The 118,210-nt window shown below is 34.4% G+C and overlaps 3 protein-coding genes and 1 long non-coding RNA gene across 4 annotated transcripts; all 4 read left to right on the top strand.

Annotated features, from left to right (window-relative positions):
* Positions 1 to 14,321: 14,321 nt before the first annotated feature.
* Eaat1 (Excitatory amino acid transporter 1) lies at positions 14,322 to 89,253 on the top strand. The gene is made up of 8 exons (XM_077443267.1): positions 14,322 to 14,537; positions 40,949 to 41,421; positions 79,791 to 79,888; positions 81,411 to 81,597; positions 81,729 to 81,962; positions 82,037 to 82,228; positions 84,109 to 84,243; positions 84,321 to 89,253. Exons 2-8 carry the CDS (start codon positions 40,967 to 40,969, stop codon positions 84,481 to 84,483), a joined length of 1,464 nt encoding a protein of 487 aa, XP_077299393.1. The 5' UTR covers positions 14,322 to 14,537; positions 40,949 to 40,966; the 3' UTR covers positions 84,484 to 89,253.
* Positions 52,194 to 56,248, top strand: LOC143920386 (uncharacterized). The gene is made up of 3 exons (XR_013261335.1): positions 52,194 to 53,489; positions 55,139 to 55,284; positions 55,644 to 56,248. It is a non-coding gene; the product is annotated as an uncharacterized LOC143920386 (long non-coding RNA).
* A 1,244-nt stretch (positions 89,254 to 90,497) lies between the features above and the next one.
* Positions 90,498 to 98,150, top strand: LOC143919844 (uncharacterized). The gene is made up of 11 exons (XM_077442391.1): positions 90,498 to 90,655; positions 90,732 to 91,057; positions 91,916 to 92,125; positions 92,197 to 92,466; positions 92,553 to 92,706; positions 92,786 to 92,925; positions 93,941 to 94,923; positions 95,009 to 95,177; positions 96,489 to 96,687; positions 96,781 to 97,125; positions 97,860 to 98,150. Exons 1-11 carry the CDS (start codon positions 90,626 to 90,628, stop codon positions 98,100 to 98,102), a joined length of 3,069 nt encoding a protein of 1,022 aa, XP_077298517.1. The 5' UTR covers positions 90,498 to 90,625; the 3' UTR covers positions 98,103 to 98,150.
* Positions 98,151 to 101,638: 3,488 nt separating this feature from the next.
* Positions 101,639 to 103,436, top strand: LOC143919738 (protein AATF-like). The gene is made up of 2 exons (XM_077442228.1): positions 101,639 to 102,437; positions 102,513 to 103,436. Exons 1-2 carry the CDS (start codon positions 101,710 to 101,712, stop codon positions 103,357 to 103,359), a joined length of 1,575 nt encoding a protein of 524 aa, XP_077298354.1. The 5' UTR covers positions 101,639 to 101,709; the 3' UTR covers positions 103,360 to 103,436.
* The last annotated feature ends 14,774 nt before the right edge of the window (positions 103,437 to 118,210 follow it).

Below are 118,210 nucleotides of genomic sequence, written 5' to 3'. Positions count from 1 at the left end.
GATGTACCGTGTGTACCTCATTATAAAGGACAAGTTGCCCAGCGCAGCTTCCCCTATCCGTTAATGTGTCTATTGTCTAGGCACTTAACCCTTTAAATGGTGGCCAACGCCTATCGGCGTTTTGCCAACGAGTCCATGGGCGTGAAAAACGCCAATAGGCGTTGTATTTTGAGCATGTACAAAGTAAACAACAATACAACCCGCTAAGCATTTCCAGGTAGCATTGAAAAAAAAAATGCTTTGAACATGGGTCGTGTAATCCGTGTTTTCATTTGTCAACGTTTATAAAGACTCGTTTACACCGGAATTTCTGAAATTATAACCATAGAATTACCCGATGGAAATCCCTAACTGCTGACCACAATCTAAAAAGTATTTTAGATTGTGAGCATTACATTTTAACAACAATGAGGAAGATGGAACTGGTTTTGGAAAAATACATTCATTAATAGACTTATTTTGTTTATTTTATATTGTTGCAAGATATATTAGAGAGTCTAAACACACACGTACAAAACTCGAAATCCTCGGCGGTAGTTATCTAGGATAGTGATATAGTGATATTTGTTTGGATTAGCTATAATTTTTACTAACCTCTTAGCTCGCTAACGATTTGTTATACCTGCTTTATATTAGATTTATAAATAATTTTAGTTGGAAATGTTGGCGAAATTTTCAGCATGGCTGGCTTTCAAAAGAAAAGACGTCTGCCCTGGCAAGTCTATTGTTTACGCACGCACTCGCCCAGGTCAGTGAGAACTCCAGCGTATCCCTTGTTCAGGCACTTACTGAGTCCCGTTAGCCTAATTCAGGGTCTCTTGTTCACCCACGAATGGACTTAGTCAGTGGATACTCTCTCTCATGTTCCCACGTTACAATTCCTTGACTTTTTTCCATGCATATAAAGAAATGGCAGTATTCTTTTTGTTTTTCTTTTTAAATTATATTTTCCCAAGATGCCATTACAGGCTGTCCCTGAGCGACACCTATAGTATTAAACTTGTACAAACATATATAAAATGAAATAATATTCAAATAGTGGTGACATAGTGGGTAGGATGGTTTTGATAATTCGATAAAAAACCTTTTCAACAATGAAATCAGATAAAATGGTAAACTCTGATAGGAAACGATCAACTTGGAGTCACAAATATCCAAGTCTGACCAGCAGTACTACAGAAATACTTCCAGTGGTTGAACCCGAGAACCTCTCAGTGGTTAGCATTAATGCAACCACCGAGATATACTGCTGGCTACCTTAACTTAACTGTTCGGCTCGTAAAAGTAGAAGAATTTGTACTATTCTGCCACATTTCTGATTCTGATTTGACATGGATGTACAATATATGGTTCGGTGATTACTGGTCACAAAGTCACTAAAATCTCTATAACGGAACATCTGGCAGCCGAAAAGTCCATCATACTAACGAGAACTTGAGTGCCAAATATTGTATATTCACGATTTTCATGGCAAAAATTGTCTTTGTGACCACTGCAATGTGACGAATAGTCCAATTACCACAATATATATGTATGTTGAATTTAATTCGAAACATATTAGTTGTCAATCTGCAAGAACCATAAAAGTGAAAATAAGACGAGATGAGGGAAAATCGATAAATTCATTTATAGAAGGTTCTTTAATCAACCTTTTTTTCTTTTTTCGATTTTTTCACATGACTGTTTTCACAGGAAAACATACTTCATGTGAAGTTTAACTTTCATTTATTTCCCAGCGAAAGCACCCAACTCTGGGCTAAAATTTAATATATAATTTCGAAAGAGACTTTGTATGTAAATATGTATAAATGTATGTAAGTATCTTTGGTTGGGAACTTCGTAAAAAAAAACAAAGTTTATATGACGACAATTCAATTGGTTGAATATTATATTGTTTCGATTCAAATAAATTTAACAAAAAAACAAATGAATATTTACTATTAAATTCGCCTTGTTTACGCTGTTTATATTAAAAAAACTGAGCGAAGCCGGGTAAAACTACTAGTTCATAATAAACTCGCTTCAGAATATAAATGCTATATTATCGTTTCATTATGTTGGCCACATGACTCGACTTCAGAAGTTGTCTGAAATTTATTGAGTAAACAATTATTAAAGTGGAAATTACGTTATATTAAAAATTATAATCTAGTTAATATCTAAATAATCTAATGATAAACTTCATACGAGAATATATGTAAGTATATATTTCGTCGGAATTAATTACCCATCAAATACACATTGCAAAAGGGGAAATGGATACCGTACTGGCAGTTTTAAAATGGTCGCTTAAATTTGACAGTGACCCAAGAGTCCATTAATTGGTCCTGGGTGAAAATTGAGCGATTTTAAATTTATGAATAGCGACAAAATGAACACGATGATTATCCTGCTAAGCGCTAACAATTAAAACGAGCGGAATTCGTCGCATCGAGTTACCTCGAGTGTTACTGGATTGTGGTCAAGGCCAATGTATTGTAGATGGACCAGCTAGCTATAAACATAAGCATTGATCACATTAAGTATTCCCATATTTAAATCAAGGTCGAACGATTCGTTAAAAATAACAAAGATCCCTTGTTCCGCGTTATTTACTCGCCACCAGGTGTTCATGGCCGCTTTTTTTGATTATTTAGATACTTTAGAATCTTTGAGGACCGGCACTGTAGAGATTTCGTTTCGTTGGAAAGGAACAAAACGACAAAGGCACCGCCCTGCAAAATATTTAAAGGCGCCCCCCCCCCCATATATTCATATTATTTTCTTACAGCATAATATATTTCCAAAATAATAATTCATGTATTTTTAAAGTAGAAGCGTGAGGAACAAGATGATTGAAATGACGAATTTATAGTATAAAAATTACAAATGAAGAGCTTCGCCAAATTATGAACACTGTCGATCTTCTTTATTTTTACAATGTTTATTTTCTTTAGAGGTCTGACCGCACTATGCGTCAAACGAACGATCCGACACTTGACAACAGTGTGCGACAATATAAGGTAAACCGCACTTGAACAATCATTCGTTCGGTACCTCGGAGCAAGATCGACGAAACGGACGCTATTATAGTATCTTTGATATGCGAGGAAGAAGAACAATCGATAAAAACCAAAAGATTATGGCTACATGCTATTTCAAAGTCACGATATGAAGAAGGAGAATAATTGTCGCAAGGCAACCCCCACTCAACGACACTTGCGTCACGTTGCGAACGACACTTTGTGTCAAAGTTGGTCGGAAAGTCAACTTTGACGTACGGTGTCGTTCTACGTCATGCGACTGTCGCGCAGTGCGTTATGTCTCATACAATTTCATACAAACAATATTTGGTCGCGTACTGTTGTGAAGTATCGGATCGTTCGGTTGACGCATAGTGCGGTCAGACCTTTAAGCACAAACAGAAATCAAGCATATTATTAGACAATGATTTGTCAAAATCATTGACAAATTGGTCGGCTAGAGATTTGGCTTCAGGATATACATAAATACATATGTAATATGTATGTAAATCGTCATCTGATAATTCAACGACATTTTTACTTTGCAGGAAACAATATCATCAAATGACGTGAAACGAATCTTCAATTTCACTAAGGTTATTTATATGTACATAGTGCCGCATTAAAAATTGATTTAATGGGTCCTGGAATCGTGTATCATGATCAAGTTGATCCAATTACTTTAAGACAAGAGATTAATGATTCTATGTCAATTCTGTTTTCAACCCTCATTTAGTTGCAATATTTGTTGAAATTGTTGAGAATTCTTCAAATTTATTTCTAAAATTACTGATCTCGTCAAATGCATTTCTAATTATAGATTGAGCACTGATAACATCGGCGTTTTTAGATATAAGAAGCTTAGAAACGAGGTTGAGAGGCCGAAGAATCTTATCAAGAAGCACGAGTAGGACAATAAATTCGAAACTTTCCATTTTCTTTTTAAGTCTCTTTGCTTCTGATTGTTCATCCTTTCTTTTACTTTTTAAAATTATTTCTGTAAGACACTTTAAAACATCCGTACATATGTAGGTATATGTATCTCAAAGTGCATTTATCGAATCTAATCTGGACGACTAACAAGTCGGGCACAATCTCTTTAAAGTAACTGATGGTGAATTTTCCTTAAAAACTTCCCACCTGATAATACTGACAATTTGAAATTTGTAGTGCTATGTATGTGTTCACGCCTCATGCAATTTTGTTTTATTGTTTTAACACGAAAAAATATATTACCTACATATAAACAATATAAAACACCAATAGAAAACAAAAAAATTAAATAATTTTTCAATAGATGGTGGTAAACGCTCAGAGACTTAGCGCCGTCTATAAGCCTAGAGGAAACATTGGTAGCAAACAGTATATATAGAAGTTTTTTTCTTTTGTTATTATATTCATACGTTTTGTTGGCATTGTTTTAGCTGTGACGTACATACATATGTATGTCTAATCGAAACGACTATTATAGTACGACGAGCGTTATCTTACACAGTCTGACAGTCCCACAGACACACAGAATGACAGAATAGCGATATTATATTCATACATATATTTAGCCAGCAGTGTGGCTTAATGGTAGCGTGCATGTTTAGCACCAAGTGATCAGTGGGTTCGATCCGCCATACTGCTGGTCAGATTTGGGGATATTTGTGACTCCAAATCGATCGTTTCTTATCAGAGTTTGCCCATTTTAGCTGATCATTGTTGAAACAGTTCCTCAAAATTGGCAAAAATTATCTTTCCTGTTGTCACAAATCTTCTTCATTTATTGTATGTACAATTTGTAAAAATTGCGTACAAAAATCTAAATCCATAGATGCCTCAATGGATTAATTATTTAAAATAATTAATTAATTAATTGTTATTTCGTGTTCTTTAACTTCTGGAAATACAGTGTTTTATGTAATAATAAAATTGCTGCACTGTTTGTAATTAATTGTCCAGCGAGGCGCATTGGGGTCTTCCTGTCAAGCCTTCTTGGTATATGTATATCTATGTAAAATAAAAAAATAAAAATATGATTCTTTTCACTTCTAACTAGGTGAATTAGTACAACGGGCCTTGCTTTTATAAAAAAGTTTTCCCCTTTCCCTTTTCCCCTTAAATTATCGTTTGAGATGACATATTTAAGCCATTTAAATAACACACACATTTTATCATTTCTCCCATTTTTCACACACATGTGTGGATTAAATCGTGTGTGATGACATTAGGTCAATTTATAATTAGGGATATGTGCACAATCTCCTAATTGGGTCGTCGACAGGGGTAACGATCTGGTGTCGTTTCTCTTGTCGATTTCGGCGTTTCGCAATCGCGGCTATGCTCGTAATTAGCTAGCTCTTAATTGCGATCTTTAAAAGTCCAAAAGTACACGCATTAAACGAACTCATCAAGCCGTTTCGTATCAATGAAGACGCATGTGTTTTGTAAACATACCCACGACCCTTTGACATGGTTATGTTGTCGCGTAAGCACGTCGGAATGTTTGCAAATGGAGTGATTAAATATTATACATGCGGAACATTCTCGTTTGTTTTTTATCAACAGTGTATCACAAACTGTGATGCACGAGTCTAGGTATATTTTAACCTTTGGGAAATGTTTGTAATTGTCTTCTACACTATTGTACGACTGGCCGAGTTTGGGTCACCATTCTGTGAGTTACGACCTATTCGACCATGTTGGTGGCGACTACTTTACTTCCTTCCCGCTCATCACATTAAAATATAGTGTTCACAACAATACCAGTCATTTCATTGCTTTCACCCCCCATCTACATCTATTATATAAATTCGAAAGAGACTTGGTATGAAGGGGCTTGCATTGAAAGAAAGGAGTAGTGAGCAATTTCCATTTGCATTATTTTTAAATAATTTAAAAATATTTAAACGTCTTTCATGAAATGAACCTATAAATGATCCATTTTTTTATTATATAAAATTTAATTTAATTTTTTTAATCATAACAAAAGAGAAATTTGGTGCTGCCACCAGATATTTCCAAATATAACATGCAGATAACTCAACGATAACATGCAGATATGTTAAAAAACGAATAAATAAAAAATGCATACATAACAAATGCCTTTCCTTAGAATGTGACTCTGCAATGAGTAAAGAGCGTACGCGTGATGATTAACAGTGGTCGAGAAATTGACATTTAATATTAGCCTTGAATATTTTCTATAAGCTGCGAGGGCTAAAATTGTCTCCATGACTAAATAAAAAAAAATTGCATGTGCCAAGGAAATATTTAGGTTGATAGTGGAAGAATAGTATGTTGTTTTCTTATATTTCCGCTAGCTTTTAAATGTTATTTAATTTTTAGAATGTGTAACCAATACGTAACCAACACCCCAAAAGGACTGCACTGGTCAAAATCCGATGTTTAGTAATAAGGAAAATCTACCTTAATATATTTTTTTATTATAAAGTGCACCTGGTTACTACTGTGCTAACACAGTAATAGTATCATGATTAGGGCTTAATTTTTTTTACATTTTTGCATATTAATCTGTGAAAGTTTATACGATATTTCCAAAAAACAATCTTATATATAATTTAGAAAGAGACTTTGTAAGGTTTAATGCAGGGGTTCCCAACCTCTTTGTACCCTAGAGCGCATTCTAAAATATCGGTAGGGCGGCGGGCACCACCTATTTTTCTAAGAATATTTATAATTGGAAAAGGGTAATAAATAATAAACAAAAATAATTTCAAAATAATAAAATTATTGTTCAAATTACATATGTACACACAAAGAAACAAAAACCACACATACAAAGAAAACATTTTATAAAAAAATATAATATCAATCTGTCAGTATGATCTTTGGCATTGCATATCATTGGCCATTGCCTCATAATTAGGAGAGTATGACGATAGTCCTGTTAGCAAACAATCATAAAGATGCTCATCGGGGAGTCGAGATCTACATATATCTTGATTTTATTAAATTAATGTTTGAAAAGAATGATTCGCATAAATATGTCGATCCGAAAAATGATTTAATTTTATATGCCGCTTTTTTAAAAAATGGGAACTTTTCTCCGTCCACTGAATTCCAGAAGTTCTCTGATATTAAGGATTTTAGCAAAATATCATTCTTAAGGTCCAAAATTTCAAACTCTAGTTCTTCTGCCTTCCCTTGAAAAAGATCTGCAATACATGCGGCTATTTCCATTACGTTCATTTGGCAAGTAAAATGATTGATACCGAAAGAGACTCTCTCTTCAAAGTCTTTTTGAAGCACTTAAAGGTGCTTAATAAATAATGACACGTTTAATTAATTGTTAGCTAGCATTTTCTTCATATGTGGGAAATGCACGAGATACTTGATTGGCAGATGTGATATCAACAAAACCAATTTTGCTTTAAATGCGTTTACAAAGCGTATCATTTCACCCATATTTTTGTCTTTTCCCTGCAACTTCAAATTTAAAGAATTCAATTTTTCCATGGTGTCTGTGAGAAAACCCAAATCCACCAGCCAGCAAGAGTCAGTTAGTTCATCCTAATTTTCATTCTTATCGTTTAAAATTGTTTTTATTTCTTCAATTAAGCTCACAAATCGGCAATCGCAATCAAAATGGCAACTTTGCGGCTCCTGGTACAAGAACGAAAGCTAAGGAACCACTCATTAAGGCTTCCAATCCCGGGATCCCGGTGATTTCTGGTACCGTGAATCCCGGTGCTGAAACTAGTCTGAATACCGGGATTGCGGTGCTGGCAGAAATTTCTTTAAAATATTATTTTTACAAAAATAATATGGAAAAAACGTGTAACAACATTATATGTACAACGAACAATAACAGTCTACATTTGTTTGCACTGAAGCGTTTCACCCCAGCTCGCCGTTTCCTCGAAATATTACGCACGGCCTGAATTGTATTGCAGATTTTGTCCTCAACTGCAATGATATTCGAAGAATATTGAAATTTTTTTATTTTTATGAGACCTGTGTTATATAGGATCGAATATGATTTTCTCAGTCGTACAGGGAATTTTCAAGTGTTTAGATCTCGTTACGCGGTGTGTGTGATGTACTAAGACGCTGTTGTTTCTGTTAATCGTACGAAGATTATCTATTTTGAAGTAAGTAGATTTTATTTTAATATTTATATGTCCAGTTCTTCGATATATACATAGTACTATAAACTATATTAAAATTAATTATTGAATAAAATTCGTTGGTGTGATATATTTTTACATAAAGTCAGTTAAAATGAGTTTTTGTATTCGATGGATTGTTTCATTTTAGCTAACTTCGAACTTATTTTAAAATAAAAAATAAAAATTAAATTCAGATCTGTATAATAAAAATAAATAAACGAATACTGTGTATTATATATTTTTTTCATATAGTACAGAGTATTCTATATTATTTATATTTTAATAAGATTTTAAATGTATGTGTAATTGAACTTTTTTTTTAAATGTATGTGCAATTGAACTTTTTTTTTCCTTATACACCGGAATCCCGGGATCGAAATTTCCCAGCACCGCAATCCCGGTGCTGACGAAACCTTCCGGGATTGGAAGCACTACCACTCATACATACGATAACGCAAACATTCGAACGAATATAATAAAACCTAGGTACTCAAACAATTTTAAAACTGTCACAATTAGTGTTTGTGAAAAAAACTCTCACAATTAGTGGCACGGGGTTGGGAATCCCTGGTTTAATGTATGTATATAAGGTTTGAGTGGTAGAATCCGTGACGTTATCAAAAAAATCTAATTTTCTATGACGACGACATCGATATCGATTTTGATTCAAATTCCTTTTTCAGTTTCCGTATCCGGATTCCTTTTTCCAGTTCCTGATCCGGATTCTGATTTCATTTCCGATTCCGATTTCAGTTCCGATTCGCGGTTCTGATTTCAATTCCTTTTTCAGTTTTGGTTCCGGATTATTTTTTCATTTCCGGTTCGGGATTCCTTTTTCAGTTCCGGTTCCAGATTCCTTTTTCAATTCCAGTTCCTGATTCCTTTTTAAGTTCCAAATTCGGATTCCTGTGTCAGTTCAGGTAAATTAAAAAATAAATTAATGTTTAATATTAGATTAGCCAATTTTAAGCGGTTTATATTACAAATACTCCAAATAGTATTCAATATAATTGAGAGAATAATTTCTATTGCTTTGGCTATACAGTTTGTAGAGTATTTTTCAGGGACGTCATTTCAGCTTTATGCACATTTTTGCAATTAATATGGATATATTTGATATTATGGACATATGTACATGCATATGTACATATGTTTAATTCGAAAAAGATTTTAAATCTCTGCCTTTCATTGTAATGTAATGTGTATACTGGCGGTTGTCGATGTTTGTTTTCTTGAATCTAGTTAACTGTAATACACTTAGGTCACTTAAGTAGGGTTTAGTGTTGTTTATTTGGGTTTCTTAAGTGCAGGAATAATATGATACGCTGCTCGATCAAACCTGTCTTGGACTACGAGTATGTTGCTTTGTTCTTATCGTTCACAAAACCATAGTTTAGTACATATACATAAATATGTATGTATGTATGTATATACAAACGTTGTCATTATGATAAGGGGGTGTTCCCTTCTTATTATCATTGAACTTTACATAAATATGAGACTTTTTTTATCCATCTCCCATTTTTTTCCTGTTATTAGAATAAGTTTTTCTTTATGTTTTTACTTTATTTTAGAACTGTTTTGATTTTTTTACTATTTTTGACATAAATGTTCTTATATTAGTTTTAAGATGAGATTCGACTGATTAACGAGAATTCAAATCTTTCGTTTTGCCAAATACTCCCATACAAAGTGCGCCACACTCACAATGGCCATTTGTATGGTGGAAGCGGTATCTTTCAGAAAAACGTAATTTTTCATGTACCGTTATTATGTATTTTGAAAATGAAAGTTGTTGGGTTTTTTCTTATCTATGGTATCTATGTATCTTTATTTTGACACTTGCCTTTCTGTGTTTAAAAAACTCACTAGCTACTGTGTGTTTTAAGTTAAAATAGGGTTCCACGACAAAAGTGCCACCAGCATATGGTCCAACGACTTAACATCCACGACAAAAGATCCAGCCGACCATTTATCTACACGCATTCAAATTGATTTTTTCTTAGAAAGAGTGGTCAAGATTTTTTTTGTCTGATGTAGCGTGAGACTTACGAGAACCGAGCATGGAGCATTTGTCCAATGTGTTGTAACATTGTAAATTATTTCTTATTTAACTATTTAACATTACTACAATATAATTCAATGCAAGGTCTTTAATAATATCACTGTAATTTTTTCTGTCCATAACATGACGTTGACAATTACTTTTATCGTCTACAAAATATAAATTCCCATTAATATAAAAGATAAATATACGTATTCCATAAATAAATGAATAATATCAACAACTGATTTCATTGTTGAAACGGTTCCTCGATTAAAAAAATTGGTTAAAAACCTTCCTACCTACTATGTCACTACTATTTGAGTATGATTAATGAACAGTAAAATGTATGTACAAGTTAAATGTCTCGTTAATGTATATAATAAAAAATAAAATAAAAACAATGTGTATCGAGAACGTATACATATGTGTGTCGTTATTAAATTTTGGTTTTCATCATATAAATAATATCGCTATACTGTGAGTCTGTCTGATATAACGCTCGCCGTACTATAATAGTCGTTTCGATTCGACATACATAATATGTACATATGTATGTACGTCACCGCTAAGCCGCTGCCAAAACGTATATACGAATACAATAACAAAAGAAAAAAACTTCTATATATACTGATCGCTCCTAATGTTTCCGCTTGGCAGAGAATTTACCGCCATCTATTGAAAATTTATTTAATTCATTATTTTTTCTATTAGTGTTTTATATTGTTTACATGCATGTAGGTAGGTAGCTAGATTTTATCTTTTTTTCGTATTAAACAATTACATATAAAAATTAAATTAAATATATTTAAAAAGGTATTTGAAAAAAAATTGACTCGTCGGTCATGTGGGGAGCGAACACAATCTTAATACTTAATACGAAGAAAGCAAATTCCTATTAAGTAGATTGATAAGTAAAGTAGGAAACTACCGTTTCATACATTTAAATAATAAAGGCTCCTAAAACATTCAATCGATTACGATGGAATGTTCAGGATTTCAAAATTAAAAAAAAATTAACATTATATTTTATATGTACATATACATATAAAGATAATTTGGTCATCAAAATATTCTTCAGGTTCTATATTTATTTATTCACTTCTGCATATGCTGGCGAAGGTATGGGAAGAGTATTGGCAGTCATGTACCTCCGTGAGTGCAAATATTAAAGGTTACATTGTATTTACCTATTTACTATTTGACATGTAACGAAAATTTAAGGCGGTGCTAGACATTTCCACTTAATTGGTAAAATAAAATTGTTAGGGTTGTTAGGGTATAATAAACAAAAAATTGAATTATTTCAAATGTGTTCGCTGCCTGCGTTTTTCCGACAAATGGGAACGGGAACGGGAACGATAACGGGAATGAGAACAGGAACGGGAATGGGAATGAGAACGGGAATTGCAGGCGTTATTGTGGCATTGCAACGCATGCCGGGTTCAGTTAGTACAAATAATATAACCAAAGGTGGCACGACAAATCATCGCAACTACAATTCAGCGCATGGACTATTCAGCGCAACGACAATTCAGCGCAAAATCAATTTATTCAATAAGTTTTAAAGTGTCGCATCGCTGTCGTTCAAGTGCGGTTTACCTAATATTGTCGCACACTGTTGTGAAGTGTCGGATCTTTCGGTTGTCGTATAGTGCGGTCAGACCTTAAAGGGTCCGCCCTGTCGAGAATTCCAACTTTTACCAATAAAAAAATACTGCATTGTTTGTAATTAATTGTCCAGGAAGGCGCATTGGGATCTTCCTGTCTAGTCTTCCTGGTATATGTATATATGCAGTGGCGGCTCATGGATAAGATATCTGGGGGTGCTGCGGTTGATCAAAAATAAAAAAAATGTTTATTTGGATTATATTTTACTATTAACATCAAAATTATCAAAATGAATTATTATATGTATTTTATTTCATTAAAAAATTGATTCTTCTGTCTTTTTTCCTTGAAAAAAGGTCTATCACCTTTTCGTTAAATTTTTCACTGTTCATATTCATTTTTTTCCATTGACAGCATAGACAAAGCCGCCAATCTTTCCTGAACCATTGTGTTTCTTATATATGTACATATGTCTTTATTTTATTTATTAATGAAAAACACCGTTCTGGCTCAGAGGTAGTTGAAGATTTCCACACGAACTTTGCATAAACTGATTGCAAAAATAATTTTTAAAAATATTAATAAATCATTAATATTATGCATTTATTTCCTTGAGTAAAACACTTCTAATTCAGTTTGAAGTTTTTCTTTATCTAGCATTGGATATGATTCAACGGTTCAAAAAAAAACTGTAATTAACTTAATATTTAGTTGTCCCTCCCCTATTTGTTATAACAGCCCGAATTGATCTCTATGCATGACTGTATTGTTTTTTTGATTTTTGAATTATTTTTCCATGTAACTATTATTTTTTCTTTTAAATTATCTAACGTAGTATTAGGGCTGTTATAAAAAATACTTTTTAATACCCCCAAAAACTTTCAATCGGATTTAAATCCGGTGAATTACATGGCCATAACAAAATTCGAATATTTTTTGTGGTCAGGTAGTTGTTAATTGTTTTGGCCGTGTGAAATCTTGCATAAAAATGTAATTATGTGCATCCATCCCCTTTTATTCAAAATAAGGCAAAAATACGTTCAACAATTTTTTTTTTGTATTGATCCTGCCCCAATGTACGGGGGCAGCCACTTATGGGTCCAGCCCCTTTTCCGCTAATAACGGACCACACCATACAGATGCGTTATATTTTGTTGTTTGAATGGTGCATTCGTCGCTCAGCTTCTCGGAAGGTCGTCTTCTGATATATTGGACAACATCTGTCATTGTCCTTAGAATTGTTTCGTCAGAGAAACAAACCTAAAATTAATGAAAAATTAGAACATAGGAGGTTATCAAGTATTTTTTAGTTTAATATTTATATTTAAACAATACCAACAGTCCATTGCTGATGTTCCTGAGCTTTTTATTCATCGTTGGTGTCAATTTTGGCTTTTGTATGGGAGTTCGGCTCTTGACGTTAACTTCACGAAATCTACGTTGCATCGTCCTTGTGGAAATATCGATACCCTCTTGGTTCAGAATAGCTTGAATGCCTTTATTAGGCACCTTACGGTTCTCCAAAGCTATGGTGATGATGTTTCGATCCGTTCGCGGTGTGGTTTTTCGTTTTCTCCCACATTTGTCGTATAATGTAGCAGTTGGAGAAACTCCCGATTGCACCAATGATCCAATGATTTTTTTGCAATTTGTCTGTAACTACAATATATGTATTTTCACTAATAACCGTTGCAATGGCCACTTTCACATCTTCTGAAATGGTTTTTTTGGAGCCATTTAAAAAAAAAAGTTTTTGATTAAAAAATCAAAAAAGATATTAAAGCGAACGTAAAAACAAAATAATATTAATTTACAACTTATATTTAAAATATTTAAAAATAATTAAATCTTAAATCTATTTTTAAGTCAATAATTGTTAATTTACGCAGCGTGTTAACAGGGCGAAAACTGACCGTGAACTGATTCTTTGTTTCTTTCATCCCCAGTTTCAAAATTTTTTTTCACCACGACATGTGGGTTGCTATTCAATCTATCTACCATTGTTAAAATAAATACGTGTTTCCCACAGTTTGTCAAATTTGTCACAAGTTTCGCAAATTACGCTAGTGGTAAGAACATCCTGTCATGGGTCTGTACATACACTCAATATATATATATCGAAGAAAGGAACGGTAACAAAATTAAGGTTTCGGGTGTACAGCCCTCTTAATACACGCTTAAATAATATTGATATTTTCATATACATACATTTATGTACATATATAATAGTATTAAATTTTTCTCAATTTCCTTGGGGGTGCTGCAGTACCGCAGTGCGTATGGACGAGCCGCCACTGTATATATGTAAAATGAAATATCCGAATTTTTTTTATATATGTACATACATATGTTGGTAGCAGTGCGTGCGAAATTTTCCTAGATTTTCCCGTACGCGGGAGAAACGGCGGGAACGAGGCGAGGAGGAGGGGGTGGGACTCGACCGGGATAGACGAGAGGGAGAGAAGGAGGGAATGAGTGAGCAGGAGGAGGGAGTGAGTCAGGAGGAGGAGGGGGAGTGGTGAGGCGTCTTCTGTGTGGCCGACAATCAGTATTCAGTACTCAGTAGTCGGCGAGTCGCGTTTCGTTGCGTTCGCGCGTCCAGTGCTCGTGCTCGTGTTTCCTTTTCCCGCCGCGTGCCAACTCTCCTCTCAAACGACCCAACCGATCCTCCAGGACGACCAGAACTTCCTGGAAGAAACACCAACAAAGCCGAGAGACGCGTCGGTCGTCGTCGGAGGTTGCTTTCGTTTTTGGCGGCAACAGGTAAGACGCCGCATATGCCACAACATAAACAAACGAACATCGATTTTTTTTTTAAACATTACACATTTGAATTTTCGGCCGTTTCACGACGCTGGGTTGCCACCGATCAAAACTTACACGGCTGATTTTTTTTTTCGTTCTGCCAACTTTCAGGTTACAGACGCTTATTTGTGCAATTTTTATCGGTGGAAGAGATAGATCATTTTAATTCACGATTCATATCGGTCAGGACATTTTAGCTGATCAATATGAATCGCCAATTGTAACCATCGGTAGAGAACCACTCGTTTTAGTTAATTTATTAAATATATGAATAATATTAATTTGTTGCAATTTAATAACGTCTTTTATTATTATTATTAATAGCGATAGACAAAATTTTTTTTAGATAATAAATATATAATAAGTAAGCTAATTAATAGAAAAATTATAAACATATCAGTTTTGTAGTGAACCGGAACACCATTTAAGATAAAAAGATTATTTTAAATCTATGTAACTGTACGCTGAACAACAACTACATATATTATTTAATATATTATACAGTTTTAACACTTCAAATTCAGCCTTTTGCATTTGAAATTCAACCTTTTTTGTAAATGAAATTCCGTCGTTTGTAAATGAAATTCAACCTTTCGCAAATCAAATTCAAGTTTAAGTTTTAATGCGATTTGTAATGAAGTAAGAAGAGGCTAGTAAAAACTTTAAAAAGGTTGAATTTGATTTGTAAAGGATTGAATTTCGTTTGCAAAAGGTTGAATTTGATTTGCAAAAGGTTGAATTTCATTTGCAAAAAAATGTTGAATTATGTACATTTGCAAAAGGTTGAATAAAAGAGTAAAAACTGTAACATATATAAGTATTTCCAATACTATTTTTATTTTTAACAAGCATTTATGTACTCCTCGATTAAATAGATTTGAAAATAAAAATATTAATAGTACTTAAAAATAAATAAGGGGGGCCATTATTACATAAATACTATTTAACAATAAATATTTGACATTTATTGTTAAATAGTATTTATGTAATAATGCCCCCCCTTATTTATTTTTAAGTACTATTAATATTATTATTTTCAAATCTATTTAATCGAGGAGTACATAAATGCTTGTTAAACTTGACAAGGACTCATTTAAGTTATCAGACACCCCTTTTCATTTCTAGATCGACCTCGTTATTTTCTTTTCTTTATGCGTCTTTCTTGTTGATGTTCCCTTTCTTTTGTGTTCCGAAGGAACACGAAACTAGGGTAAATCGCATGTATACCACAAAAATTACCTTGAAAGGAAAATCCTGAATTATTCCAGCATCTACAAACTTAAAAATCGATACAAATTCAAAAATGGACATACAATATATGAGCACCAAGCCATCGATATGCATTTCAATACCCTTATCCTAATACATTTGAATATAAAAAAAATTAGTTCAATACCTATAATATCATGTCATAATAATTCATATTTTTTTATTAAAGCTCATTTACATTTGAGTGCAATGGACGTACTTGAATTCAATTGGCGTACTTCCGAAATTGGTTAAGGTACACGCTTGAAATCGAAGTTTCAAAACTATAGCTGTAGTTGCATATTTTACTTCATCGTCATCATCTGCAGCCACTCTTCATCCACTGCTGGATGAAAGTCTCTCCAACACGCTTCCATTTAACTTACATATACATATGTATCTCCCTTGTGGCCTTCCTTGCACCCTTTCGTATTCTCTTGGGTACCACTTATTTCACATATTACTTACTCGCACGAAACCCTACCTATTTTTCAGCATCCGCTTCATAGTTTTGAAACATACACTACTAAACTACTTACTTCTGCTTCCCTTTTTACTATCGTTTCGCACACAATGTGAAGCGAAGCGATTGTTTTGCATTGCATTATAGCATGTTCGCGGATTTTGCATTATGGCACGTTCTCGTATTTTGCATTTTGTTTGTCGTCCTTTTACGTTGTCTCATACTCAACAATACACGTTCCTTATACTAAACAAATATATATATCATGTTTGATTTGCATATACAATGTATGCTAAAGTTAAACACGTCTAAAGGCGAAATTCAATATGAATATAAATAGATGTTCACTTAACTTGTCACTATATGTTTCTGTCGGTACATACATACCTACTCCTTTTTTTTCCTTTTCACTTTTATCGACTCAACTTATTAAAAGTACACGGAAGAGTTTTAAACTTTTTCATTGTTATCCGATTTTTTATGGCCTCTTAATTGCTTTCATCAATTTATTTATTATGCCATTTTTTATCTAATATTTTTAAATTAATATAAGAATCCCCACCGGGTAGTACAAAACTTGGTACACATACTTACGTAGTTCTATCAATATATTAAAAAAAAACAATAAGCACTATGTAGCATCTCTTAACTTATCATAACGCCAATGAGAAAGTTAAATAGTTTTACTTTAATTGAGATTTAGGGCGAAATCAGACAGCGGTGAATGTGGTACGTGGTTTTTTTTAGATAGTTTTAAAAATATAGAAAAAATGTGGCGTTCATGGGACGCGTGCATGGGATAGTCTTTTAAAAACGACACATTCGACCTATGTCGTTGAAATTGTATGGTAGTATTTATCTACACCAAAACGATCCTTTGAACCATTTTCGGCAAAATTATATCCTTGCTTGACAGTGATCGATAAAGAATATGGGATACACCGTTATCGATCACTCCTCAAGCAAGGATACGATTTTACCAAAAATGGTCCAAAGGGTTCTTTTTGTATAGATCATTGTCAAGCAAGGATAAATACTACCATACAATTTCAACGACATAGGTCGAAAGTGTCGTTTTGAAAGGACGTGTTCCACCGTGTGCCATGCACGCGTGCCATGAACGTCTCATATTTCTATATGTTAAAAACTATTTGTAAAAAACCACGTGCCACATTCACCGCTGTGTGATTTCACCCTTCAATATCATCGAAATACCCACACCCTAGATGACACGTGTTTCAATCGAGTCATCTGTTAGTCATTAGCGATAAGACTAACCCATATTATTGAGAACAATTAACACGTTTGTTTAACACTTTGCCCAACCTAAATGACGACGCACAATAAACCCTATTATAAAACACATCAATGAACCCACATTCTTCATATTAAACACCCAAAATTGTATTACATATTTGAAATAATATAATATATATGTATATAATTATATAAAAGCACATTAATTATTTCGTAGTCAGCACTTGTAACGAGTAGACCAATAAAAAAAATAATTTCTATATCTCGACCGGATCGTTCACATAATTCCAGCAACACCGGGCCAGGGTATGAACCAATGACCACTCAGTTGAAAATATTAAACGCTAGCCACTGAGCTATGCTTTTGGTATATATATACATACATATGTAACTATATATATATATATGTAGATTTTAACAAAATACTAAAAAGTGCGTGATTTTTTGCTCCAAAGATAATTTTGAAATTCACTCCATACTTAGCCTTTTGCACTCGAAGATTGTTTACATAGGTGCTAATACCGTAAAATTGAAACATTTTTCACTTTTTTTTTCATGTTTTTTTCATGTTAGTAAAAATAAAATAAAAAAAATACTTTTAATTTTATTGACGAAAACAAATACAAATGGTTTATACATATAGAGTAGCCATTAAAATTAGTTTTTGATTTTTTTTTAAATAATTAATTAATGTACATAGAAAATATTTCCAAGGAACATCCATAACTTGAAAAGTCGTGTGTCTGGTTGAAATAATGACAATTCCTTGATAATAGAGCGTTCGAAACACAAACTAAATAGCCTAACACAGTGTATTGATTCAAATTTCAAATTTTATGACTTGTAAAATGTTGCAAATTGCACTCAAGTGACAACACGTTTTATACTTATACGAATTATTAACTTATTAATATGCATTCAATTGTCAAGCGGCGGCATTCGAGAGTGCAAAGATTTAATAAAAAAAAAAAAATTACAGATCTGTAAATATATGTATGTACTAGGACTTGCAATATAGTTTACTAGTAAATTTGCAAGTCATCTGAAAGTATTGGTTAAATCATATCCGTTTTTGCATTTTTTATTGCACAAACAATGTCAATATGTCAAATAAAGTTTCATATACACGAAACATTAACCAAAAAAACACATGGTTTCAACTAAAGAAGATGTTGTCGTCTTTCTATTTGTTCTAAATATATGTTGATACTTTTGGCGTAAATAAATATGATATTCTGAATTTACAGTGGCATCATTCAGGATTAGTTTATTTTGTTAGAATGTGACAGTTTTCTTGTCGACAGATTACTTTGCAAGAAAGTGCTAATTTTTATGCAAACGATTTCAAAGTCGAGAACAGTACAGATCCTTGCACGTTCAGGATTGGAACAAGGACTTCATTGTGTGATTTATGTTTTGGATATTTTTGTAAAAAGCAGCTAACCGATGATGCGTATTGAAAACGTAGTCAGTTTTGCTTTTATATAATTTTTCGCATCCCGACTGTTTTTACGAGCTTTTTTGCTATCGTAGTTCAGATTGCATTGTGTGTGTGTGTTTTTTTTCAGAACCGGTGAAAACCGGTTGCTCCAAAATATCTTTGCTCTTTAAATATTCGTGACACCATTTTTTAATCGCAAATTTTTACCATGCAATAATTCATCACGAGGTTTATATTAAATTTAATCATACTAAATATGCAAATGGTTGACCTATGGTATAATTCAAGTGATGATGTTATACGCATCAATTTCGTTTCGCTCCACTTTGCACCCGATCTTATTCTGTATGTGTAAATATAATACATATATAAACGACATTGTATAAAGTTTTATTTTATTTGATAGAACATGAACACTCATTTTACATTTAAACAGATACAATACAATCAATCAATATACATAAGCATTTTTATACAAAGTGAATTCAAACAAACATCCACAGTGACACCTATGGAGGAATTTTTGCAGCATTTTATAATCAATTTGGCGAACATCAAGACGCTGAATAACTTGAGATAACTTGAGATGCTGAATAGCAAGAGAGATGCCAACTTTCAAGACCAAGAAAATCTGAAAAATTGGCAAACTCTGATAGGAAACGATTGAGTTGGAGTCACAAACCACGGTCTGGCCAGCAGTGGGACTCTAACCCGTGACCACTATGATCGAAAGCATAATATGCTAACCACTAGTTACATAATGTTTTGTCAATGATCATATTTTGGAAAATGTAAAAATCGAAAGTATACATTCTCCTTCCACTACTCACTACACTTGTTAAATATTATTATATGAGCCGTTATATTTGAAAGTGGAAGTCAAATCTAAAGCAGAACAAACGTATTACAGGCCACCAGTATTTTTAAATATTTTTAAACGCAACACATTACATTTAATGTATTAATATTAGCCTTACTATTAGTTTTTACGTTTACATCAGTCACCATAGAATTGGAAATTACTCACTATTATACAAATATGTCTATAAACTAGAATTTGAGTTGAACTGCAGCCATGAAAGGAGCACAACAAAGCAGTAACCATTTTTTTTATATATCGTGTTAGACCTGTTTCTATGATGTACATTCATAGATACGTATTTCAGACCAAGACTACTTTTTGTCCATTTCATGTTCATTTTGATCGGGGGTAAATTCTTCTTGTATCTCGACATTTTTCCGGATTTGTACTTGAAATCATTTTATTTAAAAAAGAACGATTTAGATATGTAAAAAAACAATGAAAAGGAAACCGATGTATTTTTAACTAAAGCGCAGACGCACTGAATAGTAGGGCAAGCCATGCCTTGTTAGTCTCCAACTGTGATGGGCGTAACCTCATGTCATTGTTAATTCGTATTATCTTATTATTTTGACAAGTTTCTCCTACATTTTTTCAAATATGGGAATGTTGACAACTACTTAAAAAAAAAAAAACACGTCTGAGCCCTAAAGGTGTCCTAAACTTAGCTTGAAGGCAAGTATCTAACAATTTGTATGTTGTAGTGGTTTCTTAGACCAAAAACTTGTATATTGGCTTTTTTTCACAATCTTATTATATATAAAACCGAAACGGCGTCTGTAATTCGTTTCTGATTGGCTGCCCTCAAAGTCGTTTCCGATTGGCTGGATTAGTCAAAGACGTTTGTGATTGGTCGGTCGATAATATAATATAATGTTTTTAATTAAAAAACAAATAAAGACGGTATTTCACTACAAGACTGCATTTCCATTTCAAGTTACTTTTGTTATATCCATGATAAAATGGAAAAGATCGTCAAAAGTGGAACCGAGCAAAGCCGGGTAGCACCACTAGTGTAATATTATCAGTCATGTGATCCTAGTTGTGTTTGTCGTTGTCTTTCAAAGACTCAAAATAATATTAAATAATGTAAATAATATGATAACAATAGTTTTTTTTATTAGTAATGATTTTTTTTATGTAGAGATGAATGTGAGTTTTTTGCTTGAATGATTTTTAAGAAACTAAGTTGGAAGATTTGTCTCTCGGTATGTCTCTCGTAGGGTCTTTCACACACACATTTCTACGTTAATGGTCACCTTAATAAACAAGCCTTTCATAAAATGATGGGGCATTAAAAAATCATTGTTGGACGAGATGCGTCTCATTGGATCAAACTTTGTTGGAAGATTTTGTTGTCTCTCGATTTATCTCTAGTTGGGTCTCTCGTAGACATATTTTTAGGTTGATGGTTACCTTAATAAACAAACCTTTACACATCTCATTGGCATAAAATTTGTCGGAAGATTTCTCTCTCGTAGGGTTTCTCGCATACGTTAATGGTTGCCGTAACAAAGAAACATTATCATAGGATGATATGTTTCTCATCGGTGCAATTTTTTTCGAAACAATTAATGAGATCAGTCCACACGAAATGGGATCAGTTAAAATAACCGCGATCGGTTACGAGCTGCTTCGGGTTTAAACGAGAGCATACATTCAATTACGCGCTATGAATTATTATATCAGTCGTTTCTGATCCGACATCAGGGGGAATTCAACGAACGGCGGAACTGATATTCTGTCGCTTTCAGGTTTTTCAGAGTTTCAGCTGAAGGTCGTCGAGTTTAGTCGAGTGTGAAACTTTGGAAATAAATCGACACCGACAGGCTTGTCGATGCGAGTTTTTCACACTTTTGATTTTGTTATTATGTCGCTGCGAGACTTTCGTCTGATGTAATACAATAAGGAGATAGATTTAGTATATGTATAAAGTTTCGTGTTTGTATTTTCCAAAGTTTCCTGTCCCCAGGTGGTGTATATTATGGAGTTTTGAGTGCTATTATTGTGGCGTATTATTTGACTGGGTGTATTTTAGAGCACTCATATTATAATATATACAAATGCAAGTTCATACATACATATTAGAATATTCTAATTTTGCTGAAATTCATTTTGATTTATAAATAATTATTTTTTTTTATCTTTTAATAAAAGACTTGTAAAAAGGAGATAAAGAGACGTATGAAATTAGGATGTAGTGCATTTTGACGGTTTTTTGAATGCTGTTTTTAAATCAAAAATGCCACTCTGCCTGAAGAACAAGATATTCCATCAATGCGTTTTGCCAGTGATGACGTATGGATGTGAAACTTTGACACTGAACGCCAAGATCCTACATAAAATCCAATGCACTCAAAGAAGTATGGAACATTGTATGCTTGGCATAACGAGGAAAGACAGGAAGCGAAACACATGGGTGAGAAGCATGACAAGGGTAGTGGACATAGAAGATAGAGCAAAGAGATTGAAATGGCAATGGGCGGGCCACGTGGCTACAAGAATGGACGAAAGGTGGACAAAAGAAGTGCTTGAATGGTACCCGAGAGAATGCAAAAGGGTAAAAGGAAGACCGCAGGGAAGATGGGTGGATGAAATTAGGAAAATGTGTGGGGTTGAGATGGATGAGAGTTGCGCAAAAGAGAGACGAGTGGAAGCGTGTTCATCCAGCAGTGGATGGTGAATGGCTGTAAATAATGATGATGATGATGATATATATTTATTATATAATCACCGTAATCTGCCTGTGTGTGTGCGTGTGTAAGTAACGCTCTCCGTAGTAAAGTAGTCGTTTTGATTCGACATACATCACAGCTAAAACACTGCCAACATAATGTACGAATAAAAAAAACCGATCACAATGTATACATATATATGTATGTATATACTGTTTACGATAGTGAAAATAGTGCCACGAGCATCTACTGAAAATTTAGTTGATTAGTTAATTTTTCTATTGCTGTAGTTTTTAATTATAACACACCTTGTATATAATACGCTTAATTGTCCGTATAGACGTTACGTCTGTCTGTATATACGTAGAATGGCTATTTTATCACACTGATATAATATAGATATAATACACCCTGAATATAATAGGCTTAATTGTTCGCACAAACGTTATACCGATAGTGCGCATGCGCAGTCTGTCAACTGAGTGCAGTCGCTCACTTTTTGTTATGAATTGCTTTCATTGTTACTTTTTATCAATTGCTTTCACTTGATAGTGCTTGGGGCAGGGATGAAAAAAATGGCAACAAAAAACGCTATGGCTGTATTTTTTTGCTATCTTGCACTCTCTCATTGTTGGAACGTGTATTTACGCCCTTATCCGTCCTATAGTCAGTATCAAAGATCGGCGTTTGATGGATGCTTTCGCCCAAAAAATGGTACACTATTGTCAATTTCTTAGAAAAACCATGCTTTTTTGTTCTCTTGCTTTGGACACTAATGGAGCGGTCTATTTTTAATTGAAAAACATCCATACACCGTCTAAGACCAATTATTACATACATATATTATAGTAGTGTTTAGCGTATTGTCCATTGGCATTAATTTGAGTTTTTGGTGGATCAACTCGAATGGGGGGCTTTAGGTGCAATTTGATTTTGCCCCCCCCCTCAAAAATAAATAATGCAAACTTTTAAGACATTTAAAAATGTTTAAGTTACAATTCAATATAATTTTCGGTGTCTTTTGCCCCCCCCCCCCTTACAAGTTAGTGGCCCTAAATGAGCTCCTACTGCGCCGCTGAGTATATAACAAGGAAAATTAGTCGATTTATCAATAGCTATAAATGTTATATTTGTAAAAATAATAGTATTTTGAAAAGGCTTCGAGATTATCTCAGTGTGTGAAAATGTAATCAAAATACACCAAAATTTATCTCCAATTACTTTGTATTATATACGAATTAATTATATACGATTATATACGAATTTATTAGATATGATTATTAACTTAAACAACACTGGATATTTTCGCTTGTACTGAATATTATATTTTTACAACTGAATTGGATACGTATAAATGGATTAATTTTGTGTCGAAAATAATGATGAATTATAAGTTACTTTAATGAATCTTACTGTGAACAATAATTTTACTAAACATCTAATACATATATAATTTCGAAAGAGGCTTAACTTTTTTGTAACTATGTAAGGTTTGGGTGGGAGCATCGAAAACGAATCAAAGTTTCTATAACGACGATATCGATATCGTTGAATATTACTTTTTTTCGATTCAAATAAATTTATTGTATTAAAAAAACAAATAAATGTTTACTGTTAGATTGTTTTGCCATGTTTATATTACAAATACCGAGCGAAGCCGGGTAAAACCACTAGTTAATAATATAATTTAATTTAATGTGAAGCATCGTATAATTGAATGTATGTACGTATCATTTAGGACAGTCATTTCTTATCGGAATTGATTTTATATGTTTTCATGCACGCCACTGGCAAGGATTCGACCGAGTTCGGTCATATCCTGATGGCCTGTGAACAGTGGCGGTGTCGCCTGCAGATTTGTTCTGCAGGAAGTGTCCCATTACTGTTAACAATTTGTTTGCGTATATCTCTCAGTAGGTACAAACACACGTATGTACGTACGTACGTACGTGCACGTTCGGACATTTTCAGTTTGTGCGAGGAAAACTCGGAAAAATCGTGTTTTTCCTCAATTTTAACGTCCTTGCAGAATATATGTGTGGTCTACATCCTTTTTGCAAATCTGTTTACGCGTGCTAGTTTATTTTCGTATCGAATAGGAAAAATTTATTCACTCTAGAATGAGTAATATATACATATGTACGTAGTTATGTTCAAGATGATTATTGTTTTGTGGTAAATGTTGCGGTTTTGTGTGACCAGATTTTAATTGAGTACATATTTTTGCATTAATCATTTTTTATTATTGTACATATACACGAAGTTTGTGTGATAAATTAACAAAAATTTATGATATATATATTTGAATAATTTCGACGGATATAAATCATTTTTCTTTTTCGAAGTTATAATATAACGTTCTAATGAATATGCATGAAACTGCGCGTTTGTTCTTCTTAAGAAATATCTTGAAAATTTTGCATAAAATCTTCAAAAAGTGCGTTTATAAGCAATTCCGCTTTTAATTAAGGCAAATTTTTACAGATTGTTTAATTTGATTTTTAATAAATCATTTTCACTATACATTTTAGGTCTATTTTTAATAATAGCTTCTTATTCAGTGAATATCATCTATTTTTTACACATTATTTTCTAGTTGGTATTATCTTATTTAAATAAAAAGGAAAGAGGCCAAAAATTTATTGAGATTTTTTGTAAATATTTATAATACACTAGTGGTGCTACGCGGCTTCGCTCGGTAAATGGAAATGAAATGAAAACCATGAAATAAATCTTCATTGGTTTGTTATTAGATTTATATATATTTGTATCGAAAAAAAAAATTTAACGACCGACCAATCCAGCCAATCAGAAACGACTTTGTTTACAGCCAATCAGAAACGACTTTGACTACAGCCAATCAGAAACGACTTTGACTACAACCAATCAGAAACGAATTACATACACCGTTTCAGTTTTATATATGTTATTAATTAATTATATATTCGATTTTTAAAATATACTATATGATTGCATAAAGTCGTACCGCAAAACGCTTACCGCGTTTTAACTAAAGACTCTAATTTCAAGTCTAAGATCTAACGCAAATTGTGTTTAGGTAGTTTGTGTTTATACTTGAATGGTTAAGAATTTTGAATCGTATGAGATTGTTTAATAAAACTTATCATTAAACCCACATTATTCATTTTTTGGTGTTGTCGTTGCCTAACAAGACTCACGAAGTTGCTTATTTATACAAAAAGGCTCATATGGTTTAGTTTCAATGGGAAAAATATACATTAAAATAAACTTTAACCCTTTGTGCGCTGACGTCTTTTCTGTTGAAAGCCCGCCACGCTGAAAATTTCGCCAACATTTCCAACTAAAATTATTTAGAAAACCAATAGAAAACGGGTATAAAAATTGCAGCTATACCAAACAAACCCTAGATAACTACCGTTTTGGATTTCGAGTTTTGTAAAGGTGTGTTTAGACTCTAATATATCTTGCAAAAATATAAAATAAACAAAAGAAGTCTATTAATGAATGTATTTTCCCAAAACTAATTCGATCTTCTTCATTGTTTTTAAAATGTAATGCTCACAATCTAAATGCCAAGCCACAATCTAAACTACTCAGCAGTTAGGCAAAACCTCGATCGGAGTTGGTCAGCATTCTAAGGGTTATAGTCAAAATTCGATTGAATATTAAATACTAGTGTTTTTATTTTTATTTGTAATATAAACAGCTTAAATATGGCAAAATTAAAAGTAAATATTTATTTGTTATTTTAATTAAATTTATTTGAATTTAAAAAAAAATATTCAACCATATATTGTTATCGTCGTCATAGAAACTTTGATTTGTTTTCGATGCTCTCAACCAAATATATTTACATACTTACTCTCTTTCGAAATTATATATTATTAGCGGTCTCCCTCACGGGCCCGAAAGTGAAACGCCCGAAAACGCAAATATTGGAAGGCAAAGATCGAAAATCGAAAGATCTTATGTCGAAAGATAAAAAAAGGGTGCATGGTAAACGGTACATACTCACGTACATACTCACTTAATTTGCGCGAGCAGGATACAACAGGAACAAGAGCAACAGGCTTTTCCTCCCGTATTCTGCGCGCGCACATTAAACAAGGCTGTATGATAAAAAAAAAGAGATAATTTCACAGCATGCCACTCATATATATTATACATATATACATAGTACCGTTTACCATGCACCATTTTTTTTTGATCTTTCGACTTAAGATCTTTGTCTTTCGATATTTGCGTTTTCGGGCGTTTCACTTTCGGGCCCGTGAGGTAGATCCATTATTAGTTGTTTTACCCGGCCTCGCTCAGTATTTGTAATATAAACAGCTTAAACATGTCGAATCTAATAGTTAATATTAATTTGTTTTTTATTACTAGTTACTAGCCTCTTCTTACTTTACTTTCGATTGGTTCTTATCCAATTGTTTTCAAACTTTGCCATTTTGCTCGGTTTGGTCATCAATATTCGTGAAAATTAAGTCCGCTATTACGATGGTGAAAAATAATCGTAATAGACACGTTTGAAAATACTCCATCATCTTTCTAGGAGACGTACATATGTATATTGTCCAAATTGGCGCATTTATCCACACTGTTCCAACCGTCTTTTCCCTTTTCGCCACTCTTTCGCTATGTCAGATTTTAATTGTTTAAACGTCTATAACTTTTTCTTTTTTCACTCTATATATTTTATAAAATTTGTTTTATAGGTTCTCATTATTTTATTAAATTTATTTGAATCGGAAAAAAAATATATCGAATCGTTGTCGCTATAGAAACTTTGATTTGTTTTCGATGTTACCAACCAACATTACATACTTACATACTATATATTAGATACATGTAAAATTTTGGAAAAAATAGCTCAAATTTTTTAAATTAACATTTTTGTTATATGTATGTATGTACGTATGGACACTTGGCAGTCAACTCCTCGTATACATACGCAGCTTATTGAAGTTGTTAATTGACTCGTATATATTCAGCGATGATGACGTTGATGCAACATCACATAAAATTATCGGGTTTGGTGCATCCGCTCTAAAATCGCCAGATAAACGAACGACAGATTAACAGAACGGCAGATTTAAACGTAATTCTCGTTTTCTCGAATGATAGATTGCACATCAGATGACGAGTAACCTTTCGATGTGCACAGATGCAATTATTAAAATGGTAATTATTAAAATTGAGTTGGATCTTTCTGGCGAGTTTCGGAACTTATCGAATCTTGCCTTATTAAACTCGCCTGAAAGATCCAACTCAATTTTTTATAATTACCATTTTAATAATTGCATCCGTGCACATCGAAAGGTTACACGTCATCTGATGTGCAATCTATCATTCGAGATGACGAGAATTGCATTTAAAGCAGCCGTCCGTTAATCTGTTGTTCAATTTGTCTGGCGATTTTAGAGCGGATGCACCGCATCCAAAATTATCATAAATATTAGCGTAATGGCAATGCACAGGCCGCGCCCAAAAGTCACGGTCGGTGCATCCCGATGCGAAAATGAAAATGGCGTAGTGATGATGTGCGTGCATCATTATAGTCCAGGGGCGGCTAATGAGAGCACACACATATGTGAACGGCATCACAGCCGTATCGAGCACCATCACTTCCTATCGCCGGTTCCTGTCAGCCGGCCGGGGGGGACCCCATGGACCCCCCACAGGCTCCTCCGGTCATCCTACGTCACAATCGGTGCCACTGTACCGTGTTCCAGGGATGGGAAGTCGATCGACAGTCTTGGAGTGGGTCCCTCTCCAACTTTCCAAGTCTCTTGATTGATGTGTGTGCAATACAGTACCGGTCATGTGGGGGACTGATTCATCTCGTTTTGGTCTCAAAGTGATGAATTATTACTTCGAGCAATGAACTATACATACATATATTATTCGCGAATAGTCAGCCACCCAACTGTGATCTCTGATGATCCCCATTGCATTGTATGAATCCGAGACATTTGTGGTGTTATAATCGGATGCGAACGTGTTATACATATCTTGTTTTTTTTTTTGATTTTTAAATGCTTTTTATTATTACGAAAGTTTTAATGAATTTTATTGCCTTTGGGACTATCTCAATGGAATGAGAGTCGAATGATTGCAATTTGACAGTTGAAAAGTTCAACACGGTTGAGTGCGTGTATGAAATTTCATTTAGAATGATAATTTGTGTTCCGTAGCAACTTGATTTACTCATCGTTTGCCGTTTAATAATAATATTCAGACCTTTCAGCGATGAGCAAACAACATATGTATGTATGTATGTATGTTTTATGTCCTGCTAAGAGATTTGTATATATATTTTTTTGATTTTTAAATGCTTTTTTATTATTACTAAATTATGTTCACAATACATCTTATATATATTTTAATAGCTACTGATCTACTGATCATTTTCTATTTTACAATTTAATTTAATTTGGTTAGTAATCACAGTATTATATTATTCTAATGTTAATCTAAAGCATAATAGGAAAAAGAGCTCAAAAACCTATTTACAATCCTTATAAATGTTCATAATACATCTAATACATAATATTAATTAAAGACTCTCTAAAGTCGATGATCTAAAGTAGATTGTGTTTAGGTAATCTGTGTGTTATACCTGAAGGGTATAGACATTTTGTTGTAATCACCGAGACTTTTCACAAGTGTGTTAGTATGGTTATTAGTGATTCTGTCATAGAATCTACTGGTTAGTTTGTTAGTAATGTCTGTAACAAACGGAATATTATATATGGCATGCATTTTTTTCAGATTAGTATATATGGGTGTATTATAAATTATTTTTAGGGATTTATTTTGTATTACTTGGAGCTTGGAAAGGTTAGTATTCGAGGCGTTATTCCATTCAGGTGAAGCATATGTTAATAATGGTAATATGAGCGCGCGATATAATTTTATTTTATTTAGCGTTGATAAAGAACTATGGCGATTAAATATTGGATATATTGAGGATATACCCCGCATCGCTTTGCATTTCGCTGCCTCAATGTGAGGTGCCCATCTCATTCTTTTATCGAACGTTACTCCTAAATATTTTATTACTGACTGCCATTTCAGACTTTCTCCAGAGGGGATTTTGAGATCTGAACTTCTACATATCTTGTGATATCGTGTCAAGGTGAACATAATCGTAAATATTATTCAACACATGTATTATGTACTTGTGTGACTTAAATTTATTACGGAAATAGAATATGTGCAAAAAAAATAATCAACGATTTCACGTGTTTGAAAATTTTGCTCGGTTTTGAAAGTTTGATTTTTAAATGCTTTTTATTATTACTAAATTATGTATGTTCACAATGCGTCTTATATCTATTTTATAGCTATTGATCTACTGATCATTTTCTATTTTACAATTTTATTTTATTTTTGTTAGTAATCATAGTGTTATATTATTCAAATGTTAATGTACAGCGTAATAGGAAAAAGAGCTCGAAAAACTTATTTACAATTCTTATAAATGCTCATAATACATATTATTGTACATAATATTAACTAAAGACTCTCTAAATCAGATTGTGTTTAGGTAATCTGTGTTGAATACCTGAAGTGTTTAGATATTTTGTTGTAATCATCGAGACTCTTCACAAGTGTGTTAGTATGGTTAATTGTGATTCTGTCATAGAATCTACTGGCTAGTTTGTTATTAACCCTCCCTCACTGAAGTGGGGAGTGTATTAACACGTATATTCATACAGGGTTTTAAACACATGTACATATTATGTATTTGTGTGTCTTAAATTTATTACGGAAATAGAATATGTGCAAAAAAAAATAATAAGCGATAATAGCCAGCTTTCATCATGTTGATCTGACAGACGATTCTAATGAAATTTTAATGATTAAATTCTTCTAGCGCCAAAATATCTCGGACAGGAGAGATTTTCTTACTTCAACCCTTTAAATGCTGATCAACGCCGATCAGCGTTTTGCCAACAATTCTACGGAACTGAAAAACGCCGATGGGAGTTGATTTTTGAGTATGTAAAAAATAAACAAGAATACTATCCGCCAAGTCTTTCCAGGTAGCATTGAAAAAAGTGCGTCGAATATGGGTCGTGTAATCCGTGTCAATATTTATAAAGAATGGTTTACACCACAATTTCTGAATTTATAACCATAGCAGAATTTCTTGATGGAAATCCCTAACTGCTGAGTATTTTAGATTGTGGATTGGTATTTAGACTGTGAGCATTACATTTTAACAACAATTAAGAAGATGGGACTAGTTTTGGAAAAATACATTCATTAATAGACTTCTTTTGTTTATTTTATATTGTTGCAAGACATATTAGAGAGGCTAAACACACCTTTACAAAAGTCGAAATCCAAAGCGTTAGTTTGGATTAGCTGCAATTTGTATACCTGCTTTCTATTGGATTTCTGAATAATTTTTGTTGGAAATGTTTGCAAAATTTTCAGCGTGGAGGGCTTTCAACAGAAAGGTTTAATGAAACTTAATCTCCGTATTTTGGTAAAATATCAAAGTGATCGGAACAGTGGAAGTGGTTCAAAATCAGCTCACAAATTTTATGTTGTGAACGCACACTAGTGACACTAATAAAACAGCTTGTAAAAAGACTATTTTTAAATATTCTTGTATGATGGAATACTAAGTTTTGCTCATTGACTTTGCTGCATAATTTACCGCATGTCTTATTGCTTAGAATCCTCGAATTCTCTAGAGGTCAACACTCTTGAGATGTGGTGTTTACTTTCCTCAAGTGTCGTTAATTTGGGAAACGTACCACAGTCTTGGTACTCTGAATACGACACGACACTGACAATTAGTCAAGTCGACCGGTCTGATTTCCGCGCTCCACCAAGGACATTGTGTTAAATCTTTCGGGTTATGTGCAGCATTTGTCTTGGGAAAGTGTGCTCGTCGAAAATAGCAGCGTGTTCGTTACGTCTATTTTCGCTCGCTCGTCCGCAAAAGTCGTGTCATACGATGCCGCATCGAACGTGTGCTTTTTTCTACAAAGAAAAATGTGTTTTAATGACAAACGATATGCCATATAGCTTGAACGAGCTATTTCAATTAAGTAAAATAGTTTGAAGCAACAAGTGCGAAGCAACAAGTTTGCGAATTCCTAAAGGCAAACTCACACACGAATATTATACACACACCGTGCAAGTTGCCAAAAATATGCTCACTATATGTACCAGCAGCGTGGACTAGAATGTAGTTAGCATATTATGCTTTCGAGCAGAGTGTTCACGGCTCGATTCCCAGTAGTAGCTGTCGGCCAGACGTTAGTTTGTGACTCAAGGTCGATCGTTTTCTATTTTCTGAAACGGTTCGTGTAAAATTGGCATCTCCTTTCCTATATTTTGGATTCAAGTTATTCAGCGTCTTGAGGTTCACTAATTTGATTATGCTGCAAAAAAATTTCCATATATGTCACTGAGGATGTTTGATTCGCATTGTATAAAATGCTTATCTATGTATATTGGTGCTTGTAAATTGGCAACCTTACCCATTCCAGCAATCTCGGATTTCGCTGAATTGTATAAAATGCTGCAAATTTACATATTTGGCTATATATGTCTCTATGGATGTTAATTGATATCAATTTAATTTGTATAATATTATCTATGTATTAAATGTACATTGTTTCTGGCCAGGGAGGCGCATTGGGGCTACCTGTTAGGCCTTGCTGGTATAAATAAAATAAATAAATAAAAAATATTAATATAAAATCAGCCTTGTTGTTTAAGGTTCGATTCTCTCTAGTAGCTGTTGGCCAGGGCTTGGTTTGTGACTCAAGGTCGATCGTTTCCTATCAGAGTTTGCCAATTTTTCTGGTTTTCGTTGAAACGGTTCTTGTTAATTGGCAACTTTACACATTTTCTCGCAAATCGCGAGTTTTCAGAACTTTTGAATTTCGCTGAATTGTATAAAATGCTGAAAATGGTCACACGACAATTGGTGCAAATCCAAAAGGTTCAACGACAAAATGTATCCGAAAATTAGTGCACTGACAAAATGTACCCGCGACAAAATGTTCACGCGACAAAATGTCCACGGAAATAAAGTTCAAGCGACAAAATGTTCAAAATTCCTAAATTTTCCTATTTTAATGGAAAAAGTAACTTTTTATTGTATTATATTTATCGATGTATGTGATACTTTTTTGAGAACACCTGTCATTTATAGTAATTTAATAACGCCCGCGATGTGTACGATAAAAAGTAAATTATTCATTAGAAATAAAGAAAATTTGGCCGCGTGAACATTTTGTCGCGGGTACATTTTGTCGTGTGAACATTTTGTCGCGGGTACATTTTGTCAGTGCACTATTTTTCGGGTACATTTTGTCGTTGAACCTTTTGGACTTGCACCAATTGTCGCGTCCCCGAAACGAACGGCACAGCACGCACGTCTTCGTGGCTTCCAGTCTAGGAAGGGCGTTCCCACTTAATTGTTAATTCTTACGATCTTATTATTTCAACAAGTTTCTCTTACATTTCTTCAAAAATGGGATTCACCGTTATCAATCACTGTCGAGCCTACATATAACAATACAAGAATAAAATGTCATCGAAAACACTCTCGGGGGTGAGTTTTGCCCTAACATACATAGATCGGGCTTGCTAGTGTTTTTTTTTACATGTGCACAGCTACATATCTGAACAAAATATGCGCTGCACCCATTACCCTGTATGTCTGTGCCCTTATAGTAAGCAACTGAGGGTTCAAACCCCGTCTGCAATTAAAAAAGTTATTCGATTTCATCAATACCAAATATATGCTTCATTAAAATACAAATATACTATGTATATAAAAGAATGCGTTCCTAAGGCATGGCCAGGCGTGCTTGGTTTTTTTTACATGTTGGAAAGTATCTAAAAAAAAATATAATATCTGCCTCTCAGTTTGTTTTCGCCCTTACTCTACTGTTTCTTTTTCGATCCTTTCTTTTGATATCATTTTGATTTGTTTTGATCGTTTCTACATATGTACATGGTACATGCGTACGTTTTTCGAATCGTTAATACGTATTGACATTTTTTGTATTGTATTTTTCTCTCAAAGGACTCGTACGACGTTTCTCAATCGTCGATTATGTAAACATTCAATTTCTAGGAAGCCTTTAAATTCGTCCTTGCGTATAATGTTGCGCACTAGGGCTGCCGCAAACCTATTTGAAATTTATTTAAGAAATTATTTTGCATATTATTGCAGTCTGTGTAAAATCAAATATGATTTTTTTTAAATGAGAAATTACTAGCAGGGTTGACGAGAACGGGAAACAAAATTCAGGGGTGTTTGCTTATTGAAGGGCCATTCTTTTGTAGAAACTCATAAGGATATTTAAAAAAAATGATCATTTAAGAAAGGTTTTTTTTTTAAATCTAAAAATCACTTGCCGCACTGTAATGGATAGCAAGTGACCAGGACTTGCATTTTATTTTATTTCTCCAAGAATACTGAATGCAGGGTCTTCATATTATATATATTTAGTTGAATAATATTAAATACAATTTGTGTAAAATATATATATCCGTGTATAATATATGTAAGTACGGTATGTGATAAATTTTCGAGATTAAAAACTAGTATAATGTATATATGAAAAATGTGAGGTTTTTTCTTTAGGTTACGCACGATTGCGCTGACGTTTGATGTGTTAGTTCCAGTGTGATAGCGGTGGGGGTTAACGGGTCAGGGTTCAAAGGGGAATCATTTTTATTATACGGAGGGTGAATATTGCGAAAATATTAGCTTAATGGTGCGAAAACTGCGGTCATTCATGACCCGCCTTTTATTCGGCGACAATAAAAGCTTTTCAATTAATATTCCACCGCCTCCCCTTTTTCCACCCTCTCTGATGAAAATGCCGGAAAAAATTCGCAACCCGCAAATTTGAATGTAAATCATATCAAAAAATTTTTTTCATTAATTTTCACAACAATTAAACGTCATTTATTTATTATTATTGCGCGAGTTTGAATTTGGTATTTGGGAAAAGCCATATAAAATTTGTAATTCGGATTGTGATCGCATAAGTTATATACAATAGGTATAAAAAATTTCACACGCGAGTTTTTTTCAGGAAGCCTTTCAGTTTATTATTAATCTGAAATTTTATATCTAAAAATTTAAGATAAGTATCAAGTAGTATATAAAATTTCGCACCAACACAGAACTTTGCGAAACCACGAAACCACGCTGCGACAAAACCGCGCAAACCCAAAAACGCATATATAAACAAGAAAATAAAAATAAAAACAATATACATATTAAAAACAGGTCTAATGTATAAGAAAAATCCGATATAACACAGCAATGGTAAAATAATTAATTTTGAAAGTGTTCTTTTGAATTTATTCATACTTTATTGAAACTTGAATTACGAGAAAACATATTAAATATTATTTTATGTCCTAAATTAAAAATAATATCAAAGGATCAGCACAAATTCAAAAGTACCCATTCAGAATAAATTATTTTATTTTGTAAATAATTTATTTTATGAACCTTGACATTATTTTTTTAAATTTAGGACATATTTATATTTAACTATTCGCTCGGTATTTGTAATATAAACCGCTTAAACATGAATAATCTAATACTAAACATTTAATTAAATTTATTTGAATAGTTTTATTTTATATAAATTTATTTGAATACTCATTCGTTTTTTTATTAAATTGACTCTCATGAAAAAACAAACATATATACTCTTTCGAAATGATATGTATACCAGAATCCGAAGAGAAATCCGGTAGAGAAATTCGAAGTCCTAGGAGGCTTCGCCCCCGAGGAATTCGAATCCTTTGAATAAAAAAAAAAAATCGAATCGGCGCCTATGAATCGAAAAAAATAATAAATCGAATGATTTGTTCCCAACGAACCAACCAACCAACAACCATACAACCAACCAATGTTACATAAATATAAAGCCTCTTTTGAAATTATATATTAGATATGTCTATTCTTGTAATTCAAGTTTCAACAAATTGTGAATAAATTCAAAAGTACACTTTCAAAATTAATAAACGATTCTTATTTTTCATTACTGTATTCTATCGAATTTTACATATACATTAGACCTGTTTTTATTGTTTACTGTTTAATGTTTAACTTATGTCTCCGTGTTCGTCCGTGTGCGCTTTGTATGCCGGCGCGCCATTACACGCAGTTTAAGATTTCCACGGTCATTTACCGATGGAGCTCACTTTACTTTGTTTACTATACTTTGCATAAAATTGCCGTCAACAAAAGACGACACTATACTTGATGATTTGAAAACGGATGCGATGAATTCTCTTCAATGATCTTAAACAAACACTCGATTTAAAAATGATGCATTACACTTATGTACATATGAACATATGTATATGCATATGTATGTACATAGGTGTACAGTTTGCAATGTCAAATCATGTCTATTCCCAGAAATAGAAAAAATATTTAATATTTGTTTACTCACTCGGTACGGTATACCAAAAAGTGTCACTTATCGTTTTCTTATCAAAAATGAAAAAAGTGGAAGTTTTTTTTAATAAAAGATAATAATTGAGTCTTTCTAGCGAAACACATGTTTTACAAAGACGGTTTATACAAATTTAACAGTGTGATAAATTAATTTGTATGTCGCTAAAAGATAACACAACCCTATCTTAGATACATACACTTGTTAAGTCTCACTTTTTATATGTTGTATATATCAAATCGTATTATATTATAAGGAAGCGATAAAAGTAAAATATCGAAAGAGGAGCAATTGTAATCAATCGTTGGGAAGTAATTTTCCATTTGATTTTTTTGTGGAAAGTTTTAATGAATTTTATTGCCCTTGGGACTTTCTCAATGGAATGAGAGTCGAATGATTGCAATTTGACAGTTGACAAGTTCAACACGGTTGAGTGCGTGTATGAAATTTCATTTAGAATGATAATTTGTGTTCCGTAGCAACTTGATTTACTCATTTTTGCCGTTTAATAATAATATTCAGACCTTTCAGCGATGAGCAAACAACATATGTATGTATGTATGTATGTTTTATGTCCTGCTAAGAGATTTGGATACATATATATTTTTTTGATTTTTAAATGCTTTTTTATTATTACTAAATTATGTTCACAATACATCTTATATCGATTTTAATAGCTACTGATCTACTGATAATTTTCTATTTTACAATTTTAATTTAATTTTGTTAGTAATCATAGTAATATATTATTCTAATGTTAATGTACAGCATAATGGGAAAAAGAGCTCAAAACCTATTTACAATTAAAAACGTATCAACAATTTTTATTAATGCTCATAATACATTTATTATTTAATATTAATTAAAGACTCTCTAAAGTCGATGACCTATAACAGATTGTGTTTAGGCAATCTGTGTTTATACCTGAAAGGTATAGACATTTGAGATTTGTATATGTGTATATTGGTACATATGTACTTATGTAAATGAGAGATAAACTTAAAAATATGTATATAGTATATGTATATATGAGAGATAATGAGAACCTATGTATAAAGCAAATTTGATAAAATATAGAGTGAAAAAAGAAAAAGTTATAGGCGTTTAAGCAATTAAGATCTGACATAGCGAGATAGTGGCGAAAAGGGAAAAAATGGTTGGAACAGTGTGGACAAATGCGCCAATGTGGACGATAAACGTCACCGAGAAAGATGATGGAGTATTTTTAAACGAGTCTATTACGATTATTTTTACAGGCTTTATAAGTCGCAGATATAGTACCTGCAAATAGCCAATAATTCGCAGATATAGTACTTGCAAATAGCCAATAATTTTCAGATATACATAGTACCTGCAAATAGCCACAACCTTTTTTAAAATATGGGAATCACCGTTATCGATCACTGTCAACACTAGGTAAAGTACATATGTACATACATATGTATACCCGAAAGCACTGCAGTGGGTGATTTTTGGCCCGAGTGTCTATTAGGATCTTTTATCTATAGGATCTAGAAATTTAAAATATTACAATTTTTTTTACAAATTTTAAAATATCAAAAATTAATAAAATTTAAAATTTATTTATTTACTCATAAATTTATAATACTTTCATCTGTTATAGCAACTCTACTACCATAGTAGTATACAAATATATCTATACATGTTTATATATGTACGTAAAAATTAAAATGAAAAAAAATGCTCTGCTTTATTCCATTTAATTTTTTTCAGACAATGATTTTTTTTGCAATGGTCGTATAAAAGTGTGTGTCGACCACTCGTCGAGTGGTTGAACTTTCAAAGGAGTCTGTTGTTTACGCATAAACATATAAATATTGCTGTCTGTGACGGAATTTTATCGGAAAACTCTCTAGAGCGCGCGAATTTTACTCGCACAGATTTTCCGCGCATCGACGGTGAGTTTTCCGCTTCGGGAAAAGCACCCTCCAGTTCTCTCAACACCACTCAAAACGGCGGATTCAGGCCGCTTACATCCATCATTGCATTCTGTTTTCCCCATACACAATATCATATGATCTAGCTATAGATCATATTTTCAATATACATATGTATGTATGATACAATTTTCAATATATCATATTTCACGTAACCTTATCTGTTGGTTTGATTCATTTATTAAACCTACCATAGTTGCTATACATACTTAAGTTGTCTTATCTATAAGTAAATAAAACTATTTATTAAGAAATACATTTCCTACATATGTACATACGTGTTGGCTTTCTTTTGATTTATCAATCAATTATACCGTTCATAGTGTTATTATACGGTTAGTTAACCTTTTCCATTAGTAATGTTCTCGTTAACATTTGATTAAGTACATGTGTTCATATTATACAATAGATACAATCAGCGTAGTAATTTTCTTAGAGTTTGACTTTGACTGCTTAGTTTTTATGCTCTATATTTGGACTCCCAATTTTTCATGTCTCAATAAGTATGTGCTCGTTACTGTCGTATTTTTTCCATATACAGCCTAATTACTAGATATGTACATATATGTATGAATATATTAAAGTACTTACTCCTTCCAAAATCTGTCTACAGTCTAAATATCATAAGACTTTATTCAGACAGCAGATAACCATACAAACAATATGGAGATAAAACACCTTATGAACGTGGTGAAATAAAAAAATTGGCCAAATAAACGCAAAATAGCATGGAGAAAAAATCCGTAAAAAAATATTTTTGACTTATAAAACTCGCTAGACAATTAAAAATAAAAAATCACAATCAATAGAAAAAAACATCTGAATATTGAGACAATTAAAAATAAAAAATCACAATCAATAGAAAAAAACATCTGAATATTGATTCCAATACTCACTTTGAGCACATCAATACTAGATTTTGAGTTAAAGACCGCAAAAGCCAAAAAACTATAAAAATTGTGCGTTTTTAAAACGCTCATACCTCGTAAACGATCACTAACCAACAAAAATCATTATCATATTCGAATTTAGTGGATCAAACTTAGTAAAGATTGGTTAGTCTCCGCTCTGGTAACTCAAAAACGTGATTTTTTGTTGCTCAGTATTATTACTCGGAGAGCCACAATGAACTACTCGTTGCACTACATGTTACCAACGTCATTTCTTTATTTATAATATTTATTTAATAGAACATGAGTGCACTTATAAAGATACAATGCAATCAATCAATATACATACATAAGCATTTTATACAATGCGAATTCATACAAACATCCACAGTGACATATGTATGTATATGGAGAAATTTTTGCATTATAATCAAATTAGCGAAAGTCAAGACGCTGAATAACTTGAAACCAAAATGAAAGGAGATGCCAATTCTACAGGAACCGTTTCAGAAAAATTGGCAAACTCTGATAATAAACGATCGACTTGGAGGCACAAACCAAAATCTGGCTAGCAGCGGGACTCTAGTGGCATTTGAACCCATGACCACTTTGCTCGAAAACATGATATGGTAAATACTAGTCCACGCCGCTGGTATATCTGATATATCATCATTCATTCTACTCAAGTGTGCCAACCTAATTATTCATGCATGATTTCTTCTAGGTTAGAAAACTAAATCCCACAATAATATATTATATCGCTTTTAATCTAAATATGTTACTGTTTAAATCAACGACAGTGACAAAATCAACCTTTTCAAAGTCTGTTTAATTCGGAAAGCAACGATGCGAAACGGGGGCACCGTTGATTTGGACGCGCCGTTACTAATCAAATTTTCACTCGCATTTCACTCAGTACCCCCCCCCCCCGTTATCCTATCGCCGCTTTCCTCGCGTTTCCTCTCCCGCGCCCCCACGGGAAAACTCGATTTTCCCATCGAAGTGAGGAAATCCTACTCTGCGTAATTAAATCAGGGCACATAATAATGGCGTTTCGCTACGGCATGGCAGCACCCAACCAAAGGTCGATCGCCCCACGCTTAGGTACCTATTCAAAAATCAAATGAAAAATTCAGCAAAATTCGTATTCGAATATACCGTATCGTTGATTAATTCCGGCTTTGTAGCGGGGGTACCCAGTTTCGTTAGGGTGAATGTTCGTACGTAATGAATACACTTCGGTAGGTTACTAAATGAATAAGATTTGTAATGGGGGGATAATTTCGTATCATCGGGGTTTCGTAGTATTGTGCTGAGCGAACATGACGCTTAGACGTTTTTTTTTGTTTTGCGCTAATTATTATATTTAAATATATTAAGTCGGAATGATGTCGCTGTGTTGAAATAAATATGAATGCAAAAGTTGGTATACATAGTATATTAATTACAAACCGCAAGCATATGTATTACTTGCAACAATCAACAAATTCGAACTAGCCGAATTTGCGAGAAACGGGAGGGAGGAAGGGCAATGCTGATTTTTGGAACCGTCACAATAATCTAGTTGTATAAATTGACAGGTAATTGGATTATTAGTCACAATACGATCACCTAAAAAACAATTTACAAACAAAACGTGAATACGGAATATTTGGCACTCGACTTCTCGTTAGTATGATGGACTTTTCGGCTGCCAGATGTTCCGTTATAGAGATTTTAGTGGCTTTTGGGCGAGCGCTTTGTGACCAATAATCACCGAACCAAATTGACAAACTCATGATGATTAAATAACCATCCAGATTTTGCCAACAGCGATAGACGTTCTGGTAATCATCGAAAAAATCCGGATATTTTTTGATTCTGAGATTCGAACCCACGACCTCTCTGCTGGTAAATTTAAACTTATCCAGTGAGTTACGATGTGGATTAATCCTCGATTTAGATCCTTTTAAAATTCTAACACAAACTAGCACCTTTCCAGGATTTAATGGTTGGATGCAAAACTTTGGATGTTGGATGCAGTTGTAAATTTGAATACTGCACTTTAAATAATAGAAAATTGTATTATTTCAACCTGCATTTTGGATGTAGTTTATTTTTATTGATTTTTTTCTTCTTCTTCCACAGATAGAGTGATCTGGGACGATGGCGGGCGGAGATGGCCCCGGCAGGCGGAGAGTGCCCGGCATCCGCGGCTTCATCCAGAGGAATCTCCTCACCATGCTGACCATTGCCGGAGTGTTGGCCGGCACGGCGCTAGGATGCACGCTGCGAGCTACTCAGGACAAGTGGACGGAGCGTGAAGTCATGTACCTTCAGTTCCCTGGAGATCTCTTTCTCAGGATGCTCAAGTGTCTGATCGTGCCCCTGTTGGTTGCATCCATAGTATCAGCCATCGGGTCGCTCGACTTGAGCATGTCGGGCCGGATAGGTATCCGGGCCATCCTATACTACATGACCACGACCATTTGTGCGGTCATATTAGGTATCGTGCTAGTGACGGCCATCAGACCTGGAGTTGGCGCTCAAGCTGAGCATGGCAAGGCTCCAGCCAGCGCTAGAAATGTCCTCACTGCAGACACGCTGCTTGATCTCATCAGGTAACTTATTAAAAATGAACCATACAATTTCCATGTTTATTTAAACGACATTAACATGAAAAAATTAGGTACGGTAGAAATGAAACATTCGAGTTGAAAATTAAACGAAATTATACTTGTGGCGCTATAGGTTGATGTGAATTTTGCTTTTGATATAAAAGATATAATCTATACGAGCATGTTTGTGCAAACTCGGTTTATATAAAATGTGTATGCAGATTTAACTGTAAATATATTGTGAACCAAGAACAATGGTGAACTTTATAATAGAACCTCGACAGGAAAAAATTTAAAAGCGGAATTTGCTAGAGTCGACGTTGCACTTTCGATAGACAATGGTTTTTCAATTTACGGTGGTTTGAAAACGTTTCGTTCCACTCTTGATACGATCTGACGTTTCATTTTTTCATAGCAATAGTTATAATGGATTCCCGCTCGTGTTTGCACAACTGTATCAAAGGGAATGCATAAAATGTATGTCGGTGCATGTGCAACATGCTATTCGAATACAGGCGGATTTAAATGAATGCCCACACACTATTTTGCTTTTTTTACCTTCCTTTTTTATCTATTGTAAGAACATATGTATGTGTGCAGGGCATTTTATATAAGCAATCAAAAGTCTCGAGCAGATTCTTCACTAGGATTACATACATACATATGTATGTATGTATGTAAAGTCTCTTGCTATTTTTCCAAGTCGTACATGATTGAGGACTTTTTTTAAATAAATTTATTACCTCGTGATGTCACTATGGGTTGGCCCCGAGCGACATCTACATATATATAAACTGCTGCATATATAAATTTTGAAATCATATTCAAATATTGGTGACAAAGTGGTTAGGATGATTTTCTTGGAATCACAATCATCCAAGTCTGATCAGCGGCACTACAGATTACACTCGGAATAAATTCGTTTCAATCGAGGTCAACCCATGGGATCGAACCCGCCAAACTCTCGTTGGTTAGCATCAACGAAACCACCGAGCTATGCTGTTGGATTTTTGAACTTCTGAGCTTTTGAACAGGACTTTTTGAACTTTTGAGTACCATTTTAGCACAATTATTTCCTTTTTCACAGCTACTTCAATCTACTCCTTTTCAATCAATTTTATATGTCATCACTTTTTGTATTTCTCACATTTTTTTCTCATTCAAACTTATAGTAAGCATATAAATTTCAAATTTGTTCACAACCACATTCCTCGTAGGAGGATCACATTTGCAAACAAATCGATAGTAGTTCTTAATTATCTCTGGATTCAGAAGAGAAAAAATGTAGAGCATAAACTGGTAGGCTGTTGACTTCTGCCTCTTCCTCTTATTTTCTCCACACAATACTTTAAAGGTTGTTCAATATGATAAACGGACTACTTCGCACACTAAAACCGTTACCACGCAAATTACGAATACATAATATCTAGCACTCGAATTATCGTTAGTGTTATAGTTTGCGTGGATGTCTCTCGGTGGGTGGAATTTCCGAGTGCCAGATATTCCTGGATCGAGAATTTAGTGACGTGTCCGAGAACGTCATGCACGAAACAGTCACCGAATCTTTCGATATGACCAAAAAATCTTCTAAACTTGCACTTCTGGGTACTGTTATGAAATTGTATTCCTCTTCATTTTCAAGTTTCTCTTCAAATTTTAAATAATCTTTGATGCTGCCTGATTGAAAGTGATCACTCCTTTCGATTAAAATGATTCATTCGTTTGCACTTTATTTTTTTACATCCAATGAACAATTTAAATCAACTCCTTTATCTATTGATGCTGATTAATATTTCAGCTCAATAGTGATTTCAAAACTCGTCATGATTCTGCCGTCTGCTCACAACATTCAACGAAAGGTTCATTGACTGAGTGGTTACAAAACCGACACTGAGGGGGTTCGGAGGTGAAAACCACGAAAAGCAAATTGAAAATCCAACTGTACAAAAGAGTGCCTGTGGGACTTTCAGGAAACTCTTCAAAGGAGTACAGCTGGTCGTTTAATCCGTCAATTGAAAGGACTTGGGTCATTCGCACCGTGACCCAGAACATTTAACAGGTCACCATCCTCACAGTGCCACTGACCCTTATATTGCTTAACCCATTTCAAATTCATACCCGCGTCTCAATTGCCAATACCCAAGTATTAAAGGGCTATATGTATATACCCAAGTATTAAAGGGCAATATGTATATACATATGCATAGCTCGTTCATTATAAGCAATGTCTTCTCAAATAATTTCACTTCAACGGCGGTGTTTACAGTTCAGTGATTCGTGATCGTCGTCGTGGAAACTTTGCAAGCACCATTTAGCCAAAACGAGATATTATATTACATGATATTCATGTTTCAATTGTTTCCACATCTCATTAGACTCGTGTCTCCCCCAATATCATACTATCTGAATTTGTATGTTACATTTTGTGGATTTTCTTCTATACATATGTATAGGTGTGATTATAAAATACAGTGAGGTAACCATTTTTAAACGTCTGTTTCAAAGATTTAGCTACTCTTTGGAAGTTGGTCCTAAAGTTATCATTTGTTTTTGTCTCGTACGTTAAATTTTATATCTGGAATTAATTGATTCACTGGATTTTTAAACTCAGAATATGCTATATATGCTATAGTTCTGGTTTGTAAATCTATAAATGTATTCAGTTCATTAAGTTCATGAAATGAATGTTTCAGTAAAAACTTTCAGTATTGAAAGTGTCTTTTATTCAAATTTGAAATGGACTTGTTTTTTGTGTAGCAAAAAAAATCATCTGAGGCGCATTCTATTGCTGAAATACTGAAATCATTGTCTACATTGTGCATATGTACATATATCAATTTAAGGCAAATCATGCTATTTTTTATTAAGTGTCATTCTGTTTCTAGTTATCTGTCTATGTATTTAAAAATATTTTTTCTTACTACAGTTTTTTAACTCACTACTAAAAATACTTTAATACTAAATCTAATTTCTGGGCCAACGCCCAGTTATGTAAATATGCTGGAGAAAATTGTAATTGATAAAAGCAATCAGAAACTGTAGAAACAGATCAATTTACAAATTTGAGCTTATGTATTCGCCGATGACTGTCAAACGTTATTAAGATGGTTTTTTTCCCACCACGATATCCAAAATATCATATAAGTGACTCAAATTCTCAAATTACATATACATACATATATTTTTGTACTAATTTTGACAAGTTGGAAACAATATTGGATGTTTCTGCCTTTTTTGTTGCAAGTTTATGTAGTTTGTGAAGGTACACGTAATACAGTACAATTAGGGCGAAAACACACTGAGTGGGACGTGGTACCTGTTTTTTTTTTTAGATTCTTTTAAACATGTAACATTCTTGGCATAAAGTGGAAAGACAAGAAGCGAAACACGTGAGTATTACGATAAGGGTAGTGGATATAGTGGATGGAATAAAGAGACTGAATTGGCAATGGGTGGGCCACGTGGCTAGAAGAATGGACAAAAGGTGGGGAAAATAAGTGCTTGAATGGTACCCGAGAGAATGCAAAAGGGTAAAAGGAAGAACGCAGGGAAGATGGGTAGATGAAATTAGGAAAATGTGTGGGATGAGATGGATAAGAGTTGCGAAAAACAGAGACGAGTGGAAGCATGTCGGAGAGGCCTTCATGTAGCAGTGGATGGTGAATGGCTGTAGATGATGATGATGATGATTTAACCTTGCTTGACAGTGATCGATAACGGCAAATCCCATATTTCAAGAAATGTAGGAGAAACTTGTCGGTTACATAAACATATGCATTCTGCACGTGCAACTACAACCGAATTCAGTTGGGGGAACACTCCGCTCAGTGTGTTTTCGCCCTTAGGGCCGGGCCGCACCGAACAACTTTGTCGGCCGACAAGTTGTGCGACACGAAAAAATGTACGGAAATGTGGGCGACAAACAAGTTGACGGGTGTGGCATGTCCCATCTACCTGCATGCATTGGTCTGGTCGTCCTCAACCAAGTTGTTCGCGAGTTGAGCGGTGCGGCCCGGCCCTTAGACTCGCTTAGCGTTTTGAACTATATGAACTTACACACACACTTGCCAACTTAATAATTTATACATCCACTCTTCTGGGCTTGAAATATTATCTTGTAGTATGACAGATTTACTATTTTCGTGCATTGTGGCTAGTGTATGCACTCGCCAAACTTTTTGATCACACACGTATGTATGCTTATTCTCACGATACGTTTCGCTCGTAGTAGGCTGAAGTCGAAACAAAAGGAAATAGCGGTTCTGTGTATCTCAGTGTGGGTAAAATAGTACTCAATTACGATTTGCATTTTGGATTGTATGTATACCAGTATTTGGTTACGGTGGTGTGTATCTGTGTTCTTGACCCGTTTGCTCCCAGTGCCGGTCGATGTGGTTTTTTTTTTTCGTTTTTGTTATGTGTTGCCTTTGTTTTGTTTTTGTTTTGCGGTTCAGATGTGGGAGATAGTGTATGCAGATTGTTCGCGACATGCGATGCGTTCAATGTTCTTTCATTAAAATGCACTAATGGTTGTTTACCGGTTGACACCAATGATAAAATGTATGTAACAATATGCAAATGGTATTTAATACCCTTTTTTTGTAACATTTAGTTCGTAGTTAGCTCACTGTTGTAATGTGGAATCATTTTTTAGACATTATAATAGAATTACGGATCAAAGATTTTTATCAGATTTATAAGTTTGGAGAAGAAAATATCCATAGCATAGCATAGCTTATTTCCCAGTACTCAAAACTGAACGTACCGCAAAATATTCCCCCCCCCCAGAGGGGATTTTCTTATATACAAATGTATACATAGAAATGTATACATTTGTATATAAGAAAATGTGATGCACGTCTAATTGCTTTATTATTTTTCCTCAAATAACCAATATAGTACAGGAATTATATTTTTTTCAGAATGTAAATTTTGATTTCTTCTTTTGTTAAGTTTCATAATTTTTACCAGAACTCAATATAATATAAAATTGTTTTTTTTTTTATTATTCATTTAAAGGTAATTATGATGAAAATAATAGCACAAAGTGATTTTTTTTACAGAAAAATGTAACAAAGAATTTAAATGATATGTTAAAATAGATGTATTGTGTGCAAATGTATATTTATATAATAATATTTGTTTTTGGGAAAAAAATTGATTTGGAATTAATTGAAATGTATGGAAATATATGTATAAAGATATATGTACTTCTTAAGGAATAGTGCAACTTTAAATAGACCATTAGTAAAATGCTTTAAAACGGTTAAAATCCTTTGCCATACGTCAACAGTAACAATACTAATCAACACTAAAATTACATTTATGTTTGCTCAAAATGAATTACATACATAGATTCACATTAGTCTAAAAATATAAATAAATATTTATATACATTTATATTTTTAGATAGATTTTAAATAGACACCATACATATATACATATGTTTTTTTTTAATCACCGAAATACTAATTAAGGTCTATTTGGTACATATTCGTCTAACGTGGCGTAGACGTAACAGCAAGTAATAGCAGTAGCCGACAAAATCTATTCATACCATACAGCAGTACAAGTCGCCGTATCAAGCAAACCCGGTTTTCTTTGCCCACGGTGGAGATATTCACGCACAACGTGACGTCATAGTAGCGAGTGCACGCTTACTATCGACGACGCTTGCGCTTATGAATATTATCGGAAATTTCATATTGTGACAATATTGACTGGAAGATAAGACTGTATATGTAAGCTGATTTTGCCTTGCACTCGGCCAAAACTTGTTTAAACGTGTTGAAACGTGCGTTGCTGTATAAGTATGAACAGAAACTGTCGTTTACGCGAGCTGCTGTGCTATATTGTAACACAGACCTTTTAAAATCAACTCGAATGCAAATTAACATGACAGCATTCCTTGCATCGAATCAGATATATATTTTTAACGATTAATTATGATGTAAAGTTCCTCGGTTGATTTGTATAATATAATATATGCAAATGTGCGTAACTAAATTGCAATAAAAATAGCACAAAGCGCAATTTGGAATTCGATTCGCGTATATTCAATAAACGAATGTATTGTCTGATGGATTCGAATGTATTTACATATTTAAATGTACACATTGTACGTGTCACTAGATTATGGCTTTGTGAAATTTAATTTTATCATTCGTTGATTTGGCACGAACAAATCGCACATAATGAGTCATCTATTATACAATTATGTACATATATATACTTGTTGAATAACAATCAAACTCTTGTGTTGAAAATTTAAATTTTGATATAATAGAATGTGTATTATGCGAATTTTTTTTTTTTTACTAAAGGGAATTGTTCAATTTAATGTGTGCATAAATATTGTAGCCAAAAAGCGGTCAACGCATTATAAAACGAGTTTATATATGTATGTACATATGGCGATAAAATCTAACCTCACTATAAAAATTTCGTTTTGACCCATTATCACACCAGAGTTGAATTAATTTGTGATTTAGAAATAATCACACGTAAAATACGACGCCAACGTGTGATACACATCCTGTACTTTGAAGGTTGTTTATATAATTTAGTTTAAGATCTTAAGATTCTGAACGACGCTGTGTAGCAATTGCTATTTACATAATATGCTGTGTACATATTGAGAAAAATCAAATTGATGTTAGAGCGTGCATAGTGAACGACATCTGGCTGATTGACGCCACATCGCTTCAGTATACATGCTTAAATATTTTTTTAAATGTACATATATGTAGCTATTTTGAAAATTGACTTTTGTTAATGTAATATCAAATGGTCTGCTTGTTACTATTGTTGCGTAGGGGTGGATTCAGGATCAAAATGGAAGGCCAAAGTCGCTTCACAGCATTTATTCAACGATTCAGGAGGTCCACACGAGATCACCACTCGTTTCAGAATACTTGATCTACCGTGTGTACCTCCTTATAAAGGACAAGTTGCCCAGCATAGCATCTCCGATCCGTTGACGTGTCTAGGCACTTTGTCTAGGCTACTTTGTATTGTTTAGGCACGTAGGCACGTAGGTCTACCCTGGCGATTCTATTGTTTACGAAAGCACTTACCCAGATCTGTGAGAACTCCAGCGATTCCGGAGGTCCACATGAAAACACCTCTCACTCCAGAATAATCTAATCTACTGTGTGTACCTCCTTATAAAGGACAAGTTGCCCACCGCAGCTTCCCCGATCCATTTATGTATCTATTGTCTACGCACGTAAAGGTCTACCGTGGTGAGTCTATTGTTATTTATTTATTTATTTATTTATTTAACATATTAGCCAAAGTGACATTACAGAGATCTCCAACGCGTCACTGTGGCCGGTCATTCAGTAAAAATAACATCATAACAGTAATAATAACTTATAAAAATAACAATATTGACACAACATCATTAAAATCATAAAATCATAAAAAAAAAACATAGATAAAGTAATAACAATCATTCATATTTAATAGGCAAAATCAACCACTGGCATTCCTCAACAACCACTCAACCAGATTAGTATATTTTATATTGAAGAGGTCAATTTCACCAGAAATCCGGTTGAGCAGATATATAGCCCTAGATATAGGAGCCGTTGTCAACATATTTGTGCGAACTCTATTATGTAAGAACTCTAGCGTATCCTTTGTTCGGGCACTTACTGAGTCGCGTTAGCCTAATCTGGGGTATTTATTGTTCACCCACGAATGCACTTAGACAGTGGATACTCTCTGTCATGTTCCTACGTTACACTATCATTGCGAAGGCCTTGAATGGGACTGAAATTTCCATGATGATTATTCACTTTGAACAAACCTACATCTATGTACTATATATGCACATATGAGACGTTATATTCTGATTTCTGAGATTTTGGACATATCAGATTAAAATAAGTAATAACAATTTGTGAATTAAGTCATAACAGAAATAGTGTTTTTGGAACTGAAAATTGGACTAATAGCCTAATAGCCAGAAGTATGGCTCAGTGGTTGCGTTTATGTTTAGCACCAAGAGATTATTGGGTTCGATCCCCGGTTAATCTTTAATACTGCTGGTTAGACTTGGATAGTTGTGACTTCAAGTCGATCGTTTCTTATCAGAGTTTGCGAATTTTATCTGATCGTTGTTGAAACGGTTCTTCAAAATTGGCAAAAGAAAAATCATCCTACTAGCTGTCACAAATCTTTTGTATTTAATGTATGTACAATTTGTAAAAAATTATGTACAAGTCTAAATCCATAGATGTCGCAATGGATTAATTAATTAATTAATTGTTAATTTCGTGTTCGTTAGCCTCTTGAAATTCAGTTATTTATGTAATAAGAATTCTGCATTGTTTGTAATTAATTGTCTAGAAAGGCGCATTGGGGTCTTCCTGTCAAGCCTTCCTATTATATATCTATGTAAAATAAAATAAAATATGTACATATGCCATCTATAAGAACAATGATTCGATAAAGCCACGAGATAATGATTTTTTAAACTCGAAAGCCTTTAAACTGAACTGTAGCTTAAATTCAAACGTTCTTAACCATTTCCTGCGTATTGCATAATTGGATAAACTCGTCCTTGACTTGGAAAGCCACAACGTTTGACTCGAACGAAGCACTTGATAGGTTTCTTGGGTGTGTTCAAATGATGCAACCAAGCAAGGCCAACGTTCATTTCCAAAGTCCAAACATCGCCGCTAAAGGACTTGAAGATCACGTCTCATTAGTATACCACGAGATCAGTCCAATTCAAAGGTTCGATACATACATACATACTATTATGAATTATTTTATGTTCCGTATTTACTTCTTATTTTGGAAGTCGTGTAGCTGGATTACCTTCCCGCCCACTGTTTAATGTCGATACTTTACAAATGTGTCTTGGGAGAAGTTGATCACCTTGATCCATGTTGTTTTGTATGTAAAGAACTAACTGGCGCCATTGATAGATTGTTAAGTCGTTATAAATCATGGATAGTATACGTGTGTATAAGTGGTTAAGCAGATAAAATACCCATACATATTCATATATACTGCTTTTATTTATGTAAGTTTAGATAAATGTTTTGTATCGATTTTTGGTAGCTTGTTTGGATGCTGAACGCTTCTTTTATTGCAGTTGAGATGATTACTTTGCGGTTAAACGGTTAATCAGTAGAATTTCTAATGGAGTGTGTACTTTTTATGTTTGCTGTATTGATTTTGATTTTGATTAACTTGTAAGAATTCTGATCGTAAAACAGGTAAAATTGAATGTCGAAAATCTTTTTTTAAATTCAAATTAGCTATTTTCTATTTAAAATGATTGCTTTTCAATATTTGATTAAAAATATGAAATATTTTAAATAGCAGTTTCCAATTACATATCAAATCAAAATGGAAAAAGGGAGGATTCAATACTAAAAATTACTTTGAATTACTATTTTATTTTATATGTTATGAAATACATACATACATATGTATTAAAAAATTCAGTTATTATTAATTAAAAAAAAAAAAACATACATATTTATGGAAGTTTTTTTATATTTTTTGAATATGAATAATGTGAAGAGTTTCCAATGGACTTTTTTATTTATTCAAATTTTACATACACTATAAAATATTGTAAAAATTTTTTGATCCGTTTTTTAAATAACATGTTTATCAAAATAGTAGTCGCATTAAAAATAAAATTTATGACATTTTAAATTAACGTTTCAATGTTATATAATAAAAAAGGATATGAATTTTTCATTATAGAAAAGTCTCGATATCTAGGGTGACACTACGACGATTATAGATATTTAGGGTGATCATGTGTCCCGTTTTGGCCGGGACAGTCCCGTATATACGTGTTTGCTTTTGTTCTATCGTTTTCGTAAATTTTTTTGGTTTGTCCCGTTTTTGATGCACCGAAGAATTTTATAATACATTAATTTCCATATTTTCCCTTGTTTTTCCTAATCATTTTGTTTCCGAAAACAAATATTAATTTATAAATACACATTGACATACAATATATTGATTTTTTATGAAAAAAAAATCAGCCTGTACTATTAATTATTACTTTCATCAAAATTATTTTTGAATAACTGTAAAATAAACATTATATTATACTAGTTGTTTTAGCCAGCTTCTCTCAGTATTTGTAATATAAACTGCTTAATTATGGCGAATTTAATAGTAAATATTTATTTGTTCTTTTATTAAATTTATTTGAATCGACAAAAATATATATCGAATCGTCGTCATAGAAACTTCGTTTTATTTTCGATGTTCCCAACCAAAAATACTTACAAACTAACATAAAAAGTCTCTTTCGAAATTATATATTATATTTAATTTTTATCTTGTTTCATTCTCTTCATTTAATGAAATGTACGTTCTGGCAAAAATCATATATATGTATGTACATAACTCATCAATAGAGAAATGAAAATGAAAGAAATCAAAATTTTCAGTTGCACATAATTTTTGCAATTAAAAGAAACCGAGAATATCTTTTTGGAATATTTATAGCTATTTTATTTGCTAATTTTTCATTTGCATTCCTACCTGAAATACTTTTAAAATCCTGAGTAATCCTGTTGAGTTCATAATTATATATGAATTTCTGTAAAAATTTATTACAATTATTTTTTTTATTAATTATAAAAAAGCAGCCTGCGGCGCATTAACATCAGAAATTATACTCTGAAAAAAATTATAATTTCTTTATAGTATTAATGGTCATTTGAGGAATAAATTTGGACCTATTTTTTATAAATGTTGGGGGACAATTATATTGCAGAGCGTCTCGTTTTGAGTCCTGAGAAATATGGTCTCTCTAATCATATTCATCAAACGGATTACTCAACAACAGCAATATACAAAAAACTGAATTTTCGTCATTTTTTATTGTTATTGGACCTTCAAGTCTCATCTGTCTCTCGATTATATTTATAAATCTATAATTACATTTGATTCTATGTAACTTTAGCGAATTTTTCTTGGTTTTAGAAAGTTCTTATATTGAATTCGTCATTTAATCGAAATGCTAATGCTTTTGTGACGAACTTTTCCAATATGTTTGAGTACATATTTTCAAAAGAGATAAAGACGCATCATTTTCGAGCCTGTCATCAGATTCTGTTCGAGATCGAACGTGCTTTGCAAAACTATTGTTTGGCAAGTCGAATGCCATGGATACTTCCTACTCATCCCTACATACATATCTCGCCCTTGTGTTCCCTATCGACACGAGACACACACAAATATAAATTGGAAACGAAATCCGCTTATATGTAAGACTCTGTGTATCGATTTTATATAAAGGTATTATTTTTATTTTTCTTTCTAACGAATTTTCATCTTTGCGTATTTTCATTTTTACCATGGCGACACGAGGGGCTTCCGCAATGCATAGATACATATGTATGGCTCACTGTATACAATATATATGTACGTACATAAAAATGGAATGGGTGTATGTTTTTTTTTTATAGACAAGTATGGAGATTTCGAAAAATAAATATAACAATTATCAAAAGTTCACCAGAATACTGGAGAAAGTACACACATACATATGCTCATTTATATGTGGGTGACTGGGCGAGCGTGCGGGGATGAAAATGAAGGGACAGGGCGGGGTTAGAGTGAAGAGGTGATACGAATTGACCGCAAGGGCTATGCATGATGAAACTGCTAGCGGCAATAGCCTCGTGTGATGTTCATGTATCAATTATTTTCCAAAACCACGTGTTGAAATATCAACAGGCATAACACTAGTACCTTTGTACAACACTCATAATAGATTTGTATTTTATTGAAGCATATATTTAAATACTTGATATTGTTAAAATTGAATACATTTTGTTAATTGTGGACTGGGTTTGAATCCAAGATCTCCCAGTAGCTAATTAATAGGGCGCAGACACACAGAGTCGTACTTGGCGCGTGTTTTATTTTATTATGGTTTTGTACATGTGAAATAACGTACTGGAGTATTTTCGGTGATATATACATAAGTATATTAATTGTATTGACATAGGTTTGACTTTACAGTGATCGATAACGGTGATTTCCATATTTGAAGAAATTTAGAAGAAACTTGTACAGTCGTATGACAACGAATTACTAACACCCGCGTATTTACCCTATTTTGTGTACCTGCGCCGTCTTAAGTAACATTTTGGGTTGGTTTTTTTTGTAGACCATTCATTGTATCCTATTCTATGTATTTAGAGAAGGATAGGATGAGTAGTGTTTATACAAATAGTTGAAAAACCGAACAAGTGCAAATACACAGTTTGGCTTTGAAATTCGTTTGGTGTAGACGTGTGCTTTCACTGGGAGAAAAGTTAGTTTTGAAGAGATTTTTGCTTTCCTGTATATTATCGATATCATTGAAGTAAGTTAAAGTGTTTAAATTTTTTAAATGTGACTTAATTATTTGTTTAAATTGCTTGTGAAAAAAACCCCTTTCCTTTTTAGATGGGAAGAAATAAAGATTTATCTATGGAGAAAATCGCCAATATTTCCACATTATTAAATACTGGGAAGTATTCTATACGATATATTGCTAAAGATTAGGGGGTTAGAGTTTTCAGTGTGCATAAAATTAGCACCCAACTAAAAAGAGGTGAAAATCCTACGGTCACCAAGCGTAAGAATTGTTGTGGCACTCGAAAATACGGTCCTCGAGTCGATCGATATATTATAAATACTGTTGAGAAGGATCGGTTTGCCACAAATAAAAAAATCCAGACAAATTTACGGGAGCGGAACCGAAATATCGACTCGGACAATACAACGCCGTTTCGCAGACGCGGGGATGAATGGCAGACAACTACTTAAAAAAACGCTTTTGACGCCAAAAATGAAGAAAGCCAGGCTCAATTTGGCTAATGAGCATCGCCACTTCACCCTCGACGATTGGAAAGGGGTAATTTAATTGAAATTAAATTATTTGTCTAATTTTTTTTGAATGAATTGAATTAATCGATGTTTTTAACATTTTTAAGGTTCACTTCTCTGACGAGTCGTCAATTCAATTGATGACACCGACTCACCAATACGTACGTAGGCGAGTCGGCAAGCGGTATAATGAGTCCTGTGTCATAAAAAATGTGAAACACCCGCTGTCACTCATGATTTGGGGCTCAATTAGAGCGGAAGGTCGGGGGCCATTGTATTTTGTAGAAGGGATGATGAATGCTTCGCAATATATAACGGTATTGCGATACACCCTATTGCACTCTATACAAAACAAAATTGACAAAAGGGATCGCCTGCACTTAATGCAATATTTTTGCACCCTGCCATAAAGCCAAAATTGTGAAAAAAATCATGTCCAACCACAATTTACCGCTCCTTCACTGGCCCGGTAATTCTCCCGATCTAAATCCTAAAGAAAATGTCCGGCATACCCTTAAAATGAAATTAAATAAGCTCCAATGTACCAATAAAAATATCCTAAAACAAAACATAATTTCTGTGTGGCAGGGAGATCCTGAGATAAAGTCAACCATTGCGTCTTGTATCGAGAGTATGCCCAAAAGAATAGCATCGTGTCTCCGAAATAAGGGTGGACATACAAAATATTAATAATATATATATATGTTGTATTAATATTGTAAATAAACTATGTATAATCATTATAAACACATCTTTGTTTTAATTTTACGAACCTACTCTTCAATATATAGCTCTAAACATAGAATTTGCAAAATCCGCATGGTATTAGTAATTCGCTGTCATGGGACTGTAGATATGATAAAATATAATACACGCCCATTCACAGCTGAAGTCTACCTATGCACGCCGTGCCGTACTATTCTGCGTGTTTGCGCATTTAATGTTTTTATACCTATATATTTAATATTCCATCTACATCTGGAATTAAATGGAGGTAAAGTATTGTAACGTATACTAAACAGAGCCGCCGAGTAATTGCGATCGGATTAGGCCGGGTAGCGTCCTGAGAGACCGTGTGACCGGCGTAAGTGGTTTTAAGGATAAGCGACAAGCTAAGTGCATGAAACAATGATTGCACTTCTCATACCGTGGGAATACATATCCGAATATGTGACTATACAGTAGGTAAACAGATTAGACGTCCTGAGAGATCTACCTCTTATAAGGCGGTACGTTGGCGATATCATGTCATTCTGGACTTAGCACTGGCAATGCGTGTATCTCCTGAATCATCAATAAATGCTGTGAAACGACTGTTGGCCTTTTACTTGGATCCTCCACCCACCCCTACGCAACAGTATGATAGATTTTCCAGGGAAGAAAGTATAGAATAGTATTTGCTTCACGATGCTTCATGATGCTTCATAGAAATCTCTAACTCAATTTTTTTACAAGGTTTTACTGAGTTTCACTTTGCACATTGTTTTTTTAGACAAACATCCTCTCAAAACTCTTCCGATCGCTTTGAAACTGTGCCATTTTGCAAGGTTTGGCCCCCAATAGAGATTTCAACTGTTTCTGCTTAGTCGATAGTGAAATATAATCTTCATATAAATACATTAAAAAGATATAAGATGTATTGTGAACATAATTTCGTAATAATAAAAAGCATTTAAAAATCAAAAATATAAATGTTTAAAAATTATAAAATTTTGGACACGGTGACAGCTAACTTTTTGCCAAATGCCGGTAGGTGGTTTATCAGATTTTAATTGTTCAAACGTCTATAACTTTATCTTTTTCACACTATCTGCATATGTATATGTATGTATGTATATATGTATAAAATTGAATGTCCATTTGTGTGTTTGTCTGTCTGTCTCGTATAGGCTCCTAAACCACTCAACCGATTACGATAGAACTTTCAGGATTTGTTGTATGCATGTCCGGCAAGATTACTATGAAAAAAAAAGCGGGAAAAAATGTCTTCATAATATTTGTAATTCGGATTTTACCGACGCGAAAGTATGAAGCGCCATTGTGCAGTCAAGGAAATGTGTTTGTTGGTAACCACGTTAACAGGTTGGTTTATGACGACACGGCGTTGAAGAGACGTTACTCCACCGCGTTGAGCTCCAACCATCACTTGAATCGGGAACGGGAACGGGAACAGGAACGGGAACGGGAACGAGAATTGCATGCCTTATTCTGGCATTACAACGTATGCTGGGTTCAGCTAATATCTTATAAAATTTCCATTATAGGCTCTCATATATATGTAGATTATATTTACTCCACTAATAGATTATTCTTTGTAAGGTGCATAGATATGTGAACTTTTTGAATACTGTCCTGGGTGAAGCTGAGCACGTCAAGTTGATTTTTTCACAAAAATGCAACTAACAACAGTGTGAACGAACTCTGTGAATTTCATACAAAGCTGGAATAGTGTTTATTCTGTCAAAGTAGCGTGTTCTCGAATCCGGTCCAGTTCTTCTCAATCCATGTGGCTTTGTAATCAACGTATACCGACATGTGGGTTGTTTGTGGTATTTACTCGTGGTTTTGACCTTCGGTTTCAAACATCCACATGTCTGGTTGATTCAGTCTTTCCAAATTTGGAACATTCCAACATGACAACTGTTGCGTGACAAATTAATGTCAACATTGAAGAGTTTAGGTGCCGCGTTGGAAATTGTCAATCTCAACCTCTGTAGGTCTAATGTTCATACATAATATGTGTGTTTATGTTTTATTATTATGTACATATTAGTAAGATTTATGTTTTGACACAATTAAAACTGTCACTGCAACATTAAAAGCTTAGTACGATATGAACTGTGTTTGTTAATATGTAATAAGGTCAATGTTAACCTTTTTTTTGTAATTACTTATCATAGCATAATTATTGCATAATACATACATATGTACATCGTAAAATTTTCGAATTTTGAATTAACGAATAATTTTCTAAACCATGTTTTTCAATGTTTTTAGCAACCACCGTCACGCTCTTTTTTATATAGAAAAAAATAATGCGCTGCAGGTGATATTTTTTAATGTTCCAGAAATTTTTGTTGATTTTTTAAATAAATTTATAATTATTTAGTTGGCCGCATACAATTTTTTTTAATAATAATAATAATTAACCAGTGCTTAGCATATAATGCTTTGAACAAAGTGGTCACGAGTTCAAATCTGACTGATTTATGCTGGCCAGACCTCGGATTTGTGCCAATTTATCTAATTTTCGTTGAAACAGTTTCAACAAATTGGCAACTTCACCCATTTTCTCGCAAGTCTTGAGTTTTCAGCAGCCTAGAATTTCGCTGAATTGTATAAAATGCTGCAAATTTACAAATTTGAAATTTATATATATATATATATATGTAGATATAGTATTTACATACTATATCTAAATATATATATATATATATATATATATATATATATATATATATATATATATATATATATATATATATATATATATATATATATATTTAGATATAGTATGTAAATACTATATCTACATATATATATATATATATAAATTTCAAATTTGTAAATTTGCAGCATTTTATACAATTCAGCGAAATTCTAGGCTGCTGAAAACTCAAACCTTGCGAGAAAATGGGTGAAGTTGCCAATTTTTTCCCGTTTTTCCCGTTTCCGTTCCCGTTTTTTCCACATTAATCTTCCCGGACATGCATAAAACAAATCCTGAATGTTCCATAGTAATCGGTTCAGTGGTTTAGGAGCCTATTCGAGACACACACAGACATTCATTTATATATATATATATATATATATATATATATATATATATATATATATATATATATATATATATATATATATATATAAATGAATGTCTGTGTGTGTCTCGAATAGGCTCCTAAACCACTGAACCGATTACTATGGAACATTCAGGATTTGTTGTATGCATGTCCGGGAAGATTAATGTGGAAAAAACGGGAACGGAAACGGGAAAAACGGGAATGAGTGTTATTGCAACGCAATAATTTCAAATGTGTTCGATACCTGCGTTTTTCCGACAAATGGGAACGGGAACGAGAATGAGAATGAGAACGGGAACGGGAATTGCATGCGTTATTATGGCATTGTAACGCATGCCGGGTCCAGCTTGTACTATATATAATATTAATAATACAAATTTCAAATGAACAATGCTTCTGGCTAGGGAGGTGCATTAGGTTTATTTGTTAGGCCTTCCTGGTATATAATATATGTGTAAAATAAAAATAAATGAAATAATAATTCTTATTCAAGCGTAGCTAGGAACTTTCGTGTGTTTCATATATGTATGTATATGTACATACATATATGAAACTACATACATATATGTACTCGTTGATGTATCTTTTACTGTAGTAAATATTTGTATAATATTTGCTTTAAATCTATGCAATCTTGACTTGTTATCAGCACAGAAATGCACACTCAAGCGAATGCAGGGTTGTCTAAAAGTGGTATAACTCGATTGTATAATGAAATAAAAAATTATTCAAACACGTGAAACGAGTTTTGTAAATTTACACACAGACGCGCTAACGCTCTTTTATTTAACATTCATTGTCAATGTCGACTTTGTCTATTATACAATCGCTAAATCAAAAAGAACACATCGACTAAATAAATTATTCAAATGAGTTTTTTTCTGCAGGAAAAATAAAACAGTATAAAATTAGAGGTTACAATAAAAAAAAAAGTTTACGTGCGAATTTGTCAATTGTATTGTATTTAAATATTTAATATAAAATATTATATAAAGTGAGTCGCGACATGCGGCAAGCAGACTGCCCGCGGAGTCAGCAGTTAGGGCGAAAACACACTGAGTGGTATGGGACGTCATGTCCCTGGCATGTAAACAGTGGGTGTTCCCCAAAACGAATTTGGGTGTAGTTGCACATGCAGAATGCATATACATATTTGGGAGGTCACACGTGTATGCATATATATCCATATGTAACCGACAAGTTTCTCCTACATTTCTTCAAATATGGGATTTACCGTTATCGATCACTGTCAAGCAACGTTCACTTCACTTCACCATTCACTGCTGGATGAAGGCCTCTCCGACACGCTTCCACTCGTCTCTGGTTTGCGCAACTCTCATCCATCTCCACACATTTTCCCAATTTCATCTACACATCTACTCTTTTGCATTCTCTCGGGTACCATTTAAGCACTTATTTTCCCCACCTTTCGTCCATTCTTCTAGCCACGTGGCCCGCCCATTGCCATTTCAGTCTCTTTATTCCATCCACTGTGTTCCGCTTCTTTTCTTACCTCGTTATGCCGAGCATACAGCGTTCCATACTTCTTTAAGTGCATTAGAATTTGTCATCCATACGTCATCACTGGCAAAAAATCCATACGCATTGACCGAAGATCTTTTTCTTCAGACAGAGTGGCATTTTTGATTTAAAAACAACATTCATTCGTCCAAAAACACACGTCTCTTTATCTCTTCATTTTTACTGCCGGACATATTTGACCTAAATATAAATAATTATTTACTACTACAAGGATAAAGTATCACCTACAACACTCCAGGGGGTGATTTTTGGGTCTCTGTACCATGTATATGGGCTTAGGGTGCTGCGTTTTTTTTTGCAAGTTTAAAAGTATCTAAAAAAAACACGTGCCACGTACCACTCAGTGTGTTTTCGCCTTTAGACTCGTCTCAATTGATACTGCAAATTAACACGCTAACTTTCACATTAAACTTGACCCGTCTACTTAGCCTGACCTGCTACATTACTTGAATAATATCTCGTACATAAACATAACAATAATGCAAGCCGCTAAAAATAAATAAAAATACATATTCAATTTTGCATTGTTTGTGCGTATCGAGTATCGAGTTTACAATAATAAAATTGAATTATTCAAACGAGTGCTCGGCACTTTACAATGGTTTTGAAAAGTCGTTTTATTTATAATATTATACTTCATAGAGATTACACAAGTTAAGATCGATAAGAGAACTGTGCAATTACTATGTTCATTATATTCAAATGAATCGATCGAAGCATGCACGTTTGTGGTGTTATAATTGGATGGTAACGTGTTGAATTGTGTAATACATATCTTGTGATATCGTGTCAAGGTGAACATAATCGTAAATATTATTCAACACATGTATTATGTATTTGTGTGTCTTAAATTTATTACGGAAATAGAATATGTGCAAAAAAAATAATCAACGATTTCACGTGTTTGAAAATGTGGCTCGGTTTTGAAAGTTTGATTTTTAAATGCTTTTTATTATTACTAAATTATGTATGTTCACAATGCGTCTTATATCTATTTTATAGCTATTGATCTCCTGATCATTTTCTATTTTACAATTTTATTTTATTTTTGTTAGTAATCACAGTATTATATTATTCAAATGTTAATGTACAGCATAATAGGAAAAAGAGCTCGAAAAACTCGAAAAACTTATTTACAATACATATTATACATAATATTAACGACAGACTCTCTAAATCAGATTGTGTTTAGGTAATCTGTGTTGACTACCTGAAGTGTTTAGACATTTTATTGTAATCATCGAGACTCTTCACAAGTGTGTTAGTATGTTTAATTGTGATTCTGTCATAGAATCTACTGGCTAGTTTGTTATTAACCCTCCCTCACTGAAGTGGGGTATGCAAGTGCCCCAATTTTTACGTTTTTCCTAATAACAACGTTGTTTTCAAAGCTATACACCCTATATATCTTATATTCCTAGAATTAACTACAAGGAATTTATTTTAATAGATTTTGTATGATTTAGAAAAGGAGTACATCGTAAAAAATACATTTATAAATTTCTACGTTCCAAAGTATGATTTAAAGGCGGAAGCGATAAGTCATGTATTTAACTGTTCGCTTGCATATTCTTGTTGATCGATGAATCAATGCGAGAGAACAAAACAACAGCTATATTATTCGTAAGCTATTGTTTTCGTCGCTTTTGGTGCATGGCTATTGAGTCATGCAGTCGCCTGTTGTTGGCCTTACCTATGTGCGTTTGCACGTTGATGCTTGTCGTTATTTTTTAATACAAAAATAGTCAAAAAAATGCTATAGGACTAAAACTTTTTTATGCTGATGTATAAAATGATTAATAAGATATATATTGAATCGATTTGTGTTGAGAAAAGCTGTATTTTGATTAAAAAATACTGGGGTCTTACTCGACCCCGGTTCGGGACAATCGTTCGATCTCGTCGCTCCGTCCTTCAAAGGTGTCTAATGTCTGTGACTAACGGAATATTTATTTATAGTATGCAGGTTTTTCAGGTTAGTATACATGGGTGTGTTATAAATTAATTTTAAGGATTTATTTTGTATTATTTGCATACAAATGTAGCATGGGTTAATAATTGAAGATCATTGATTTATTATAGCTTTAATACTATTATTTTTTTATATTGCAAAAAATTATTCATGGGGATGATATCAAATATTCATTTAAGTGGTCGGTTCTTTTATACAGACCTGCTATATATGTAGAGTAAAATGTAGTCAAGTTTTCAATAGCAACAAGTAGCCGTCTCTCGTATATTTTTATACATATGTATGCCTGTATGTATGTATAACAAAGCAACTTGTTGCTAATGAAAACACAAGTATAGGAATTGAGAAAAGTAGGTCAAAGGATTTTGCTTCATATATGTATATATATAAGTGTTGAGTCCGTTGATATTTCAACGGGTGGTTTTGGAAAGGATTTGATACATGAACCTCACTTGAGGTTATTGTATGTAGCTAACGGTTTCAGTATGAACAGTATTTGCCGTCAATTCACATTAGGGATTGCAATTTACCGTCAATTTCAATTTCATAAACCAGTAAACGGTTAATGATCTTTCCTAATACCGGTATATCATTTTTTATTTATTTTTTCCTATTTTTTTTACATATTAACCACAGTGACAATGCGGAGTTCTCTAACGCGTCACTGTGACCAGACATATAAGCATAATATAAATACTATATACAAGAAAATTAGCGAGACATCTATGTTATATAATATATTTTTGACATCATATTCAAATAATGGTGATATAGTTGGTATGGTGGTTTTTGCCAATTTGATGGAGGAACCGCTTCAACAATAAAATCAGCTAAATTGGCAAACTCTGAAAGGAAAGGATCGACTTGGAGTCACAAATATCCAAGTCTGACCAGCAGCATTAAGGTTTATACTCAGAATAAATTATTTTGAATCGAAGTCAGCGCACGGGATCAAACCCCGCGACTACTCGGTACTTAGTATCAACGCAACCACCGAGCCATGCTGCTGGCTGGCTGTTTGTGGTTATTTTCCTGAAGAACGTAACAATCAGAACTCTAACAAAAATCCGATCCGGAAAAGGAATCAGAATCGGGACTGGAACTGAAATAAGATTCTAAAATTGGAACTGAATTAGGAACTAGAATTGGAACTGAAATAGGAATCTGGAAACGGAATTACAATCGGAACCGAAACTGGAATCGGAATCGAAGTTGAAATCGAAATTTTTAATTTATTTATTCTAAAATTTCTTTTTTTGAAATCTCCATTCTTGTCGATGCACTCGCCACATGCAGACATATCCACAAACATCCCTTTCATTTTTTATACATCTCATACAAGCATTATAAATTTAATTAGGTCATATTTATTTGTGTTTCGTTTAGAATTCAATATCGCTTTGTATACATCCATACGTCTAATTATTATATTGGAAAATTCAAAATTGCATTTTTGGCAATGGCTCAAAAATTATCACGTTGGCGATAGAGAGATTTTCATTAAATCGAAATCGCAAAATACTTTGGCAACTAAATGTGCACGCGTCTAAATATTTTATATTATATATAATATATGTATGGTATGTACATATATGTATGTGGATAATTTTATTTATAAAAATCGTTACATTTGTACGTCTTAAAATAATCAAATGTTTTTGTTTGTCTGCATGTTTATATGTATGTAAATTTCAAAATTAAATTATTTTGTTTGCCTTAAAAGGAAGCTATACGACCGCCCACTCGCGTGCCCTTCATCATTAGTGTGTGAGTCTTCAAAAACATGATATACCTTCGTGCTCAAATTTAATTCCTTTCCAAAATTACCCGGTGAATTATCAACGGGTACAACTCTAGCATTATATGGAACTAGTGTTGTACCCGATGAAATATTGTTGCGAAAAATGTACAACACCCGATGGTCTTGGCCAATTAAGTTATTAAATAAATAAAAAAATTAATAGAAATGTGGCTGTCCTGTGTTTGATCGCACGCGATCGAATTATTTTCAAATACCTGTTAAATATATTTAATTTAATGTTGACATATAATTGTTTAATATGAAAAAAAAGGTAAAAACTACCTACCTACGTAAATATAAACAATATAATACACCAATAGAAAAAAAAATTAAATAAATTTTCAATATATGGCGGGAAATGCTCAGAGACTTAGCACCGTCTAAATGCTTAGAGGAAACATTGGTAGCAAACAGTATATATAAAAGTTTTTTCTGTTTGCATTGGTTTAGCTGTGACGTACATATGTATATCGAATCGAAACGACTATTATAGTACGGTGAGCGTTATTTTATACAGACACACAGAATAGCCATATTATATATTGAATTGCTCCGTACAATTGTGAACATTTAATTTTCTTTGAAAAGTGTATACAATTACATACTGTTACAAGATAATCTAAAACCAGAGAAATGTTATGATAATAGAAGTGGCTTTAGGCGTTATATTGTTGTCGAGTGACGATTGTCCACAGACATTCGTAAATAATTTTAGCATCAGTCGTATTTGATGTTTGGTGCTCGACGTATGTCCGAAAAAAACTTCTCTGGGCACGGGCAATGGCACAGGCATCCAAAAACACACAATAAACAACATGGGATACATTTTTATATGTAAATTGATCATATAAGCAAAATATTATTCAATTAACATCGTAGTTTGACACTTTTGTGTAAAGTGTCATGGCGATCGCACGCATTCTACATAACATTTCAGGGGTGGCACCAGAGAAATGTAAAAATTATTTATAAATAAATGTAAAAACATTTCTCTTGTTGGCGCTTGGAATTGGAATACTCAATTATATTAATAACCAATTATTTAAGTTTAATTAATATAAACATCGTTCATTTTATACTATACTTTTGTATTATATTTTTGTTGAAAATATACATTATACGTTAATTCGACAGTTCACAAATACAAAAAAAGTGGATACTAATAATCCGTCAACTGAGAAAAAAAACGCCCAACACCACCATATACTCAAATTGTAAATAAATCCATATCAAAATAAAACTTTAATTTCTGTAGTGATTATGTGATGACTAGAGGTAGGACCGGAAGCGTGCCGTTTATTGTTCAATTGTTGTAAATCCTTTGTAAAAAAGGTTCGGCAAACCTTTAACAATGCATTTACAACATTTGAACAATATACAGCCCCCTCAGGGTCCGGGCTTTGGTGATGACCCTGATTGTATTCCCTGCGTTTTAGCGTAGTTATGGAGACAATTTATTTATTCGTAAAGGCGCTTCTGTTATTATAACTAGAGCCCGGATAACCAAGGTGCCGTTTATTGTTCAAATGTTGTAAATGCATTGTTTAAGGTTTGCCGAAGTTTTTTTACAAAGCATTTACAACAATTGAACAATAAGCGGCATCTTAGCTATCCGTACTCTAATTATAAAATTTCTGTCGAAAACCCAAGGAAGATGGGAATTTCATAATATGAAATCAGAATATGCATAAATTTCAACCCATTTCCATCCGAAAATTACCAACTTCCGCTTGCTTCCCCCCCCATTTTATTTAAAGCTTTCAAAATTATTTCCCAAAATTCTTGTCAACAATCAATTATCACGATAATACAACACCCACAATTGAATGGTATGTGAGTACTATGGTTCCGTTTGTATCCGTGCAGTTAGTCACTGATCCAGTGTGTCAATTTAATGATGCGATTACGGCCAGTAATCCCCGGTGTGTCCTACATTTCTCCATCCTGTCTGGGTCTCGTTTGTCGTATTGATTCGTTAATGGGGTGTATCAAATCGAAATACTTCAACGGAACACTCAGACCGCATAGATGATAGCTCCACAAAACCCAATTGTTTAAAACTTTGGATAAACCAGAGAAATTAAGCAATGAATACTATAAACTCTCTTTCAATTGCAAGTTCATTTAGCTCGACAGAAACGACGTTTTTGTATGGGAGTTCTTCGATCCCGGGCTCCGAGCCCTACAAAATACGTCCTCGATATATGTACCTACATTATTTATTTATAGTTTTATAGTTTTGGACCATTGTGGCATTACAGGAAGAACCTAATGTGCCACAATGGCCTACATTTGATAAAAAAAAAAAACAAAGATGAAATAAGTAAAATACAAAGATAAAATAAGTTAAATATAAAATAAAAAGAAAAAAGCAAAAGCAGAAAAACATGATAAAATAAAATAAAAAAAGTAACAAAAGAAAAATAATACATAAAAAAATTATGTTAAAAATTATAATAAGTTATCATAAAATGGCATTCTTAAAATGGTGATTTTATATTGAAAATAAATTGTAAAGTCACATAGTGGACAAACACACATGCTCAGCGTTGCCCGGGCAATTTTGTATGGCAGTCCTTCGACCCCGGCCTCCGAGCCTTTATTTTTTTTGTTTTTATTCAATCAACCAATCAATTTATGTACACTCGTCATTACAGATTGCTCCAATGCAACGATTGCACTATACAGATCGAGAAATAAAGGGGGCGAAAGTATACATATAATTTCGAAAGAGACTTAGTATATATGTTTGTTTGTTCGTGACAAATGGTTCATTACTGTCAATTTATTAGAAAAACCATAATTTTTTGCTCTCTTGCATTGAACACTAATGGAGTGGTCTATTTTTATTTGAAAAGCATACATCGATCGCCAATCTTCAGTAACAACAATGTGTTCTAATGACACGAAACTTCTGTGATGCACGCAGTTAGACATTGAATTTGGCAAACGAAACGAAAATTATATTAGCGTTATGTACAAAATGATAAAATACACATGTTGATTTTTTATTATGAACGCGCTCGTTATCCGCAAGTTCGTAAATAAGTATGTATGTATATATGTGGGTCGCGGCGTGTGTTTATTTATGTACAATTACATATATTGTTTGCTTGTTTTCGTATGTCTGTATGTCTGTGATAATGTACAAATGTGTTCATCTTCCTTTCAGGAATTGGAATTGTTGATAAAATTATAAGGTTGTTTATCTGTTTTATGCAAAATACATTAATCATTAGTACGATTAAATCACAATGAAAGAACTTGGATACTTTCATTTACTGATTTTTGATATTTAAGTGTTAATATTATATTTGGTATTAAATAAATGGATATAGAAAAACCCAATGTACTAAAAAGTAAAAAATAAAACAATAAGGCAATTTAAACAATATTTCAATAACAAATGTACGACAATATAAACTATAAATATATAAAATGTGTGGGATTTCATGATAAGGATTTTAATCGAAAAGATTTCAATGATTGTGGCTTCAATCAAAATTATTATCCCGGCTTAAACTAATGTAATTAAATATTTTCAAACGTGTCTTACGATTATTTTGAATGGCGGATTTTATTTCCACATATGTATATTGATGACCAAACCGAGCAAAATGGCAAATTTTGAAAACGATCGGAAGAATTTGGAAAAGAACCCAAATTTCGTCACACGAAAAAATCGAAAGCGAAGTAAGAAGAGGCTAGTAATAATAAAAAAAGTGGTGCTTTATTCTGTTCACTGTATTCCAGAAGTCCTCATCTGATCGATTATAGTAAACTGCTGAAATCTCTTTTCAAACTGTTCTTGAAGCACTCATTCATTGAGTGCAACTGTTCTTGAAGCAACCAATAATAATTATACGTTGGATTCACTGTCATCTGCCATTTCCTGCCATATTTGGGAAATGCAAGAGAGACAGAAATATGCTTACAGAACTATTTTAACCAGAATCATTTCAACTACACTGAGTACCCAGTGCAGTGTTGACAATAGACTCGTGAAAATAAAATTAAAATCCTGCTGGAATCCCTGCTGTAAACTCAAATTTTGCGAGAAATAGGACAGGATTACCAATTGTGGGAACCGTTTCCAATGAAATCAGATCAATCAACTCTGAAAGGAAACGATCGACCTTGATATTCAAGGTCTGCCCAGCAACAAAGCCAGGAATAGAACCCGCAAACACACAATCAAAAGCATTATGTATGTATGTTGTTGGTTATACAGAAAATTTGCGAGAAATACATTTTTACAACAAATTCGAGTTGCTAGAAACTCGAATTGGCGAGAAATTGAGCTGGAGGATACCGATTTATTGGATCCGTCACAAAAATTAAGCTAAATAAATCGGAAAATTCTAGCAGGAGACGGTCGATCTGTGTTTTAATAACCACCAAGATCTCGCCAGTGGCTTATTTGGCCGGGACTTGAACCCATAACTTCTCAACTGGTAAACAATATATCTTATAGTGAGCTACGACTGTGGCTCAATTGTGCTGATTAAGAGGGCTGGATACCCGAAACCTTAATTTTGTTGCCGTTCCTTTCTTCGATATATATATATACAGCAGCAGTCACATAAAACGGAACGCTTAAGCGAAACATGTTTTTGCGTGAAATTTCGGTAATCTTATATAAAACCAAAACCGAAAGTCATTTAAATGATAGGTTGTACCATAGTGCATTCGTGTAATACCAAACGTGAAAAAAAAAAGTTGACAAAAATGAGTTGGGGAGAAATTTTATGGAGGGCAGATTTTACGACCGTGCGTTGACTTCACGGTTAAATGAAATTTGAAATGAAAATAACACTATACATATACATTTTTAATTTTATTACAGTCACATATTATTATTTACAACTTATAAAAAAGAAATTAATATTTTGTAGCGGCTCCTTTCGATTTTATAACTTCTTTTATTCGGTTTGGCGTGGAATCTACTAAAGTTTTTAAATTTTCGATTGGGAAGTCTTCGTACCATATCTTTTCTATTATTTCTTTCAACGATTTAAGAGTAGTAACATTGTTCTTCCTTATCCTGTACTTGATACCCATCCATAAATTTTCGATTGGATTTAAATCGGGACCATTGCCAGGCCATGGTAGTGTCTTTACACCCATTTCTTGTAAATAGTCCCGAACCAAAAAAAAAGTAAAAAAAAAAAATTAGTTTTTTGATTTAAATTTTATAATTTATATTCAATGCTATCAAATAAAATGAATTCTCACCAATTTAGCTCGATGACAAGGGGCAGAGTCATCTTGAAAAATTATATCATCGGTATATGAAAGGTGGTTTTCCATCGATGGGACAAAGCTTTCTTCTAAAATTTTTTTATATTTTTTTCCATCGATGGCACCTTGTAGAAACTCCAATTGTCCAATGCTATGGTACGAAAAGCATCCCCAGACCATTTGACTTGGAGGATGCTTAACATTTTTAAGGGTACAATTTTCATTATACCTTTCGCCAACTTTCCTTCGGACATACGGAAAACCATCAGGACTATAGAGGTTAAACTTTGATTTGTCGGAAAGTATCACTCGTTGCCAATCTGATGGACTCCAATTTTCATGTGCTTTCGCCCATTCCAATCGATTGTTTTTCATTCTCTTGGTTAGTAGTGGTTTTTTTGCAGCTTTCCGACCGTACAGTCCAGCTTCTCTGAGTCGCCTTCTTACTGTTGAGTCGCTGATTTCCATGGAAAATTGTGAAGATACATCTGTTCTTATTTCTACAGCAGTTTTAAATCGCTGCTGTAAAGATAATCTGGTTATTACACGGTCTTGCCTCTCCGATGTGCATCTTTTCAGTTCGGTCCCCTTCTTACGATCAAAACTTCCAGATTCTCTTTTTTTTTATCAGTATTCTCGAAACAGTCGATATAGAACATCCCATTTTCTTGGAAATTGACCGAAAGGAAAATCCTGAACTCGCCAATGTCACGATTTTTACACTCTTCTGCAATGATAACTGAGCTCGTTTTTTACATGTTGACGTGTTAAAATTCGAATTTGATGCTTTCTCCTCGAAAACCCACACTAAACTGAACTCAAATCTTAGAAAACAATCATATTTAGAATATTTGGTCGTTAAAAACCCTACACATAAAGGGATTATCCTTTAATGACCTCGAAGTCGTAAAATTCACAAGCGTTCCATTTTATGTGACTGCTGGTGTATATATATATATATATATATATATATATATATATATTGAGTGAATGCGACAATATATATCAATATATTGAGTGAATGCAACAGTTGCGCCTCGACCAGATAGTACCTATTTTAAATCGACAAAATTGAGATTTCGTATTCTCCAGTTTTCTCCTCCGAAACTGGACCAATTTAAAAAAAAATTTCATCATCGATATGAGAAAGATATTTTCTATGTTTGTGTCTTCGTATTTTTTTTTTTAAATCAACCGTTAAATTAGCACGCTGGACTCTTTTCGTGGGTGTAAAAACGAGGCGATTTTATATATGTTTGGTGACTCCTAGCTCCTATAAAAAATAACTAATCAAAAAAATGAAAAGATAGAAACATGCCTATGGTAGATATCCATAGCATATTAAAAAATAATTTCTCTAGTACCATAATTGAGAAAGGGAGAAGTGTAATACGTTTGTATGGAGAAGGCGCTGGTGTCCAGCCCTCTTAAGTTATCATATACGATATGCACAAAAGTTTTAGCTTGTTGCCATTTCAATTTGACAGTATGTTTGATGACAATGTATTCAAATTGAACTCAATCTATTATATGCTTCAAAAGGTGATCTCCTTTAATCATCGCTATTGTCATCTTGATGAATAAATCGTGTAAAATTATATACATACATACATATATGAACATACTGGTACCCAGAACGTATAATTGGATATTACAATTCAGCGTGCATCGTCACTCATTCAGACCATGCATAACCACAGTAAATGCTTAACAGCCATGCTAGATCGCTGTTTGTTCTCGAAATTCGATAATTGCACCCCAGTTAGTAAGCAAGCTGCACTGACTGTCATTTATGTGCTAAAACGGTGCTAGAAAATGGGTCGTCATTGGCCACGGTAGTTGACATCGGCCAACTTGCTCGCACGCCTCTTTGTAAAGCAGCCAAACTCTGTCAATTATTTTAACACATTGACCGTGAATTGGAACCTTGCGAATGTTTTTGAAGTGGCGCATTTGATACTAACCTTTTTAGTGCTGACGTATTTTCTGTTGAAAGCCCACCACGCTGGTAATTTCGCCAACTTTTCCAACTAGAATTATTTAGAAATCCAATAGGAAGCAGGTATAAAAATTGTAGCTAATCCAAACAAACCCTAGATAACTACCGCCGAGGATTTCGTGTTTAGTAAAGGTGTGTTTAGATTCTCTAATATATCTTGAAACAATATAAAATAAACAAAAGCAGTCTATTAATGAATGTATTTTTCCAAAACTATGTAGTTTCATCTTCTTCGTTGTTGTTAAAATGTAATGCTCACAATCTAAATGCCAGGCCACAATCTAAAATACTCGATAGATAGGGATTCCCATCGAGAAATTCAGCTATGGTTATAAATGCAGAAATTTCGATGTAAACCAGTCTTTATAAACATTGACACGGATCACACGACCCATGTTCAAAGCATTTTTTTTCAATGCTATCTGGAAAGGCTTAGCGGGTAGTATTCTTGTTAACTTTGTACATGCTCAAAATACAACGCCTATCGGCGTTTTTCAGTCCCATGGACTTGTTGGCAAAACGCCGATCGGCGTAGGTCATTCAAAGGGTTAAGCGTAATTTTTGATAATTTTTATTTTATTTTATATTACATAGATATATACAACAAAGGCCTAACAGGTGAACTCCAATGCGCCTTCCTAGCCAATTTCAAACATATTTTTTACATATTGTACATAAATGCAATTCAGATATTAGTGACATACATATGTAGTGGGTAGGATGGTTTTTTTCCAATTTAATGGAGAAACCGTTTCAACAATTAAATCAAATAAATTGGCAAACTGTGATAGGAAACGATTGACTTGGAGTAGGGGTTCCAAAAAACCGGTTTTCGTTTTTTTTACAATAAAAAGCCGGTTGGCCGGCTTTCACCAATTTTAGAATAATACGATTTTTTTAAATTCAAAAATTTTTGTATCGAAAAAAAAAATGTAAATATGTATATATTTGCATAATATATATCTATATTATGCAAAAAAAATAGTTTTTTATAAATAAAATTAAGTTATGAACTTTCATAAGATCATTAGTTTATATTATTATTACAAATATTACAAATAATACAATTTGTATTATATGTATGTACATATATCACAGTCCTAAAATGGCAGATCCTAAATACGCACATATAATTAAATGATTTAAATAAGCTACTATCAAGAATATATTATTAAAAAAATAATGTGTAACCTGGCAGAAAAACTGTAATTGTGGAATCGTGAACTTAATATTAAGAACTGCTGAGATTCAAAGACATATTATAGAAAAAGAGATTTCAAAGTTGTTTTTACGCATATGTTTTAGCTTAAAAAATCCAAAAGCAACCGTTGCAAATTTCGGAAACAAATTCATTTGATTACGAACATTTTAAATCCATAATAAAAGTAGGTATGTGGCCTTAATATTTAAAGGGCAATTCCTTCGAAGAAAAATTATATTTCGGAAATTCCTATGCATTTTGCCATAAATCATTTGACTACTTTTTTTGATGTTTTCAAGTACAAGGATTTGCGATAGATAAGGATGCTTTCTATACCTGAAGTTGGGTAGGTTATTGAAACTACATACTTTCAATAATATTTTATTGGTTTATGACCTGGTTCATTACTAAATCTCAAAGAAACCGCTCAAGAAAGAAAGGAATGTAGCTTTTTTTTGTTCAAAGAAATATACGCCTATTACCTAAGAGCGTTTATACACATTTATTTTGATCTTTCATAGAAATTTAAGATTCATAATTCTTAATTTTGAAGAAAAGTCATTAATTAAAGAAAACCTTAAAAAGCCGGTTGATCGAGCCAAAAAGCCGGTTTTCGGTTTTTTGAAAAATGGTCAAAAAGCCGGTTTTTCGGTTTCGGTTTAAACCGGCTTGGAAGCCCTAACTTGGAGTCACAAATATCCAGATCTGACCAGCAGCACTACAGATATACTCAGAAAAATTCTTTTAAATCGAGGTCAACTCATGGGATCGAACCCGGCGCCTCTCGGTGTTACGCAGAAGCCCAACCACCGAGCCATGCTGCTGGCTAAATATGTATGTAATATATGTAACCAGCAGCGTGGACTAGTGGTTAGCATATATGCTTTCGAACATAGTGGTGATGGGTTCGATTCCCACTGGTTGCTGCTGACCAGACGTTGGTTTGTGTCTCCAGGTCACAAACCAGGAAACCATCGATCTGGAGTCACAAATATCCAGGTCTGACCAGTAGCACTACAGATATACTTTTCAATCGAGGTCAGCTCATAGGATCGAACACGGCGCCTCGAACACGGTATTAGGCAGAAGCTTAACGACCGAGCTATACTACTGGCTAATACGTAAAATATGAAGACTCTTCATTCAGTATATTAGGAGAAATAAAATATAATATCAGTCCGTCCGAGTAACGGTGTTAAAAAAACATAGTTTGATTAAACCCAAAGTAGGTTTCTCTTCGTTTCTGATTTTCCTTCCCTTACCTGTTGATCGTAGCCTAGGTTGGTGTATTATTATTTTTTTCTTGTTTAATGTGAAAAAATCGATAGCTCTCCTTAACGGGTGGATTATCCTCGAGAAACATCCCCTATTGAAGCGCACGTGGCAGTGAGAGGGTGTGTGGGTGAGTGGGTGGGTGGGTGTCGGTGTGTTTGCAGTGGTACTCGGTGAAAACCCTCCAGCGAAGGTGTTACCATGGCAGCCAGCAACTTTCCCGTAAAGAAGAGGAAAATCAGGGCGAAAACGATGAGGAGCGTTCAAGTTGTGGCTTGCGTTCCAATCGATAGCATACTTAGGTCAGGAAATATAATATTTTTTGCATTTTCATTTCAATTCTCCACGTTATTTTTTTATCGAAGCGAAACTTCCTTACGAAAAAGTATAACGAATTGCTTTGATATGCCGTCAGCATCACGAAAATTTTCGAACATGAAACTACATATGTTCATACATATGTTACTCCTTAAGAGGGCTGGACAGCAGCGCCTTGTCCATACAAACGTACTATACTTCTCCCTTCCTCAATTATGGCACTAGAGAAAGTGTTTTTTAATATGCTATGGATATCCACCATTGGGGTGCATCTATCGTTTTATTTTTTTGATTAATTATTTTTTATAGGAGCTAGGAGCCACCAAACATCTATAAAATCGCCTCTTTTTTACACCCACGAAACGAGTCCAGCGTGCTTATTTAACGGTCGATTTTAAAAAAAATACGCCGATAGATGCATAGAAAGTATCTTTCTCATACCGATGATGAAATTTTTTTAAAAATTGGTCCAGTTTTGGAGGAGAAAATAGTTGAATACGAAACCTCGATTTTGTCAATTTAAAATACGTTTTATCTGGTCGAAGCGCAACTGTCGCATTCACTCAATATATGTATATATTGATATATATTGTCGCATTCACTCAATATATATATCGAAGAAAGGAACGGTAACAAAATGAAGGTTTCGGGTGTACAGCCCTCTTAAAGGTCTGTTCATTCCTATCCAGCACGAACCGGCAGCAGCAGGTATCCTGCAAGTACGGACAGTATTCTTTGGTACATTCTATGAGCCAGCAGTATGGCTCAGTGGTAGCGTGTATGTTTGGCACCAAGTGATTATTGGGTTCGAGCCCGCTATACTGCTGGTCAGACTTGGGCGTTTGTGAGTCCAAGTTGATCGTTTCTTTTCAGAGTTTGCCAATTTTATCTGATCATTGTTGAAACAGTTCCTTAAAATAATAAAATTGGCAAAAAATTCTTCCTACCTGTTGTCACAAATCTTCTGTATAATGTATGTACAATTTGTAAAAATTTATTTACTAGTCTAAAATCCATAGATGTCTCAATGTATTAATTCTTTCATTTATTTAATTAATTGTTCATTTCGTGTTCTTCAGTTTTTCGAAATACAGTGATTTATGTAATAAAAATGCTGCATTGTTTGTTATTAATTATCCAGGAAGGCGCATTGGGGTCTTGCTGTCAAGCCTTCCTGGTATATATGTATGTAAAAAATAAAATAAAATATACTCCATACTCTATTCGCGCATGCGAATTCACGCATTCAACGGTGACAATTCCAGTACCTAGTTACATAGATAAATATAGAAAAGTGCTCAGATAACTCAACGGGTGATAGGAAATAAGAATGCGCGGCAGATAATAGAAAGTACACATTTTAGCACATAAAAGACAATAAGTATGTAGATAGCGTATATTATATACTATGAACTAACAATGATGATGATTATAAAATTCAAATTTTATAATCATCTTTTTGTTATAAAGATGATTATAAATATTTATAATCACATTTTTGTTAAAAAGACGATTTTATTTTACTCAACTCTTGAAATGGTCGTCGTGAAAATCTAACAGCACATATCGGCAACTGCACGAAGCCATTAGAAAGAATTTGGTACATTTTGTATGGACACATTCATGTCTAACGTGGCGTAGACGCAACAGCAAGTAACAACAACAACCGACAAAATCTATTCATACTATACAGCAGTACATGTCACTGTAATGTATCAAGCAAAACCAGTCTTCTTGGGAGACTGTGGAAATATCCACGTATGGCATGACCTTATAGTGGCGAGTGCACGCGTTCTAACGAAGGCGTATAAGCATATAAGTATTTTCAGAAACGTCACATTGTGACAATATTGACTGGACGATACGACGTAAGCAATATTGCGCCGTATCGTCGCACTCTGTATTGTTATGTAAGCCTATTTTGCATTGCACTCGGCCAACACTTGTCGAAGGTGCTGAAACGTGCTGTATAGTATGAATTGGAGCTGTATAGTATGCATTGAAGCTGTCGTTTACGTGAGCTGCTGTGCTGTGCTGTTTTAGAAATTTTAATATAGTTATATTTAAATTTGTAAACATGTTATTTTGTTCACATGCGAATAGGTTCAATGTTATCGCACACATTTTGACCTATGTATCTGCACACACTGAACGTACAATCTGACCGCCAAAGTTGGGTCAAATATAACAGATATCATTGACACAAATGAACCAGTAAATTGACAGTGACCGCACTCTGGTAATACAACGATAAAATAAATAAAGTCCATGAAATATTTATTATGTCCGTTTTTTGATTTATGTCATACAGGTGTCGTTCGTTATGTTATCTCGTATAGACTTTTACAATTCGAATTCTCTTTCTCACCACTGCCAAGACTTAATTTCCAGTCGAATTCTTGGGTTTTATTAGATTTTTATCACCGTCCGCTAATAGGTTTATATTTGTTTTCCGTTTTATTGCCATTACGTGAACGTACTGTGGCAAACGATGAGCTAGGTTATGTATTTAAAGTAGCTCGTTTGAAATGCATGAGCTAATTTTATATACATACAAACATATCTCCAATCGCTAATCTATCCATATATATATATGAATAAGATTGAATGTCTGTATGTGTGTCTCGAATAGGCTCCTAATCCACTGAACCGATTACGATGGAACTTTCAGGATTTGTTGTATGCATGTCCGGGAAGATTACTGTGAAAAAAAATGGGAAAAAACCTCTTAATAATAATATTCGTAATTACGATTTTACTGACGCGAACGTAAAGCTATCGCGCCTATATATAAATAATCGCGCCACGCCTACCTCGCACTCGAATGTACTGACCATTCAGGGCTGTACCATAAACACACAGCGGATGGCCCACGTCAGCAAATATATCTATACCTATATATAAAATTGAATGTCTGTGGAACGGAAACGAGAACGGGAACGGGAACGAGAACGAGAACGGAAACGGGAATTGCATGCGTTATTGTGGCATTGCAACGCATGCCGAGTTCAGCTTGATAAATAAATATAACTCGTTTGATTTCCAATCGAATGATATACGAAGACACTTGAAGCCGTCGAAATAACACATTTGTTAAATTTATTTGTCTTTTCGTTAATATATGCCTTAAAATTAGGCCTGTCTTGCTGCCGCCACATCGGCACCAATGAAGATTTGTATATTTATTTTAATACAAAAATAATCTTACTATGGTCAGTGTGGTTATGAGTTCTGCTGAGTCACACTGTTTGCTGCTGGCCAGACCTTGGTTTGTGACCTGGTCGATCGTTTCCTATCAGAGTTTGCCAATTTTTCTGATTTTCATTGAAATGGTACCTGCAAAATTGGCTTTCCCTCCCCTATCGTATACAAATTCGTATCGTTGTACAAATGTTTATTGATCGTATTGATGTTTGCAATGTTTGACCGTAGATGTCATATGTTATTTAGAATTTTGTAATAATTATGTATTTATATATAATTTGGTGTTTCTTGTTCTGTATAGTAAACTTGTCGCATTGGAGCGACCTGTAATGACGAGTGTACATTGATTGATTGAATAAAATAAAATAAAATAAAATATAATATATATTCCAGATGATAGGAAGAATAATGCAATCATCATCGTCCATATTTGATTTTGATTTTTAAATTCTTTTTATTATTACTTAATTATGTTCACAATACATCTTATATCTATTTTAATAGCTACTGATCTACTAATCATTTTCTATTTTACAATTTTAATTTAATTTTGTAAGTATTCATAGTATTGTATTATTCTAATGTTAGTGTAATATAAGTAATCATTTTGTCCGTAACCATTTACATAGTAATGGACGTTGTGTCGTCAGACGTTTTGTCCGTAAATGTTTCGTCGTGATCTGGCTTTGGTTTTCAAAATATGATGGTTGCTATCAAGAGGTTATACATACATATGTACATATAAAATATGAAAAATGGAGACCGCTTATTTCAATCGAACGCAATAAAATATAAATCGAACGCTCATACGCGAATTTGCTCATTGTTCGGAAAGGTCTTCTTTGAATAATAAAATAACTATTGGAAATCTCGTACTTCAAAGGGAATTATTTGTAGGTAAACTCACAAATGGACCTTTTTGTGCGCGTGTGTGTCGCTTTTGAACATTTTGCGATCGTTTGCGAATAAATACGTTTGATGTAAATAAAGAAGGAGAAATGAAATATACATATGTACACATAATATGTGAATTGTGTATGTGTCGTACTTTGGAATTTATAGAGTACTTTGTTTCAATCGTGTAGAATTTTTCACTGTTTAAAATAATTGAGTCAAGTAAGTCAATAGGAAAACAATTTGTCATTGAAATTCATAGAAAAAAAATATACATATGTACGTATAATATATGAGGCGAAACCATTCTGGCAACATTCCATTTGATCTGTTAACATTTTCCTTTTTCTTTTGATTATAATGCGGGCTTTATAATGTTTGTTCTAGTAATATTCAGATTCTATATTGTTTTGGCTCGCACCATTACCTCAAAGTGTCAAATTTCAATATATTTTTACAATCTTTATAGCATCACTATGCAAATGTACATACATATATAAAACATGTTGAAATTTAAAATCTTATATATAAAACCGAAACGGCGCCTGCAAATCATTTCTTATTGACTGTCGTCAGAGTTTTTTCTGATTTTTTTACAAACCTCCTTTGAGTTTCACTTACGAAAAAATTCAGAAAAATTTGCCTCTTATCCGATCGTTTTCATACTTTGCCATATTGCTCATTTTGGTCATCAATATACATAAGTAAATGGATCCTCTGCCATTACGATGGTGCAAAAATATCGCTTTAGACGCGTTTGAAACTTCTCCCACGAAAAAGTGCCTGACGTTTATCCAGCGTTTGTTTAGACTCTTCTCACTTTTCGCCATGTCAGATTTCAATTGTTTGAACGCCTATAACTTTTTCTTTTTTCACTCTATATTTTAAAAAAAATTTACATGTTCAAAACTATCTAAAAAAAAAACAACACGTGCCGCATACCACTCTGTGTGTCTTAGCCTAAAGGTGCCCTAAACCTAGCTTGTAAGCAAGTATCCATCAATTGGTATGTTGCGGTGGTTTCTTAGTCCAAAAACTTGTAGCTTTCTTTCACAATCTTATATAAAACCGAAACGGCGTCTGCAATTCGTTTCTGATTGGCTGTCCTCAAAGTCGTTTCTGATTGGCTGGATTATTCAAAGACGTTTGTGATTGGTTGGTCGTTAAATAATATAATTTTTTTCGATTCAAATAAATTTAATATAAAATCAAATAAAGACGGTATTCTCACTACTATACTGCATTTCCATTTCTAGTTAATTTTATTATATCCGTGCTAAAAGGAAGAGATCGTCAAAAGTGGAACCGAGCAAACCTAGTGGTATATAGAAAATCAATGTTTATAAAAGTTGACCAAATTTACGCCAAATTTATATGTTTCTAATGCAAAAGATACTATTGAAGGTTCATTTACATACATATGTATACCAGTACATTTACATATACTAGAAAAATATTATTTAATACATTCTATATAGACACATTCATATGTTCCGTAATGGGTGAGTGGCGTATCCATAACAGCAGTGACCGACACGATCTATTCATATTATACAGCAGTAAATGTCACCGAAACCTATCAAGCAAAACCGAGTTTCTTTGGTCACTGTGGATATATTCACACATATAGTGACGTCATGGTGGTGAGTGCACCTGTACTATTGAAAGTGCTGCCATATGCATATGAATATTTTCGGAAATGTCATATTGTGACAATATTGACTCGACGATACGACGCAAGCAATATTGCGCCGTATCGTCGAGCTCTGTAATGTATATGTAAGCCGATTTTGCCTTGCACTCGTCTCCATGCAGTCAAAATACTCTGTATGAGGTTCATGGCTGCCAACTTTTTTAAATGTCGCATTGAAATCCTCAAAAATAGGCAGTCTAAGCCTCGTGCGAATATTAATACTTTTTATTACATTATAACTGTTGTAGTTGGTTAATACATGTACACTTCTGACAATAATGGCTGTTGAAAAGTCACGTTCGAAGGATGTGAGTGCATGAGTGTTTGGCGATGCGGATATCATTATCTGCACACCAGATCTGTAAACATTATGGGTTCATTGGCTTGTAGAATAAATAATAACACGTGCTGGTATGTTATCCAAGACCACGTGTCACTTAGCATTCAATCGGTCAAGTCCAAGCGGAGACGATGACCACTTGATCGAAATGATTTCCATTGAAGTAACTCATACTACATATATTTATCGTACGCTTATATGATACAATTGTTATTTTGTCTGTTTCAGAAATGTATTCCCGCCAAATTTGATTCAAGCTGCCATCTTCCAATACCGCACAGAACTCACGTATCCGAACGAAACGGCTGAGGCTTTAAATAAAACTGGTGAGGCTTTATACATACATACATATATTCAGTGACACAAACTTTGCAAGTTATATCTGGGTACTTATTTACTAAACTACCAGGTTTTGACAATTCTGGTTTGAATAGCAACCTAATATTACATCGCTGGTATGGTAATTGGATTTTTAGTCACAATGCGGTTTTCACAAAGACAATTTTTGCCATTAAAATCGCGAATACGTAATATTTGGCACTCAAGTTCTCGTTAGTATGATAGTTATCGTTAGTATGATGCAATTTTCGGCTGCCAGATGTTCCGTTATAGAGATTTTAGTGACTTTGTGACCAGTAATCACCCGTTGGTACTGCCAACTGTGCCGGTACTGCCAACTGTGCCGGTACTGCCAACTGTGCCGGTACTGCCAACTGTGCCGGTACTACCAACTGTGTCTACAGCTTTAACCCAGTACTTATTTGCTTAAAAACCAGAAGTTGTCAAAATAATGACCTTCATAAAGTACATCATTTGATTGTATTGTATTAAAATACCACTGTAGAATGAAATTAAGATGGTTTCATAGGCCATTTTAGCCGGTGCTAATGGTCTGGCCGTTTAGCTAAGGAGTGCGTTTATCTCCAGGGCCGCGCCTAGGAGTTTGGCCGCCTGTGTGCAAAATTAAATCGGCTGCTCTTTAATTTTATCAGCATTTTTATAAATCATATTAAAAAAATTAAGTGCATGCGAGTAGTGCAAAAATCTTACTTTGTGATAAATATTGTGTGAGAAATTTCGTTTTGAAAATTTTAATCGTAATAAAAATTAACCAGGGAAACAGACACAAAACCAAAACGTTTAGTTCTGAGCAGGACTAGATGACAAGAGAGACCAAACGTTTTCAAGTTCATGCATGAAAATATAGTGTTATTACTAGTCACCGGACCCAGAAGGTGCCGCGTATTGTTCAAAGGTTGTAAATGCATTGTCAAAGGTTTGCCGAACCTTTTTTACAAAGGATTTACAACAATGGAACAATGGATAGCACTGTGACTATCCTACCTCTAGTTATTACCCCCAATCCCACATCTAGGACATTGTCCTTTCAATGACCAACCAATACATCCTTGAAGAAATACATTTGGCAGTCACAGTGATAATAGAATATAAAAGACCTACCTCTATGCGGACCGAAGCTATACCTGCTATCCCGTTATTTCCCCGAATTATAAGATTATGTTCGGGTGTGTTACAAGTTGTAACTTGCAACAGCAATCCACCAGTATACAACAAGACAACCTAAATGCATTTTAAAAAGTACGATGTCTTGTTTCGTATTTTTTAAGGAATATATATTTTTGTATTCTCATTTCTTTCGGCCGCCTGAGTGCGTTGCACACATTTGTAAATATGGTAGGCTCAACCCGATTTATCTCTACGTACTTAGAATGGTCAGTGTGAATACAAAACTGTCAATAGGGTGAAGAGTGTAGTATTCTAATCGTGAGCCCTCCATTCAAGTTACATAGTTTTAAATAATACAAACATTATGCTTCATATTTTCAGACCTACCATTACAAATGTATAAACTTGGTCACAAATACACCGATGGAATGAACGTTTTGGGATTAGTGACGTTCAGCGTCGTTTTGGGTATCACTATTGGAAAAATGGGTGCTAAAGCTCGCCCGCTACAAGACTTCTTCGTTGCTCTCTCTGAAGCCATGATGATCATCACCAACTGGGTTATATGGTATACATTCAATACTTCAAGTTTTTATATCAACTTTTGGATCCACACTATTAAATAGTCCAAAATTAAACTTCTATATTATATAACCGTTGATTTGTAGCTTGAGCTAAGTTTCATCCGTATGATTCCAGGATTTCGCCAATCGGTGTGTTCTTCTTAGTGTCAGCTAAACTTATGGAAATCAAGAGCTTTAACGAGATAGTCGGGCAGCTAGGATGGTACTTTATGACTGTCCTAGCTGGTCTCTTCTTGCACGGCTTTGGAACTTTGACCGTGCTGTTTTTCCTCGCGACTCGGAAGCTGCCTTTCAGTTACATTTCTCAAATGGGACAGGTGCTGGCCACCGCCTTTGGAACTGCTTCAAGGTGGGTGTACTTTGAGATGTTTTTTTGAGTCTTCTGGTATGATTGGTATTAACGTATGGTGGTTTTGTATGTAGCTCTGCAACGATGCCTCTGACGATCGGCTGCTGCGACAAGATGGGTCTGGATCCTCGGGTTTCTCGGTTCGTCATCCCGATCGGTGCTACAATCAACATGGATGGTACGGCTTTGTACGAAGCTATTGCTGCTATATTCATTGCACAGTTGAGAGAAGTGCCGCTGTCTTTCGGTCACATTGTGGCCATTTGGTAAGTTTAGGAACATATTCAAAATTAACATTTATCATTATATTTATGGGAGGGGGGGGGGGGGAGTAATGAAATGATGGTGTTGTTGTAAACACGACGATTTAACCCTCGCTGCTACGATATTTTTCAAAATGCTATCGAGAAATGCTAGCTTTTCTAATTTTTTTGAGAAAAATGTATTATTTATTTAAAATACTTTATTAGCCGAGTGTGCAATACTTGATTTTGCCTTTTATTTGAAACGGATGCTTGCTAACGCTTCATCTTTCTTTCTTGCTTTTAAATACGATTTAGATGCACACCATAGATATGGATGTCTATTAGGATTTTGTTTTGAGATTTATTATAAGTACCGTATATACATATCTAGGTGTAATATAGGTCTGTTACTGAGAGTTGGCGCGTTCTCGTACTCCCACAGCATGCTATACACCTATTCATCGACACAACACAAGCGCATCTGTTTGCGCCAACTCTTGGTAACATACCTCTACATTTAAAGCTTTCTGTTTCATTTTGTATCTCTTTCTGTGCTTTTGATATTATTATATTTTCTATATTATTATACATATGTTGATACAAGATAGTGGAATAAGAAAACTACCCGAGCGCAAAGAAAAAGTTTGCGTTTATATAAACATATATATTTATATAATAATAATAAATTAATATAAATATTGTTCGGTGATTATTCCGCACAGAACGATCTCGCACACGTCACTAAAATCTCGATCATGGAACATCTGGCACCCGAAAATACCATCCACCGAGGGTTACACACGCAAATTGTCATATCAACAATAACTCGAGTGCCAGATATTCTGTATTCGTGGTTTTCATGGCAATTATTATCGTGTGCGTAATTGCAGTTTGTGAAATAATATATTTACCTACATATATATATATATATATATATATATATATATATATATATATATATATATATATATATATATATATATATATATATATATATATATATATATATATATATATATATATATATATATATATATATGAAATGTTTCATATCAATAATGCACTGGCTCATAAGTAAGTATTCACGACCTTTAATCAACGATCGTTGTTCGCAATTCTTGCCATTTTCATAACCAACGATATATCGTTGCTTATCATTCAAAGAGTTAATATGACGGGCGGGAAGTAAGTAAAGTAGTAGCCACCAACTTACATATTTGAATCAGTCTCAACGCTCAGGATGGTTACCCAAACTCAAGCTTGTCGTAGAGCTTCTACAATATAATTGGTTGAAGTTAATGTAAAGAAATTAGTTCGATAGCCATTTGAGATCATAACCTGAATTTTTTAGTACAAGTGGCCAATAACTTTAACAATAATATAAAAACTTATCAAAGATTGTCTGAATATATGTAACCATGATGTATTCAATGTTTTTTTGATGAAACCAGCTAGCAGTATGGCTTAATGCTAGCGTGCAAATGATCAGTTGGTTCGATCCGCCATATTGCTGGTTAGATTTGGGGGTATTTGCGACTCCAAATCGATAATTTCTTATCAGAGTTTGCCAATTTTATCTGATCATTGTTGAAACGGTGCCTCAAAATTGGCAAAAAATCATCTTTCTTGGTGTTACAAATCTTCTGTATTTATTGTGTGTATAATTTGTAAAAAATATGTACAAAATCTAAATCCATAGATGTCTCAATGGATTAATTCTGTAATTAATTAATTGTCATTTCGTGTTCTTCAGCTTCTAGAAATACAGTGATTTATGTAATAATAAAATGCTGCATTGTTTGTAATTAATTGTCCAGGAAGGCGCATTGGGGTCTCCCTGTCAAGCCTTCCTGGTATATATCTACATAAGTAAAAAATAAAATAAACCAAAATGTTTCCAGTGTTACGGCTACAGCTGCTAGTATCGGAGCTGCCGGTATACCCCAAGCTGGTTTGGTGACCATGGTGATGGTTTTGGACACTGTTGGACTTCCCGCTGAAGATGTTACCATCATCATTGCCGTGGATTGGTTACTGTAAGACTTCACACTTTTTGCACACACACACACAAATATTAAACAAGCGAAATGATTCATATTTGCTCGTATTGCAGGGATCGTTTCCGCACGACTATCAACGTCATGTGCGACATGCTCGGAGCCATCATAGTAGTACATTTATCGAAATCGGACATTCAAAATGATCTAGAAGGAGACAGAGCCATCGCCGAACCTCACGAACTTCTAGTTCTCGAAAAAGTCAACGATGACAAGTGAACCATCTAAAAATTTTACGTGCCATAAGTTATTTTAATTCCAAAAGAATATTTCATTCATCTGCACCGTGGAACGTTTTCGTTTCATTTTTAATTTAATTTTTTTTTTTGTGAAAGGTGGTTACGATTGGTTTAATTGTTGCGCATTATTGAACGTTTATATTTATTATGAATTTTACACATTTATCACACATACATACATACATATTAAATCATCGTGAGGATATTTTCAAATTCGTTCATTAGTTGTTAGTCATTTTTATTATTGATAATATACATAAGTCTTCAATTTCAAATCATAAATATTTTAGAGTTGATTTAAGAGTTTGTATACATATATTGCCATTGAAAAGTTTTTTTTCTAATTTGTTTTACTTATTTACGAATTGTGATGTCACATGACGTGTATTTGATTTTGGATGGATCATATTATAATACATTATATTGTTGTGAATGAAATTTAATTTTGTAAAATTTGATAAATGTGTGTGTATTCTGATGACTACGAAAGAAAGGGAGAGAGAAAAATTGATGGATGTAATCAGGGGCGTAACTAGGAAAATTGCGCCCGCATGCAAATTTTAGCAAAAGGCCCCCCCCCCCCTTTAGTAGTTTTTTGTTTATTACAATTAAATTAATAATTTAAATGTTCTTTTTCCTCACATTCGAAGTCGCATATTCTGCAAATTACATATTTCAAAGACAATTTAAAAGTTTCTTCATGTCCAATCGATACTATCGCTAATTCACTGAGTCTGAGTTGACTGTTCGAATTCCTTTTATAGTCTTTTATTAATTTTTATTTACTAAAAGTTTGTTCAACACTAGTGACAGTGACCAGCAAAGTGAAAAATAACAAAAAGGCCGTGTACACTTCAGCGAATTCATTTTCCATAGAATTATGAAATCCGAAAACTGTTTAATAGACATTTTTGCATTGCTTAACAAAGTTATAACTTGACTTCCAAGACTTTCATTTAAAAAATGTCTAGTATTTTTTATTTAAAAACCTAAAAGGCTTACATGCACCGCATGCCCGTGCGGCATAGTAGTTACGCGCCTGGATGTAATAATTGTATGATAAAATTAGGCGTGCTGTCTATTTTGCTTTGCCAAATCTTCACTGGTGATCTAAAAGAGTTAAAAATATCTTCAAAAAGTGTGTGTTATAGTATGTAATAGATGGCATACCTAAAACTTTAACAGTACAAATTGTACGATTGTCAAAAATATTTATATATTTCGATAGTGACCGTGTTGAATGTTTATGTATGTAGATAGATTTTTAGGTCTAAAATAACGTTATTGGTATATATATATTATTATAAATATCAGACGTAAAGTGTATGAAACACTATAAATTTACAACTCACATACAATAAATAGATATTAGGTAATTTATTGATTAATGTGAATGTGTTATATATATATACATATATAAATGTTCGCATTGTAATGCATTACATATACATTATGAAGAAAAAAAGTTTGTTGTATAGCAGAGTTGTATTTTAATCGACAATAATATAGCGAATGGTTAAGTCTTCTTTTTTTACGAATCAGCATTTATATTTAACGTTATTCTTGTATGTAAATTATATATATAACAGTATAGTCAGACGTATTGATTTTATATACCATTTATTTTAAATGAAACTTATACAGTGATTGCTTGTTAGAATTTTATTTTGAAATGTTGAAATGCGGCAGGAAATAATTAAAAAAAATCATCAATAAAAAGAATTGTGACTATACTGTTATTCTATTATTCTTTTTTTAGTTTATTTATATTGCACAAATGATTGACTATTTTTACGATGCCATCTCAAGGTGATTATACTCGCTTTCTAAAAATAAAGTTCAAATTTATGATTTAAAAATGCGAATAAGACTAAAAGTCATTATTTTAATTATGTAGTTTCGCTTTATGTTAATTATTTTTGTGTTCAACTGTTGAATTTATTTTTATTTAATAGAAGATAATATATTTTTGATCGAGATGATGTGATCATCCGAGTATGAAAATTATTGATCGGAATGTGTTTTTTGGTGCTGTCTACTGTTTTTTTTTTTTTTGTTATTTAAATATACATACATATATAAAGTCATTCTTCTCAATGATGCAAAAATAAAAGAGGTCTACTTACATTATTGTTTTTATTTTATATCTATCATATGTTTGTTTTGTATATGCAAAATTGTTAAGACAAGCAAAAGTAAACTTTAATAGAATTACGATGAATGTATTAATTCTCATTATGGTCTGTATTAATGTTAGAAATAAATAAAATTTAAAGAAATACTTTGTATTTATTATTTTTCACAAATCCTATCTATGTACATATATGTATAGTCAACGATCCAACAGCGATTTTGGAACGCAAATAACATGGGTGCCGGAACGCCGTTCCACCACGTTACATGGGAAAAAAGCCCTGTATATATTTATAAATCATAATGATATTAAAAAAAAATTAAACAAATATATGTACAAACACATTACCAATTTATTCACATTAGATACAAACTCTTATATAAAGTAAACATTAAATATAATTACATTTTTTTAATTCAAATTACACAATGTTATGATTAATTGAAATTTAATTTAACAAGTATGAATTAATTGAAATTTCCTTTGCTAAGACTTTTCTAAGTTTTCCAGTTTTTGGCTGCGTTTTCGTACTCGCAAGTATTTTAAACAATTCCACCTGATAAATTTCACATGTAAGCCAGCAGCATAGCTCGGTCGTTAAGCTTCTGCGTAACACCGAGAGGCGCCGGGTTCGATCCCATGTCAGACCTGGATATTTGTGACTCCTGGTCGATCGTTTCCTATCAGAGTTTGGTATAAAAATGTAAAAAAAATATATATACGAAGTAACTTGTTTTTGAAATGACTAAGTCTAGGTGTAGGATTTGGTAGTCCATGGATTGGCATTAGTATCATAGCTTTCAACACTGTCTTATATCAGCGACAACGTAAAGGTTTCATTTGACTGCCAAGCTCTGAAAACAATCAAAATTTGGTTAATTTTCATTTGCAGAATTTCTATACTGTTCAAGATTATCATTAATGGGAACCTATCTGAATCATTACTGTGCAATAAATTCAAGAATAGAGCTCATCTAACGTATATTTTTAGTAGGATACATTCAAAAGTTATAAATGCTAGATCTAATATATCTGGACTTACTTATTGGAGAGAATGGGTGCCTCACGCGTCGTTCAACGGTCCTATGGCCTATATATGTAATGTTAGTAAAGATAAGCAAGCGTGGGGTAGATAAGCGCAATAAACTGTTATCTGGTAGAACAATGTTGCCATTTGCACGTTAGCATTACTAATGGGCGAGTTCTAGATTCCCAAAAATCTGGGTTCCGAACTTTGGGCCCCAAAATCTGAATTAAATACGACATTAAATACAATTAAAAAAATATATTTAAAGAGACTCGTTCTTCATTAGAACTTGAATAATATTCAGTCATTATGAAATGCGATCAAATTAGGTACCTGATACGGTAATGTTTTTTGTGTTTTATTTTATGGGCAGGAAAGGTATGTTGACCGTATCCCGGCATATTAAAACACGGTTATGTTTTAAAGAGGATCATTTTATTTAAGTTCAGTTTATACAAGAGTTATTGAATGTACGAAAGAGCTAGTTGCTCACTTCGAATAAGTGAGCTGGCTGAACTCCTGTGATTCAATCTTCTCGGGTTTTCCGTCTGCGTGTCGCCGTTCTGCTTGAATTGGTTTTTATTACATACTTTTCTGCGGCGATTGTTTTTCAGTTGAAACAAACGAAAAAAAAACGACCTGATGAATGGCGGGAAATTGTACTCGACTCTGGAGGTGTTGCTTTCTCTCTGATCCAGGAGAAACTGTGTTCTCTATCCTAGCTCAGATGAAACTGTGGCTCTTCCTAATCTCGTGTGCCAAGGTAAAATTAATCCAATCATTGTATTTAATTTTATAAAACAGCATAATTTAAAATAATTATATCAAAACTTTTGGGTTGCTATGCGAATTTTGCTAGCACTGCCTGAAACTGTAGCAAGTGGTGAACGTACATATGTAACATACATACATACATAGTTTTTCGAAACTTAAATTAATTAAAACTTATTTACGGTCTACAATGCCACAAAATAGACTTTCCAGTTTTTAAACTCTATTGAAAATGATATCGCTAAAAGTCTTGATTTTTCAGCTTTAATTAAATATTTTGCTGAAAGAAAGGCTCGGAAAGTTCACTTCGGAAATATCATTTTATTTATTTGCTAATTTTATGGGGGTTGGACGAGTGAGACGATTGTGTTGGTAATGCACAACTGTTTATTTCGGCAGCCGGGGAGGAAGTCAATATCTACTAATTACACTACCGATATCTACACCAGATCCACCCAATATTTAGGAGTTTTTCCATAACCAGTTCCCAAATAGCAACTACAGGTTGCAATATGGGAACTGGATATGGAAAAAATTCCTAAATATCGGGTGGATCGGGTGTAGATATCGGTTCGGTGATTACTGGTCACAAATTACTCGTCACAAAGTCACTAAAATCTCTATAACGGAACATCTGGCAGCCGAAAAGTCCATCACACTAACGATAACTATTATAGTAACGAGAACTTGAGTGCCAAATATTGTGTATTCGCGATTTTCATGGCAAAAAATGTCTTTGTGACCACCCCAATGTGACGAATAGTCCAATTACCGTAGATATCGGTAGTGTAAACGTAGCCAATGCTTACTGGCGAAGCACTGTCCAGCCGATGGTTTTACGGTCGGTACCTCGGGGTTGTCACAATTTATTTATTTTTAGTTCCACCGGGGGTTGGGAAACCTTGTTAATCACTTTCCTGCCGTTCCCAAGCCCGGAAAAAGAGCATGGTAGCCCATTTTTTATCATTTTTTTCTAGGGGCACAAATTGCCCGAGGGCGCAAGGTGTAAGGCTGGCACTGATAAGCTACCAACACAACACAACACGATGTAGTGTTAAGGTCTGTTCATACTTAACAGCACTGCACGACTCCGTTTCAAATATGTAATTTTATTACATTTCTATTCATATCTACCTACACGTCGCGGTCACGTCACGTTTACAGCAATTTGGCCGAGTGCAAGGCAAAATCGGCTTAATTATACATTAGAGGCCATGACGATACGGCACAATATTGCTTACGTCGTATTGTCGAGTACTTGCAATATGAATGCATACACGTGCATTCGTAGCTACGCGTCAGAAAACAAGTCAGCAAAAATGTTTCGGCGTTTATCGAACGAAAAATGATGTATAATCGCGTTGTTGTTGGAAGAAGAAGCTCAAGAAGGCAATAAAAAAGCACGGAGGCGTTTTGATGTGCATCCCATGTTAAAAAATAGAAAAACCGAAGGAGAGTTTTGGACACTGTATAAGGAGCTTGTGGACGATGGACAATTTTTTTTTAATATTTCCGTAAAATATTTAAATTTTTTTTAAATATTTGTGCTAAAACCATGTCGAAAGATTGAACAGCTGTCAACTGTCACTATCGATAATTGGTCCAAAACAGCAAAGCGGCTGACTCGTGGCACGTGATTCGTGTGTATATTTCCACGATGGCCAAAAAAACGGATATGATTCGTTGACGGATGTTGCTGTAAGGTATGAACAGGAAATGTCAGGTATTACTGTAAGCCTGCCGTGGCGTAAACGTGACGGTTGGTATGAATATACCCATACAAAATGTACCAAAGAATACTTTTCGTACGGCCGGCCGGATACCTGCTGAAGTCGTATTATTTTAATTCATGTATTATTTTAATTCAAGTGGCCAATGAATTTTTCATTAAAAATAACGGTACTGTTTCATCCAAAAATCTTTCAGGGGAAAACTAGTCAATAATATTATAATTTTATCTAACTATTCCTTGACAATGTTTCAAACTAATTTCGAATTACAACGTACAGCTTTTATAAAATGCTGGCAATATGTGTAAACAAACTTCACTTCAACAAACATCAGTTGGCGACAGTGGCTGTCATCATTGACGTGTGTATAATTGAGGCCAGGTGAATCATCGGAAGCGGGGCGGGTGGTGGGCGGGTGCTCCGGCCTCGTGCCTCGCCCCGCACCCCCTCGTGCGCCCCCATGCCAGCTCCAGGAGTCCGGGGCGCCGCTGTCAGTTTCAAACCCCATAACTCAACACTCACAAACTCATCCCCATAACAACATATTAATTGTCCAATAATTTCAGGCTAGAAAATCGGCTTTTCGACTACGCGGAAAATCGGCCAGAAGCGTAGACGGAGAGTCGACCGGTTCACCGTCGGAATGTGGAGAGTTTTTACACATCGGCCCCGCATTAGCTGGTCAAGGCACTATTGCTAATACGCGGAAAAGCCTCGGCCCCAGAGCTCATAGTACGCTAGGCAATTTCGTATTGAAGAATGCATCGAAGTTAGACCACCTCAACGGTCACGTTGTGCCGTTGCAAGCTCTGACCGAAGGAACCTTACAAGGTGGTGGTCAGACGCTGAAGGATCATAAAGAGAAGTTCATCGATAGAATTAATCTGGATAGGTATTTTATTTTATTTTTGGATGCGGCTATTTGTAGATACATTATTAACGAATTATTGACTATTTATCGATACAATATCGACGAATTATTTACTCCTAGGCATATAAATTGATTTTTGTAAACTGTCTTTTATGAAACAAATAAACTTGATTTATTATTGTAATATTTGATTTCTAAATTTACTCCTAAGCATATAAACTCCCAAAATATCAATTCAAGAAAAGGTTTCATATGTACTGTACCTACAAATAGTCAATAATTCGTCGATACTGTATATACAAATAGCCACAACCTAAATTTTTACATAGATATATACCAGAAAGAACTGACAGGTAGATTCCAATGCGCCTTCCTAGACAATTAATTACAAACATTGCAGCATTTTTATTACATAAATCACTATTTCGAAAGGATGAAGAACACAAAATTAACAATTAATTAATCCATTGAGACATCTATGGATTTAGACTTGTACATAAATTTTCACATATTTTACATAAATCAAATTCAGATATTCGTGACAGCGGGTAAGATGATTTTTGCCAATTTTGAGGAACCGTTTCAACAATTCTGTTGAAACGGTTCCTTCTGGAAGTCTGATAAATTGACAAACTATGATAAGAAACGATCGACTTGGAGTCACAAATATCCAAGTCTAACCAGTAGTATGTATTAAAAATTAGCATGGGATCGAACCCAGTAATCTCTCGGTGTTAAATATATCTCGGTGCTGGCTATTTATATGGGCAAGCATATTAAGACATGAAATTTAACCAAGATTTGATTGTAGATTTTTAAATTGCAATAATAAGGTAGCATATTATGGATGGAATTGATTTTAAACTACATATATTTTAGGCGTGGTCTATCGTCAATTCCTCCAGTCGTCAGCGAATCTGCATTGAGACTTCTCAGTCTTCAGAACAACCTTCTGAGTAGTCTCTCCGGACTATCGTCGGCTGATTTAACCAGCCTTGTATTCCTTGATGTCTACGACAACCAAATTGAGAAGATATCTTTTTTAGATACGCTTCATAGTTTGCGCGTACTGCTCATGGGCAAGAATAGGTATGTCATTTTATTACATATAAATCTTCTACTTACATACTTTCATTATGCATTTATTTTACCTTCGACAGAATCCGTAGAATAGAAGGTTTGTCCAACGCGACCAAATTGGAAGTTCTCGATCTTCACGGTAATAGAATAACGCAAGCGAACGGATTGCGAGGTTTGAACGAATTGAAAGTCCTCAACTTGGCCGGAAACCAGCTGAGAACGGTGGAACTGCTCGGACTGCCAGAGCTGCGGGAGTTGAATCTGAAGAGGAATCGTTTGAGGAAGCTCACCGGCTGCGATGGTGTGCCGAAGATCCAGAAGATGTTTCTCAACAACAATGATTTGCAAAGGTTTTTATTTGATATGATATTATCTTATCCATTCATGTACATATGTATTGTGATTGAATTAATTTGTCACGTTTTTTTCTTTTCAGTATTGACGATATATCGAGCGTGGCTTTGGCTGTTAATTTGAGAGAGATTACATTAGACAACAATCCTATATCGTTAGGTGGTGATTGTATATCTTTCCTAGTGTCCTACCTTCCGAATTTGGTCTTCTTGAGTCAGATGCAAGTGACCGATCAGGTGTGGTATTATAATTTGGCTTGATTCATTTGCCGTACTATGGAATTGGGTTTGTTCAATTTTAGGTTACGTTTTTAAGGTCCGACGTGCTGCTATGGCGTGGAGACACAACAATGAGGTGAACAATGCTGCTTACATGGAATCCGGAGAACTAGCCGATGCAAATTCGCGCCGAGAGCAAGTCATATCGAACGCTCGTACCAATTGGGAACTTTTACGGTAGTGAAACACTAAATTCAACTTTTTTCAATCTTGTACTTGTGAATCTATGTTGCCTGGAAGCCTATATGTGTTATCGGAGATGGAATTTTAAATGTAATTAGTATTATATTATACATGTAGGGATTTTCAATGATACTAGTACACATACACTGCTCATACACACTAGGCGACATACACATAGTGACATCTATGGAGACATTTTATAATCAAGCGAACCTCAAGAAGCTAAAGAACTTAAGATTAGCAAGAAAGATAGGAAAGAAGATGTCAAGTTATACAGAAACCGTTTCAATTAAAATTAGAAAAATTGGCAAACTCTGATAAGAAACGATCGACCTGGAGTCACAAACCAAGATCTGGCCAGCAGCGGGACTCTAGTAGGGCTCGAGCCCGTGACCACTCTGCTCGAAAGCATAATATATTAACCACTAGTCCACGCCGCTGGTTATGTATGAAGTCTTGAACTGCACCAAAATAGAGGGGACTCATTTAAATTTATTTTTATTCTGAATACTAGCTGAACCCTGGCATGCCTTGCAATGCCATAATAACGCATGCAATTCCCGTTCCCGTTCTCGTTCCCGTTCCCATTTGTCGAAAAAACGCAGGCAGCGAACACATTTGAAATTATTGCGTTGCAATAACACTCATTCCCGTTTTTTTTCACAGTAATCTTCCCGGACTTGCATACAACAAATCCTGAAAGTTCCATCATAATCGGTTCAGTGGTTTAGGAGCCTATTCGAGACACACACACAGACATTCATTTTTATATACATACATATATGTAGAAGATATATAGATGAGAAGATGCAATCTATTTTCTTTTATATGTATTTGGCTTCTTTTATGACATTTAGATTACATAAGTTGATTTCATTACTTTTGAGCTGATCATGCATTTATGTTGGATGCATTTATCAATAGGATTTGGATCCATTTGATGAAGCATTTTAATAATGGCTATCTATAATCAGCATATCTCTTATATTTACAATTATAATGTTTTCAGATCTCAAAGTAAATGCTTGACCTCTACGACTACGTACAACGTTGACTTTACACCGGATCCAAATCTTGGAACGAATGGAGGTTCGAGAACAAAAACTTTGGATGCCATCAAAACGAACCCTCGCATACAAGTGATAAAATCGCCGATGATGAACAACAACAACACCAACCAGAAGCAAAACGTGAGACCAAAGACGACCCAAAAGCTGTCGGCGGGAACGCCCACCACCGACTCTTCGAAAAGCTCAAACCTACCCGGAAACATCAACACGAACGGATTCGGCGAGAGAAGGGTAAACTTTTCGCATCGGAGCACTTCACAAGACACCGACGTTAGTCACTCGACTTCGACGAGCAGCGAATTGTTCAAACTACCTCCGATTCTGGTGCCGATTATAGATTCGTTGGAGCATTCGAAGTTAAATCTAGGCGCCGACTCACCGACATCTACCAAGAAAACTTTGAACCGCTGGGAGAGCATTTCGAGCGTGGATCCCGTATTGAACTCTTCAATGAGCTCGCTTCCGACCACGACCAGCGAGAGCGAATCGGAAGCACCAAAGAAACCAATTTGCAAACGAACTCTGACCGCTACGAAGAAGAGAGCCTCGTTTGCTGCGAGTAAATCAGTCTCGATCGCCGATACAAATTCGAACACGTCAAAGACGCCCGTGAAGAACAGATCGATCTCGGATAACAGTGAGAATATGAGCGTCATATCTACCGGCACGAATTTGAATTCGGTCATTACCAATTCATCAACGTCGGGCAGTGATCGTATCGGCCGGAAGGAGAACGCTAGTAGAGCTGGTAGTGCCAAGGCTCGGAATATCAAGAGTGCCACGACTATACGCAGGAATCTGTCGAGGCAGATTCAAAACAGAGCCGTCACTGCAAAGCCGAAGCAGACGAAGACAACGACGGTAGATGCTGGTAGTGCCGTGACGGGGCAAGTTGAACCAGTCGTGAAAGATAGAGAGCAAGGTACTTTCGATATCTTTATCAAGTCTAATTTGTGGGTTTGAGCCGACAAACTTTTGTCTCATACGTTTTTATTATATCGATTAAGGTGGAGATTGGTTGATCGAGGTCAAAGGAGGGCAAGCCAGCGTCTGGGGAGCTGGAGCTCTACGACGATTGGAAAAAGCGTGGCCGTCGGCCAACGAAGTCAACACTATTCATTTTCACTATGTGAACTTTGCCAGCATATGTACAGTGCTGCCCACGATCAAAAACAGGTACCCCTTTAATGTGACTCATTATTTATTCATTTTTACATATATTTATGGGGACTATTTAAATGTGCATTTCGTTTGCATCCATTTATGTATGTAGGGTTGGAATTGAACGAAAACCTATTGTATGGGCTATGGCTGAGAAAGAGTATGTTACGACTGATTGCGAGAAGGGGATGAAAAGGGGCAGAGATATAACGGTTAGTCGCAGTTGGACCTGTGCTCCGCGCGGTTGGTCGCTAAACCACCGCACGTATCATCGTAATAAACAACATGACTGAAAACGCACGCGTTTGGTCTTCACCTAAACCACCTCATCCCAACCGTGGTCCTGAATAGCGTCATCTGTCAGGATTCTCTTCCACATTTATGTGAATTAAAATCATTTATAAATGAATTTTAATATGTTGAAAAAAACAGCAATAGAAAGAAATTATAATTATGTAGATTATAAAACAAAAGAACACATAAAAAGTGTTATTTTCCTTTAATATTGTTGCGTAGGGGTGGGTTCAGGATCCAAATGAAAAGTCAAAGTCGCTTCACAGCATTTATTCAAAGATTCAAGAGGACCACACGGATCCGCCGCTCATTCCAGAGTAATCTTGTCTACCGTGTGTACCTCCTTATAAAGGACAAGTTGCCCAGTACAGCTTCCCAGATCCATTAGTGTATCTGTTGTCTAGGCATTTAAAGGTCTACCTTGGTGAGTCTATCGGTTACGCACGCACTCGCCCAGGGCTGTGAAAACTCCAGCGTATCCTTTGTTCAGGCACTTACTGAGTCCCGTTAGCCTAATCCAGGGTCTCTATTGTTCACCCAAGAATGCACTTAGATAGTGGATACTCTATCTCGTATTCCCAAGTTACAATATTATATTTGTACACTTTAAAAAATAAAATAAGCAATAAGATTAAAAACTTATAATAAATGAAAATATAATATAAACGTAAATAGAATAGAATATATGTAGACATCTATGGCTAATCAACAATGTTTTGGAAACACAGAAAATTTTCGAGAAATACATTGTGTAGGTAGCATATTTTTATAAGGTTCAACAAATTGGAAATGCTAATAACTCGAATTTGCGAGAAACTAAGGGTGATGATACCGATTTCTTGGATCTGTCGCAACAATTAAGCTAGAAAAATCTAAAACATCCAACAGGAGACGGTCGATTTGTGTGTTAATAACTACAAGATCTCGCCAGCAGCGTATTTGGCCGGGACTTGAACCCACGACTGGTTTGCAGTAGCTTTACCAGTGCACTACGCTGTGGCTCATACATTTGACAATGATAAAATTTCATAGGTTTCCGAATGCCGTGCATTTTACTTTTCGAGCCTGTGGATTGTCTTGCGCCGGACAGCTGGGTGCTTTGGCCGCTCTGCGAGGAATCGTCTCCTTGACTTTGCATAGGGAGGGCAATCCTCTCGCAGCTCATTCCTGGCAATCATACGCTTTGTATCGGCTTGCTCATTGGGGTCTTCGGCGAGTTGATCACGTTCAGGTTTGTTTTTTTTTTATTTTTTTTATTAATTTTCTTTGAAGGTATTGTATGTGTTGAAGTATATATTGACATATTGTTTTGTTTTGATGTCAGGTTACTGATGAGGAGATAGCGATCGCTAATGAGGAGTATTCCGGATTGAGCGACGTCGTTTTGTGGTCGCTTCCGGACAGTTTGCTCCAGCCGTTGTTGATGCGTTTGCAAGGAGATAAAGATGGAACTAATAAGCAGCTGACTGAGAAAGAGTCTCCCAAGTATGCCTATGAAAGAAAGGATGGAAATTTCGTCAGAAGGAAGGATAATGTGGTTGTTAAGAAGGAAAATGAGAACGATGCCGTTGCCGGTGCTGCTAGATGTTGGCTTTGGAATGCTGATTCTGCACTCAGGGATGTGGTCGCCAGAGAGGCGCTTCAATGGCGTCGTAATGTAATGTCACAGGTCAGTTTGCAACAATTTAAACGTCCATTTTATAAAAGCAATTTAAAAAAATTTTTGTACATTAAAAAAACTTTCTGTACATTACAAAAATAGTGTGCATTTCTAAATGACGGATTCAGATTGCATTGGAAACTTTGCTTTGATCATTGAAAAAAATATTTGCTACTTAAATGTGTATTACAATGACCAAAATACGAACCGATAACGACCAGCGCTTCTCTCTACTGGATTCCTTCATTTCTACTCTACACTTACGACCTTCGACACCTACAACCTTGGCTTCGACTCTACGACCTGATATCATCATTCATATTCATACGTAGTACGTAAACAAAAGTAAACACTTTTGACAGTTGACAGTTGTCAATAGCGGAAGACTACAACGTTGCCTCGTTTTGTATCTATTCTAATGCTAAAATCTATTTTTTCGAATGATCGTTTCATATTTTTTAATGGTTACTTTATATTTTATTCGATGCACAATACGAGATTGTTTAATGCACAAATATTTTTTTTAAGATACAAAGTATTTTTTCTCAATGTACAGTCAAATCGTATCCATTTGCAATCCACTGAATTGCTCATTGTTAAGACTTATCCAAAGACCAGGTTGCAATCCAAAGCATGAACTTGCGTTGTTAGTATATACAATGTATATGAGAACAATTCTAATGTTTCTCATATTAACCGAGCCCAGAGAAGGCACTGATACTGAAGATATGCTAATGTTTCAGGAGGAAGTTGTTCTGCGTCATCGTGGTCGCACTCATCTCGGTAAGGTATTGTGCAACGCGGCCGGAGCCGCAGTCAAGTTGCGTCTGCTAAGACGGCATTGGCCCAGCATCCTGCTGCATCTCCTCACGATGATCATGTACGACTTTTCGAAGTTGCAAGTGCACGTCGATGAAAAAATCAAGGATATGATGGCGAATCTTCCGCCGGAGATACCGTTGAGCAGACGAAACAAGGAAACGTAGTACTTAGATCATATTTTACATACGCGTATCACAGAGTAAATTATAACTTAATCGTAATGCCACGAATTTTTTACTATGTATTTATATTTTATGGAAAAGTTTATTACAAATCTATGACACTTTATGATTGGTATAACCAAAAGAATATGTAATACAATTTTTGTAGTCTCTATAAACGGGTATATATGTACATATGTATAATGGGTGATACTACATTTGACAAAACACGATTCGCTGAACTTGTCTATTTTTTTTAATTATTCTACATATACATATATATATGAACTCTTCTTTATATTATACAAATATTCTATATACAGGTCTACATACATATATAACGAATTATTTTTGGTTAATAATATACATGTAGCAAGTTCTTCAACTTCTCCGATACAGCAAATTTCTGAATGTATATACGAGTTTCGGGGAGTCGGGTTTTGGGAAAACACAGTAGACCCGTATACATATAATACCTATGTATTTATATATATATATATATTTTTAGAATATAGTGTATAGTAATTGTCGGTCGTAAGGTCCAAGGATTTACTTTGACTTTTCCGTTGCGATTGACAGTGCTGTATTCAAGTATTAAATACACTAATCATGATTCTATTCATACTGGCACGGCACAAAATGGCAACAGCAGTACGAAAAGTATTCTTTGGTACATTCTATATGGACACATTCATGTTCCGTAATGTGTACGTGGCGTAGATGTAACAGCAGCAGCCGACACGATCTATTCATATTATACAGCAGTACATGTCACTGTAACGTATCAAGCAATCAAGGTTTTCTTTGGCCACTATGGAAATATTACGTCATAGAATAGACTCGTGGCTAGCATATAAAGCTTTGAACAAAGTGGTCACGGGTTCAAATCCCACCAGATTCTGCTGGCCAAACTTTGGATTTGTGACTCTAGGTCGATCGCTTCCTATCACAGTTTGCCAATTTATCTAATTTTCATTGAAACTGTTCTAACAAATTGGCAACCTTACCCATTTTCTCGCAAAATATCGAGTTTTCAGCAATGTCGAATTTCGCTGAATTGTATAATATGTTGCAAATTTACAAATTCGACCAAAATGTCTCCGTGGATGTTAATTGATATGTATTTATTGAATTTAAATTTACAAATTTGACCATAGATGTCTCTGTGGATGTTAATTGATATGTATTTACTTTGTATAGTAATACTTGGGCCAGGAAGGCGCATTGGGGTTAATTTTTAGGCCTTCATGGTATAAATAAAATAAAAAATAGTAGTGAGTGTATGCATACTAACGAAAGTGCGTATATGAATATTTTCGGAAACGTCATATTGTGACAATATTGACTCGACGATATGATGCAAGCAATATTGCGCCGTATCGTCGCGCTCTACAATGTATACGTAAGACGATTTTGGCTTGCACTCAGCCAATACTTGCCTGAACGTGCGCTGCTTTATAGTATGAATAGAGGTAGTCTTTTCCGTGCACCGCTGTGCTGGGCTGTTACCTTGCAGTGCTGGATAGTATGAATAGACCTTGAAAAGTACATAATTGGTGGCATATATAAATTCTTATGATTACATTTGAAAAAGACGCACTGATTACATTTAGAAATTTAGTAGCATTTTACACTTGCCTTATAGTCGTAAGCGTAATATTTACTAATTAAGAATAGACTTGTAATGTAGCATACTTTTCTTATGAAATATATTCCTAGATCGTTTTTACGAAAGTGTTGATTTTTTGTTTATTTTTTTTATATTTGTTATACAGGGTGTTATTGAGATAGAATTATTGTGAAATCTGATTTCTTAGTATGTACTAGTCATTTTTTTTACTGCTTAAAATTTTCTAGTCATTTATATTGTTCTTGATCATTCCATTGTATAATTTGTGTTGTAGAATTGTCGATGTACTCATTGTTTGTATTCTCCACGCAGATCTCATTCGGAATGTTGTAACAACCATTGCAAAACTTATTGACAAGTTGTAATTTAATATTAATGAAAATTCGATTCGAAGACTGCCGGTTATTAAATTTTATAGAATTTTACAATATGTATATGTATGTAGAGGCCAAAATCGTATTACAACGAGTGTGTTCACGACTGTCATCCTTTTTTTCCGTTATTCGCAATGCGAAAATAATAGTTTGCTACCTACCTCATGTGTCATACGAATATTGCAATACAAATATGTGCATCTCTGGATAGTAATTGTCAATAAATATGCAAATGGCTTATAAATGGTGTTCCTATAGTTGTTTTTTAATTTTAAAATTTTAACCCCAATTGCTGTTTTATACATGTTTATTTCACTGTTGAAAATTGAAAGTGTTTGTAAACTGGTTTAAATTTTAGAATATATCATTATTATTATTTGTAATTTTTGTCTACACGTGATTGTATTGAAATATTTTATAAATAATTTTTAAAAGAAAATTTATGTGTTTTATTTTAAAATTTGTACTACAGTGTTGTGCCTGTTGATATTTCAACAGGCTTGGCTTTGGAAAAAAATAGAAATATAATTTGAAATTGAAGATTAAGCTTTGATTATTTTCAGAAAAAAGTAAACTTGGCTCAAAAAAATTAAAATTGTTTTCCGAAAATTTGATTTTAAATTTTTATCTAAACTTAACAAAATCCTATTTTAATTTTAATACTTAAACTTTTACATTGCTTTAAGATTATACCATCAGCATAAATTGTTGAGTGCTTAATTATTGTAAAACTAAATTAGTTCCTAAATATAATTTTAATAAATTAAAATATAATTTTAATAAAGTGTTACGCATGGACGTCATTTAAGAGGGTAAGGATGGACGAACTTTGATGAAATATTATAAAATTTTAGCCAAACTTTTGCTCCCCCCCCCCCCTCCTCAGAAAAAGCTGAAATTTCGTCTCCGACATAACGAATAGCAATATATTCATTTACTGTAAACTAGTGTTAATGTGGCAAGCTTAAACAAGATAAAATACTTTGAAATGTGATGCTATTGGAGAATGTTAAAGATCTCATGGAAGGAAAATGTGAAGAACAAACCTGTCCTCGAGCTGTTTTATAAAAAGAGAGAGCTTCTTTACACGGTAAAGCACCAAAAATGGAATATTTTGGCCACATTTTTCGTGGAAGAGAAAATATAAAGCAAACGGTGGTTAGGGAGAAAGGCTTTTTTGGCTCTAGCTCATCTAGATATCGGACTAGAAAAATTTTTTTGGCTTGCCCATAATAGGACAAAATTCGCACGGCCTATAAATAATGTCTGCCTAAGGTAGAATATATATTTGGCATAAGAAGAATAAGTATTAATGCACTATATTAATCCCAAAGACCAATGGCTGTTGCATATACAATATATTTTTCCCCTTGTGTAACTTTTATGAATTAAATAGATTAATGTTAATAATAGATTATTTTATATAACTTAACATATCCATAACTTGTACATACCAATTAAATAATATGAGGGAAGTTTTTTAATTTTCACAATGATCGTCATGAATGGACGAATATACGAATGCTACGACCAAAATTATTTCGAATGTGAGTAAGCACGTGTGCGTTTGACAGTTAAGTTAATTCGTCTGTTAAGTCAAATCAAGATGATCCGAAGACAGAAATCCAAAAAGAAAGAACTCCTTTCGGATAAAATATCAAGCCTATTTACCGTAGCACCTTCGGCAGATGTGGAAGATGACCAGGTCTTCGGCACCAAACCAAAAACAGTCACCAAAGACGAACTTGACTCAGACTCGGATTATGAAGAGACCGCGCTCAGCGATTTCAAGAAACGAAACGTTGCATTATTATCAGAGTTGAGTGACAAATATGCTGGTGAAGTTGCATCTCGTGATGACTTGGAAGAATCCGACGAAGCCGAACCGACGGATGATGAAGGCGATGCTAATGAGTCGGACAAGGTCGAAAGTGATGCAAATGAATCCGACAAGGTCGAAAGCGATGCAGATGGATCTATGGAATTTCAGTATGAAGAGTCTGACGAAGACGATGACGTGGACGAGGAAGGTTCTAGTGACGCCGGAGAGTCGGAACAAGGGTTTGATTTGAGTCAACTCGATGAAGGTGAACAGGATACGTTCACTCATATCAAAGAAGCTAACGTGTCCGAAGAAAACAGCAAAGGAAATTGTGTTAAAAATCAATTGTCTATATGGGAGAATGCTTTAGAAATGAGGATAAGCATGCAAAAATGTTTAGTTGCCGCTAATAAGATGCCCCTATCGGATACTTTCAAAGAATTCAAGAAGGATGATAAATTCACTACCAGTGTTGGTAGAGTGAAGGGAAATTTAACTGAATTATTATCAAAGTATGTATAATATTCTAATATATGTAAGTATTATATAAAATTTATATTATTATAATTGTTTAATTTTCATTGCAGATTGGTTGATTTACAAACTAATTTATTAGAACAATATCCGGAGACTAAAAATCTATACAACAAATCAAAATCCCCGAAGAAAAATGTAGAGAATCACAGTGATGAGGACGACGAAGAAATACCGAGTGATTCCGACTCCGTATCCAGCGAAAAAGAAGTCCCCGTACCTCAAAAGAAATCAAAGAAGCGAAAATTCACCGACTTTTCAAAAGACTTGGCCGAACGTCACGTGACGTATACGAAATACAGAAACAGCGTCATACAGAAATGGCACGACAAAACCCGGCTCACAACAGCTCACCAGAAAAACCCACAACCGACGTCTTCAACCCTCACCCAGATTGAATTCTTACTCGGCGACATGAACAAGATGATCAGACGCACCCAACTGAAACGTTCCAAGTACGACATCATCGGCCAAAACACCGAAGAATCCACAGATGAAGTTGCCGAAGGCGACCAGCCTCCGAAAGATCCGGAGATCGTCGACGAATACTGCGAGGAGATATTCGACGACGATGATTTTTACCATCAGCTTCTGCGCGAGCTGATCGAGCACAAGTCTGCCGATGTGTCGGATCCCGTTCAGCTCAGCCGGCAGTGGATCACGCTGCAGCAGCTGCGGAGTAAGATGAAGCGTAAGATCGACACCAGGGCCACAAAGGGCAGACGGATACGGTACGCTGTCCATTCAAAGCTGGTTAATTTCATGGCTCCGCAGAAGTGTATCGATTGGACTGAGGAGGGCAAGAATGAATTGTTTGCTTCCTTGTTCGGAAAGAATTATGAAGAGGTCGCGAAAAGTAACGGACATTCGAACGATGGTGGTTTGACTATAATGAAATAATGTAATTAATTTTATTGTAGTTTTATTACAATTTATTTGTTATATGTTTATATATTATATAAATATTCGTTTTAAGTATTATGTTCTTTTATTTTATTTCATATGTATATTTACCTACACTTTTATCTATTATCTATACTTTCTCCTCATTCTTTATTTACAATCCTATTTTCCCCGAGTAATTGAAACTGGAAGAAGTCGCTCGTCGACCACACGCAAGAAGTTTTCATAACAAAATTCAAAATAAGGTCAAAGGTCTCAAAATTGAATAAACAATCGTGCACAAAAAAATCTCACTACTATCGGTGCCAAATTTGGACATTTTTTTATAGAGTAATGTGTAATGTGTGATATTTAATTGCAAGGCAAGTTTGCTACTTATCTAAATTACTCACAGATAGGTCACAACTTGGACTCCTATGTGTATTTTTTTTATCATTATTAATTTATTATAAAGCAAACAATGTTGCTAATTAATGATCCAAATTAAAATGGTGGTCTTAATGATCTTCCAAAGAGACGGATCAGTGAAGGAGACTTTGTTTTCAGTCATTGAAGGTTATGGCTCAAATTTGAAAAACAGACAGGACAGACAGGAAGTAAGAATTTTGATAAATCTGTATCATCATCATCATCTACAGCCGCTCACCATCCACTGCTGGATGAAGGCCTCTCCAACACGCTTCCACTCTTCTTTTTTGCGCAACTCTCATTTATTTATTTAACATATTAGCCACAGTGACATTACAGAGAGCTCCATTACATTACAGAGACTGTGGCCAGTCATTCAATAATAATAACATTATAACAATAATAATGTAGGATATTAATATAAAATGATTATAATTATGTATAATGATGTGGCTCATGCCGAACAGTTGGTATTATACACATATGTATTAATGTTAAGGTTGGTACTCCCGAACCTTGTCCGGGGGCGACAGGAGTCACGTCTGACGTAGACCGGGTGCGTACGCGCATCGAGTATTGTTCTCAAATAAACGTATAAGATTGAATTGAGATCGCTTTTACTTGTCTCTCTCTCCTGCAACCCTCCCTACTACCCAGCGGACTTCCTATAATAATAACACAACATCATTTTAATCATAAAAATAACAATCATTCACATTTATACTTGGCAAAATCAACTACTGGCATTCCTCAACAACCACTCAACCAGATTAGCATAATTTATATTGAAGAGGTCAATTTTACCAGCAATCCGGTTGAGCAGATATATCGCCCTAGATATAAAAGCCGTTGCCAACATATTTGTGCGAACCACAGAAGGAACAAACAAATCACGATTTCTCATCCATCTCACCCCACACATTTTCCTAATTTCTTCTACCCATCTTCCATGCGGTTTTCCTTTTAGCCTTTTGTATTCTCTCGGGTACCATTCTGGTACTTATTTTGTCCATCGATCGCCAATCTTTCTCCTCTTGTTCCTGTTGTATTCTGCTCGCGCAAATTAAGTGAGTATGTACCGTTTACCATGCACCATTTTTTTTTGATCTTTCGACTTATTGATCTATCTGTCTCGTCACGTAGACCCATTTTAAAGCGATGCGGTGCAAACGATCTACAAGCGCCAAACAGACTAAACCACAAATAAACGACACGTGTACCTTATGCGTGCGCACTGCTCGCACTTAACTAAGCGAAATCTACCCGAAGTCCCGACATACCTACCCTGTATACGTTCTGTGCTTCTAATACTTTAGTTCCGAATTTTGCCTTATTAAACTCGCCAGAAAGATCCAACTCAATTTTAATAATTACCATTTTAATAATTGCATCTGTGCACTCGTCATCTGATGTGCAATCTATCATTCGTGAAGTCGAGAATTGCGTTTAACCGCTTAGACGCCCAGCCGACGCGCTGAGCGTATAATAGATACGGCTGTTTGCGCCTTAAGGCGCTTTGGGCAGCTAAGAGTTTAAAGCAGCCATCCAGTTAATCTGTGGTTCAGTCTGTCTGGCGCTTGTCGATCGTTTGCACCAAACCCATTTTAAAGCGGCCAGTTACATGTACATGTTATTACCAGTCACTTATCATTTATATACAAATTTTCGATCTATAATTCAATTCGTAGTACATCGCACTACCCCCCTTCTTGTGAATTTCGTTTTGGAGTTGCGCATTTGTTCGGGGGATCGGGAGACGGGTGAGTGAAAACGAGGGGGAGGAAGCGATGGACTAGAAAACAACAACGAAACCTAATCACTGGTGTCAAACTTAATAAAAACGAATTTGGCAGCCAATTGATCGGGTCGTTGGACATGTCAAAAATTAAATTGGATTTTTCGCCAAAGGTGACGCATCGCGTTGACCCCGTGGCCGACACACTAACTACCCCAACGTGTCCTTCTGACCGACTTACTAACCTTTTTTACGGACCTGCATATATACTTGCCGTAAATATATAATAAATACGCTTTGAATCGACCTCGAAACCGATACAACCCCTCCTAATCTACAGTATCAGTGACAGTATCATTCGTTGCCACGACCCGATCCTCGGCAGCTTTTTCATTAAAATGCATACTGAACTATTTCCAACGGTTTTGAAAGTTTTTAATCATACATGTTTTATTATTTATTTATTTTGACAACACATACCGGGAAGGCATTACAGGCAACCCCAATGCGTCTTCCTGGCCAATTACAAATATTGCAGCATTTTTCATTATATGTATAAGTAACTGAATTACGAGACACTGAAAAAATCGCAAATCAATGAGACAACTATCAAATCGTACACAAATTTATTTATTGCACATTAATCAAACACAAATTATTGGTGACATATTGTATATATAGGAAGGATTTTTGGCCAATTTTTACCGGGAACCGTTTCAACAATGAAATCAGAGAAAATTGGCAAACTCTGATAGGAAACAATCAACCTTGAGTCACAAATCCAGGTCTAACCAGCAGCATACTCTGAAGAATTCATTTTCACTCGAGGCCTGGCCCTGGGATCGCACCCGGCACCTCACGACGCTAAGCAAAAGCTTAACAACCGAGCTATGCTGCTGGCTTATTATACATAGATATATTAGCCAGCAGCATAGCTCGGTCGTTAAGCTTCTGCTTAGCATCGAGAGGTGCCGGGTTCGATCCCATGAGCTGACGTCGATTGAAAAAGAGTTTTTCTGAGTATATCTGTAGTGCTGCTGGTTAGACCTGAATATTTGTGCTCCAGGTCAATCGTTTCCTATCAGAGTTTGCCAATTATCTTTGATTTCATTGTTGAAACGGTTCCCGGTAAAATTGGCAAAATATCCTTCCTACCTACTATGTCACCACTATTTGAGATTGATTTATGTACATACAATAAAATTTATGTACAATTCATAGATGTCTCGTTAATTTGAGAATTTTTCAGTGTCTCGTAATTCAGCGACTTGTATAATAATTTTAAAAAAATGCTGCAATATTTGTAATTGGCCAGGAAGGCGCATTGGGGTTACCTGTAAGGCCTTCCTGGTGTATAAATATGTAAAAAATAAATAAATAAATAAAATAAATATACCAAGAAGGCCTATAGAGACATGTATGGATTTAGAGATCTAGATTTAGGATTTGGACATCCATAGAGACATCTATGGATTTAGACTTGTACATATTTTTTAGCATATTGCTACGTAGACCGCCGAGTAGTTGCAATCGGATTAGGCCGAGTAGCATCCCAGAGACTGTGTGACCGTTATAATTGGCTTCAAGGATTCTCTATAGACTCTAAGTGCATGTAGGCTAAACAATGGCCACCGAAGTGGCCCTTCGCAGAAATGACCGATACCGTGGGAATGCCAGTGCGTGTATCTCCTTAATCATCAATAAATGCTGTGACACGACTTTGGCCTTTTACTTGGATCCTCCACCCACCCCTACGCAACAATATTGTACATGAATCAAATTCCGATATTTTTTGACATAGCGGGTATGATGATTTTTGTCAATTTGATGGAGGAACCGTTTCAACAATGAAATCAGATAAATTGGCAAATTCTGATAAGAAACGATCGACTTGGTGGCACATATATCCAAGTGTGACGATTGTCAATGGCCGCCATTTCTTTGTTTATTATCTTTTTGCATGTAAACTTTGGCCTCAGCAGCGTTATATTATATCTGCTAGCTCAAAATAAATACATATATATTTTATTGAAAATTAAGGTCATTAGTGTTCTGAAAGTCTGAAAATGAATTACGCGGTAAAAAAAATGCGACACGGCCAAATATAAAAACAAAATAAATTTAATTTAAGTTTAAAAATTCGCAACCGACATCTAAATTTTAAAAGTTTCCTATTTCGGAACTTTCAGTGAATTCCCAATTGATTTTCGCCGCTTGCTAAACTTTATTAATAAAGCTTATTGCCAAACTTCACTAGCAAAGTTTCACCAGAAGGTCGTTTATTATAACTACAACTATACACATAATAGATATAATATATACTTCAAAGAACACGATAATAATGATAATTAAACAAAATATATGACTAGTATCGTCGATCAAACACAAAACGAGTATTTGATCAAAGCAAATTTATTTATATATTAGAATTGTTTCATCAATTTAGATTCCTCTTCGATTCTGATACATATGATGCCCTTAGAGCAGAGGATCGCTTATTTTATGTTGAAATTCTTTTTCATAACAGTAAATAATGCATATCTTGGGGGTTTTTTTTTTTTAAAGATGCCGGAACTCACTTCTTGTCAAGTTTTTTATTAAAAAAAATTATATTAAAATTATAATATATATAATATTCGTTTGAAGCATAACAAATACAGAGAAAAAAGGTGCCGGAACGCCGTTCCACCATGTTACATGGAAAATAAAAAGCCCTGTGTATATCTATAAATAGTATTTTACTTGGGGCCCGATGTTCATTTTTTAATTCCTAATGCGGCCCTTCATTTGAAAATTTTGCCCAGGCCTGTACTAAACATATTTTCAAAATTATTTTCCTGTTGTTAACCTCATAGAGAAACCTTTTTTACATACCTCCTTTTAGCTTCACTTACGATTACAATTCAGTCAAAAATTTGCCTCTTATCCGATCGTTTTCATACTTTGCCATATTGCTCATTTTGGTCATCAATATAAGTAAATGTATCCTCCGTCATTACGATGGAGAAAAAATATCGTTTTAAAGGCGTTTGAAATTTGAATTTCTGAAAAGTACATGAGGTTTATCCAGTGTTTAGTTTTGAACATAGATGGCGGTAGCAAAATAAAATTATTGGTATTTTTATTCAAAATAATAATTTTATATACAAAGTTTTGTTAATTTATTGTCTATTGTTATTTACGATTGCCTTAAGAGGGCTGGACAGCAGCGCCTTGTCCATACAAACGTACTATACTTCTCCCTTCCTCAATTATGGCAGTAGAGAAATTATTTTTTAATATGCTATGGATATCCACCATTGGGGTGCATCTATAGTTTTATTTTTTTGATTAATTATTTTTTATATGAGCTAGGAGCCGCCAAACATCTATAAAATCGCCTCTTTTTTACACCCACGAAACGAATCCAGCGTGCTTATTTAACGGTCGATTTTAAAAAAAATACGCCGATAGATGCACAGAAAGTATCTTTCTCATACCGATGATGAAATTTTTTTAAAAATTGGTCCAGTTTTGGAGGAGAAAATAGTAGAATACGAAACCTCGATTTTGTCAATTTAAAATAAGTTTTATCTGGTCGAAGCGCAACTGTCGCATTCACTCAATATATATATTGATATATATTGTCGCATTCACTCAATATATACATACACTCAATATATATATATAAGAAAGGAACGGTAACAAAATTAAGGTTTCAGGTGTACAGCCCTCTTAATGGGTATCCTTAGTAAATTTATCACTATTATACCATTACATACATGCATACATATGTATATAGGTTTTAAAGAGGATTTTCTTTATTGTATGGAGAATTTTCAATTTTGTAGAAGCGATTTTCTTTATTGCATTGTATAGTTATTTTTTTTGAAGTTCAGTGTGTGTTTTTGCGTCGGAGACCAGCTCGGAGGACCACCCACAACGAAGTCAATTGTTAATCAATATACCGCGAGACACCAATAACACTTTATGAGATCACGTCCCTTTTCCGGGATCGTCGCAAAAACATTGGGGGCATGATTGGACCCCGAAATATACTGGAAAATCCGCCATTGTCGTCCTCGACGATATCAACATTGCATAGCCATTTATTATAGACGCTTGTCTAAGTAGTACAAGGGTGTTTCTTTGTACTATACTATAGGTATGCTATAATTGAAATTTTGACGCTTTTAGACGCCCATACAGTAGCGTAGCTACCTCATAGCAAAGTCTTGCAAAGCTTAAATATTTATTACGTACACATAATCATACTTATATTAGTACAAATTGTAAATAGGTTTTTGAGCTATTTTTCCGATTATGCTGTACATTAACATTAGAATAATATAATACTATGATTACTAACCAAATTAATTTAAATTGTAAAATGGAAAATGATCAGTAGATCAGTAGCTATTAAAAAAGATATAAGATGTATTGTGAACATAATTTCGTAATAATAAAAAGCATTTAAAAATCAAAAATATGTACAAGAGTTGTACCCGATGACATATCATTGCATGGGTGTTGGCATATTAAGTTATTAAATTAAAAATAATTAAAAGAAATGTGTCGTCGATTCCAACGCGATCGAATTTATTCAAATACATTTTAAATATATTTAATTTAATATTTGTGTATAACTAGCTGCGTTGCAATGCCAGAATAACGCAAGGAATTCCCGTTCCCGTTGCGTTCCCGTTCACTTTCTCGTTTCCGTTCCCGTTCCCGTTCACGTTCCCATTTGTCGGAAAAATGCAGACCGCGACCACATTTTAAATTATTCAATTGTTTGTTTATTTACCCTAACAACGCAGGTCGCGACGCGAAAACATTTGAAATTATTGTGTTGCAACGCCACTCATTCCCGTTTTAACCGTTTCCGTTCCCGATTTTTTTTACAATAAGCTTCCCGGACAAGCATACAACAAATCCTGAACGTTCCGTCGTAATCGGTTGAGTAGTTTAGGAGACAGACAGACAAACAGACATTAATTTATATACATATAGATTGTTTAATACGAAAAAAAGGTAAAGACCACCTACCTACCACATGTAAACAATATAAAACACCAATAGAAAAATTAATTAATTAATTAAATTATTTTTCAATAGATGGCGGTAAATTCTCTGCCAAGCGGAAACATTGGTAGCAAAGAGTATACATAGAGGTTTTTATCTTTTATTATTTTATTCGTATATACGTTTTGGCAGTGATTTAGCTGTGACATACATATGTATTTCGAATCGAATTTTTCTATTATAGTACGGCTAGCGTTATCTTAGATAGACAGACGCAATACCGATATTATTTTCATATATTTATATGATATTGTTGCGTAGGGGTGGGTGGAGGATCCAAGTAAAAGGCCAACAGTCGTTTCACAGCATTTATTGATGATTAAGGAGTTACACACACTGTCACTGCTCCGTCCAGAATGACATGATATCGCCTACGTACCGCCTTATAAGGGGTAGATGTCGCAGGACGTCTAATCTGTTTACCTACAGGATAGTCACGTATTCGGATATGTATTCCCACGGTATGAGAAGTGCAATCATTGTTTAGCTTTCATGCACTTAGCTTGTCGCTAATCCCTAAAACCACTTACACCGGTCTCACGGTCTCTCAGGACGTCTAATCTGTTTACCTACTGTATAGTCACGTATTCGGATATGTATTCCCACGGTATGAGAAGTGCAATCATTGTTTCATGCACTTAGCTTGTCGCTAATCCTTAAAACCCACTTATACCAGTCGCACGGTATGCATTTAGTTAATCCGTTAACAGATATCCGTTGGTCTAAGTGCAATTCGCTCAATCCGCGGCGTACGTAACAATATTGCATAATTTCATGCCAGTTTACTTATAAAAACACACTACAAAAACCAGGCACGAACTTATGCAATCATTCAACATACATATATGTATGTATGTACATGTAAACTGACATAGCCACAGTGTAATGGACTGGTAGAGCTATTGCATACCAGTAGAGAGGTCGCGGGTTCAAGTCCCAGCCGAATACGCTGCTGGCCAGATCTTGTTTGTGGCTATTAAAACACAAATCGACCGTCTCCTGTTAGATTTTTCTAGCTTGATTGTTGTGACGGATCGAATAAATCGGTATACTCCCCCCCAGTTTCTCGCAAATTTGTGTCATCACCATTTCAAATTTGAAAAATAATATTTATATTTATGCTACCTACATAATATATTTCTCGCAAATTTTCTGTGTATCAAAACATTATTGATTGTCAATAGATGCCTCTATGAACAAAACTGAAATGTGCATTTTGACTTGTATACGTTATTATACTAATTTATATACACATATGTATATAACGACACATTGGAAAAACCTGTAATGTATTTATAAAGAAAAAAATATCAATCTGAATAATATAATATAATAACACGAAAAAAATAATCAAATAATGTTCTTGAATATACATAATATCGTACTGAAATCTTATCAATTTATTTATTTATAACACAAGAAAATAATTATTATACAATTTGTCACACATGCCAGCCGTGGCAAAACTAATCTACGAAGCAATTTCGTCGCCGAAACTTTTTCGCATGAAGTTCTTCAATTTTCGCAACACTTCAGCTGAAAACTAACAAGATTGACCGTCGCCTCATAAAAAGACAAAATGAAAGTCTGCAGACAATAGTAGTCTGAAAAAAAAGAACGAACAATGCCGTCGTAAGTCCGAAGTGAGTAAATCATGCGTTATAACGAGTGTCGTTATAGCGAACAAGTCCCCGTCGTGCCGTTTGGGGATTTCCTCTAATTCGCTATCGTTTTTCAGCTGAAAGGTGATGCTGTTGAAATATGAGCGGCGCGTGTCACAGACCGGTCCAAACATAAATAAAATAACATAATTTAATATATGTGACCCATTTGTTCGGTTCAATTGCGCGGAGGAGGGGTTTTTTTGACCCCAATTGCAATTCATTGAGTGGAAGATTCGAAGACGATTGCGCCATTCTTCTATGATATTATATTGCAGTTTCATTTTTTTTATATATATAAGTTGAAATTAAACTGAAAAACAGGAAAGTCGATAATAATAAATAACATTTTCTGTATTAATTACCCGATATATATCATTTATCTGTATATATAAAAATTAATGTCTGTGTGTGTGTCTCGAATAGGCTTCTAAACCACTCAGCCGATTACGATGAAACTTTCAGGATTTGATGTATGCATGTCCGGGAAGATAACTGTGAAAAAAAATTCGGGAAAAAACGGGAATGAGTGTCATTAGCTATAATTTCAAATGTTTTCGCGTCGCGACCAGGGTGTTCGCTGCCTGCGTTGTTCCGAAAAATGGGAACGGGAACGGGAATTGACTACAACGGGAATTGACTACGTTAAGGGGACTACAGACGCTCCGGAATTCTGGAGAGGTATTCCTTGCTGTAGACCTTGAGGTATTCCTTTCGGTCGACCTGAAATTGTATGGGGCTACACACGCTCCGGTACACCTCTCCGGTATGACGCGATGTTACGACTTTACGATAAATATTATTTTTGAAGACATCCATGAACGACGCACACAGAACAGCGAAATACGGATGACTAATAAGCCGTGTTTTAATAAACGAATACGGATGACGAATAAATCGTAAAAACGCATTATTATTTATAAAATATCATTTTCTGAAATTAAATTAAGATTTTTCCGTATTATATTTTGTAAATTTATTTTAATTGAAATTTTCTAAATCTTACAAACTATCTTATATTTGATGTGTTTTTATGTATTTTGAATTTTAAATTTTTTTTATTAATTGTTATACATATATTACATGTATAAATATAATGTAATTTATGCTTAGTACATATGTAATGCGTATATGCAAGAGTGAAAGCTCACTTGTGCGCATGCGCAAAAGATTTGTAGAGAGCTTCAGCATCCACGGTAATACAAGCTTGATGAGAAACAAGCACCGGTTGCGCAGACGGCTACGGCCTTTCAACGGGGATGCTCGTTTATGTCAATTTTGGATCCGACAAAAGATCGTATATATCATAATCACGTAATCAAAAAAAAAAAGAAAGAGAATTAAAACTAAGAAATACAGAAAACAAAACGGTACGAAAATATTTTTCACGTAAATTTTAAGGGATGCGCAGCATCAACAGCATCCGTGGACGGCACACCACTGTATTATATACATACGTGTGCGTAAATGATTCAAAATCAATATCATACACATAAAGGTAACGTAACTTTTATAATATCCATGAATAAGATAATTAAAAAGTATATATGCATATAGTTTACGCACGGTATAAGCAAAGCTTCTGGCTGTTTCTGGTCGGTTGACGGACTATTGACCGAATGAACACTTGGTCGACGGACGCTTGGCCGAACTGACATTTGGCCGAACAGTCTATTAGGCCGACAGACATTTGACTGAATGAAATTTTTAATTGTTCAAATTTATCAAAAATATAATATCAAATTTTAACCTCCGTCCAGTCAAATGTCCGTTCGGCCAAAAGTCCGTCGACATAATTTATTTATTTATTTATTTTTTACATATATACCAGGAAGACCTTACAGGTAAACCCCAATGCGCCTTCCTGGCCAATTACAAATTACAATTACAATGCAGCATTTTTTATATAAGTCACTGAATTACGAGACACTGAAAAACTCGCAAATCAATGAGACATCTATCAAATTGCACACAAACTTATTTATTGCACATTAATCAATCACAAATTATACATAGGTGACATATTGTATAGGAAGGATTTTAGCCAATTTTTTCCGGGAACCGTTTCAACAATGAAATCATAGAAAATTGGCAAACTCTGATAGCAAACGATCAACCTGGAGTCACAAATCCAGGTCTGACCAACAGCATACTCTGAAAAATTCATTTTCACTCGAGGCCTGGCCCTGGGATCGAACCCGGCACCTCACGACGCTAAGCAGAAGCTTAACAACCGAGATATTATACATATATATATTAGCCAGCAGCATAGCTCGGTCGTTAACCTTCTGCTTAGCTTCGAGAGGGGCCGGGTTCGATCCCATGAGATGACCTCGATTGAAAAAGATTTTTTTGAGTATATCTGTAGTGCAAAATTCATTTTCACTCGAGGCCCGTTCATGGGATCAATGTCCATTCGGTAGCGGTGCAAGGCGTGCGCGGACGTATTCTGATCAAAGTAGAATCTCTCCATACAAAAATTCAACAAGTTTAATTGTACCGCACATGTCTCCTAACAACCAGATCCTACATTAAAGTTTCTCCAACATTTCTTCAAGTAGGTTTGACAGTGATCGATAACATTATCTTTATCTTTAGTTACTCAATATTGTACGGCATACCATTTTATAGAAGAACGGATGAAAGGTTGACAAAAGTGCTGGAATGGTTCCTGAGGGAATGTATGTATGTATAAGGATGAAAAGAAGGCCGCAAGAAAGGTGTGAATGCCTCATACATTGTGAAATGAGAAAAATGTATGAGGTAAGATGGATGAGACGAATAAAAGAGCGTTGAATAAAATTTTATACTGCATCCGCTTTTCAATTTATAACCGCCAAAATTACATACATAGATTTTTCGAAAAATGTATACAACTTTGCCCACCTGAGCAACGCCGGGCAATAAAACAACGTATTAAAATCACTTGATGCGCAGTAGATGTGAACAGTAAGTTATTAATCAAAATATGCACGACCTTTCAGATACGTGCTCGTACTCTGTTATGAGCTTTTGTTATTGAATACGTTCCTTTCATAAAAGCTTTCGTTTTCAATCATTCAACGCATATAATTCAAAACAAAATATTACATTACATAACGAAATCCACTTAAAAAAATACATCGAAGAAAAACATGCGTTTTCAAAACAACATTTTCCTTTCATGCTTTCAGCGAAATTTCTAAGGTTTTTCCCAGCGAACGTGAAAATCTTTCCACTCGGTCTATTTATATCTAGATATTATATTATACATGAAACGTCAAATATTCAATAAAGTGTTTTCCAATCGATCGAACATTGCGAGAAAATGCGACGCATTCGACTCGGTGGACCTCACTTGAAACGGCAGCACAAACACATCTCGAGAATCTCTCAGAACCCATCAAAATATTCGAAACACTATCTTCAAACTGTACGAATCTCGTATCTCGTATCTCCTGCTGGTTATCGTTGGAAAATTTCCAAAACTTTTCCACGCGCTCGTAACTGTTACAACGTTACAGATCTTTTGGATTTTTTGGCACGTCAGAAAGCAGTCCATCTGATTGATCGCATCACTGCTTTTCCGGTTCGATCTACTGTTGTCGATCTATATTTATTGAAAAGGGTGACGGTGTCGGAAAATTTCGTGCGAGTCTGACGAATTTCCCGGAAAATCGATGGGATTACTGCGGGGTCTTAACTGGGTTTCTCTTTGCATTCTATCTCGAATCCATAATTGAATTCAATCCCTGGATTTCGATTAAGTATAGGTACATATAAAGGAATTGTTTTGAAGTATTTACATAATCGTAAATCCTGTAGCTTTTAATGTATTTTTAACCGGAAAATTTTTTTATAATCATTTTGAATTTATAAATGGATAATAAGAATGCCTACTACTGAAAAATGATGCAATTTTAGCTTATAGTATATGGGTATGGAGTTTTTACCATTATATTTTCAAATTAAACAATTAAATCTAATATATAATTTGGAAAGAGATTTTGTATGTATGTATGAATGTATGTATCCTTCGTTCGTAGAAATGCGTGACGTCATCGAACAAATAATTCACTTTCACTTTTCCGATTCGAAGGATTCAAAGTTCCCGGGGGTGTAGGCGCCGAGGGCGAAGCCTTGGGGGACGCAGACGTCGCGGGCGGAGCCCTAGGGCTTAGCCTCCCTAGGGTGCGCAGACACAGAGAGCGGATCCCTAGGGAGTGTATACGCCAAGGGTGGAGCCCTAGGGGGCGCAGACGCCGGGGGCGTACATATAATATGTTTCTTTGTTCGTGACAGTCAATTTAATAAAAATAACAAATGAGTATTCAAATTAATTTATGTAAAATAAAACTATTCAAATAAATTTAATAACATGTTTACTAGTAGATAAATGTTTACTATTAAATTGTGTATGTATTTGTGGTTTGTGTGTGTGTGTTTGTGTGTGTGTGTGTGTGCGTGCACGCATAAATATACATACATGTATGTTTACTTGAGGTGTGCGTGCATTTGCACGGCACATTTCAGGTATTATTTCCTATCGCATGTGCGCTTTATGTGTTCATGCGTTGTTGTTTATTATGTACATTGTGGTTTTTTTTTTATCAGAACAGTGATGTGCGGTTGTTCTTGTGCGATATTTATGAACAACCGTCTCTTAGACTGTATTCGTTGGGGGGTGGTGGCCTCATGTTGAGGGCTTTAAGAGTCAAATTCCTTGACCTTTAAAGCGGGCTTAGATTGGACTAGTCTTGTTTAAACGGATTATATTACAAATACCGACCGAAGCCGGGTAATATATGTAGCTAGTTAAATTTATTTAAATGGTGTTTGAAAAAAATATTTTTTTATTTATTAACTTAATATGCCATAACCCATGCGATAATATTTCATCGAGTACAACACTAGTTTAATATATAATTTCGAAAGAGACTTTGTATGTAAGTATTTTTGGTTGGGAACATCGTTTCTATGACGATGAATCGGTTTTTTTTACGATTCAAATAAATTTAATAAAAAAAATGAATATTTACTATTAGATTGGCCATGTTTAAGCTGTTTATATTACAAATACTGAGCGAAGCCGGGTAAAACAACTATTACTTTATAATACTAAAGTAAGTAAAATTTTTCTAACGTTTATATAAAGCTGCTTGGAAATTAAGACACAATTCTTGCACAGATACACAATGAACATAGACACCAAGGCATTCTATCGAGTGTTCGTCGGTGCGCGCCATGCTTGTTCGTGCGCGCCTTGTGTTCCGGTGTAGACGCAGCTTAGAGCAGCGTTAATAATATACCGATACAAATACAATTGAAACATCAAATGTAACCTACAAAACAAATTGTTTTCACTATCGACTTTGATCCAATTAGACTTGTCTAAAGAGCTTATAAATCATTACAGTAATAATGATTTCAAATACGAGGATAACATCCACGTGCATTTGACGATATGATAATTGCATGTGTGAGCCAAGTGCCAAAATAGACGCATTAATTCGTTCGATTCAAATGATGCAAATTCACCGGACGATGAATGCACGTCTTTATGCAAATAAACAATAATAAATTTGGAACATTTTCGACTTAATGTATTACTTTTCCGCTTTAGCAGCAATCGAATGGAAGCTCTGGCTGGGCGATAAAATCAGCATAATGATAATGACGTGCATCGAGATCATCCTGGGAGTGTGAAGGTGACAGTTTTGTATTATTATATTATGCTGAAATTTTATTTGACATACAGGGAGTATAATTTAACAATCACGTTCAATCGAGTTTGAAGAAACTACGTATCTCGATTGCTTAATTTCAATTTAAAATCGTCTTCGTCTTTACGACGCGCTGATTCTTATCACGTTTTTGATTTACTGATATTGAATAAATTTATTTATTTATTTAAATATACAAATCATCAACTTTTTTTAAATATTTTTTTTAAATATAGAAACTTTCAATTAAATCATAATATTGTAGCGTGGTTGTGTAG

This window comes from Arctopsyche grandis, chromosome 12 (assembly GCF_051622035.1).
Source record: "Arctopsyche grandis isolate Sample6627 chromosome 12, ASM5162203v2, whole genome shotgun sequence".
Taxonomy (NCBI): domain Eukaryota; kingdom Metazoa; phylum Arthropoda; class Insecta; order Trichoptera; family Hydropsychidae; genus Arctopsyche; species Arctopsyche grandis.
This window is presented reverse-complemented; position numbering and strand designations above follow the sequence as displayed.

Bases quoted from the DNA above. Each gene is read 5' to 3' on its own strand.
- LOC143919738 (XM_077442228.1), top strand. From the start codon at position 101,710: ATGATCCGAAGACAGAAATCCAAAAAGAAAGAACTCCTTTCGGATAAA. The intron at 102,438-102,512 runs GTATGTATAATA...TTTTCATTGCAG, and splicing joins TTAACTGAATTATTATCAAA to ATTGGTTGATTTACAAACTA.
- Eaat1 (XM_077443267.1), top strand. From the start codon at position 40,967: ATGGCGGGCGGAGATGGCCCCGGCAGGCGGAGAGTGCCCGGCATCCGC. The intron at 81,598-81,728 runs GTATACATTCAA...GTATGATTCCAG, and splicing joins ATCACCAACTGGGTTATATG to GATTTCGCCAATCGGTGTGT. The intron at 82,229-84,108 runs GTAAGTTTAGGA...AAATGTTTCCAG, and splicing joins GGTCACATTGTGGCCATTTG to TGTTACGGCTACAGCTGCTA.
- LOC143919844 (XM_077442391.1), top strand. From the start codon at position 90,626: ATGCCAGCTCCAGGAGTCCGGGGCGCCGCT. The intron at 91,058-91,915 runs GTATTTTATTTT...CATATATTTTAG, and splicing joins GATAGAATTAATCTGGATAG to GCGTGGTCTATCGTCAATTC. The intron at 92,707-92,785 runs GTGTGGTATTAT...TACGTTTTTAAG, and splicing joins AGATGCAAGTGACCGATCAG to GTCCGACGTGCTGCTATGGC.